Raw genomic sequence first — 116392 nt, 5'->3', positions numbered from 1 at the left:
GCTGCATGAATAACAGACGTGAAGGAGGAAGCTGGAGGCGCTCGCAGGCACCCGAGGGCAGGAGGGACGCAGAGGGAGCGCAGGACCAGGACCAGCCTGGAGCAGCCTTTGGTGGCACCGGCCGGGGCTCCGTGCTGGGACCAGGGTGTCCGACAGTTTAAATACGGAGACAAGCGCGTCTGCGTGTCCCCGCCACCAGCGCCCTGCGGGATGTCCCACGATGCCGGAAAGGCTTCTCTAGCACAGCGTTCATTTTCCTCTGTTACCACAGGTTGATGTCTCAGTATTTCTGGTTTGAATCACTTTCCAGTGATGCAAGGTGAGGTGAACGACCTCTTAGTAGATCACTTCTATGCTCGCCCTTGGTGTGCTGCCGGTCATTACGGTAACGTTGCCGCTGGGTTTCAGATCGCTGCTGTACCGCGGCAGCGTTCTCATGAAAGAAAAGACACGGAACCGAGTTACACAACCGTGTTTGTTTTCCTCTTCTTAGCAACATTTGCACGTTGTCCCAAGAGGTTCTCAGTCTCTGCAAGATTAGTTGCCCAAATATAAAAGCCCTGTTAACCTGAATATATTATTGAAAACCAGCATATATCAATCTGCCCTAGTTTTGAAAACAGAGATGCTGGGTCAGCTCCAGCATAAATCCACCGTGCTCCTTGAGAGCCGCCGGAGCTTCTCTGGTTTACAGCGGCAGGAACGTCGTCCTGGTTGGTGCCACTGGTGGGAGCTCACAGTAGAACCTCTCCTTTTTCAATATGAAAAATTCCCCTAGCAGTATTTGTAATGAATAAAACCCTGTCCTACACAATTCTCAGATATGTTGAAACAAGATTTTTGGACAATATCTAGGAATATCCAGCTTGTCCCTTGTTTTTGCCCGTGGGCGGAGGCGGCGCTGGGCAGGGGATGTGGGTCGCCCGCTGAGCCTGAGTTGCCAACCTCTCTCCACTAGAGGGAATTTTAAAGCACCTTTTTTAGGACTAAAGTCCGTTTTTCGGTGTGCTGAGCGCGCTGCCTGCAGCACCGTGCACGGGGGCGCTGGCCCTGCTGTGACGCACAGGACCTGTCTGGTTCCTGGCCGATTATAACTGATCACAGGAACAACTCCGTTGTGAGGTGAAGCAGAAAAGGCTCCTCGGTGGCTCAGGGCTCAGGCTTTGGCGCCTGTGCCCCCCGGTCTGCGTGTCCCGCGGGCTCTGTCCGTACCAGCTCCGAGCCGAGCGGTCGGGCTGGGCTCGAGGTGAATTGTGGCTGATGGAGCCCTCGCAGCGCTGCTCGTCCGTGGGCAGCAGAGCTGGAGTGCGGAGCCGCCGGGCGATAACCGCGGGGGAAGGCTCCGTCTTATCGGCACCCACAGCTGCGCCTCTGCAGCCAGAGAATAAACTTAACGGACAGAGTCCAACACCTGGAGCAGCTCAGGCTGGGGACAGCAAGATGATTGCGAGCAATTAAGTTATCCAGCTTAACGAATTATCGCTCTCTAGCTGAGCCTCTTTAATTAACCGCATGCACAGACCCAGCCCAGCACTAATGTGACATAAAAAATTTTGCCTTCAACTACGATGACCAGTATTACCGGCCTTACCACAGTGCTTGGTAGCACTAATTCTGACTCGCAGGCGGGGGTCACCCGTGTCCTGCAGAAATGGTACAAAGCCCCTGGCCGGGCGTTGCGCTGCGCTGCGTTAAGCGTTATCACAACCCAGCTGCTTAGCTCTGTCTTACTAAGTCATGATCGCAACCCTTGTATTAATGTCAGATCGGGGTATCAGGTTTAAAGGGAGCCAGAATAATAGTGTTCACCAAGGATTTTATAATGCCTTAATAGTGTCATTTAAAATGCGTTTCAAGGTCTTTCCCACATGCAGAGTTAATTGAGAAAAGCTGTTGCAGTTCCAAGTGCTGCTCTCACTTAAATCAAGTTCATTTTCGTGTGCTGATGTGCCCTAAATTGCCCTGGTGCGGAGTTCCAGCCGGAGAGGCTTTGGGTGAGGGCGCGATGTTCACCCCCGGGAAGAACCTGGGGAGAGGGTTTTCCTGCGGGGGTTTCGGGGACAGCCAGAGACCGGGAGGCAGCGTTTACCTCCCCAAGGGGTCAAAAAAGCCGCAGGTCGCCCCTGGACCCTCAGCTGTGTTCTCTGCAACTATCGCAAAATCTCTCAGATATTTGCAGGTGGTTCGGGTAGCGAACTGGGGATCAGAGCAGCACCAGGCAGCGGCTGCTGAGCTCCCGGGGACTGATGCCCCTTATTCCTGGAGCAGGATGGTGCTTGGTGCCCTGATGGTAGGATTGCTTCGGTTTTTAAGGACATGCAGCTGAGCCACAGTCGTTACCGCTGCTGTCATTGTTTAGCTACAGGTTTTTGCAAGATCTCGAGGGAAAAAGGGCCGTGGACGATCTGGTGCTGCTCGCGAGCTGCCGAGGCGCCGGCCGGGCCGCGCAGACCTCATCCATTTCAGCCTCCTGACCTTTGGGGCCGGTTCTGCAGAGTAAGTGTAGAACAACACCACCTAAATCACGGGTGTAAATCCCCCCAGACGAGCGCAATCAGCACTTGGAAAATGCCAGAGAACTCCCCTGGGCTATTCTGGTGAACAAGTTGATGGGCAGAGTTGTGGTTCAGGCAAATCAGAGGGCGTTTTTGGAGGGAGTGGGCTCTGAATTGGAAATGCAACTTGTACAAAGACAGTGGTGCGGTTTGGTCTCCTTCAATGACTGCTCTAAGTACAAAACTGAATTTATTGCTGGCTTTGTGCTGAATCGGGTGTTCTGCCTTTATTGAAGAGGTTCCTCCTTCACAGCGGAGACCCATCCCAGGGCACCGGATCACGGCAGCGTTCCCACGCCACCGGGTGAGGAGCGTACGTCTACACGGTGCGTTGAGTGCAGACTGGAAACTGCTCTGCCAGAGCTCCTGATGCCTGGACAGGCTCCAGCTTTGACCCGAAAGCTGTGTGACTGCCAGGAAAGCAGAGCGGAGCTCAATCAGCTCCATGCGTGTCGGAACGGCCGTGTCCGCTGGAACGAGCTCGTCCCACGGTGCAGACATCTCCAGGGTTGTCATATCTGGAATTTGGCCAGACCACAATTCAGGAAGATTGTTCAGGGAAAGGCAGGGAGATGTGGGAATGGGGAATCCATTGGAGGAGGCTCTGGAGGCTGCCGGTTCGCGGGGTGGAACAAACCCTGGCTCATAAGCGGTTTGCTGGGAGCTGTTTGGCCCATCGCAGAACCTCACGTGGAACCCCAGATAGAGTCTGTGTGGGAGATAAATGGCCGGGAACCAGCCCCTGGGGACAGTGTCCCTGTCACATCGAGGGCAGCGCGTGCGGGGCTCAGGGCTGGGGCTCAGGCACCCGCCGAGGGAGGGGAACCTGCCTGAGGGCGAAGGGCTTTGTTAAAGAAATTAAGATGATAAAAGCAAGTGTGATTTCCCAGCTCCTGCCCACTCGCATTTAATATCCAGGAAATGAACTGGAAAAGCCTCTATTCCCACAAAACTCTGGGTGGTTCTGAGTTTAACCCAGTTCTAGTTATAAGGTACTTGTCTCGAATACCAGATCTAGATTGCCACCAGGTCTTGGGTTCTGGTTTAGGGTCAATCTTATTTGAATGGCCAAAGGCAAACACTTCAATAATAGTGGCCTTAATTTTTTTTTAATAGTTTAATTAGGAGCTTGATCTGGTTTGGCGGCAGGACACAAAGTGGATTACGGGAGCAGCTGGCTCTTTAATTAGGGCCATTTCTCTTTGATTAAAGTTTAACCCATTCTCACACAGAGAGGCAGAGACAGCAAGGGATGGAGCTTCAGCAGCTCTGCTGGCGTGGGGTTGTGTTGGGTTTGTACTGGGTTTGGGTTGGGTTGTGTTGGGTTGTGTTGGGTTGTGTTGTGTTGGGTTGGGTTGTGTCAGGTTTATATCGGCTTGTGTTGGGTTGGGTTGTGTCGGGTTGTGTCAGGTTTATATTGGGTTGTGTTGTGTTGGGTTGTGTCGGGTTGTGTCAGGTTTATATTGGCTTGTGTTGTGTTGGGTTGTGTCGGGTTGTGTCAGGTTTATATCGGCTTGTGTTGGGTTGGGTTGTGTCGGGTTGTGTCAGCTTTATATTGGGTTGTGTTGGGTTGGGTTGTGTCGGGTTGTGTCAGGTTTATGTTGGGTTGTGTCGGGTTGTGTCGGGTTGTGTTTCTGTGGGTCTGTGTGCAGCGTGCCAGGTCAGCCAGGTACGTGCGAGATTCCGTGACTGGAAATACTCTGAACTTGCTCGAATCTCACTGCAGCGATCCCGAAGCACCAACTGGCAACTGTGTCACGCACCTATTTATAGAGACCAGGAACCAGAGGGTAAATATTTATTTAGATTCCGATGCTTAATCTGCTACTGGCTGATTGTGTGGAAAGCCTGAGCCCCCACTCTTTCTACAGCAATTTATAACCGGAGCCATCCTCTCCTCTGCCCTCCCAACACTCCCATGCGCATTCCACGGGATTAGTGCTGCAGAAAACAGGCATGGCCTGGGTTCAAACCCTCCGGCTCCCCCTGGTCCCCGGTCAGGTCCCCTCCCTCCCTTTAACTGACGGGCACCGCAGGCAGGAATTGCAAACCCAGCACCCGAGGCGCTGAAGGGGGTGGCCCGGAGCTGTCACTGTTCTGTTGGACACACAGACTTGTTTGCAATGACACGGAGCTGTGGAGTCACTTTCCATCACTGAGCTGGCGGAATGGTGACAGCTGTGCGGGGACACCACCTCCGCTCCAGCGCAGTCCTGCAGCCGCCATAGATCCCGCTGCTGCCCACCCGCTCCCTCCACAACAGACGCTATCGAGGGGAGGACAGGGAACTGGAAGGATGCTCCATGTTCATCAGCGAGGAGTGATGGGGACAACGTCTCCCCTGCCCTGCCATGGTCACCGGGTGCCTCCCAGCACAACCAGTGACCAGGACACTGCGGCTCCAGGGGGAGGCTCCCCCAGCCCCAAAAGCGGGGTCTGTAGTGCCTCGTGCTGGAGCTGGAAGGCATCAGAAGTGGCTGCAGACTGGGGTCATTAGCACAGGTGTGGTGTGTCTGTGCCTATTAACAAGACACATGCTCATTAGCGTGGCACACAGTCCCAGCTGTCCCACCCCAATCAGTGCTGTTAAACCATCCTGTCCCCCATACCCTGCTGCTGTTCTCTGTCACAGACCCTGCTGGAGCCCTGTGGTACCGGCAGGAACAGCTTGGGGACACCGGCACCCAGACTGGTCCTGCCGGGGTGGAGCAGCAGGTGAGCAGCGCGGGGTGTGCGAGCAAAGGTGCAGCAGGGAGGGCAGCTCGGGGCGAGCTCAGGGACCCGGCGGTGCTGGGGCTGGGCTGCTGTTCGGGGAATGCACGGGGCAGTGACAACAGGGGGAGCCCCAGCTCCCTTCTGTGTGCCGAGCCTGGTTGTGCCCGGCAACGCGAGCGCCCTGCGTGCTCGGCTGCGGTCGCTCGCCAACAGAGGTGTTGTCACCCCAGCACAGGGAAGCGGCAGCACCTCCTCGTCTGGTGCGTGTTGAGCTTTTGTGATAAGAACACGCAATTCCCTTTCACTTGCTGGGGTGTTTTATGGCAGTTGAGGATCCTGTCGTACTCTTCCGTAAGAGAGTTTTCCTTTGCAATTTCCTATCCTTATTGTTTCCTGTGGGGAGGTGTGGACACGTCACAGATCAGATCCCTGACTTCTGGGCGGGCTGGGCAGCTGCTCACGCAGCAGATTCCTATGGCAGCTTCTCCTTCATCCCTGCGGTATTTGCTGCAAAACAACTATTTTTCAGGCATGGCAAAGCAACCTTTAGCAGCAGATTTTTCTACCTATCTGGCTCTTTATGCTAGAAAAACCATAAGAAGGGTCCCTAAACTACTGGAGTAACGAGAGTAAAGAGCTCGTGCAGGAGAACCTATAATGTCCCCAGAGCAGCCCGCAATGGAGAACAGCTTCCGGAAGAAAACCCTCAACACAGCCAGGAAAAGAGTTTGCACTGCATGTTCCATTTTTATTTTCACAGATAGATAGATATATATATTATGTCATTTTAAAACAGAATATTTGTGAAAGAAAGGTTTGCTCATATAAAAGCAGCCCACGCGTTCCACGCAGCCCCTTTGCCTGCGGCTCAAGGATGAGCTGCCCTGCAGGCAGAGCTCGCTCCCATCCCCTGCTGCTGCTGGGACAGCCTGCGGTCTCCTCCTCCCCCCGGCACGAAACGGTGTTTCCCGGTCGCTCCCCCCAGAGTCAGTGCGTGTTTTATTGCTCCATCGCACGCCCCGTCCCTCCCTGCAGCGCTGGGGAGACCCGGGGGGCTGGGGAAGCAGCGGTGCCAAGCACCGTGCGCTTTGGTGCTGTGAAAAAGGCAAGGAAGGGCCGGGATTACTAGTGATAGTGTGGCTTCAAGTATACGTGTAAACCCCATCCCACAGAGCTGCCCAGGACGCTGCCACCAGCCCCGGCCATGGGGCGCTGGTCTCTCTGGGGCAGCGCTGGCCCCGCAGCACCCGGGGTTTGGCTCCGAACGGGGGTCAGAGCTCCCTTCCAACCCAAGCGGTTCAGTGAACAACCCTCTGCTTGTGAACAGCCGTGGCAGAGCCTTCTCCTCAGCTTCTGCCTTCGTTCTCCCATTGAGAGCTTCCCACCCATCTCCCTTAGAGGGGAAGAGGCCAAAGCCTTTGGCACAGTCACCCCCAGTAGCACCAGCGGCTGGGAAGGGGACAGCAGCTATTCAGTGCATCAATGGGCTTGTCTGGGACAGGATATTATACAATACGTGACTGGGCTGCTGGCTAAACAAAGTTTGCACTGCTTAAAAATATTGCAGTTGATCAGGTCTTTATCCCTGCAGAACAAACTGCCCTGCAAGGGAATGTCGGGCTTGTTCTAAGAACGTGCTTTTATCTGGAGCTCTTGCTTCTAGAGCAGAGATTCACTTGATTTTTCTCAAAAGTGGCACAGCCAGTCGGAGCAAACGCGAAGGTGGTCGGGGCGGCAGCGCGGCCAGAGCTGCCCGGGCCCTGGTGGGTTTGGAGGTAGATCCCGCCGAGCACCGCGATCCCGCCGAGCACCGCGATCCCGCCGAGCACCGCGATCCGCAGAGCAGCAGCCGCTGGGGCCAGCGCGCCCCGTCCCCTGCGCTGCCACCCGGTCCTGCGCCGCAGGGCTGGGACACCCGGTGGCGGGACACAGAACTGCGCACCGGCCACCACCCAGCCCCACTGCAGTCCCTTCGTTCACTCGGTGACCAGCGCGGGAAGGCGAGGGGAGGTGGGCGCGGGGGGAGACGACGCACGGACACCCTGAGCCAGCCCTCCCTGCAGATCCCCTGAGAAAACGGTAAAATGGAAACTTCGCTACAGCACCTGTTTTAAAAGTTCTGTGTCCTGGTACCACAGGCTTTGCTAAGGCTTTATCAGCTACCATAAAGCTGAAAAACGTTCTTTCTTTAAAGTCTGCTGGCCTTACAGCTGAATTTGGTTTGCAAGCGGAAACGCCCATGGCTTTTGGGACAAGCACAAGTTCTCTCCAAGCTTAGAGTTCTAGGAGTGTGAGTGCTGTAGTGAATGAAAGCTGCTGGACTGGTTTTTTCCCAAGGTCCTCTGAAAAAGTCCTGCTGGAGACACAACCACACCAGACACCGGCTGAGGACAGTGGTGTGTCAATGACGGGGGCGATTAAGAGAAAAGGAAAATGACAATTAATTCAATTCATCGTGGCAAAAAGGCTCCATCTGGTGGCGTTTCAGCCAGAAGAAGGTGAGGTGTGGGGATGGGAAACTGCAGATGACACTGGGCTGGTGAGACTGGTTCACACCGGAGAAGGGTCCTGAGATCGCGAGGGGATCTCCAGATCTGCTCAGGACGGGTGAAGAGGTGGCACGATGGTGAGGGAAGTTGTGCGAGGGTGAGTGCAAGGAAACACCCGTGCAAGGGGAGAAGGGAGCTTGTGGGCTCTGAGCTGCTCGGAGCCGGCACAGCCGCAAAGCCCGGGCACGGACAGCCCCTGCAGGCCTGTGCTGCTCAGCACGCGCCAAGCGAACAAAGCAACCAAACCAGAGAGGTAGAGAAGAGGAATATTAAAGCAGATATTTTAATGCCTTTCTATTAAGCGCAGTCCAGGGCACTCCACCAGAGAAATGGGGACGCAGAAACAGTTGGGATCAAAACGATGAGCACAGAAAGACCCTGATATGGAGACAGGATGAAAGGTTTGCCATTCTGATGTTAAAAGAGGCAGGAACGTGCTGGCATAAGTGTTGTAGAATTCTGGCAGGTCCTGCTAAGGTGCTGCAGGGAGGACTGAGCTGTCCTGTCCTGTGTTGGACAGGATGGGTGGTCACAAGCTTACACTGCAGCACAGGATAGAAACTGAGGGGGAAAAAGGTCTTATCTGAAGGTAGAGATCAATGTGGGAAGGCAACACTGGAGGGTTTTAAAGCCAGGTTAGCCAGCTGTGTCAGGAACGTGGTTGTCACGGTGGGGCAGGGGGCAGCTCCCTGGTCCCTGTCCCCGTGGGCTCTGGTGGTGGCCGCTGCAGCAGGTGACAGGAAAGCTCAGCCTGCTCAGGGCTCCCCTTGTCCCAGGTTCCAGCCCAGAGGGCCCCGTGCATCAGGAGAGGGGCACGGACATGGCGCCGCTGCTCCGCACCCTCCCGCAGTGTCCCTGTGCTCCCTCCCAACCCGCTCCGGGGGCGCTGATGCTGGAGCAGGTTTGGCTCAGACAGGGCCAATCACAGTTTCAAGCCTTACAGAGTCACTTGGAGTAAAAAGAACAGAGCCAAGCCACGTGTCATGCTGAGATGATCCCCCTGTTTCACAAAACTGAGATTTGGGAGAGTGGAGCCTGCTTCCCTCCCTCCCCTAAAAACCATGCTCAACCATTAGTAATGAACGGAACAAGATCAAGTCACTCCCAAAGACGCTGTGCCCAGAGGCGCCGGGCTCTGCTCTCTGGGAAGCCGTAAAATACTGCAGCCCTGGGCTCAACCAGGGCTCTCCTGCACCGTCCTGCGGCGGCGGGGGGGCTGCAGCCTCGGTGCCCAAAGGGACACCCGCTGGTCACGCTGGGGCTGCTGGTTTGCAGGCAGCCGAGGCTGCTCTGGCAGCGCCCGCAGGAGCGCAGGGGGGCGGGCGGGCTGCACCGCCCGGCTCCCGCAGCTCCGGTAGTGTTTGCGGAACCGGCCGGTGCTCCCCGGGCTGGCGGCACACGGCCGAGGGCTGCGGCAGGGAAATCCCGCCTGGCAGCGTCACCAGCGCCGCGCAGAGGACAGGGAGCCAGTGTTTCTGTAAAAAGGGGCAGGGATGCTTGTTAGAAGGAAAGAGGAGGCTCAAGAACGTGGGCTCAGGGGCAGAGGAAGGTGAAAGCAAAGCCCCGCACGGGCTAACGCTCACGTAGAGACACTGACTGCAGCAACCAAGGCTGCGATCCCTGGTCAAATGCAGGCAGGGGCTGGGCTAGAGCCATCAGCAATGGGGGGGACTCTGCACCTGCCCCACGGCGCGGACAAGACCCACACGCTCACACGCACACCCCGGCATCATCACAGCATGTTTGTGACTCCAGAGGAGCCCGTTCCGCCTCGCCGCTGCGTGCTAGGAGCGGCTCAGCGATGCGGCGTCCTCAGCGGCTCAGCGAGGCATAAAACAGACAACAAATTTGAACGTTCCCCCCGTCCCCCCCGCTCCTCCTCTCCATAGCTCCTGGTGGTGTCCGCATAGGTGCCAGAGGCCCTGGGCCCTGCGGCGGGAGGGTCGCTGGTCCAAGCTGCTCTCTCTCTCTCGGAGGTGCCTTGGATCCCCCCTGTCGTGGGAGACGTCAATGCAGAGATTTGAGAGCGAGCTTGGCCGGACCCCCCCAGGCTCTGCCCCCACCACAGTCAGGGCCTGAAGAAGCGCCGTACCACTATGTGCCCCACCACGACCAGGGCCAACACCACCAGCATGTACTTCACGTAAACATTGTCCAGATTGAGTGCAGCCACCTAACGAGAAACAGAGAATAACCAGAGCGTGTTAGAGCTGCCTGGGCCGCGCTGCTGCACCCGGGTGAGCCCAGCGCCTCGGCAGCGCCCCCGTCCCCAGGCTGCCCCCGACCCCCGCAGGCTCACCCATCCTCCCTGCTGGGCGATCCACTGCGCGATGCGGTTCTGCAGCATGAAGTCTGCGATGTAGCGGGCGATGCGGCAGAGGAAGCCCGGGATGCCCTGCTGGTAGACGTGGATGGCCATGCGGTAGCCGAAGCCCAGCAGTGCGACCACCCGGCCCCAGTTGATGCCACTCTCGAACAAGCTGGAACGAAGGCGATGGTCTGGTTAAATCAGAGCTCCCTGGTCCCTGCAGCTCAGGGCAGGGCTGGGGATGCTGCTCTGGTCCTTGAGCTGCATCCCAGCCACACAGAATTTTCTGGCTAAATGACATGTGGCCACCAACAACCACGTGTGTTCAGAACAGAACAAACACGGCTTGGGTCAGAGCCGCTGTTTGCCTCAGCCAGCTGGGTTAGGGATGTCCTGGGGAAAAGGAATTTCCAAATCCCGTTTGCGCAGCTACGGGCTCCGAACGGCTGGAGGTGAAGCTTTGGGGTGGCTGTCGCTGACCTGCCACCGCCTGCCTGTCCCCCAGCTCTCCACCCAAACGCAGGGCACATCAGCTGCCTGTAGGTCCTGTGCTTTCACGAGCAAGGGTGCCAGACGAGTTAAGCTGGACCTGGCGGTGGTTTAAGGCGTTGGGCTGGAGGCTGCAGCAAGCTCAGGAGCTGCTACAGTGCAGCCAGGAGCAGAAACTACTGCCCAAAGCATCCCTTGCCTGTGCCCGGAGGTAAGGAGCTTTAAATATTTCTAAGGACAAAGTGTGTCAGAACAGGATTTTCCCTTTTCCTGCATAGACAAACCCCTCCAAAACCAAACCCTGACCTGATCTTGCCTTAGACTGACACTGCCAAGGGCTGGGAGCCTCCAAAATGTGCCTGGTCGATGCCCACTGCTCCCAGCCAGGCTTTGGTTGCCGTGGGCACAAACTGCATTGCTGTGGGCACGTTTGGCACTGATTTACCCAGACTGGTTTTTGAAGGTGTTTTTCCCGGTTTCCAGCAAGGTAAGCAAGAAGGGAAAAAAGGAAAACAAAAAAAAACATTAAAAAGAGTGGACTCGGGCCCCATGTTTTAAACTTGTGTCCTGTTCCTGGGCACAAGTCTGAGCAGGCAAAGGGAACCGTCTTCTCTGCAGAGTCCTGGCTTGGAGCTCCCACCGTGCGGTCCCGGAGGGAGGTTAGAGCCCCGGAGGGACAACAGTGACACAGGAGCACAAAGAGAGGGACAGAGGTTAATTTACCTGCTTGCGGTGCGTTAACCGCCTCAGGCTGGCAAAGCGGTGAGAAGAGCAGCGTGGCTTCCCAAGGACAGGGGAGCAGGAAAAGGACAGAAGAGAGGCCGTTAGACACGAACACCGAGCAGGGTGCACGGGGACGGGGAGCACGGGGGCTCTGGCTTCTCGCCTGGCTCTGTCCGGGGGACACGGGCTTAACCCAGCGCCCCGGCCGCGTCCGACCGCTCGCTCCCCGGTGTCCGGCGGCAGCAGCCTCACCTGGACGCGATCCTGGTGAAGTACTCATAGGCGTTGTCCTTGGTGGGCTGCAGGGACTTGAGCATCTCGCGGAACTCCGCGTCGTACCGCTGGTTGATGTCGTCCCCGATGATGGCCAGGCGCATGCCCACCTGCCTCTCGGTGCTGCACAGGAGAAAGCGGCATTTCGGATGGGTCTGCCTTCCCAGTAAGACCGGTAAGCTGGGCCCAGCGGGTGTGTAATGGAGCCTGGCTTGGGATGGGGTTGAGGGACGTGGGTGTGGTTGGTGTCAGTTTTACCTGTCCGGATCCTGCTCGACCTCCGTGATCTCTGGGTCCACGGGCACTTCTGCCCCCCTCTCCTGTACCTCCTGCTGGTAGCGGTACAGGGCGTAGCTCCGGAACACGAGCTCCGTCTCCTCCGCCACCTGGTTTTCTGAGAGACGAGGGAGAAAAGTCAAGGGGAGAAGCTTGTCCTCCCCCTTCCCCAAGCTGAAAAGAGAACATTCCTTCGTTTTCAGCCTAAATTCGTGCTGGTTTGTATCAACACTGGCCTTTAGCAATAAAACAAAAAGAATCCAACATAAGTTAATTCCCAGAAAACTCATTTGGGAGGCAGTCTTTGCTCTTTGGGGCACAAGCCCACCTTTTGAACCCATGCTCGGCAGGAGGGACCAACCCAGCACAAACCAGGCGTGCAAGCGCCGGCGCCCGGCAGCTCTCCCACCTCCCCCGAGGGCTCGGCACAAACCAGGGCAGGGACCCCAGACCCAGCCCAAAGCTCCGTCTGGCACTGCCCCTCCACCCTCCGCAAACGCTCTTGTTTTCCAGCGTCACCAACGCTCGTGCCCTCGCACGGCAGCAGCAATGATGTGGTGAGCAAAAGCTAAACGGGTCATTTTAGCGTAATTCCGTGCCGATTCGACCGCACGCCACCGGCCTGGCACACGCCCACCAGCCCGGCAGCAGCGCCAGGGCAGGGTTTGCAACTTCTGCACGGGCTGCTGCAGGAACAGAAAGGAGAAGAGCTTTTGTGTAACTCGTAAACCGTAACCCAGACCGGTGACTCCCTGTCCCGCGCTTGCGAGCAGATAAACAGGCAGCTGATCGGTCTGAACTGAGTGCCTGCTCCAGCACAGCCCTGCCACGGTGCGGGAGCAGCTGCCCGCGTCCCTGCTGCGCTGACAAACACCCATGGAAGTGGCAACCCTGCGGCGAGGGGCGGCTGGAGGTGAGCTGGGGCCGGGTTGGTGTCCCAGCTCCGTCCCCTGCTCCGGTGACCAGCCGGGCTCGGCACGCCGGGTGTTCAGGGTTGAGCGGGGAACGCGCCTTGTAGAGCAACGTCACCCGGCCCTGGCAGTGCAGGAAAACCCACCCGGCTCTGCGTGAGCAGGAAATGAGTCAGAAACAACCAGCGCCAACAAGCGTGTGCCCATCTGCCAATGGCCGGAGACGCGCACGCGTGTCCCCTGTCCCCGCACGCGTGACCCCTGTCCCCGCACGCGTGTCCCCTGTCCCCGCACCGCGCAGGAAGGGTCTGGACGGAGCGGGGAGCCCTGGCGAGCGGCTCAGTCCCGTACGTGTCGTGGTGAGCGATACCTTATCACACGTGTTCCACTGCTCCTGGGGCTGCACCCGGGCTGTCACGGGACGGCCGTGATTAGAGCCGGGTTTGGGCTGGCTGGAGCAGCAATCTGGGCTGGAGCACCCGGTTCCAAAGAGCCGCCAGCCCGGCCACGTCACCCGCGGGGCTCAGGGAGCTGACCCGAAGGGCCCAGTAACACAGTTCTTCCCCATTTCTAAGATACAGAATTTGTAGGGGGCAGAAATGGCACGGACAGATCAGAGGCTCCTTTGGCAGGGTATCACCATTCAGGGTGGAAATTCATAGATGTTAACCAAGGCGCAAAGCCCGGGGAAATGAGCTGCTTGGGGTGAACGCCAGCAGCGTGGGACCCTGCAGACCCGTGGCTCTAGTGACAGCCCTGCAAGCCGTGCTGGTGACGCAGCAGATCAGATCAGCACGTCCGCACCAGCAACGCTGCACAGCGGCCCTGCAGCTCCCGCCGCCAGCCCAGCTCCAACCCAGCCCAGCGCCCAGTGCCCGCGCCCACCAGACTGGCCCCGCAGCTCTCCGGCCACTGGAAATCCCACCTGCAATGCCGGGATGCTCCTGCACAAGCAACGTCCCGGGCTGGGACGTGGGGACCTGGCCCGGCTGACAGAGCTGTCCTGGCACCGCTCCATCCAACCCTGTACCCAGCACAAGCCCCACCGCTCAGCACCGGGCTTTTCCGGCCGGTCACATCCACGTGGCCCACGCGCGGCTCCGGGGACACGGGCCCAGCCCTGGGGGGCTGCGGGGACAGGAGGGGACCTGTTGTGCGGAGACTGCGCCTACACAGAGTTCAGCTGGGGTGAGCAGAGGTGCAGGGAAATGCCAAGCCCTGCTCACCGTGTTTTCAGGGGATGGTTTTTGTTTTGCAGAGCAGGTTTATTTGGTGGCAAACAAATCCCACCGTCCCTGGAGCCAGCGAGCGACTGCCAGAAAACGAAACCGACTGACTCAGAGTTTCAGTGAGGCAGAACAGAAGAGGAAATAAGCGCACAAAAAAAATCCCTGGTTTTAATTACCCCAGCCGGTATTTTTGGAAACACAAGGACAGGCAATCACGCATCTTTTATCCCTCAGGAGGTAACACACAGCACCCACCGGCACCGGCTCTGGGTCTCTCCCACTCTAAAGATGATCTGGATCAAGATTTGCCTTTGGACTCCCAGCACCAGCAGCAAGAGGAGCAGAGCGGCTTGGAGCTCCTCTGGGGGACCATTGGGGCCACGTTAGGGGCTCAGGAGCCCCCAGACCCCAGAGACAGACCCACTTTGCTCTGCATCCAGAGCAGACCCCCCAACAGCCTCGTCCCTGGAGCCACGTCACAGACAACACTGGCCAGAGCCCGCCAGTCTCAAACGTGCACCGTCTGCATCTCGGTGCAAGGTCCTTTGCTTCTCACCATTCCCATTTCCCAGAGAGCAGCTGCGCTCTGCTCAGTAAAAACTGGCAGATGTCACCAAAGTTATCCATGCAACCTGGCAGCATCTCTTTTGAGCTCAGGACACGGGCAGTAACTGCACCGAGAGGCGCGCCTGTTTGCACAGAGGGAGATTTCCAGCCTGGGAACAGCAACTGGCTGCGAAGGGAGCAGACAGCCCTGGGGAACCAAGATCCACAGCCCTGGGGAACCAAGATCCACAGCCCTGGGGAACCAAGATCCATCTCTGGAGACTCCTGCCTCGAGGGGAGGCCCAGCTCCGCCCCACGGCAGCTGCAATTCAAGCGTGGGATGAGCAGCATTTGCCATAACAGACTTGGGTTGGCTTCCACCAGGTGGTCTTGCAGATGAAGCCGCGGAGACGTGCACAGGTGCGTGACTCATGTCCCCAAGCAACTATTTACCAGTTCATGACTTGCTTCACATGGAATGTCAAGTCCAAAGCGAAGACAAACAACCAAGGACCAAACCTCACACCTCTGTAGGTGTGTTACGTGAGTGTTAAACACACGCAGACCGATAAGCAAGAGAACCGCTGCCAATCTGACCCGGCAAACTGCACCAGGGCGGCTGGGCTTTCCGTGCCCAGCCCTGACACCGCGCAGCCCTGCGGGGCTTCCAGAGCCCCGGCCGCTGCCCCGCTGCCCTCAGGGGACGCAACAGCGCGGCTCAGCAACGCGCTCCGGGTCCCAGCTCCCGTGGTCCACGCAGCAGCTCGGGGCCCGATCCTCCCGCTGGTTTTCACATCAGCGTCTCATTGGCCTCAACAGGAAGTCTGCATACGTAAACAACTGCTCTTATTTATTTTCATATCTCGTAGACTTTGGTAAGGGAAGGACAGGGTGTTTTTTCAGTGTATCGTGCAGGACATAGCACGAATGGTTCTCTGAGATGGAGAGGAGTCCTGGCAATACCAGAGTATAAATAACACTATCAGGCCAATAAACCAGCTCTGAGCTGGATCTGTGCTTGAACACATAAACAGTTAGGTAGAGCCGCTAATCTCTGCTATTGACAGAGCTGCAGTGACTCAGCCTTATTTACAAGTCCACCTGCAAAACAGGTGAAGAAGTCGCCGTGTTTCACGCTTCCCGTGCAGCGGCATCGTGTCACTTTGGGATGAAGCGGGAGCTGAGCTTTTTCCTGGGCTCCTTTCGGCCCCGTTCCCCGTTTCACCCATCGGTGTGAAACGCAGTTACGCAGTCTGCTGGGCTCGGCACGCACGACAAACAGATGGAACCGCTTCTGCATGTTGGGGAGCCATAATTTTTGACTGCTGCTACGCCAAGGCACTCTGCAGAGCTGAATCCACCCAGCGGCCGACGCAGCAAGACCGAAACAACTGCTGGGGACCAGGCGCTGCTCAGCAAGGTGCATTCTTCTGTGTGATTTAAACCTCTCTGTCCTCAGCACCCCCTCCCCTGCCAGGCACCCAGCCCACAGCTGCCTGCACCCCGCTTTCCCTGTGCCCTCCCAGCCCCATTGCTGGCGCCGCGCTGCCCCAGCACCAAGCATCTCCCAACAGCATCCAACACGTGCTCTCCCCGTTCAGTCCAGCGTAGCTTTATGGATTTGTTACCCCAGCCTTGCTGGTATGACAGAAAACCTCCATCTTTTTGAAGAAATACAGCAGGGGAAAATAAAAAGTAAAGAAGGGATTGAAAATGCTTCCTTCTGCAGAGACCACAGCAAGCTCTTACCTGAGTTGAGCTCTTGCGACAGCCGGCGTCCATCGCTTCCCCGGCGTCCGGGGGCCCTCGCTGGGTCCCCGTTGTTCCCTGAGGCCATTGCAGAGCGATGCTCGGGACTATCAGCTTCACCTGGAGCGAGGAGACACAGTCAGCGCCCAGGTAAGGAGCAGCCAGCGGGGACCCGGAGCCCCTCTGTCCCTCCCAGCTCCCAGGCCAGCCTTGGGAACCCCTTGTGCTGAGCCAAGGGCTGGAAGGAGCGATGCTGTGGGCTTTTATCTGCCAGCCGCCTGGCTCCTCCCTTCCTGGTCTGCGCTCCCTGGTTCCTGACCTCAGGTCCCTTGGGTAGATTGCTCATCACTTCCTGACCCTTCTCAGGGAGATGCTTCCAAGGTGGAGAGATCACCAACTCTTGCTGGAAAGCGCCAGCGGGGGTGCATCAGCTCTTGCTCAGCCAGAAACCAGCAGCACCTGCAGTGGCTTCAAGCTGGGACTAAAGCAAAAATCACAGCACCAACCTCTGGGCTGCAGCTGGAGAACACGCCTGTGGGGCTGAGCTGAGCTGTGGGGCTGAGCTGTGGGGCTGGGCTGAGCCGTGGGGATGAGCAGTGGGGCTCCGCTGCTGCCCGACCCACAGCCCCCATGGCTCAAAGAGCAACCAGCCCACGCCACACGGAGCTGCAGCCACGGGGCTGATTTCCCCGGACAAGAACCTTTGGCTTGTTTCCCACAACAAGAGATGAGGTCTGTGCTTTCCCAAATCCAGAGGCTCTAATTCCCTCTGCTCTTTATGCCTTCTGAGCTCCTCTTATTCTAAGAAAATCTAATGAGAGCCAAATGCACAGCTCGTACTGCCCCTGAACTTCCCGGTTTGCTCCTGAACAAACCCAGCCCTGCGGTTTAGGGCTCGTTGCAGCTCCTTTCCCTCCCCGCCGCCCGCACTGACCTCACCCCTGGATTTTGCAGAGAGGGAAGCGAAGCCCCACAGCTCCTGAGGGTCAGAAATGCCTGCAGCTCCTGGGCCGCTGCTGGCATGCCAGGGCATGTTCCCCAGCCAGGGCTAAACTGGGCTTTCTGATTTGCACCAGGTCTCAATTAATGAAGACACATTAACAACCGAAAGCTTAAATTGGGTCCTGGGCAAAAATTTTAAAAAGCGCGGGTTATGGATAAACAAGCACCCAAGTCAAGAGTAGAAGTGCAACACATGTTCCAAGCTTATCACTTCATACTGAAGACTATTTGGAAGGAAAAATAAATGTAGACTGTAAAGGTAATATAAAGTACAGCCTGCAGTCAAGGTGGGGATGGGGGGTGGAAATCCAAAGCTTATCAAGCTTTGGGAAGCCACGGTGTATTTGCAGAGCTGCATTCAGGGATGCCGAGCTGTGCCGCCGCAGGTGGAGATGCCGTTTTCTCCTCTGCACCTCCGAGGACAGGATTTCCCTTTTCCTCCCCAACCCCAGACATCCCCATCCACGGAAGAGCCGAAAGTGCCATGAGGACCAGCGGCTGGGACAGAGGTGAGGGAGAGGAGCTGGCTCCTGCCATAACCCCACCAACTCGTGCGGTGATGGTAAAGGTTCAGGCTGGCAAAGATCAGGGTCACAGCAGCACCCGGATTCCTCCTCGCCCACCCACCTGTGTCAAGTATCCGTACAATACCACACCAATGGCCACAGAATGACGTTTGCAGATAGGTTTATCGGTGCAGCCGGCTGTGTTTCACCTCTCAGAGCTCAGCCACGAGTAGCAGGGAGTTCGCGGCGCGGACGGGAGCGCCTGGCAGGAGCAGTGGCTGGCGAGCGCGGGAGCCGCTGCCCAGCGGCCGCTGACTCACGGGATTTTTCGCGCTCGCCGTTTGCCAAGCCCTTCGGAAGCGGCTGCGCCTGTGGCCGGCATTTCAGAGCAACTTTCATTTTCGGTTTCCTTCTCAATATAGCTTCTTGCAGCGCTTTTTTCTCTTGCAACACGGGACACCGCGGCCCTTCTGCACACGCACACATCCCCGTCCCCATCACCGCGCTGCTGCTGCGCAGGCTCCCCAGGACCCCAAACTCCCACCCTGCAAACCAGGAATGCCCATGCAGCTCAGCGCCAGCCTCCCTGGGCTCAGGGTGCCTCGGGCCTTCCTCCCCACGGTCCAGAGCGCTGCTGCCCACACTTCTGCTTCCCAGCCCAATGCCCCTTTGATTTGTCCTGCTCCCCCTTTGTTACGAGAATATCACACGGAAGGGAGCGGGGAGGGATGTGGAGGATGCGACACCCATCTAGCCACACGAGCTGCAGGAAACAAAGGCTCTCCAGGACTTGAGAGCGGGCTGTGGAGAGGGTTTGGGGGAAGCTGCAGGTTACTGGGCACAGTGCCTAATTCTCAGCAGTTGCTAAAATATTCAGCTCCACCCTGACTTTTTGCTCTTGTTGGAGGCTGCAAAGGGTTAAAAAAAGCAGCAGGTGGCACCTAGAATGTCGATTTAGCAACATTTCCAAGATGGTAGAGGACTCTTATCTTTATTAATGAGCACGTGCCATGCAAAGAATCGGCCTTCCTGGAAACTGCCAGGTTTCCCTAATAAAAGAATCAGACCTTTGCCTCAACTGTTTCTAATTTCACCCTCATCTCCTTTGCTTAAAGGTCTCTCACACAGCCCCTGTGTGCTCTCATGATACGCTCACTGGTGCTCCCAGCTCCCCTCCAAAGGAACGCGGTGGGACGGGGCCAGACAGGGAGGCAGGTTTACAAACTGCAGGCAGGGTGAGGCCCTGCAGGAGTAGCCATAATCCCTATGAGCGAGCCTGGCCGTGGGGCTCTGAACCGGCCCCTTGACATGTCACAAAGATCCTGTTCCAGGAAATGTGCGGAGCATCCTCTGGGACCGGCATTTCACAGCTCTGGGAGTGATTCCATGCTGCCGTGTGCAGGGCAACTCCCCAGGACAGAGATCCCCAGGACTCCGCACCCCATGCCCATCCCTGCACGGACAGCGCAGGACCAGCCCCGCTGCTCCCGGCCTGGACCAGAAAGCAGGTGAGTGTGCCCAGTTTGGGCAGCAGGTCCCGCTGGCCCAGCAGATGTTGTGCCAGGGTCCCCCCCACCCCACGCACCCGTGTCCCCGAGGGCCCAGCGCTGCTGGGCAGGAAGCGGCAAAGCCGCGTGTGCTGTGTCTGAGGTCACAGCCCAGAGCGGGGTGAGACGGATGTCACCCAGTCCTCTGCGGGCATGACTCTTCCCAGCAGCCCTGTCCACCCTGAACCGCTCAGCCCCCTACGCCGAGCGCGGGGATGCTGGGGGGGCTGTCACCACCACAGCCTTGCAAGGGGAACTTCAGGAAACGTCATGAAAAGAGGCGATACCACCTCTTTGGGGCAACGGTCTGCCCGGGGCGAGACCTTTCAGCCCTGGCCCAGCTATCGCGCACCCCGAGTGCTGCTCGCCGAGGTACCATCGCGTACTTTACCCTTGTTCAGCAGGCGGTGCCGGAGGAGGCCCTGCGCCCCCCTTCCGCTTTGCTGGGTCCCCCCGGCGCCCGCCGGGACCCCCCGGGCTCCCGGTGCATCCCTACCCGCCCCGCTCACGGCAGCGCCGGCACCGCTCGGCCGGGCCCGCTGAATGAAGAAATCAAGATAACCCATCCCGGGGGAGGCTGGGGGGTGTCCCCCAGCTACTCACCGCGTCCCGGCGCGGAGCAGGCGGGCCAGGGGTGCCGGGAGTCACCGCATCCCGGCCGGGAGCCGCTCCATCCCCATCCTCCGCTGCTTCCTGGCGCCTCCCGCAGCGCCCAACACGGGGGAAGGAAGCGAGCGGGGCGGGAGGAGGAGGGAAAAGAAGACGAAAGAAAAAAAAAAGGACAGAAACCCAACCCCAGACCATAGATGCAGCCGCGGAGCCGGGCGGGCTCAGCTCCCTCTAGAGGCGCCTTCCCGGCCGGAGCGTGGGAACCGGCGGCGAGCGGCTCCGGCGGCGGCGAGCGCCGGGGGAGCGGGGCTGGGGGACGGCGGCGGGGGCGAGCGCCGGGGACTGGGGTTGAGGTTGGAGTTGGGGGACGACGGCGGCGGCACCGCCCGGGGACTGGGGTTGGAGTTGGGGGACGGCGGGGGCACCGCTCGGGGACTGGGGTTGAGGTTGGGGGGCAGCGGGGGCACCGCCCGGCTGCGGACACTCGGGTTGTGCGGGGTGCGGGGCCGGGGCTGCTCCGCTGAGCCCGGCGCTGCGGGGCTGGCACACCCCAGCCCGCACCCTGCTCGCCTCTGAGTCTTCGGCTTCTCTGTGGATTCTCCAGTGACTTTTCTGACTTTCGGCTGAGGCCGTGGTAGCTCAGTGCGGTCGGTTTGCACCCTGTCGGGTCCCCCGGCAGGTAGGGCCGGCAGCCCTGTTGAAGTCATTATTGGAGCATTTCTGGCTTCCAGTAGGAAAGCTCTGTGTTGATCCACCAGAAGAAGGGTGGCTGGTGGCAGAGGTGGCTCATGCCAAGTGACTGAGGAAACCTGAAATCCATCAAGATTAGGAGAAATGACAGTGGCTGCAGGAAAGGTGGGTTTTCTTCCAGCAGCCTCCCAGTTTTGGTGGTAAATGTGGCGGTGGTGGCTCTTTTGGTATTAATGTCTCTATCTCTGGGTTATCCCAGTGCCCCTGCTAATCCGTGCTGGTTGTGGCTGCTCTTGTGCAGAGCCAGTGTGTGTGTGGCCAGGTTTGGAGCTGAATTCTGACCCAGCGGGACGTGCTGACTGCCGCAGGATGAATCCTGTGCTGCTCTCCACCACGTTACATCAGCCTGCGCTGTTCTGGAGTCTCACCACCCTTTAGCATTGCTTAGTATTGCCTCATTAGGCAGCAGCATTGGTGAGAACTTTTGCAAAAGCAAATCTTATCTAAAATCCTCCTTCCTTTTTGCAAACCACTTCTCTTCCACCTCAATCACATTGTACAACACCTCTGTGGCACGGCTGTAGAAAATCAGCCAGGAAAGTGGTACTGGGTGAGCATCAGGTGTACAGTATTCGTAGCTGCTTCTGATCACATTGAGCAGCAAAAGGTGCAGAAAATAAGCTGTGCAGGAGGGTTGGGCAAGTCCTGTGTGTCCCCAGCAAGTGCAGCAAGGAGCCTGTGGGGGCTGAGCTGTGGGTGGGCAGCAGGACTCGCTGCCATGGGTCTGCAAACGGCTGCTGGAGAGCGTGAAAGAGCAGGCAGAGAAATGAGTCTGAAAGCACCAGCTCTGCTATGGGAATGGCCAGTGTGGGCATCAAGGAATGATGGTGGCAAGCAAGTCATTAGGAGACCATTTGATGAGTGGTTTGAATCCTGCGTGTGGCTCTGGTGTGGAGAGGCCGCTTTGCTGCTGCGGCGGCTTAGAGATGCTGAGGCGATAGGGAAGAAATTCCACTGGCTCCGTGTTGCTGATGTGAGCTGTTCCCGCTCCACCAGGAGCCCGTTTTGCTGGGAGGCTGCCTGAGGCCGTGGGCCTGGGAAAACACCCGTGGGAAACGTGCCTGAGTTTGGGAAAGGGGTCCTTGAGTTTGCTGCTGGTTTTGTCACAAGTGTATCGCGTTGCGACGGCGAACGCAGACACTACGTGTAAAAGCTGTTTGCTCCGCTACTGCTTGCAGAAGGAGTTATTTTTTGTCTTCATCTCTTTGGCCGTGGTACCGTGCTGGGGGGGAGTTCCTCCGCCTTCCTCCCACCCTGCCCTGCTGCTGTGAAGATTCAGGGCCAGGCCAGAGCTGCGGGTGCTGCAGGAACAAGTTCCTGTAGGTAGGAGGGGGGCTTTGCCTTTTTGGGCTCCTGTCCCCCCAGCCCTGGGCTGTGCCGGGTCTGTGTCCCCTCCCAGCCCTGGGCTGTGCATCCTTTGTCCCCCAGGTGCCACCTTGCCCCTGTCTGGCCTTGTTCCAGTGCCGCAGCTCTGGGTTCCGGGCGGTTTGGGCCTGTTTGGAGCCGTTGAGCCACCGGCACTGGCACTGATGGATGCCCCAACGGTCACCGGCGCTCCTGGCCGTGCCGCCCTGCTCCGGCCCCTCAGGAGCCTCTTTGGGCTCCTGCGGGGGATGCGGGAGCCCCGCATGGAGGGACAGGAGCTGGGTGCCGTTGGGGACAGCAGCGGCCCCGGGGAGCTGGCGGGCCAGCAGCGCCCACACTGGGAGCCCTGGGAGGGGGAGAGCACGGAGCCGCTGCTGGGGGAGCTCAGCCTCGCCGGCTCCCTGGGGAGCAGCTCCAGCAGAAGCTGTGTGACCATGAGCACCAGCGACATGGAGCTGGCGGTGGCCAGTGACGCAGGGGACAGTCCTGCCGGCAGCCCAGCCCGGCAGCGTGCAGCGCTGGCCGGTGAGGAGGGGGCGGCCATGCCAGAGACTTTCGGTGGCAAAGCTCTGGAGACGTAAGCATTGGGGTGGGGGTGGCACGGGGCCAAAATCCTGGCTTGCCTCAGTGTCCCCATCAAGGCAGCGTGTTCCCACAGACGCGGGTGCCCCGGGGGGACAGGGAGAAGCCCCCTTGGCCTCATCGGGCTTGTCAGATCCCCAGCAGCTGGGGCTCTGCAGAAGGCTGCTCCTTTGGGCTTTGTAAACAGCTGCTCATTTGGATTTTATAAACCCCCAATTTTCCCCTTACTTCCTTAAAACGCGGAAATGAGCCCAGTGTTTCCAGTGTGGCTGAAGGTGGCTCCCAGAACCCACAGAGCCCCGGGGTGCCCCGCACCCACCGCAGGTGCCTGCGTGTCCCTGGGCAGCGCCACCCGGCAGAGCCCCGGATTAATGCCCTTTGCAGTCACTGACAAGGGATGGAAGCAGGTCCAGCTGTGTCAGTGCTGCTGCTAGAGGGGCAGAAATTGCAGTTCTGGTGCTGCCAGCCTTGGTCTGAACACACCGCACTGTGCTTTGCCTCCAGTGATGGGCTCCCTCAGGGTCCGGGTGCTGATGGCGAAGATGTTACCGGCAGTGCGAGCCCTGAGCTGATGTTTTCTATGGATTTTGATACTGAATGGGAGAAAGAGCAGCTCCTGAAAGGTGAGAGGACAGCTCAGAGGGAAGAGAGAATCCCTGCGGACTCGGGGGCTGCCTGGGGCGGCTGGTTGGTGGGAGAAGTCCCAGGGAATGCCTGGTGGCATTCAGAGCAGAGAGCCCTGAGCATCGCCAGGGTGGGGGAATGGGGTGCTGCACCCAGCCGCTCGCTGGATTCAGTGCCCACTGCGCCCGGCATTTACTCCATTTGCTTTGCTGTGCCGGGGGATCCAGACCTGGCACTGTACCCTCTTTCAGACGCTCCAGTGGGGACACGTTTGATTGTTGTGGAAAGACAGCATGAAGGAAGGGAGGTGACGGTGCCAGGGAGTCACGGCTTTCTTTGGACTTGTTTTAAACAGCAGATGAGGCTGCAGGATCCCCGAAAGCAGAGCTGTCCTCATGGAACAGGCTCTTCAATGTGAACCGACTTCGGGGGAGTTCACACAAGGTTGGTGAGAGGATATGGATCTTGGGTCTTCATCTGAGATGGGGTCAGGTCAGGGATGCTGGTAATACCCAAAGTATCTGCAGGACACCATGAGCCAGCTGGTGGGAGCTGCGGATGGAGCAGGATGGAATCTCCAGTCCAGGCCACACGGACAGGGCAGGTTTGCAGCAGAGCAGAGGCTCCAGCTGCTCGGTCAGGGCTCCAAGAGGCGCTGGACAAGACGCAGGACCTGGCGGAGCTGCAGGAGTGGGCTGGGGTGGTGGACGGGCTGGTGGTTTAATAAAGCTGTTCTGCTGGAGCGCGGGTGTGAACGGTACCGCCTGTGGGTGCAAGACAAATTCAGCGTCTTCTCTGCAGGGTGCTGCAGGGCACTAAATCAGCTCCGTGAGAGATGGGCAGTGCTTGGTTCCAGACAGAGGAACTCCAGGGCAGCGTCTGAACGGTAGTCTTGGGGAGCTGCCTGAAGCTGTCAAAAAGTCAGCACTTTTAAAATGGATCTCCTTTCTATGATATGACATAGCCAAGCTACAAATCCTGCCGCTGCCTGGCAAAATATGGGAGACAAGGCAACGGAGTGCGGGATCCTGGGGACCAGATGGCTGCTGGGGCTCGGTGCTGCTCCCTCGGTGACCCTGGGCCAACCTTTTCCCCTCATTGCCTCGGTTTCTGTGCCCAGAGACACCCGCTTGATTGCGTGCAGTGCTCTGGCATCTCTGGATGAGGGGACAAAGAGGTAGAATTTGGGTTTATTTTAAAAATCAGCTACTGGAATTACCGTTACATCAGAACCAAACTGTTGTCAGAGTTGACAAAATGACTGTACTTTTTAAAAATTATTTTCTTCTGCTGCAGTACGGCGCCCCAGGGAGGCTGATGGAGCCGGAAAGCGAGGGGCAGCCTCTCTCGGATGCAGCAAACCCCAGCGCTATGGCCCTGGCCGAGAGGTGAGCTCCTCCTGCCCGGGGGGAGCCGCACCCCCAGCCCTGCTGCGGGAGCCTGCCGGGGACACCGTGTCCCGGCAGCAGCAGGTGGCACTGTGCGACTGCCAACGAGCGGGACAGCGGGCGGAGCGGCGGCAGGGCCACCCTGCTCCGGGCTGCGGGGACAGGACCGGGGTCTCTGCGCGGGTCACAGAGGTTTGGCATCAAAAATAGGGACATGGTTTAGAGGTGAACTTAGTGTTGGGTTCATGGTTGGACTTGATGCTCTTCAGTCTTTCCAACCCAAACGATTCTTGCCCGGGGCACAAGGCCAGAGCTGCGATGCCCCAGGTCCCCGCAGAGCAGCCGCCGTGCCCAGACCACGCGGAGGGTGTCACAGCCGGGCTGGTTGGGCTCTGCGTGAAGAGAAAACCACGTTCAGTGTTATTCCGGTTTTCTGTAGCGCTCGGTGTCTGTGTCTGACATATTTCTTCCTCTCACTGAGGTTTTCTGAAGACAGAGCAAGAGAAACCCACTGGCTGCCTTGGGAGAAGCTGGGAATGGCGGGGAGCAGGTGGAGCAGGAACCCGTGGAGAAGGCTGAGGTCAGTTGAAAGCGACGAACGCCATCGGTGCACCGACACGGGACATCTCAGTTTCCCAGCCCAGCTCTGCCAAGGCAGATCCACGGCTGGCTGTCCCCGTCGGTGGGCGATGCGGCAGCCGAGGGCCAGCACGCTCCTCCGGAAGGCAGGGACAGCCCCGCAGAGAGGAAAGAGCCGTCTCCTCCGCTCCGCACAGGAAGGGCTCGTCTGGGCGGTGGGAAGGGGCTGGGGGCTGCCCCCCTCGGCATCCCGTCCTCTCCCTCATGCAAAGCCCAGATGTCTTGTCTTGAGTAGCTGCAACAGTGGGGTCGGAAACTCCAAAATACCATTGGAAAACAGAGCGCGGGGGTGGTTTCTTTGTCTCCCGCTGCATGGGCTGGGAGTTTTATTGGGTTGTTTGCTCAGTTAATTTTTTTCTTCTGCGCTCAGCTCTCTGCAGCCGCCTCCCTGTGCAGCGTGTGGGCAGGCGCAGGGCGTTCAGGAAAGCGCCCGGGTTTAACGGGGGTGTTCTCTGTCTGAACCCACCTGCCAGCAGCCCCAGGCTGCGGGTCTGATCCGGCACGGTTGCTCATTTCAGTATCCGAGAGGGTGTCTGCAAACAGGCGCTGATGCACTAGCATGGTGTTCACGGGCAGATGAAGGCAGGGACGTGCCCAGCGAGGCTCCCGGAGCCGTGGTCGGGGGGGAATTGCTGGTGTCCGGCTGCTCTGTGGCAGCAGACGGGGCTGCAGGGGTGCAGGCAGTGGCTGCTGGAGCAGCCTGGATTGTGCTCGTGGTTGTGTGGGGCTGTCCTGGGGCCGGCTCGGCTGCTCCCAGCCCTGAGCTCCATCCTTCTCTCCCTGCCAGGTCCAGCTCCCCGGAGGGGTGGGGAGCAGCCCCTGAGGGCCCCCGCTGCAGCCCCCCCGGAGGGGAGATCAGCGCCTCCTCTCTGCTGCCCACGCTGGCCTCAGCCAGGCTTAGGCCTGGCCCAAAGAGCTCCTCAGCTCCATCTTCTTCCTCTTCGTCCTCCTACGTGCCCCTTTGAACACACCGTGTTTCCCCTTTTGCTTTCTCCTTTGCTGTTCCTCGGGGAGGACCCGTGGGTCTCACGCCCCTGCCTGGCACAGCCTGCCTTTGGTTTGGATTTTATTTTATTTTTTAGATTAAGAACTTAGTGTGAATAAATTGTTCTCACTTCTCCCTCTGATTGTTCATTTTTCCCTTATTAAACAGTTCTGTGTTGAATTACCTATTCTCCTTTCCCAGCCTGTTCACCCTCCAGCTTTTTCTTGTTCTCCCCATCAGTTATTCTCTGTGGCTTTTAAGGTTTTTATTTATTAGTTTCAGGGTAAGAGGAGACAGGTTCTGCCGCTGTTCCCACACTGCGAATGGTGCGGTGAGATCGGTTTGGCTGGTTTGATCTTTACCCCCTGGGTGCAGATGTGTGCCCCTGCCCCTTCACTCTCCGTGGCTGTGTGGGGGGAGATGCCCCATCCTGCATCCCCATCCCGCGCTGCTCAAAAGTTCTTGGGCACTCGAACCCCTGACCTCGGCCGTGGTTCCCAGCCCCCGCGGCTCATCCGCGGCCTGAGGAGCTGGCACCCGGCTCCTGCTAATTTGGGAATTGTATGCCAGGAAGCGCCCGCCCAGCGACCTGCCCGGCACAGAGCCCGCGGTGCACACGCCAGCTCCCCAGCGCTCCCCTGCGCCGCTCGCCGAGCTCCTGAGCTGTAAACCTCAAACTGTGGCTGTGGGAGAGCTGGGCTCCCCGATCATCTCTGGGGTGATTACTCTGGAGCCTAACAATGGCCAATTAACCACAGGCATCATTACTTTCTTGCTAGATTGGTCTAGCAGACCTGCCCTGGCAATAGACTCTTTCCTTGTTGCTTTCCTGGGTACCAAAACTCTCTGTCCTTGACACATCCTTAGGAGCCTTGAGCTCCAAATAGACTCGAGTTCTGTGTAAAACCGTCTGAGATTTCCCGAAGAAAGGTGCTATATAAAATACAGGTATTTATTATTAGCAATCTGCTTCTCCCAGGTCATATGTCAAACACCAGCGCAAGGCCGGGAGGTGTTGGGAGGAAGGGTTTGCCGTGGCTGACTCACTTTGCTGCAGCGTGGTTCAGGGTTACGTGCACCTCCTTGGGAAGCAGCTGGTGTCGGCTGCTAAATTGGGTCTGGCAGAAGCAGCAAGTCATTTCCACAGCATCCCTGGGCAGCGTGGCCCTTGTCCCTGCGCTGTTCCCACTGCGGAGGTGGGAAGTGGAGCTGCCTACGCTGAGCTGTCCTTGGCAATGCTGGAAATGAGCTCGGTGAGATTTTCTGTTCCACCCTCCGAGGGCAGAGTCGGGCCTGCTGCCTCGACAAGAAGCTGCTCGTTCACGTGGTGCTCCCACATCCTGCTCGCTGTATTATGAGAGTGTTGTTTACAAACAGTAATGTGGGGCCAGAGCAAGCCAGGCTGCTCGCAAACCCCGCGAGATGGAAAAGCCTCTGCAGGGCTGCGTGTCCTCCCCTGCGCTGACGGGAGCTGATGCTGCAGCTCTGGACTCACCAGGCTGCTGCAGGGATGGATGAGCTGGCGGGACCGCTCTGGCACGGGGAGGCCCGATCCACCCTCCTGCATCGCCCTGTGCTTCAGTGCAGCCTTGTCCTGAGCTGCAGGGTCTCGCTCTGCTCGTTCTGCAGCCCCAGCAGCACCGTGAGGCCCCAGCGTGGGCTCCTCTGCGCAGGATGCTGCACCAGCACCGAGTGAAATAGGCGGCCAGTGTCCGAAATCATCTCCAGTCTGAGGTTTCCTGGCCTCACAAAGCTGTTGTAAAGTTGCATTACAAATGTGAGCCGCTCAGATATTACAATGATACGAGCCAACATAATAGAATATTTAAAATGAAATATTAATCTGGATCCTCAGCCCGTGGAAGGGATAGAGCTCTGCTGGCTTCTGTGGACTCACACTAATTTATTTTTCATTACGACCCATTTGTATTACGATGGCGGTTGGGAGGTTGTAGGAGATCGCCTCCAGCCTAAGACCCCATTATTTCAGGTGCTCTAAAATCACAGAACAGCTCGACAATCTGTGCCCCAAATTCAAAACCACTAAGGATGTAGCCTGGTATTTTTTAAAAACAAACCTGTTCTCTAACACATGCAGCACTTCCCCTGCACAGGGCGCCTGCTCGGGCACGGAGCCTCCGCTGGCGATCCAGGCAGCCCCGAAACCCTGTCCCTCTGCTGATGGCATCGCACCAGCTGAGAAAGAGATCGTCGTTTAATCAACAAAGAGCACTTACAGCCCCGGACCAGGCGGCAGAAATATTTGCCAAACAAAGACTCTATTTTCAAGGAAATCCTCTGACTTCTGTATTGAATGAGAGAAGTGATTCAAGTGCTGGAGGCAAGCGGCCGAGCAGCCGTGGGTCAGAAGTTCCCATGTCACGGGCTGGGAGGTTGGTTCTCCCGCCCTGCCCGCAGCGGGAGCGAGGGCCACGCTCCCAAGCAGATATATTTATTAGTAAATCCTGCTTTGCATTCAGGAATGATGTGAATCGCTTTGTTCGTACAGGTTACAGGTACAGCTGGTTTCTGTTTGCACCCATCCACAGCCCTCCCAGGGGATGCCTGGGGCTGGTGCAACGGAGGGAGCAGCAGAGACCTGGGAAACCGGGCAGAGCTGCTCCCGGCTGGGATGGGGAACAACAGCCACAGCCCAGCCTCCCCGGGAAATCCCACCGGGACAAGCGTGTCCTGCACACACCTCCTCCCAGCAGCATGGGGCAGCGTGTTCCCCAGAGCCCTGATTTTGATCAAAGGAAACATTAGTCACTGGAAACTCGAGCCTTGAGTGTTAAAATTAAATGCTAGATGTTAAGCTGGCATCCATGATAAAGGAAACTCCGCTTTACCAGCACGAACACGCTTTGTGTCCCAGTTTAAGAGTCCAAGGAGGCGGTGGCACCCTGCTCTGTGTGAGCTGCCGTTAGCTGCCCCGGGACACCCTGCGTGGGCTCTCAAGCCATCAGCTGCCCGCTTGCAGCTGCGTTTCCACAGCCCCAGCAGAGATGCTGATGCCTCTAGAAATCATGGTCCTGCTGCTGCTCTGAACCGGGCAGGAAGGAGCTGCATCTGCCGCAGCATATAAAAGAACTTCTGGGTCTGTTGGTGGTATATAAAATGCAATATAATGTTATCTATAATTTTTAAAGCCAGCTCTGGTCCTGCAGATAAAATGCCTCTATGGTTCCTTTTTTCTTTAACAGCTATAAACTCTGCCCAACCACCTCAGCTTGTGACTGTCTGGCTTTATGGACTCGTCACAACCTCCTGACTGATTTACATGTAAAGTCAGTAAACAGTTGCTCCCACCCCGCAGTCCCTTGTCCCAGGGCTGGGTGGCTGCGGGTGACTCAGCAGCACAGCACTGCTGTGACTAACTCTTCCCTCTCCAACAAACTGGGATTTTGGGTCTTTGTTCAGTGCATTCCTCTGTGCTGGTGGAAGCTCCCTGCCGCACCGCCCTGCGCAGCAGCGTGACTCAGCCCCGGGAGCTGGGATGGTCTCCGAGGGCGTCCGGGCTGCCCAGCACCGCTCCTGCACGTGTCCTGCTGCGGATGCTCAGGCTGGACCGAAGATCGTGACTGTGCCAGGCAGAGCAGCAACCTGGTCCTGCTCCTGCTCCTGCTCCTGCCCCTGCTCCTGCCCTCGCCGAGCCTGGCGCTCTGCTCATCACACCCAGCCAGTGTTATTCTCAGAACTGGACGTGCCTGGTCCCTTGAAATCGGATCTCAGGCTGGTTATTACCGATCCTCCTGGTGCTCTTTGGGCTGTTTCCTCCCCAGCAGCTTTTGGACCCGCTGTAAAGCTGGTTCACATCCAGCATCTCTTCACCCCAGCATGATGAGATTGGGAACAAGGACGTCCCTCACCTGTGAGGGTGGAAATGTGTCTGATGAGGCACCGCTGCTGCCTGCCCCATCTTCCCTTCCTCTCTTTGCAGAGAAAATTTTAAGCAGGAAGAAGCTGAGGACCCAACTCTTTAGTCCAGTAGCACCCAAGTGAGAACCCCCGGCCCTTTAATGGCAGCACTGAGTGGAGGGACCCCGGCCCTTTAATGGCAGGGGTGGGTGGGGTGATCCCGGTCCTTTAGCGGCAGGGGCGGGTGGGTAGGTGGGGGCTTTTAAAGGGGACGGAGCCGTGGGGGGGCAGTTCCCCTGGGCCTGGGGGGCTTTCGTGGGCTGCTGTGGCTCCTGAGCACGGCGGGTCCCGCTCCGTGGCGCTCACGCTGCGGAGGGATGTTGGGTAAGAACTGGTGCACTTGGGGTTTGCTGCCCTGGGGCACATGCAAGGGGGTGTCTGGAAAGGGGCTCCCGCGCCCTGTGCGGGGCTCGTCTGAGGGCAGCGAGAGCACAGAGAGCACAGAGCTCCCTGGGGTGAAAGCAGAAGCGTGGTTCTGTCCTGGGCTGGTAACCTGTGTGCTGGGGTGTCCCTGTGCACCCGCCCCGGCAGCCTGTCCGGTCCCAGGGTTCCTGCTGCCCTGAGCTCGGTTCAGCCCTGGCCACACGCAGCCCCGTGGCTGGGGACGGAGCCTCCTCCCTGCACTTGCTGCTCCCCAAGCTGAGGCGCCCGCAGCGGGTCCGGCTGCCCGGGACGCTCCTCACCCGCAGTGCGGGGATGGGGTGCAGCACGGCGGGGGCACCCCGGGACACTCCTCACCCGCAGTGCGGGGATGGGGTGCAGCACGGCGGGGGATCCCCAGGCACCCCGGGACACTCCTCACCCGCAGTGTGGGGATGGGGTGCAGCACGGCGGGGGATCCCCGTCCCGGGGTGCCCGGCTGCCTGCGCTGCAGCATCGCCCCGAGCATCTCCTTTGACGTGGGAGCTGCAGCACCCGTGCAGCAGCCCGGCTGCGCTCGCAGCGGGTTTCCTCTCGATGTCACGGGAGGCCATAAAACCCATAAAAACAGCTGCAAGTGTGGGCTGCGGTGGCCGGGCTCTTGCAGACAGGGCTGTCTGCACCCTCCCGTTCTCAGCACGCTCTTGCCGGAGGGGAGCAGCATCCACTGGCCCCCATCCCTCGGGGACAAGAGCGCTGTGATGGAGGTGGCCTGGCCCAGACAGGAGGCAGCTGGTCCTGGCCCTGAGCCACGCAGTAGCCCAGCCTGTCATTCAGCAGGAAAGCATGTGGTTATCTCTGCAAAGACTGTAATTAGGCTGCTTGGCACTAACTTGTCTCAAAACGCTGAGGAGGAGGAGGAGGGAAGAAACTCAAATCAGCCATTTTATATGAAACTTTACAGGGAGAAATGGAGGCCAGGGCAGGATGGGTCTGTAGTGGGAAGTGCTCTGTCCCTTCTCCTCTCCCTGACATTCCCTCGTGTCCCTGCACCCTTCAGACCAGACCCACCCCAGGGGAGCTGGGTGCAGCAGTGCACCGTTTACAGCCAGCCCGGCAGAGCATCCGTGGAGCTGGAGCCCGTCGTGCCGTGGGCAGCGTGCCCGTCCGGGCTGGAGCTGGCGTGCATTTCCCATCCGCTCCCCGATAAGCTGTGTTGTTCATTCATCGCTGCGTGCTGACCGCAAGGCAGGCAAAAGGGCCTGCGTGGCCCACTTGGAAGCAGAGGAAATGCTGCTTGGCGTGGCAATCATCTCCAAAAGAGCTATTGAAAGAAGAGGCTGTGCCGCTAGCTCCTCCATGCTGGAGAGTGGTTTGCAGATCCCTCTGGATTTCTGCAGGGGCTGGGACACGCTGCTGTGATCCGATTCCAGCGATGCTCGAGGTGGTTCCGGAGTCGCTGGCTGCTCTCACAAACCTGCCCGTCGATGGGGACCCTACAAGGCAGCCTGGTCTGGGTTCCTGTCCTGATGTGTGGGAGTGAACAGGGCATGGGGGAATAACAGGAGGCTTTGCCCAGGATGTAAATGAGTGTTTGTCCTTGGAGATGAGCCAGCAAAGCCGTTAGTGATGCTCTCACATGGGCATGACTGCGGTGGGCAACAAACCAGCCGCTTTGGAGCAAACCAGTGGTGCTACTGCGGAGGAGTTTGCGTTGCGGCTGCTCGCAGGCGATGAGCGAGGTGCGGGCAGCACACAGCCGCTGAGCCAGGAGGTTGCGCAATGCAGAATCTCTTGGGCAACCACCGGAAAAGATGGGGAACGGGGCTCTTCCCTCAGCCACTCTGTCCCTGCCACCAGCTGCCACCCAGGCCCATGGCGACAGGATGGCTGGCAGCCCCAGTCCCTGCTCCACCCCACAATTAACCTGTGTTTGCTTATTAGGGAAGCTACAAGCCTGTGCAAACACTTCCATTTGCTTTTGATAAAGTGAAGGTAGAGAAAAATACAAATCCTGCCCATGCGGGGCAGCACGGGGTCCGGGTCCTGGTGGGTCCGGGCTCCCGAGGGCCGTTTGCCAAGGACCGAGAGTCCCTCCCTGCCCGAGCGCCCGGCCGGTTCCTGTGCCGCCGGTTCCCGTGCCGCCGGTGCCGGTGGCCGTGCCCAGCCCCGCTGCTCTCCAGCCAACCGCGGCGTTTGTCCCAAACTTGGCCCGGTGTCGCTAACGGCAACTGCTAATTGTTCTCTTGTTCTGTACTATATTTAATTCCCCACTATTATTTTTTCCCCTTTTAATCATAAAAAGCCTAAATTTCCCTCGGGGAAGGTTATTGGCTCAAGTGTGGAAATATACCTGCAACTTGCAGGAGCTGAGCCACCGGGGCATTGGCTGTATTTTTAAACCCAAGTACAAAGTGTCTTCGACGCGAGTGTCTCTTAACCCTTCCTGGGGCAGGCGGGTGAGAGTTGGGGTTTGTCCCCCTTTCTCGGCTCCCGCTGCTCACCCTGCCCATCCTCAGGATGTGGGGACGGGAGGGTGGGCGAGGAGCAAGCATGGGACTGGAGGAATTGTTCTGTTTTGCCCTGTTTTCCTACGGCATCCTCCTCTCTGTCTTGTCAGGGCGAACCGGCGTGTGGACACCCTCCTGTGCACAGCCAGGGTCAGTCCGCACAGGACCGTGTGTGCAGCAGCGTCTCCTCCTTCCCAGGCTGGTTCCCCGGGGCTGGCGGCTCAGGCTCTCCCAGGTAACCCGGAGCCTCAACACCTTTGAGGATGTGGGCCAAAGTCATCCCGTCTGAGAGCTATTTTGGGGGAGCGCGGCTGCTCCTGTGGGACCTCTGGCGCAGCCACTGTTGGAGATGGTCGGGCGCGAGCGGAGGCACAGATGGGACAGGCGGGAGGGAACTGGCCCTGTCTCTGCCGGTTAATGAAGTCACCCGAGGGGGTTCCAGCCCCGGCAGACCTTGGGTCACCTCTCAAACGGCTGCTGGGGGTGGTTTGGGGTTTGGGTGTGCAGCTCAAGCAAAGCAGACTGTGGGCTAACCCTGGTTACCGGGGTGCACACATAGCATCTTCTGCACCAAAGGAGCAATTTTGGTTTGGTGGTAGCTACTCTGGGCTCTGAAATCCCCACCCAGAGGAGAAGCAAGGTTGAAACCACCCTTTTTTCTGATAGCTGTGGCCTGGAGTCAATCCTGGCCCAGCTCCGCTGCTCTTGGCGGGGTTGCGGGGTGGGAGGATGGTGCGGAGCGTGAAAGGCACCACACAGAGCTCTGCATTGCACCCGTGGGCAGCAGCGGGGTCAGGGCACAGCCGGAGCCAGCGAGACAAGGGCCAAACTTGCCTCGCGGCTGAAGAATCCCCCTCTTATGTGCATCTGTTGGCAGAGCCTTCCTGCTCCCTGCTCTGCCTGCGCACAAGGGACTGAGTGTCTCCCTCCCTCCTTCCTCCTCGAACAAAGGAGGCTACAGTTATTTTTCACTTTCTTCTTCCAAGTGGCTTCACCCTTGAGTTTCCAGCCTGGATTTGGGATGCCTGAGGAGACCCGTGCAAAAGCGGGATGGGGACCCAGCAAGGTGCTGGGACGCTGCTCGGGTACCAGCCCACCCGCCTCCCCAGCCAGCGTCCCTGCTTGCTGTTCTCTCCATCAGTGACAAGTTTGTCCAGGTGCTTCGGGAGCAAATTTCAGCTCCAGTTGTGCTCCTGCCCAGCCCTGGGGGTTTACAACCCTGGCTGACCTGTTGGAGGTTGCGGAATGGTTGGGAAGCCGCCACCATCCGTGTTGAGGAGCACTCGCTGCCGAGGGCCATGGCGGGAAGGGCCTACGGGTACAGGGGAACTTGTGCCAAAAGAGCACCCTGTGGACAGGGCTGGGGCCCTGGGGAGGGAGGTGGCCCCGCAGTTTGAGGAGTTGCCTACAAAGGAGCAATTTTGGCACGTGAGAGGAATGTGGCTCGGTCCCTGCCAGAGCTGGAGGCCGTGCCTTCGGGATGGGGACGAGCGCTGCTCCACTGACTCGCCGCTGCCTCTCCACAGCTGCTTCTTCTCTGGGAGGCAGGAACTCCCAGTTTGTATTTATCACATGGCTTGAAATATGGGGTAAGGAAGGAAATACTCTTATTTTTAACTCTTCTATCTCCCTGGGGCCTGGGGGAGTGAGTTCTGGCACAACTGCATGTGCCCGTGAGCATCCCGTGCCAGGGCTGCTCGCTCACCCAAGGGCTGTGGACGGTTTGCAGCTACCTTGGGGGCAGCTGGGAGCGACTGAGCCACACCAGAAGTACACGTCTGCTCCTCTCCTGGAAGGCGCCTGTCTGTGCTGGCGAACCCTGGGGGGCACATACCGGGCTCCCTCTTTTTGCCCCCCAGGGACAGAGCTGTCACAGCTGTGCGCTGCCCTCCCAGGGCTGGAAGATGGGGAGGGTCTCACCCATCCCAGCTCCATCCCGGGGGATTCGTGTTCCCCCACGTGGGGACGGGGCTGCCCCTGCTGTGGGGTGGGAAGGAGATTTCAGGAGGCTTCGTGTGGCTGCTCCATGTTCTCCCGGGTCGGATAAACCAGCCCAGATGCCTGTTTGTTTAGTACGATTGGTTTTGTTACTGCTCGGTGCTGTGCAAACACGAGCCGGCCCTGGGGAGGGGGACAGGGAGCCCGGTGTGGCCAGGCTGGGAGAGGCGCTGGCCCGGCGGGGCTGGTGTGGCCGCCAGCACGGGCACGCTGTGCTGCCCCTGGGCCAGGTGCTGCCTGTGCCTTCGATCAAAGCAGCTGATTTGTGCACAACGTTTCGATCTTTGATTCCTTGGGGTCTTCCTTTGAGCTCCTGTTGTGAAACCTTCATTTGCTTTTAAGAGCAGCAAGTGTTCAAGTGTGGTTTTTTTTTCCTTGTGATCTTCTCTTTCCCCCTCTGTTGCCCTGAGATAAAGGCTTCTAAATTTGTCCTGTGCTGAAAATGCAGCTAATCCTGATGGACCTGAATTCGCATCTCCCCCGGAGGAATTGCACTAATTTTTTTCCCTTTGTTCTGCCAGGGGACCTGTCCGTTTCCTAGTGGAAAAAAATCACTATTTAGGGCAAGGTTTATATTCCTGAAACCTGTATGTTTGTTTGCAAGAAAGGAGGACAGGAGGGAAATAAATGAGAAAAGCATCATGCTTCCCCCCGCTGATATTGTTTTTACAGCAGGCAAGTTTTAATTAAAGTGAGGAACTAGGGCACTTGTGCTGTCCAGAAGATGCTCTGAGGATGTGGTCCTTTTGCACCTGCGATACTGGGAGCCCAGAGCTGCTTGTCCAGCCCTGTGGTGTTGGGGGTGACTACGGAAAGGCTCCTCCTGGGCTGCAGGGCCTGGGGGGCTGCAGGGGCTGGGGGCTCCTTCCTGCTCACAGCTCCTGTGGTGATGGGTGGGCTGCTTGCAGCTGTGTTGGGTGCTGGGTGAACCCTGCGGCACCGTCAGGTTGGATGGGGCTGGAGGTCGCCCTGGTTTTTGGGTGCAGGGGGAGAGTTTGTGCATTGAACAGGGGAGGGTTTGGTGATGGGACAGAGGTGTCGAGAGGTGACGCAGGCGTGAGCTGGCCCGGCTGGGAGCGGCGCGCTGGCAGGAGGCAGCTGGGCTTTGGGAAGACACAGGTGCTCACCTGGGGCAGAAAAATCCAGCAAGACCCACCTTGTCCCCACCCAGGGCTTTCTGCGCTCCGGCAGGTGCAGGATCCCCGTGACTGCCCCAAGCTGGGGGATGTGCTGGCCACTCTTGGGGTGCAGGAGCGGGGACAGAGAGCTGTGGCTCCTGGTGTCTGAGTGAGGAAGGCGATGAAGCAAATGGCAAGAGCAGGGCCTGGGCTGCGGAGTCCTGGAGGGGGCTCGGTGGGACAGGGGCTGCTTTGGGGAGCAGGGGGTCTCGGGTTCCCTCTGCCACCGCAGGAAGGTGCAGGGGGAGCAGACACTTTCCGGCTGCATTGGCCGCTTGCTTTTGCTGCTGGCCGGCAAGTGTGGCTGCGGGGAGCCCCCCCGCGCCCCCAGTGCCTTTCCGGCAAGTTGGAGAGACCCCGAGGGGGCGGCCAGGGGGCTCTGTCCGGCCTGGGGCGCAGGGACCCGGCACCCGGGGGCTGCCCGGGAGCGGTGGCGGCTCCGGGTGAGTCCGTGTCCCCAGCCGGGGCCGTCGGAGGGGACCGGGGTGCGCGGCCCCCACAGCGCCCCGAGGCGGGAGGCGGGGAGCGGAGGGTGGGGCCTCTTTTTGGGCACCCCCCTCACCCTGGCAGCTGCGGTTCCCCTCCCAGGCCAGCACTATTTGCATGCTTGTCGGAGCGGGACTTCCTGATCGCTCTCCATTGGCTGCAGGTAGAGAGCTGGGCAGGGACGGAGCCACGGACAGCCGGACAGATCTCATGCAAACCTCTAATTGATTTTCATCCCCCCACCTTCCCTCCTCCTCTTCCTCCTCCTCCCGGCTGCCCGGGCTCCCTCCCCGCTCGGCACATGTGAAGTTGTGCGGGGCCGCCGCTGCCGTCCCGCTCCCGCCGCTGCCCGCCGGGGTGACCCCCAGCGGGGTTTCCCGCAGCCCCGCTCCCCATGCGGGATTTCGGCACGGGAAGGTGACTTGGGCAGGAACGGCGCCGGGCCGGGGCGAGGGCAACCATGAATGAGATGTCCAGTTTCCTGCACATCGGGGACATCGTCTCCCTGTACGCCGAGGGCTCCGTCAATGGCTTCATCAGCACTTTGGGGTGAGTGAGACACCCCCGTGTCTGCCGGCCAGGGAGCCCGGGAACAGCGGGACGGGACGGGACGGGACGGGACGGGAAAGCGGTGCTGAGCCCGAGCCCGCTGGGAAAAGGGGCTGGAGGGCTCTGGGTGCTGCACCGGGGGTGGATGCCGGAGGGAGGGCAGGGTGGGTGCCTGCGGGCTCTGCTCCAGCTCCGAGCGCTGCTGGGGACGGGATGTGGCCCTGGAGGGACCCTGCCACCCACCCTCTCTGGCAGCCGTGGCCAGAAACTGTTTCCCCCCCATTAGGGCCTGGGGGAGATGAAAAGGGCTTAAGCAGCAAGAGGGGTCAGTGGCTTTAGGGAGTGTTTTGTGTGGCCGAGCGGGGTGGCTTGTGCAGCCGGGATCCCTGCCGGGACACAGGGGTGATTAAAAGCTTCCAGCCCTGTCCGGTGAGGCTGGAGGCTGCCGTTCCCTGGGACAGGCAGTGCTGGCTCCCACTGTCCCTCCTGGGGGTCCCACACACCCTGAGATCCCTGCAGGGTCACCAGCACCAGCCCATGGCCACCAAGTGCTGCTTAGGGCTGGGGGCACCAGGGCACAGCCAGGTCCAGGCTGAGCCAACTCCTCGAAGCCTCCTGCACTTGTTTGCATGGGATGGGAATCTCACAGCCTGACATGGGGAGATAAACTGAGAGCTTGGGAACCTGTCCCTTGTTCCTTCTGTTTCCGTGCAAGCCAGCAGTGCTGCTCATGTAGAGCCAGGCCAGGAGCTGCAGTGATCCCCTTCTCTGTGTGCTGGCTGCTTGCTCCCAGGAGCGTTTGCCCTGGGCCTGGGGAGCAGCCGTGTCCCGCCGTGCCGAGGGCTCTGGCTGGGCTAGGTGGGTTTTTTCCTTACCCCAAAGCAGGGACCCAAACCTTGTCCGCAGCCCCGCGCGGGTGGACGTGGGTCGGTGCCAGCGCGCCTGCCCCACGCTGCGTGTAGGAGAGGCTGAGCTCAGGCAGGAATGCTGACTTGGATGGGATTCCTGGGGCAGGAGCTGCCCGGCTCTATAATCTGCGATGAATGCACTTGCTCCCACATGCCTATGTATAACCGGAGATGTACATACCTTCGCCTACACGTGTTCGTGCACCCACCGCTGGGTACATGCAGCCGCTGGGTTAATGCCCACCGAAGCCTTCCTCCAGTCAGCTGTGGGATGCTGCCCAGAAATGGTACGACTGGGAGCAAAAGGGTGCAGACCTGGGCACAAAATCCCTGCTTGTGCAATTCTATGGTGTCGGGCAGTGGGTCCTGCACGTGCAGGATGCAGCCTGCCTGTGCCCAGCCCCTGGAAGGGTGGGGGGACATCCCCACCGTCCTCTTGGAGAGGTCTCCTTGGAGCTGGCCCAGTGTCCCAGTGTCGGAGCGCCCCCAGGCAGCACCAGCACTGGCTATTAGCCCATGCAGCACGTCCCAATGGCTCACCGGGAGCTGAATTAAGAGGTGTTGAGACTCTTTAGAGCTCCGATCCCTTTGTAGCTCTGACCCCAAGTCCCCCTTTTTGCCAGGTGCTTCTCTAGACTTACTTATAAGCGTCTGAAAAGCTGGGCTTGCTTGGAGAGCCTCTTCTCCCAGGCCCCAGCACGGCTTTTGCTGCACAGCCCCACTTTGCTGGGGTTCTGCTTTCTCCAGGTTGTTTCCCGCCCTCTGAAATTGTTCCCTTGTGCCCTGCGACCTGGCAGACCCAACCACACCTTAAATCACTCCTGCGATAAAGGACTGGGTGACTCACTTCTGCAGCCCTCCTGCCGCAGCTCCGGACCTCATTCAGCTCATTTGCAAGGCAAACAGCTCAGCCTGCCCCACGCTGGGTGCTGTGTGCCCAGCTGAGCACCCTGCCAGAAGCCCTTCACTCCATCCTTCCTTGCAGAGGGGCTGGTTTTGGTGTGGGATCACTGGAGGTCTACAGTGGGGTGCTGTGGGGTGTCTCCAGGTGCTGGTGACAAGTGTCACGTTAACGGGTGCACGCAATGGGCCGGTGCTGTGACCTCCCTGTGCCAGCGCCCCAGCGCGTGGGGGAGCTGGGCTGAGGGTGGCCGCGCTGTTTAAGGTGAAATAGCAGCTCAGGTGGCAGTTGTGGCTGCAGGTGGATTTGCAGGGCGGAGCCGTTCAGGGAGACGCAGCTGGTTAAAGGGTAACTCCAGCTCCCCTGGGGCAGGACGAACCCATCTCTGCACACAAGGCGAGCGCGGCTTCCTCCTCCCGGGCTGGGGCAGCGGGGAAAAGCTGCATTTTTGTGGCTGCTCCCTTGATTTGTCTTCCTCCCTGCGGCTCAGTGCCCATCCCGCACCCCGAGCCGGAGGGGCTGACCCAGCCCTGTGCCCGACAGCGAGCTCTCCTGCTCAGCCTCCTCCTCCTCACCGCCAGGGATGGCCGGGCTCTGTGCGGGTGTTCCTGCCTGGCTTGGGTTCCCCTCCTCCCCGAGCACTCCTTGCCTGCGTGCCCCCCGACCACGATGTGCCGCAGCTCCCCGGGCACCCAAGGAAGGTCCTCTCCTGTTCCCCAGCCCAGGGTGGCGTTGCTGAGCGGCGGCTCCACGTCAGCCCCAGCTGGCTGCCGTCCCCGGGGCGGCTCGGGGTGTCCGAGCGCCGCGGATCGCGCTGCTGGGCCAGCTGCCGTTCCCCTGACCTCCGGCGAAGGCTCTGCCTTGGCCCCGGGCCAGGGAATCACTTTGTGCTCGATATTTGGAAGCTCGCAGAAAGCCCCGCTGGAACTGCTGCCTGAGTGCGTGTTAAAGCAGAGCAGATGCTCGCCCGCGCTCCGCGGGGCTGCGGCGGCGGCTCAGGATGCGCAGGATCCGGCCCCTCCTGCTGCCGGGGGATAATTTGGAAAGGCAAAGCGTGAAGTTTTCATCAGCGCATCCAGCCTGCTGGTTTGCTCTGGAGCTTCCTCCAGGTGCTTGGACACCAACAGCCCGTGTTCTCATTAACACCTGAGCAATGAAACCCGCCCTCCGTGTGCCCAGTGTCCCCCCCACAGCTCGGCGTGCAGCGAGTGCCCGCAGGTCCCCGCTGCTCTAATAGCAGAGGGAGCTTCGACTTGCCCCGTCCCGCCGAGATAATGCGGGTTGTTACTGGAAGTGCATCCTGGCCCCAGCAGTCGCCCAGGTGACTCATGTCCACCCTGTCAGAATCCTCTTATTTTCAGCAATTTTTAACTGAAGAATGTTAGTCTGGAGTATCAGTTTAATAGAAATAACACTTTGCATTCCTGCAGAGCGTGTAATGCTAGGATTAAAGATGCTGGGACTGCCTTGCGATCATTAAGTGCTGAAGGCTCCAGGCTGGCAGGTCGCTGTCTCTTGTCCGCGGGGCAGAGCGGTGACGCTGGGCACGGGAAGCGGTGGGCGAGTGCTGGGCAGAGCTGCCAAGGTGGGAGGCTCCTGTGCCCTGTGCTTCTGTGCTGAAAATGGGCCACACAGCTCAGGCGCTTCCTCGGAGCCCCCTTGCCATGACGATGGAGGATTTTCAGTTTTTAAAGTGCGTAGCTGCATAGAGCCCCTTTGCTTTGGTGGGCGCTGGGCAGAGCTGGGTGTGTGGAGGGTCAGCACCCTGAGCCTGACCCCAGGCTTGGGAGGGCTCAGCCCTGGGGGTCTTTGCTCCCAGGCGCATCAAACCTGTTTCTTCCTCCCTGTCCCCATCCAAATAATAGCAATAGAAACCAAAACCACCTGCATGTGGCACTGGGGCTGGGCTGAGGCTTTGCGTATCTCCTGTGGGTCTTTGCTAATTGTTTTTAAGCTTCTGCTGCCACCAAAAGCATTAGAGAAATTGCTTTTCTCTCTTTATTTGCAATGTAAGGTTCATCTCCCCCAGTCCTGGGGAGCTTTGCAGGGAGCTGGGGGGCAGCAGCAGCGTTGGGTGTTCAGAGCACCCTGGGGTCCTGCTCCCTCAACGTGGAGGCCGAATTCCTCTCTACAGAGCTATGGAAAGGAATTTCCCCCTCCTCTGGGGACCGGCTGGGCTGGGGAAGGAGGCTGCATCTGCAAACGGGATTCGTGTCTCTTTTGCCAGCTCTCCGCAGCGCAGTGTGTCCATCTGCAGAGACGCTTTGGCTGTTTGGTTTGGTTTGGTGGGGGGGTCAAGAGTCCTTTGGGGAGCGGCGGGGACAGCATGGGCTCCGCGGGGCCCTTTGCCATGTGCACACACCTCGTTTCTCCAGGCTGCATCCCCCCTGCCGTGCCAGGGACAGAGCTGTCCCCGCGACGATGCTCCCTCCCGGGATGGCGCCCTGGGTGCATTCCTGCATCCGCCCGCACGCTCCCCGGCTGCTTGAATTCGGCCTCCGCAGGTGGGGACACGCTTCTCACTTCCTCGCCCGGGGCAGAGCGCAGTTTCTCTGGCTGCCTTGCTTCCCAGGGCCGGGAGAAAGCGGGCGAGCGGGTGCAGCCTGTCTCACCGGAGCTTCCTTGGAAGCCTCTGAGCCGTGCAGACGAGCTCTGGGTGGCCCCGATGCTGTGAGCCCCTCGGGTGATGCTCGTCCCGCTGCATTTGGGGGCTGAGCAGAACCTCATGCCAGGTCGTACTTCACTGTTCTCGGTAACTTTGAAAAGTAACATCCCATCCATCCTGAAATCGGTCCTCAGCACCCGAGGCCCAACCTGCAGGATTTTGCTCAATGCTGGGAAAACAAGGAGGTGGGTGGGGAGGAGACAAACAGCCCTTTGCATCTGATGGGCAGAGCCGCCACCTCCAATCAGATAATAATTAATAACTGGGTTTGGGGCTGCCCTGCCAGCTCCATCTGCAGCAGCTACACCCTCTGTGTCCTGGTGGGGAGAGCTCCCAGACGCAGAAGGGGAACCACTGAATCAGAGTTGAACTCATCGCGTTTTTGCCAGATGAGCAGGGAGATCCAGCGCAGCCGGTGTGCTGTGCCGGCCGGGGATTTGGCTCAGCTGGGAGCTGGGCAAGGCAGGACCCGGCGTCAGAGCCTCCCGCACGGGTCACCGAGCAAAGGCCCCAGGAGCGCGGCTGACACGAAGCTCCGTGTTTCTTGGCTGCCGATTTGTATCTGCCACTGTTTGCCCCAAGGGACTGGGATGAAAAATGCACGTGAAAGCAATGGCGAGTGGTGGCGCATGAGGGGTGATGAGTCTGGAGCGAGCCACGGCAACGGCCGCTCCTCCGGGAGCCGAGTGTTGTCATCCTAAATATTTATAGTGAACAAATGGATGGGAAACAGGAGACACAGCTTTGTTGTTGCTTTGGGCCAGGTGCTGGTGGCGCCTGCCCTGGCGGTGCTGTGGTTTGTGGCAAAGCCGCTCCGCTTGCTCGGCCCCGCTGTCGTCCTGTGTCACTGACGCCCTTTGCTCCGTGTCCCCGCAGGCTGGTGGATGATCGGTGCGTGGTGGAGCCGGCCGCCGGGGACCTGGACAACCCGCCCAAGAAGTTCCGAGGTGAGCCTGGGGCCGGGCGGCTCCATCACTGCCGTGAGCAGCCGTGGGGACAGTGCTGGTCCCCAGCACCCAGGACAGGGAGCGGGGTCTCAGGTGCCATTTGCAGAGCAGCCTGGAGGGATCTTGGGCTGCCTGAGGACACTTGTTGCTGTGGCTTGGCCAAACCCCCCACCCTCCTGTGTTTGCCTCTGGGGTATTTCTGCATTTATTGGAACCACCTCCCTGGTAGCACGGTCCTTGGGACCCCTTAGCCCAGGCCTAAGGGACAGGGGTGGCCAGAACCAGCCTCCGACCATCCCAGCTGCATCCCGAGGGATGCTGGCAGCCGGGTGTCCGCCCGCCGGAGCCAGGGACAGGAGGGGACAGACAGAGGGACAGTTGCAACAGGCAAGCTATTTCAAGGCAAGCACTAATTACATCTGCTGTGCTTGGCTGCGCCTCAGAGGGAGCCGGAGGATTAAGCCGCCCATTTACAAGACAGGCAGGATTTAGGGAGAGATGGTAAACCCTGATCTGTCCTTGGCCGTCACGTTTTGGGCTGCGTCGTCTCCTCCGGCGCTCAGGGCCACGCTCGTTATTTCCCGCTTGGGAGAGGAGCGGGCAGGAGCCGGCGGCCGGGCCAGGTCCGGGCGGAAAGGGGGATGAGTCAGTGGAAGCCGGGGCGGCTCCTGAGATGTGTAAATGGTGTGGAAAAGCCAGGACAGGCCACAGGGAATAGCAGATCCTGCCTCCCCGTTCTGCAGGCCCTGGGGCTGCTCGGGGAGGTGGCCTTGAGCTTGGCTCCCCGGGAGCAAACGGCTGCGCCGAGCCCCAGGGTCACGTCTCTGCGCTCCGGCACCCGCTCGGGAAAGGCGGGTTTTGTGCCGGCTGCGCGGCGCTGGGCACGCTGGGCACGCTGGGCACGCCGGGCACGCCGGGCACGCCGGGCACGCCGGGAAGGGCTGAGGCCCGAGGAGCGGCCGGGGGTCGGGGCACGGAGCACACGGCGGGGGGGCACACAGAGCTGTGCTGTGCGCACAGAAAACTCCCCAAACCCCGTGACTGCTGGATTTGGGGGCTGGCTTAGGGCAGCCGTTCCTTTCATCCCAGCTGCTGTCATTTCAGGGCCCATTCTATAAAAATCTTTTAAAGCATTGGTTCCCCGCCTTGCTTTGTGCCTCCACCTCTTTCTGGGGGTGGATCCAGCATCCCGCATGGGGGTCCCACCGAGCAGCGACCTGCCTGTCCATGGGTGCCGTTGCCATTAATTTGTACACGGGGCTGATTAATGAGCCATCCAGCAGCTTTCCGGGGTCCCTGCGCAGCCTGAGGAGCCATCCCGCTCCAGCCTGGGCCGGGTTTTCACCTGGGGCTGGATGGGCAGCCCCGGCCCAGCAGCCGCCATGGGCGGGTGTTGAATCTCTTTTCCAGGCGCAGGTTTGCTCTAGACTCAGCCCTGCTCCATGCAACCCCTATCAGGATATCCAGGCGCTTGTTTTAATGGCCGGAAAAGTAGCGGTCTGCCTTCTCGATAGCTATCGCCGCGAGGGAGGCACAAACAACGCGCTGCTGCTGTTTCCCTGCCGCAGCGGGAGGCTTGAGAGGATTTTCATGTGCTGTTGCCGTCTCCGTATCCTGTGGCCGGACCCTGCCCTCATCCTGCGCTGCGCTGAGGTGCGCGCGGGTCATGCTCAGCTTCCCGGTGGCCAAACTGGACCATTCTTCTAGGGCTCAGAGATCTCGGGGGTCTCTTCGACTGAAATGATTCTGCAGTTCCTGGAGTCAGGTCCAAATGGCTTTTTGCAAATGCCAGACCCATCCGTCTTGCAGAAAAATGGTCTGCGCTTAGGCCTGGGCTCCAAAATCTCCAGCTTCCAGTGCAGGCGTTGCTGGAGACCTTCTGTGTGCAAACAACTCCGTGCCTCAGTTTCCCTCCTTGCAAAACGGGGTGTCAGGCAGCCCCTCCGGGCAGGGCGCGCTTGGAGCCAGGGGTTTAATTTGCACCTATCTCTTAATAGCTATGTTGTGGGGTTTTTTAACTCCCCCCTAGTTTCTACTTTCTACCAGGTCCTTTTGCAGGCTAATTAGCAATTTAATGAAAACGACGGAAGGTGCTGCAGGTGGCCCAGCCGTTTGGGTAGCCGGGCTCCGGGCGCTGGGAGCGGGCAGCCAGGCGTTGCAGCAGCTCCATTTAGTCCCTGATTAAAATCCCGGCGTCACGGCCTCCTTGGCACGGGATGTGCCGTGAGCAAACAGACCTGCAAAACGAAATGTGAAACTTGGCCTCTGCCCAGCAGCCCGAGCCGGTGAGAACTGCGCTCTGCGCCTGTTTGTTCGTCACTCCCAGGTAAATAAATACGTGCTTGCCAGTGACGCGGGACCGGGGCCAGAGATGGAAGTGATGGTTTTTTCCTTTCTTTTTGTGTCTGAAGTTTCTGGGCTGCTATTTCAGGCATAGCTGGGGCGATCTGAGCCCTTCCTGCCCTCGCCCCGTGAGCTCCCAGCCCAGTGAGGTCTGGGGGTGCGGGCGCCTCCTTGTCCAGCACATCTGCTCTCGTGCTGCAGCTCCCAGAGCCCGGACCTGGGTGTCTGTGCTTTCCAACCCCATCCCAACCACAGCAGCCTGGGGAAAACCGGGCAGATGGGGCGATCTGCAGAACACAGATGCGCTGGGAGTGTTTGGGGAGGCTGGGATGCAGACTCGTGCCCTTCAGGTCCCCAGAATGTTTCTTTTAGGGCTTGCAGTGGGGCTGTGGACACACAGACTTTAGGAGCGGTTGCTCATCGCTTGCAGCGCTGGTGGTTGAGGGTCCCGGTGGCGGAGCCACCACGGAGCCACCACCCGCTGTGCTGCTGCCTCGGGGTGTCCCACGGGAGGTGACAGGGACACGGGGACGCCTGCTCCCGTCCCGGTCTCGCAGCACCGCCTCCCGTGGGATGCTCTGCTCTCCAGCTGGCCTTCCTCAGGACTTTTCTCCCCCTGAAGTTTCCCTTCCCGAATTGCGCGGCCGTTTCCGATGGGAGCGCTTCTGATCGCGAGTCCAAGAAGTGGAGTCACTCCTGGACTCATTATTCACTCTGATTTGAAACTAATCCAGCAGCAAATACAAGGGGACGTGACTCTCCCCCAGTCCCAGCTCCGTCTCCCCCGGCCCCCCAGCAGCAGATGGGGTTGCTGTTAGCTGGGAGGACCTTCTCCCGGTGACGGTGGCCCCACTGGGGACACACTGGTCCTGGTGACCCTATGGCTGCTCCAGCCTCGTCCTTGCCTCCCTCTCCTCCCAGATTGCCTCTTCAAAGTCTGCCCCATGAACCGCTACTCCGCGCAGAAGCAGTACTGGAAGGCCAAGCAAACCAAGCAGGACAAGGAGAAGATTGCGGACGTGGTGCTGCTGCAGAAGCTCCAGGTGAGCGGGCTCGAGGGACCGTCCCCACGCCCTGGTGGGTAATGATGCCCAAACCTCTCGCTGTGCAATTCCCGCTGTGTTTGCTCCTCAGCAAACAGCCTGCACGTGGCTGTCCTGGGTTTTGCTGTCCCCAGGGTGTCCCTCTGCTCAGCTCTGTTGCCTCCGGTCCCGCTGTCCTCCCCTCTCCATCATTTCTAGCGGAGTGGCTCCTGTAGCCATCAGCTCTTCGTTAACCGTGGCACACGGTGCCAGGCGCAGAGAGGGAGCTGCTGTGCCAGGACCTGCTCCGAAAGGCGGAGGAGGAAGGCTCCTGTTGACTTCCATGGGGTTTGGAAAAGGCCCATGTTAAACATTGCATAATCGCCTCAGACAGCTGGCGAGGCCCCGAGGATGATTCATAAAAACGAGGCTCAGAAAGAGATTCACTAAATCATCTCGTCGGGCTTGCAGCCCAGCCCTGGCCCCACAGGTTCCCCAGTTTTGCCTTTGGGGAGCGAAGTCTGATTCGGTGTCTGGACAGGGCAGCCCAGCTTGGGTCGGGGATGCCGGGACAGGGTCGGTGCCTCCCGCCGCGTCCGTGTACGCGGTCACTGGCACATGGCAACACCATTTTCCTCCTCCAGTTAGACTGTAACTTGTAACATGGACAGCTGTACTGGCCACGACTGGACAGAGAGGCTCATTTCTGAGCCTGATTGATTGCACCTCGGTTAAGATTTGTCTTAAAGAGATTCTGTCATTTCCTCGCTCCTTTCCGCTGCTCCCGGTGTTGCCCTTTTGGCAAAGGCTCCGTCGCATCCGGAGCCGGGCAGGACGCAGCTCTGCGAGGCGCAGCCGCGGCCCCGGGCAGCTGCGGGCTCCAGGCCGGCCTTTGTCAGCCTCTCCCGCAGCCTGAAAATACAGGAAAATAGAAAAGTTATAATAAAAGATTAAAAAAAGATAATTTTCTGAGGTAGAAGCAGCCAGGTCTCAAGGACAGAATCGCTGCCCGCCCGTCCGCGATGCCCACGGTCGCTGTTCCGGGCTTGTGCCCTTGTGCCGTTGTTTTTAAGCGGGTGTAAGTCTCGGTGTTGTCTCGACTGGCCAAAGTCGGCGCTGCCAGGGCTGTGCAGAAAGCCGTGGAGGTTTCCTCCCACCCTGCTCATGTCTCCCCATCCTCCCGGGACAGGCTGGGAACAGCAGCCCCCGTGGGCTCGTGCGCTGGGGGCAGGCGGCTCCACTCCTGGCCCCGTGGGCTGCCGGCGAGGGAGGAGCTCAGATCTGGCCGCAGATGTAGGACGCGCCGCGGTGCCGGAGCTCTCGCCGGAGCCGTGTTGCTCCGTGGGGTTGTTGTTGAGCTCCCAGCTCTGCATCAGCGTGGGATTTCTTGGCTGCAGGTTTGTTTTCCTGATGGCAGCAGCCACCGCCACAGGGCTCACGTCCCCGGGTGGCACCCAGAGCTGCATGGGGATGGAGCATTAACTGAGGTGGCGATAACCTTCAAAAAAGCAGAGGGTTTGTCGGGCCATAACTCATGGAGGTGCGTTCAGAGCCCCGGCATCGCCTGCTCGGGCACTCGTGGACCGGCCGCCCCTTCGACCCAGTGCGGAGCTGCGATTTCAGCGCGTTTCCCAGTTCCTCTGCCCTCCAGTGAAAGGGGTGAAAGCAGGACGGGAAAGGGGGTGAAAGCAGGACAGGGAAGCGCGGATGCTCTCCCAGCTCCATCCCTCGCCGCTGCCCCCGTCCCGGCCGCGGGGGAGCTCTGGGCTGGCGCTGCCCGGGCTGTGCTGGCGCCGGAGCCGCTGGCGCACCCTCGCCATTCCCAGAGAAATCTGCCAAACGAGCAAATTCCTGCCTTGCTCCACACACGTCATCATCACCCCTTCGACTGCCAGAGCCACTGCATGGAAAACGTCTGTGGTTTGGAGAGAGGGGCTGCAGGTGGTGCTGAGAATTCACTCTTGGGGCATCTTGGCTGCTGCACCCAGCGCGGCGGGTCCGGACGGGACCCGGGGGGATGCTGATCCATCCAGCCTGTCCCACCCTGCCCGTAGCCGAGGGTGCTCCTACACCCAGTTCTTCTCCTTTTGGTGTTCAGCATGCGGCCCAGATGGAGCAGAAGCAGAACGAGACAGAGAACAAGAAGGTGCACGGGGACGTGGTGAAGTACGGCAGCGTCATACAGGTACGGACGCTCGGCCGATGCGTTTTGGGGGGAGATGCACAGACCCAGCACTTGGGGTCAGGCAGCTGCTGGGAAGGGGCTCATGGGATCCCTCCTGGGGACCTCAGGAGACTGATGCGCCCCAGCTCACCCCAGTATTTGCCTTTCCAGCTCCTCCACATGAAGAGCAACAAGTACCTGACGGTGAACAAGCGGCTGCCAGCCCTGCTCGAGAAGAACGCCATGCGGGTGACGCTGGATGCCACCGGCAACGAGGGGTCCTGGCTCTTCATCCAGCCCTTCTGGAAGCTGAGGAGCAACGGAGATAACGTGAGCGCGGGGCGGAAAAGGCCCTAAATGAACGAGTGCAGAAAGCAGCGTGCGCGCCGCCTGCCCGGGCTCGCCCGCCCCGCTCCGCTCCGCTCTCACCCGCTGCTCCTGCCCGCTGTGCTCCCCAGGTAGTCGTGGGAGACAAAGTCATCCTGAACCCCGTCAACGCCGGGCAGCCGCTGCACGCCAGCAACTACGAGCTGGCTGACAACGCCGGCTGCAAGGAGGTACGGGCGCCTGGGCTGCTCTGGGGGCTTGCCTGTGGTTTTTTCCTTTTTCTTCCTCTTTTTCCTTGTCCCGGGGATCACGACCGCGTTCTCTTGCTCCTCAGGTGAACTCAGTCAATTGTAACACCAGCTGGAAAATCAACCTCTTCATGCAGTTCTGCGACCACATGGAGGAAGTGCTGAAAGGGGTGAGGAAGGCGGTTTGGCCGCTGCCGGCTGCCCAGGACACGGTGGGCTCTGGGGACCCGTCCCCATCCCCTGCAGGGACAGGACGTGTGAACAGCCCTTTGGCCTTGTGACAAGGGCAGAGGAGAGATCCTGCCCGGAGGGCCTTCATTTCTAGGAGAATTCATCACTTGGAGAACTTAACAGCAAGTTAAATGTGGGAATTTTAGTATTCCCTGGCAGCAGGGGCCTACGGGGGCATGAAATTGCCCTCTGCCTTCTATCAAACTGGCTCTGGAGGACAGTCAGAGGCACACGCAGTGCCAGCAGTGGCTCCTGGCTGCGGGGACGGGTTTCAGCTGTTGAAGCTGCGCGCAGGGCTGGCTGGTGCCTGGGAAAGGAACCCTCCCTGCGGAGCCATTGTTTGGGGCTGAGGTCCTCCAGGAAGCAGCTGGGTGGATATTGATTGTTCTGATCTCACAGCCCCTCGTCCCCAGGCGCCGCACTTATCCGCGGCTTCCCGCAGCCACCGCGTCCTCCTCCCGGGGCCTTAATGCCTTAAACACATTGGTGAGCGGAGCCTCTGCCCGCTCCAGGGGTGGAAAGTGCTGGGTTTGCACCCGTTTTGCAGCCCGGGGAGGGGGAGCAGAGAGAAGGGACGTGCATTAGTGAAGGCAGCGATGGCACTGGGGAGCGCAGGGGGCCCGTGCAGGGTGCCCGGGGTTCAGACGAGCGGTTGTGCTGCCAGGGGCAGGTTTTAGCACAGCTCGGGTGGGTGGGACTGGGAGAGGTGATGGTGCTGTGGTTGGGAGCTGAGCTCTGCTCTGGGACACATACAGAGGGAACCCCGTCCCCTCTGCGGGGGTCACAGCGGGAGCCACGTCCCCAGGTCTCGCTGTCCCTGGGTCTCACTGTCCCCGGGTCTCACTGTCCCTGGGTCTCACCGCCGTGTCTCGCCCCAGGGGGACGTGGTGCGGCTCTTCCACGCCGAGCAGGAGAAGTTCCTCACGTGTGACGAGTACAAAGGCAAGCTGCACGTCTTCCTGCGCACCACGCTGCGCCAGTCGGCCACCTCGGCCACCAGCTCCAACGCGCTGTGGGAGGTGGAGGTGAGCGGGGAGGGGACGGGGTGTGCGGGGTTCTGGGTACTCCGGTGCTCTCACCAGGGGTGGATGCTGGCAGCAGTGGGCATTATTTCCATACATTTCCACCTCTGGCAGCCTGACCATCCTGGTGAAAACCAGCACAAGGCTCGAGCTCTGTGGGAGCACTGGGAGCTGCGGCTGCTCATGGATGGGCACTGGATGGGCACTGGATGGGCACTGGATGGGCACTGGATGGGCACTGGCATCCAGGCTCCACACCTTGAGTGTATTTGCTCATGGCCGCCTCTGAGATAGGACAGGGAGGGCTCTTATCCGTGCCGTGTTTGCCCGGGGTCAGCAGAGATTTGTAGACAGGACCAGCGTCCTGGTTCCTCGCAGCCCCGTGTGCCGCCGGCCGATCGCTGCTCTGCTTCCCCCAGGTTGTCCACCACGACCCGTGCCGAGGGGGCGCCGGGCACTGGAACGGCCTGTACCGCTTCAAGCACCTTGCCACGGGCAACTACCTGGCCGCAGAGGTAAGGGGCGAGCAGAGGGCTGCGGGGAGAGCCGGCACCGTCCTGCCCTGAGCGCGGCGATGCCCGGGGTGCCGCTGCCCCGCTCCCTTTGCTCGCGGAGCCGTCCTGCCCGGGGCCCCCACAGCTCCTCACTCACGGGAGGCATCAGCACCGGGGCTGTGAGCACCGCCAGCGTTTGCATGTTTGCAGGGTTAGGCTTCCCCCCCAAGTTCCCCCACTTGCTGCATTTAACTCTTCTTGATCAGGTCTTGCCCATTCTCATCCTCCGGTCCACAGCAGCGTCCAGGGCTGTATTTGCCTGGGGAGAGTGTGAGCAAAACCTGGGGCTGGAAACACCAGCTGCCAATTTTTTTTGCTCCCATTTAAAGGCAGCTCAAGGCCTCCTGATAGAGGCACAAAGAGGTTTCCACCACTGCAGGATGGGAAAGAACAAATACTGGGGCTCTGCAATGGGTGCTTTAAACCAAAAGACACTCAGGTGACATCTCCCGCAGAGGAAGGAAGATCACGGAACGGTCCCCGTCCCGGGCTGGCGGTGCCTGACGTGCGTTGCTCAGAGACCTCGGCCCGGAGCCTCGGGGTTCACAGCCAGAGCTGCTCTTGTTGCGGTGCAGAGCCCGGCTCTGCCCCCTGGGCTCACCCGTCCCCTCCTCGGGGACAGAGCGCTGTGCCGGGTACGGTCACGTCCGCCAGCCCCACCTGGGCAGGTTTCCTCTCTGCAACGTGCTCGAGGAAGGCAGGAATAGAGATAACACTCCACGCTCAGGGATCTGGAGGGACCTCGGGGAGGACTGGTAGCTGTCTTTCATCTCCCTCTTTAACTTTTCAGGAAAACCCAAGTTATAAAGGAGACGTGGCTGAGCCCAAAGCAGCGCCCACGGTGAGCTGTGTGCAGCCTCGCTAGCAGAAACGCTGCTGCCGCTGCCTGAAATCACGCCGTCTCTTAGATTCTGCCTGAAAGCAGGGAAAACGCCCCGAAACAGAGCGCGCCGCGGGGACGGTGCCCACGGCGCGGTGCCCAGGCTGCGGCCAGGGCTGTCCCGCTGTCCCGCAGAGCGTCCCCGCATCCGCACTCTAGTGTAGCGTCCCTGTGTCCCGCTTCAACAGGACCCTGCCAAAATCTGTTGGAGGGGTCCCAGTGCATGTTGGATCCCCAGGCCACGGGGAAGCGCTGGTAGAAGAGAGATTTGGACGTTTTGCTGTTGGTGATTTTTGGCGGAGGGGTGGCCTCGTAGCTCAGGTGCACCACGCCGCGCTTGTGCTCTCGCAGCCCCTCGCGTGTCTCTGTGCTGCGAGGCTCATCCGAGCAAAAGCTTCTGCTCCGAGCGTGGCCGCTGCGCGTCCCCTCCGGTGCCGCCCGTGCCGGGCTCACCCCCCTTTCCCCGGTGCAGGGGGGCAGCGGCCGCGCCAGCCGCAGGAACACGGGGGAGAAGATCAAGTACCGGCTGGTGGCCGTGCCCCACGGCAACGACATCGCCTCCCTCTTCGAGCTGGACCCCACCACGCTGCAGAAAACCGACTCCTTCGTCCCGCGGTAAGTGAGCCCGCGCTGCCGCGGTGTCCGAGGCTTAGTTGCGTGGAGTTTCAGGCAAGCCTGTTCCTGCGGAGGCTTTGCTGTGGGATGTGGTGGGTGCTGGCGTGGCGGTGCGGGGGTCGCTCACCGGCACACGGTGCCGTTTGCAGGAACTCCTACGTGAGGCTGCGCCACCTCTGCACCAACACCTGGATCCAGAGCACCTACGTGCCCATCGACATCGACGAGGAGAGGCCCATCCGCCTCATGGTGCGGCCCCGCTCCCTCCTCCCCTGTGCCCCAGTAGCTCCTGGCGTGCTCCTTCCAGGCTGTACCCAGGGCTGAGATACCCCGACGAGCCCAGGGGTGGCTGCACACCAGCCCTGAGCCCATCCCAGTAACGCAGAGCCCACCCCAGTCCTTCTGATGGGACAAAAGGGTCACTGGCTTCACCTGGGGCGGGGGGCAGATGGTGGGACGTGGTCAGCGCTGCCCTGTCTGTGTGATGCTCCTTCCCCGTTGCTCCCCAGCTGGGCACGTGCCCCACTAAGGAAGACAAAGAAGCTTTCGCCATCGTCTCCGTGCCCGTGTCTGAGATCCGGGATCTGGACTTTGCGAACGACGCCAGCTCGATGCTGGCCAGCGTGGTGGAGAAGATGAACGAAGGTTTTCTCAGCCAGAATGACCGCAGGTAAGAAGGCATTTTCCCAGGGGCCGAGGCCGTGCCGGCTCCTCCGAGGGCTCCTGGCACCGCTGCAGGACGGGGCCCCTGCCCGGCCGCGGGTGCCAGTGCTGCCCCGCGTCCCTGCCCGCGACCCGAACCCGCGGCGGCGGCTCCCAGGGGTCTGGCGAGGAAGCCAGATAGTGCCACAGCCCCGCTCCGGCCCCTCCTGCGCCGCTGGGAAAATATCCGAGGGGCTGAGAGATGGCCCCACGATAGGGGCAGCCGGGTTAGTCACACTGTTATTTTTAGGTGGGTGGGTTCTTGGTGCTTCCTGAGCAAACACAGATACCCCGTGGGACGGAGCGAGCGGCTTCCGCCCTGCCAGCCCGCCCCGTGGGTCCGCAAGGGTGACCGAGGGGGCAGAGGCGTTAAACGCCGAATCCCCGGCATGAATCGCCAGCTCAGGCCCCGGCTCTGCCCTGGCTCGTGGCGATGGTTTCCCTCGGAACACAGGGGCTCTGAAACCTCTTGCTCTAGGGCAGCCAGCAGCTTCCAGCAGGGAGGGGAGGATCGCCTGGCGGTGTTTTGAGCCCTGAACATGGGCCTTTTGGTCCTGCAAAATGCGCCAGCGTCGGAGCAGGGACCTGCGGCTGGGGGCGAGCAGCTTCCCCAGCCAGAGGGTCCCACTGTGCCCCTTCACAGGTTCGTCATCCAGCTGCTGGAGGACTTGGTGTTTTTCGTCAGTGACGTCCCCAACAATGGCCAGAACGTGCTGGACATCGTGGTGACCAAGCCCAACCGGGAGCGCCAGAAGCTGATGCGAGAGCAGAACATCCTGAAGCAGGTGAGCAGCCCCCGGGCTCTGCTGGGGTCCCACGGGGGTGTCCTTGCTGGTGGCCAGGGCTCTGGACCAGCCCGTGGAGATGGAGCTGCTCCCCAGCTTGTGCTGCGGGGCTGCTCCAAGCCCTCTCGGCCACACGGCCGGTGATGGGGGAGGCAACACCATCCTTGCGTTTGGGCAGATCTTTGGGATCCTGAAAGCCCCCTTCAAGGACAAGGGTGGGGAAGGGCCCCTGGTGCGGCTGGAGGAGCTGTCAGACCAGAAGAACGCTCCCTACCAGTACATGTTCCGGCTGTGCTACCGCGTGCTGCGGCACTCCCAGGAGGACTATCGCAAGAACCAGGTGCGGGAGGCGACGGGGGAGCCCCAGGGGCATTGCCAGACCCCGGCACCAGCCCCTGGGCTCACCGGCTCTCTGCCTGCTCCAGGAGCACATCGCCAAGCAGTTCGGCATGATGCAGTCCCAGATTGGCTACGACATCCTGGCCGAGGACACCATCACCGCCCTGCTGCACAACAACCGCAAGCTGCTGGAGAAGCACATCACCAAGACGGAGGTGGAGACCTTCGTCAGCCTGGTGCGCAAGAACCGCGAGCCACGGTGCGTGTCCCCATCCCGAAGGGCTTTGTGCGGCGTGGTGGGTGGGGAGAGGCCCTGGGGACCCCCCTTCACAGCGAGGTGTCTCTGCTCTGCAGGTTTTTGGACTACCTCTCGGACCTGTGCGTGTCCAACCACATCGCCATCCCCGTCACGCAGGAACTGATCTGCAAGTGTGTGCTGGACCCGAAGAACAGCGACATCCTCATCAAAACCGAGTGAGCAGCCAAGGGGAGAGGTTTTCCACGGTCGGGGTTTGGTGCCTGGCCCTGCCTTAGTATCACAGAATCCCTTTGGTTGGAAGAGACCCTCAAGTTCATTGAGTCCAACCACTAACCCACCCCTGGCACTGCCCCATGTCCTGAGAACCTCATGTCCGTCTGTCCAACCCTCCGGGGATGGTGACTCCAGCACTGCCCCGGGCAGCCTGTTCCAATGCCCCACAGCCCTTTCCATAAAGACATTTTTCCCAATATCCAGTCTATCCCGTCACCCATCGTGGTGCAGCCGCTCCTTACCCACGGGAGCGTCTCCAGTTTTACCCCGTTTCTGCCCCAGGCTGCGGCCGGTGAAGGAGATGTCCCAGAGCCATGAGTACCTGAGCATCGAGTACTCGGAGGAGGAGGTCTGGCTCACCTGGACAGACAAGAACAACGACCACCACGAGAAAAGCATCCGGCAGCTGGCCCAGGAGGCCCGGGCTGGCAATGCCCATGACGAGAATGTCCTCAGCTACTACAGGTGATGATCCTGCTGCACCGTCTCCCCAGACGAGGACGTCAGGGTCGCACGCACTCACTCCCTCTTGTCCCCCACAGGTACCAGCTGAAGCTCTTTGCCCGCATGTGCCTGGATCGCCAGTACTTGGCCATCAAGGAGATCTCCCAGCAGCTGGGCGTGGACCTGATCTTCCTCTGCATGGCGGATGAGATGCTGCCCTTCGATCTCCGGGCGTCCTTCTGCCACCTCATGCTGCACGTGCACGTGGACAGGGACCCGCAGGAGCTGGTGATGCCCGTGAAGTTTGCCCGGCTCTGGACCGAGATCCCCACGGCCATCACCATCAAAGAGTGAGACGCGCTGGGGCTCGCGGCGGCTCTGCGGGACAGGGAGGAGGTGGGAGGGCAGGTGCCATCTCGTGTAGGGCTGGCTGGGCTTTAGCCAGGGACGGGAAGGGGGCATTTGTGGGGTGACTTTGGCAGGGCTCAGCCTGCAGAAGGAAGTGGGCTCCATCGCAGTCGTGGGCATCCCTTCTGGGCGTGCTGCCTCAGCAGCTGCCTGGACGGTGCTCCTGGGGCAAGGAGACGTGCTCAGCCGCTCTCCCCTCGCAGCTACGACTCCAACCTCAACGTCTCGCGCGACGACAAGAAGAACAAGTTTGCCAGCACCATGGAGTTCGTGGAGGACTACCTCAACAACGTGGTGAGCGAGGCGGTGCCCTTCGCCAACGAGGAGAAGAACAAGCTCACCTTCGAGGTGCGAGTCCTGCTGCTGCCCCGTCCCATTGCAGGACACAGCGCGGCTTGGCTGCAGCAATAAGGGCCCCCGCGCTGCTGTCCCTGTCCACATGTCCGTTTGTCCTGCTCTGCCCTGAGCACGGCGAGGGCTGGACTTGCCTTGTCTCTCCCCAGGTCGTCAGCCTTGCCCACAACCTCATCTACTTCGGGTTCTACAGCTTCAGTGAGCTGCTGCGGCTGACGCGGACGCTGCTGGGCATCATCGACTGCGTGCAGAACCCCCAGCTGATGATGCAGGCAGTCTACAATGACGAGGTGACAGGTGAGGCCCTGCTCCAGAACCATGGTCCCGCAGGAGGGTGTTTTCCATGTCCTGCCCAGCGCTTTCCAGTTTTGGCTGCAAGAAAACAAGGCAGCAGTTTGCTGGCATGGAAGGTTCGGTGGGTCTGCACTGGGAAACACGAGGTGTGGAGCCCTTGGCCATGCCAGAGAAATGGCCAGACCTTCCTACGTGTTCTCTGATTAATATCTGCAGCGTTGTCTGGTGTCGGTGGGACCTTCCGTTGGTCCTCTACCACCTCCCTTTCCATCCGCGTGAACTCTGCCCGCTCTGGCTGCCTCTGCAGGGAAGAACGTGCGGCGGTCGATCCAGGGCGTCGGGCAGATGATGTCCACCATGGTGCTGAGCAGGAAGCAGTCCATCTTCAGCTCCCCGAACCTCAGCGCTGGCTCTGCCCCGGAGCAAGTGGACAGAGGGAGGAGCATTGAGAACGAGAACATCGTGGTGATGGAGACCAAGCTGAAGATCCTGGAGATCCTGCAGGTTGGAGGTGGTGGAGAGGGAGAATTGTGGAGCTGCAGATGGGACCCGTGGGATGCGGTGTTGGGGGAAGGCGCGGGTTTCTGATGCAGAGAGAGCTGGCGTGAAGAGAGGGCTCACGTCTGCTTTCTTCACCACTGCCAGTTCATCCTGAACGTGCGGCTGGACTACAGGATCTCCTACCTGCTTTCCGTCTTCAAGAAGGAGTTTGTGGAAGTCTACCCCATGCAGGACAGCGCGGCCGACGGGACGGCTCCCGCCTTCGACTCCACAAGTAACTCTCCCGCTTTGCTCTTGGTTCAACTTCAGCTCAGCAAACCCCCCAGGCTGGGGACACGGGCACTGGAGGTGACAGCTCCAGCAGCTCTGCGTCCCCGTGCCCGCCGGGGTCGTGCTGGAGGGATGGGGGGGTCTGTGTCCACCAGGGATGCTGGAGCAGGGACTGGGAGCTGAGCTGGCTCCTGGGGGTGGATGTCAGTGCACAGCGCTGACACTGCTCACCCGTTCACGTCCTTCCCCTCTCCCCCAGCCGCAGCCATGAACCTGGAGCGGATCGGGGAGCACGCCGAGGCCATGTTTGGTGTGGGGTGAGTCCTGCCCCCGGTGCACGGTCAGCCTGGCCGTGGGGCTCTGTCCTCCTGTGTGTGCTGCCGAGGCTCAGAGCTGCAGCTGCTGAGGAAGATGAGGCTGTGAAGGCTGATGCGGCTGTCCCCATCGCCCCCGGGGGGTGACAGCGCACACCAGCTCCCACGCAGCTGCTAACGCCTCGCGCTTTCATCCTGGCTGCAGGAAGACGAGCAGCATGTTGGAGGTGGATGACGAGGGAGGGAGGATGTTCCTGCGGGTGCTGATCCACCTGACGATGCACGACTACCCGCCGCTCATCTCCGGCTCCCTGCAGCTCCTCTTCAAGCACTTCAGCCAGCGGCAGGAGGTCTTGCACACCTTCAAACAGGTAACGCTGCCCTGGGGCACCTCGGAGCCCACCGCTGGCCGTGGGTGCAGGACGTGGGACAGATCTTGGCCCCTTGCCTTGGGAGGAAGGTCTGGGAGAGAAGGGGAAGGGGGTTTGTGCCCCAAACTAGAACCCTGGGGATGTTGCTGCAGGTTCAGCTGCTGATCTCAGCCCAGGATGTCGAGAACTACAAGGTGATCAAGTCGGAGTTGGACAAACTCCGCACCATGGTGGAGAAATCGGAGCTCTGGGTGGACAAGAAGGGCAGCAGCAAAGGCGACAGCGCGGTGGAGGGGAACAAGAAGGAGAAGAAGGAGGTGAGAGCCCTGAGCAAGACCCTGGGAGGCAGAGCTGCAGCTTCAGTCCAGCTCCATGGGCTGTGGCCCCTCTCCGTGGTGGGGTTTGGGGGGTCCTGTGGGGTGGGGTTGTGGCCCAGGCTCTGCAGAGCTGCGGTGGGACCCTGGCATGTCTCTGTCCCCTTGCAGCTTGCAGCCGACGAAGAGGTCATTGCCCCGGGAGAGAAGAGCAGCGAGAACTACCAGATAGTCAAGGGGGTGAGTGAGACCAAATCCCGTCCCCAGGGCTGCGCAGCCGGGCGTGCAGGGAGCAGCTGGGCTCCTGGAAGGCACATCTGGATGGCAAGCAAGCCCCAGCACCGGTGGCCATCCCAGCGGGCTCCCAGGCTCGGTCCCCTCTGCCATGGTCCTTCTGTCCCCAGATCCTGGAGCGACTGAATAAGATGTGCGGGGTCGGGGAGCAAGTGCGCAAGAAGCAGCAGCGCCTGCTGAAGAACATGGACGCCCACAAAGTGATGCTGGATCTGCTGCAGATCCCCTACGAGAAGGTGGGCGGGTGGTCCCCAAGTGCCCAGGGGGCGGTGGGGACCCCGCTGCTGCAGTGGGGCAGGAGGGGCAGCACCGCCCCCCGCACTCCGTCCCTCACCAGCTCTGGGCTTTTCTCACCCTTCCTCAGGGGGATGCCAAGATGATGGAGATTCTGAAGTTCACCCACCAGTTCCTGCAGAAGTTTTGTGCTGGCAACCAGGAAAACCAGGCCCTGCTGCACAAACACCTCAACCTGTTCCTGACCCCGGGGGTGAGCGGGGGGGCTGAAGGGTGGTGGGAGGCAACAGCACAGGGAGAAACCTTGGTACCGCTCCCGGGGCTGGGAGCAGGAGGAGGAGACCCCGGGGAGGAAGGGTTTGGGCAGGAGGGGCGGCCGTTCCGCGCAGCCCCCAGCCTCACTCTGCCCCGGTCCCGCAGCTGCTGGAGGCCGAGACGATGCAGCACATCTTCCTCAACAACTACCAGCTCTGCTCAGAGATCAACGAGACGGTGCCGCAGCACTTCATCCACTGCGTGGCCACCCACGGCCGCCACGTCCAGTACCTCGACTTCCTGCACACCATCATCAAGGCCGAGGGCAAGTACGTCAAGAAGTGCCAGGACATGATCATGACCGAGGTGAGCAGCTCTCCCCAGCCCCCGGGGCTGGACTGCGGGTCTGGCTTGGCACAGCTCCCAGGAGCACACGGTTGGCTTCTCCCTTGAGGAAGAGCCTTTGCAGCCATGCTGGCTTCTCCCTGGAGCAGCAAACATCTCCAGGAGCTTAATGCAAGGTCCAAGAGCCATTTTGGAGTCCTACAAGCTGTGATTTTTGATTGCACTGCAAATAATTTGTTCTCCCCGTAAATGCACAGCCCCGTCACCCGTCACCGGGTGCTCCCTCTGGTTGCCCTGCTGCGGAGGACGCTGTTTGCTGCCTCGCGAGGTTTCTGACCCTCCTTCTCCGGAGCAGTGACCGCTGACGCTTCCCTGCAGCTCACCAACGCCGGGGACGACGTGGTGGTTTTCTACAACGACAAGGCTTCACTGGCCACCCTGCTGGAGATGATGACGGCAGCCCGGGACGGGGTGGAGGAGAACAGCCCGCTGATGTACCACATCTCGCTGGTGGACCTGCTGGCCGCCTGCGCCGAGGGCAAGAACGTCTACACGGAGATCAAGTGCACGTCCCTGCTGCCCCTGGAGGACGTGGTGCGGGTGGTGACACACGAGGACTGCATCACGGAGGTACGGGGGCCCAGGGAGCTGCTGGCCCTGCTCCGGCTGCCTTCTGAGGGCGCCTGAGCCTCCCTCCCGCCCGGCAGGTGAAGATGGCCTACGTGAACTTCGTCAACCACTGCTACGTGGACACGGAGGTGGAGATGAAGGAGATCTACACCAGCAACCACATCTGGACTCTCTTTGAGAACTTCACTCTGGACATGGCCCAGGTGCGTGCGGGGTTTGGGTGGGAGGGACCAACAGCTGCTGCATCAGATGGGGGCACACTGGTGTCACCGAGGCTCCCCCAAAGCCCAGGGAGCACTGTGGACGTGGGCACCCTGGGGACTGGTGTAGCTGCAGAGGAGCAGTCAGGGCTCTCTGGTGCAGAGCCAGGGGCTGTGTCACCAGCCACGTCCCTCGGCTCAGCGAGGTCCCAGCAGCACCTGGCCAGGACGTGCTCACCTCACCTGGTGCCACCAGCATCCCCCCTTCTCCCCACAGATGTGCAAGAAGCGAGAGAAACGCCTGCCAGACCCCACGCTGGAGAAGTACGTGCTGACGGTGGTGCTGGACACCATCAACGCCTTCTTCAGCTCCCCCTTCTCGGAGAACAGCACCTCGCTGCAGGTGAGGAGGCGCCGGGGAGGACAGCGGCTCATCGAGCCCCAAAACAAGGTCTGGACACAGCTGGCGCTGACACAAACCCACCCGCCCTCTCCCCTAGACCCACCAGACCATCGTGGTGCAGCTTCTCCAGTCCACCACGCGGCTGCTGGAGTGTCCGTGGCTGCAGCAGCAGCACCGCAGCGCGGCGGAGGCCTGCATCCGCACGCTGGCCATGGTCGGTAAGGACCTGCCGCGGGTCAGCTGTGCCCCAGCCGGGGGATCGAGCCACCTTCACCCAGCAAGAGGCTCCCCGGGGAACAGGGATGTTGGGCTCTGGGATGTGCCTGTTTTGAGCTGAATCTCCGGGTGTGAGCGGCGTGGTGTGGGAAGAGCCGAAGCCTGGGCTTGGCTGGGAGATCCCTGGTGTGTCCCTGCTGGTGCCAGACCCGGACACAAAGCCGGGATTGGTGGCGCTTTTCCCTGGGCCCGCCCGTGGCCGCCTGAGTCAGGCCGGGCGTTCAGCGCTGAGTCAGCGTGCGGAAGGGATGGAAGGGACTGCTGCTGCTGACGAGCCGCCTGGGGATTTCCCTTTGCACCCAGGCAGGGTGCTTACAACATCTCCCTGCTGGGCTTTCCCAGCCAAAACTGGTGGTGGTGGCTCTTTCCATGCTGCGTCGGGCTGGGTTGGGCAGTGGGGAGAGATGGATGGATGGAAATACTCCACCCGTCACTAGCCTGGAGGAGTCTACTCTTGTGTTCAACCCAGATCTCTGCTGCAAATGCAGGGCTGGGTAGGGCCCAGCTGATGACACAGTCTGGGTCAGACCTGTCCCCAACCCTGGCTCCTTGTCCCGCAGCCAAGAGCCGCTCCATCGCGCTGCCCATGGACCTGGACGCCCACGTCAGCTCCCTGCTCAACAGCAGCTCCACCAGCACCGTACAGAGGAACACGTCCAGCTACAAGACAGCTACACGGACCTTCCCGCGCGTCTCCGCCACCCCCAACCAGTGGGACTACAAGAACATCATCGAGAAGCTGCAGGTGTGGGCAGGGGGACGATGGTGGCGGCAGGCGCGGGCGCTGCAGGGTCCCTGTCCCCTGTGCGTCTCCTGTGCGTGCGCTGGCTCTGAGTGTGTGGGGGTTCTCAGGACATCATCACGGCGCTGGAGGATCGCCTGAAGCCGCTGGTGGAGGCGGAGCTGTCGGTCCTGGTGGATGTTCTCCACCGGCCGGAGCTGCTGTTCATGGAGGGGACCGAGGCGTTTCAGCGCTGCGAGAGCGGAGGGTTCCTGTCCAAGTGAGGATGTTTGCAATTGCTCAGGGGGTGCTGGGAGAGCTGGGAAGGGCTGGTGAGCATCGTCTTTGTGGGCTGTGCATCCCAGTGTGCGCCTGCAGCCCGGAGGGGTGGTGGGGACAGTTCCCTCGGGGACCCCCTTGTCCCTCTGGGCTGTGTAACGGTGGCTGTGCGGTGCCAGGCTGGTGCAGCACACCAAGGACCTGATGGAGACGGAGGAGAAGCTGTGCATCAAGGTGCTGAGGACGCTGCAGCAGATGCTGGTGAAGAGGAACAGATACGGCGAGAGGGTGAGCACCACGGTCCCCTGGCGCGTCCCCAGCCCTGCAGCCCCTGCACCCGCGCTGCAGCGCCCTGGCTGCTCGGCCTCGTCCCGCTCCAGCGCAGGGACTCACGATGTTTATTTGTCTTGGCAGGGCAACCTGCTGCGGAAAATGCTCCTGAACAATTACCTGCAGAACAAGAAGTCAAGTTCCAAAGGAGAAATCGTGGATGCTGCTGGGGCAGGTGAGTGCGCGGCTCCTGCACCTGTCCTGTGTCGCACACACCTCGAGTGCTCCCACGCCATGGTGGGACCAGGGCTGGAGCTGCTCTCCATGCCCCCACCTCCATGGGAGAAAAGGATCCAGGGGGGAAGGGATGGGACCGAGGTGCCCCAGCAGTGACGGAGCTGTGCTCGTTCTGCACCACCGCAGCATCACGTCCGTCCATGTCCTCTCACGCAGGCCAGGACCAGGACTGGTCCGCCATCGCTGCTGTGCAGTGCCGGCTGGACCGAGAAGGGGCCACCAAGCTGGTGGCTGACCTCATCATGAACACCAAGAACGAGAAGATCTTCCAGGAGAGCATCCTGCTTGCCATCCGGCTGCTGGACGGGGGCAACACCGAGATCCAGGTGCTGGGCGGTGGGCGCCAGCCCCGGGGTGCGGGCAGCGATGGTTTGATGGGTGCAATGTGACGGTCCCAGGGCTTGAGAGGCATTGCTGGGCAGCCCTGTGTTCTGGGTTGGCCCCTGAGCATCCCGCTTTGCCAAGGCCCCTTTGTCTGCGCAGCTTTGGGGGCTGTGCAGAAGAGGAATTGCAGAAATCAGCAGACCAGGTCTTGAGTGCCGCAGACTGCCCAAGCAGAGGGGCAGGCAGGGACAGTGGGAGCCCATGGTGGAGGTTTGAACGCTGTCCTCCCTCCTCCCAGAAATCCTTCTACAACCTCATGACGAGCGACAAGAAGTCTGAGAAGTTCTTCAAAGTTCTGCATGACCGGATGAAGAAGGCGCAGCAGGAGACCAAGTCTACGGTGTCTGTGAACATGAGTGACATCGGGAACAAGCCCCGTGAGGACAAAGATGAGCCTGATCCTGGCACCAAAGGTACGGGGCCCCGTCCCCTTGGGAGAGCCAGTGTCTGTCTAGCTGGACAGCTCGATGCTAACAAGGTTGGGTTCCCTCTAGGACGAGAAGACACCTTCCTGATGCCTGGCACCCCCTCCCGGTACCCGATGGCCTTAGGGTTTCGGAAGGGCCATGATGCCGGGGAGCAGGGCCAGAACAACGAGATGGGGGTGACAGTCCTGATCATGGAGCCCATTCTGCGGTTCCTGCAGCTTCTCTGCGAGAACCACAACCGGGACCTGCAGGTTGGTTACAGGGCTGACGGGGCCCGGGGTCAGGGCAGGGGTCAGTGGGGTGACCGAGACTTTCCTCGACAGAACTTCCTCCGGTGCCAGAACAACAAAACCAACTACAACCTGGTGTGCGAGACGCTGCAGTTCCTCGACATCATGTGCGGCAGCACCACGGGGGGGCTGGGGCTGCTGGGGCTCTACATCAACGAGTACAACGTGGCGCTCATCACCCAGACGCTGGAGACCCTCACCGAGTACTGCCAGGGGCCCTGCCACGAGAACCAGGTCTGCGGGCACCGCCGCGGGCTGTCCGGAGCACCTCACCCCTTCTCAGGGACACCCGAGTGGGGAATTGGGGTGGGTGGGAAAACAGTGGGGAGTGGGAGCAGAACATGGGATGGGGGGGATGCTGGGGTGCGCAGGAGTGCTCTGTGGGTTATGTGCTTGGGTAGGTGCAAACGGGTTAAATAACACAGCGATGGAAATGGGGCCCTGCCCGGGGTAACCAGGGTAAGCAGTCAGGTTGGTGCTGTGCGCAGGGCGCTGGTTTGGGCTGGGCTGTCTTGGAGGGCGAAGCTGGGAGGACTGGCAGCGTTGGTGGGGTAACACGTTGCGTCACCCCCCAGAGCTGCATCGTCACCCATGAGTCGAACGGCATCGACATCATCACCGCCCTCATCCTCAACGACATCAGCCCCCTCTGCAAGTACCGCATGGACCTGGTGCTGCAGCTGAAGGTGGGCACAGCCGGGGGGGCACACACGGCTGCGTGTGCCGTGGGGTGCGCTGGGGACTGTCCAGGTCCTTGTGTGTGGGAGCAGGTGGGTTTGGTGGGACGGGGCTGGCGCATCTCTACCGTGTGAGGCTCAGGTGCCTCTGGGTGGGGGTCTCTGCCCACCCTGGGCACAGCTCCCTTCAGTGAGCGTGTCTTCTCACCAGGACAACGCCTCCAAGCTCCTCCTGGCGCTCATGGAGAGCAGACACGACAGTGAAAACGCTGAGCGGATCCTCATCAGCCTCCGCCCGCAGGAGCTGGTAAGAGCTGGTGCTGAAACCCACGCAGTGAGCCCCAGCCTGCCCAGCTTCTGCCCATTGCTGCACCTCTTCTGCCTGTGGGTCCTGGCGCGGTTTTTGGTTTGAAATCTGATAAATATCTCCGTACTGCTGGTCACACACCGCCCTCTGCACGAGCATCCTTGCCGAATGGTTTTCCCAGGCGAGGAGAACGAGGCAAGGGGAAGGGGAGAAGCTCATTGTCCCTCCGCTGCCCTCCAGGTTGACGTGATCAAGAAGGCCTATCTGCAGGAGGAGGAGTGCGAGAACGCCGAGGTTTCCCCCCGGGAAGTCGGCCACAACATTTATATCCTGGCGCTGCAGGTACTGAGCTGGGCCAGGCTGGGCTCCCCGTGCCGCGCTGCGCTCCCACGCACCGGCTTGCACGTATTTCTCTGTATTTATTTGTTTCCTCCAGCCAGGCATGGCTGGGAATGTGCTTTTGGCTCCTGTGGGAAGCCAGCCCCCCCGCTCCCCCGAGCGCCCCGTGTCCCTGTCCCCTGTGCGCCCCACGTCCTGCTCCTGTGCGCCCCACGTCCCACTCCTGTGCGCAGTGGCCGCTCACCGGCTGCGCCATCTCTGTCCCTATTCCAGCTGTCCCGACACAACAAGTCCCTGCAGCAGCTCCTGAAGCCGGTGAAGCGCATCCAGGAGGAGGAGGAGGAGGGCATCTCGTCCATGGTACGGAGGCAGAGCCCCCCCAGCCCTGAGCAGCAGCTGCAAAGAGCTGCTCCTCTCACCTGGGGTTTTGTTAGTTAAGAGTTGATGGGTTTTGGAGCTGCCCAGGGGGACTAAAGACAGACAGACTGATCAGTGCCCTTGTAGCCAAGCCACGAGCCCAAAGGCACTTGCACCAGGCTCCGGAGAGCCGTGTTCGTGGGGCTCAGCCATGGGGTGACATCCTGCTCGCCACAGGGACAGGCTGGTGGTCCCGATGGGGTCCTGCTGGCACCCGCTTTGTCCCCTTCCTCTTAGCAAAGGAAGGGCTGAGTCCTTCGCTGTCATTTCTTGCCCATGTGCCTTAGATTCCGAAGGAGATTCAGCAGTAATATGATTTCCCTGGGGTTTCGTGGGCATTGATTTGTAATTTGTGGATTAGCAGCATTTGGATGTAATTATTGCAGGGAATCTAATGTCTGTCACCTCAGGGAGTGCTCATTCCCCTTTAGGAACCTTTAATTCATTTCCTTTTTCCCAAAACCTCATCAGCTCTGGTAGCAGTTGTGGGAGGCTGTTGTCAGTGCAGAGTTAGGCTCGACTCAGGCCGTGCTCACCCTCTCTCCCCTCCCGACCCCAGCTCAGCCTCAACAACAAGCAGCTGACGCAGATGCTGAAGTCGACGGCCCCGGTGCAGGAGGAGGAGGAGGATCCGCTGGCGTATTACGAGAAACACACGTCGCAGATCGAGGCAAGGCCGCCAGCGGTGGGGCGGTGTCTGGGGCACCGCCAGGCTCAGCTGCCCCAGCACAGGGGCCGCCCCAGCGGGCGGGATGCGCGGCGCTGGGCGAGGGGCTGGCGCTGCTCGGAGCCCAGCGGAGCAGGGGAGGCACTGGGGCTCGAGGAGAGGAGCCCACCCTGGCAAGGGCTGGAGCTCAGGGCACCTCCCCTCACCTGCAGATCGTGCGCCTGGACCGCAGCATGGAGCAGATCATCTTCCCGGTGCCGGGCATCTGCGAGTTCCTCACCAAGGAGACCAAGTACCGGCTCTTCACCACCACGGAGCAGGACGAGCAGGGCAGCAAAGTCAGCGACTTCTTCGACCAGTCGTCCTTCCTCCACAACGAGATGGAATGGCAGAAGAAGCTGCGCAGTAAGAGCAAACCAGACCTTCCTTGGGGCCCCCTCGGCCAGCATGGGCACTTCCAGCACCCCCGCGGTGGCCCTGGGAGGTGGCCCTGGGAGGTGGCCCTGGGAGGTCGCCCTGCTTGAGAAGGGCTGCAAAGCCAGGCTGCATTCTGGACATGGCAGCTCTGAGCTCCCTGTGCTCCACAACCCGCTGGGCAGTTTGTAGGGAGTGGAGGTTAATCAGGATGTGTTTCCTCCATGCCTGTTAGTGCAGTTCCTCGGTAGCCTGAACTGCATCTTAGAGCACATTCCCTGGGATCACACCTGCACGTGTCTTCCCCTGGAAAGTCCCCTCTTCATTTGATTGCCGTTGCCTTCTCCTAAGCCAGGATCTAGCAGCTACATATGGGAAATAGAGCTGTTTCTCTGCACCCCGCAGAGCTGCTTAGGTGCTTTCAGGGCTGCACCAGGACGGAAATCCTGGCTTAAAATAACAGGAGCTTAATGGAGTCACAGTGTAAATACTGTGGTGCAGCTAAGGAGCGGTGTGGCAGCTCTGAAAACACTTGCAGATCCAGTCAAAACTGCCCCAGGAACTGGGCAGGAAACACATTTCCAGCGTGGATGGGAAGTTGCTGGCTGGGGCTCCCCCGGGGCCAGGGCTGAAAACACAAAGATTCTGTTGTTGGGGACACGAGGCTGCGGGAGGTGGGCGATGGGCAGGAGATGGAGCCGATCTGATTCCAAGGTGCCAGAGCAGGTCAAAGGGCTGAGAAGCCAAGAAATGTGAGCAGTGACATTTTGAACTCGCCCTCCTGTTTGAGCAGATGAGGAGGGAGTGTTTGTTAAGGTGTGGGAGGCAGTGGGAGGCGAGGGTCCCTCTGCGCCGCTGGCTGTGCTGAGCCGGGCTCTGCGGGGTCTGGGAGGACAAAGCCTTCCCGGTTGGCACGCGGTTGCTGAGGTCCGTGTGTCTGCCTCCTCTCCCCGCAGGCATGCCGCTGATGTACTGGTTCTCCCGCAGAATGACGCTCTGGGGAAGCATTTCCTTCAACCTGGCCGTCTTCATCAACATCATCATTGCTTTCTTCTACCCCTATGTTGAAGCCACTTCCATGGGTAAGTGCCCCAGCACTCGGTGTTTGAGGCTCCAGCGCGAGTTTGAACTCAGTTCAGTGGGATTATGAACTCATGACCTCTGGTCTAACTAGACCAGGGCTCTACCCCTGAGCTATGGAGCCTCCTGGCCAGCACCTTGGCTTTCCCTGGACAGTAGCTCCGTGTCCTATTTGGCAGCATTTAGTCTCATGCCACTCACTTGCCCCGGGTGTTTGCTTCCCAGGAGTGCTGGACTCCCCCCTGATCTCGCTGCTCTTCTGGATCCTGATCTGCTTCTCCATCATGGCCCTGTTCACGAAGCGCTACGGCGTCAGGCCGCTGCTCGTGGCGCTGATCTTGCGGTCCATCTATTACCTGGGCATCGGACTCACTCTGAACATACTGGGAGCTCTCAATGTAAGTTCTCCAACACCGGAAAAACGGCGCAGCCGCCCACGACGCCGGAGGTTGTTCTGCATTCGCGGGGTGCAGCAAACCCCACTACCCCGTCTCTGGTTGTTCCCCAGCTGGCCAACAAGATCGTGTTTGTGGTGAGCTTCGTGGGCAACCGCGGCACCTTCATCCGAGGCTACAAGGCCATGATCATGGATGTGGAGTTTCTTTACCACGTTGGCTACATCCTGACGAGCGTCCTGGGACTCTTTGTGCACGAGCTCTTCTACAGCATCCTGGTACGATAGGTGCAGCTGTTTGGGGCAGGGGGTGGCCTGTCTGCCCCCTTAGATGCTGGAAGGTTCCTGCGACGCCTTCCAGGGGCTGACTGATAACAGCAGCGAGAACAATTCGCTGTGCTCTCATCCTTCTGCCTGCGCCAGGATCTGTTACCGTCTCTCTCGCGCTCTTTTGCTGTCTCTTTCTCATCTGAACTGTGCATGTCATCTGGGTCAGCTGGGAGGCAGCGTGAGCTGCTGAGGGCACAGGCGGGTGCGTGTGCCCTGTTCTTGGCTCTCCTGCTGTGCACAAGTCCCTTCATTCTTCTCTACTTCCCTGCAGTAAGCTGGGAAACTTCTTAAGTGCTTTGTGCAGAAGTTAGTCAAGGTCTGCCGGGTGATCCAGGCTCCCAGGATGAAAGGGGATGGAGGTAGGCCAGGCATATCAAGAAAAGCACCCTGTGGGATTTCTTTGCTCCTGTGTCCCTTCAGCTGTTTGACTTGATCTACCGCGAGGAGACCTTGTTTAACGTCATCAAGAGCGTGACGCGGAACGGGCGCTCGATCCTGCTGACAGCCCTCCTGGCGCTCATCCTCGTCTACCTCTTCTCCATCGTGGGCTTCCTGTTCCTCAAGGACGACTTCATCCTGGAGGTGGACCGGCTGCCGGCCGGCAAAGCCACAGGTTGTGAGCCCTGCTGCTCCCGCTGCCACAGCGCGCGTGCGTGTGCGTGCGTGTGCGTGCGTGTACGTGCATGTGCGTGCGTGTGTGCATGCGTGTACGTGCGTGCGTGTGCCTGTGCGTGCGTGTGCGTGTGCCTGTGCGTGCGTGTGCGTGTGAGCGTGCGTGCGTGTGCGCATGCGTGTACGTGCGTGCGTGTGCGTGTGCGCGTGCGTGTGCGTGTGCCTGTGTGTGTGCGCGTGTGCCTGTGCGTGTGCGTGCGCACGTGTGCACGTGCATGTGCCTGTGCGTGTGCGTGCATGTGCCTGTGCGTGCGCGTGTGCGTGCGCGCGTGTGCGTGCGTGTGCGTGTGCACGTGTGCGTGCACATGTCTGTGTGTGTCTGCGTGCGTCTGTGTGTGTGCATGCGTGTGCGTCTGTGTGTGCACGTGCGTGTGCATGCGCACGTGTGTGTGTGTGCATGTGTGTGCGTGTGCACGTCACGGGGTTTGTACCGCGGCACAACCCCCGTCACGCTGGGTTTGGGGGTGGTGGAGACGACAGCTGCCTGTGCTGCCTCAGGGACCTTGTGCTGCAGAGCGGGGTTTGGGGTGATGGTGAGAGGGGGTGGGCAGCTACAAATGGAGTTTTAGCACTGTCAGAGCAGAAGATCCAAAGCCTAAAAACGGCCAGGAGAAGCTTGAAAGCTCAGGAAGAGGCAGTTGCTGAGCACGCAGGGCAGCAGCAAAGAGCTTTGCTCAGGCACACGGGTGCCCTGACAAGGCTGATGGTTTCTTGCAGATGACCCCCTGGGGATGCACAGGAACATGGAGACCTTCATGGAGTCGTGCAGCGGGGACAAGATCAGCTGCTCCGCTGTGCCCACTGCCCTGGAAGGTAAGCGAGCGCATGAGCAAGGTCAGCTCTGCTTGCTGGCCGCCCGCTTTGGCAGCGAGCTCAGGAAATCCCAGCTTTTCAAAGGTGGAAACAAACATCCCACTCTCTGGCACACATTAGGCAGGAGACCTGCAGATTCTGCACTGACCCTGGCATTAAAATGAAGTAGATTCAGTTCAGTCATAAAGGAAGCGGGAGCTCTGGGAGCGCTCAGCCAAGCACCTCCACAGCACGAGCCGAGCTGGAGGAGCTGGAACTTCTGCCCTGGCTGTGCGCTGGGGTTTTACCTTTATTTCCCATTCTGGTGCCCCAGAAACAGCCGCCGAGCAGTGGGAACGCGCCTGTGACACGCTGCTCATGTGCATCGTCACTGTGCTGAACCACGGGCTGAGGAACGGCGGGGGCGTGGGCGACATTCTGCGGAAGCCGTCGAAGGACGTGAGTTTGGACCCTTCCTCCTGCCCCGTCCTGCTGCATCTACCCTTCCTTCTCCCCCATCCTGCTGCCTTTACCGTTCCTCCTGCCCCGTCCTGCTGCTTTTACTGCTGTGCAGCCGCCCTCCCTCCCTGGGAACGGTGTCACCAGCTCTGTCCCTGCACTGTCCCAGTGCTTCCCTCCCCATCACACCCTTTGTTCCTCCTCTCTGGCGGGGCTGGAGGTGCCAGGAACACGTTTACCCATTTCTTCTATCACAGGAGTCCTTGTTTCCTGCGCGGGTTGTCTACGACCTGCTCTTCTTCTTTATTGTCATTATCATCGTCCTTAACCTCATCTTTGGGGTCATTATTGACACTTTTGCTGATCTGAGGAGCGAGAAGCAGAAGAAGGAGGAGATCCTGAAGACGACCTGCTTCATCTGCGGTGAGCGCGGGGGCTCGTGCTGGGGCTGGGGGACGGGAAGGAGCTTCAACTGGGTTCTGGGTTTGATTTGGTTCACAGCAAAGTGTAAACGTGTTCAGCGGTGGGGCAGGGCAGCACGGGCAGGCTTGAGCAGGGACGTGAACTGAGGGGGAACCTGTGGTGTTCCTCACCTCTGCTAATGAGGTGGTAAAGTACAATGCCACCTTGGGGGTTCTCAGTGTGCACCTAGCGCTGCTGAGACACCCGGGCAGTGGGGAAAAAAGCACCGTATTACTAAGGAAAATGTTCTGGAATGCTCATAGTCATCCGAAAAAGGAAAAAAAAAAGACTAAGTCCAGCTGCTTTTTTCTTCAAAGATCCACTGGGTGCCTTTTATGCTTTTCGACACATAAGCAGAAGGCATAGCTGGTAGGACTTTGAAGGGAATCCTCCTGGATACACAACTGGCTTGTTTGCCCTGGTTGTGGATGCTGTTTGTGTGCTAAATGCCAAGTAATTCTTTAAAAGCACTTCTTGGAAGTCACACCTGGGAGAGGCGCCATGATCTGGACCTTCCCGTCTGTTTGCTCACTTCTTCCCGCTGCCTTTCCCAGGGCTGGAAAGGGACAAGTTTGACAACAAGACGGTGTCGTTTGAGGAGCACATTAAATACGAGCACAACATGTGGAACTACTTGTACTTCATCGTGCTGGTGCGGGTGAAGAACAAGACAGACTACACGGGGCCCGAGAGCTACGTGGCGCAGATGATCAAGGTACGTGGTGCAGATGATCGAGGTACGTGGTGCAGATGATCAAGGTGCGTGGTGCAGTTGATCCAGGTACGTGGCGCAGATGATCAAGGTACATGGTGCAGATGATCCAGGTACGTGGTGCAGATGATCGAGGTGCATGGTGCAGATGATCGAGGTGCGTGGTGCAGCTGGTCCAGGTGCGTGGTGCAGCTGGTCCAGGTGCATGGTGCAGATGATCCAGGTACGTGGTGCAGATGATCCAGGTACGTGGTGCAGATGATCGAGGTGCATGGTGCAGATGATCCAGGTGCGTGGTGCAGCTGGTCCAGGTGCATGGTGCAGATGATCCAGGTACGTGGTGCAGATGATCCAGGTACGTGGTGCAGATGATCGAGGTGCATGGTGCAGATGATCCAGGTGCGTGATGCAGATGATCGAGGTGCATGGTGCAGATGATCCAGGTACGTGGTGCAGATGATCGAGGTACGTGGTGCAGCTGGTCCAGGTACATGGTGCAGATGATGCAGGTATATGGCGCAGCTGATCCAGGTGCGGGTCCTCCCAGGGCAGCTCCATCGCTGTCACAACCTGCCTGCCCGGGGGGATGTTGGAGAACAAAGGGCTTGCCAAAGAAAAACACTTCTGAGAAGGAGCTTTTGGAAAATATTGAATAATAATGTTGTTGCCTTAGTTTGTTCTTCGCTGGTTATTTTCACTTTGCAACCTCAGCCAGCACCATGCTGTCTGTTTGATGTTCTGTACTGTGTTATTTAAGGATTGACCCAAGGGCAGAGGCACACGGTAGAGAGTGGGACTTCAAGGTGTTTTCAAGGCAAGAAGGAGGGGAAAGGAAATCTAGACAAGAAAAACTTTGAGCGCAGGAGGCTGTAGGGAAAAGCCAGTAATGGTCTGCTTGTGGGAAACTGCAAAGCTGCAGACAAGCCCAGCCCCAAGAACTCCTTTAATCCCCGCACATAGGCAGGGTCCCTGTTAAACCCCACCCGGTCTCTTCCCTCCTCCTCATGCCTCCAACCCCGCTCCATGGTCGCCTTTCCAGAACAAGAACCTCGACTGGTTCCCCCGCATGCGCGCCATGTCGCTGGTCAGCAACGAAGGGGAAGGGGAACAGAACGAGATCCGAAATCTTCAGGACAAACTCAACACCACGATGAAGCTGGTGTCCCACCTCACCTCCCAGCTGAACGAGCTGAAGGAACAGGTACTAGAGAAGTGTAAAAATAGGAGCACTTGAGCAACACCTGCCTGTAGAAACTCACTGTCCTCACCAGAATAGACACTGATCGCAGGGAACGGGAGGCAGAGCCAGCCCTGGCCAGCACAGCTTCAGATCCAAAGCAAAGGGCTCCTGCAGCTCCTTTTGGGGGGTTCAGGGACATTTGGGACATGTGCTTTTTTTATTTAACTTGCTCATCAGCTATTCTGGCAGATGCTTAAAGCAGCCTCGAGGAGCACGCTAATGACTCGAGTCCCGCTTTCCTGCCTCACTCGTGTCCCTGTTTGACCTCCAGATGACAGAGCAACGCAAGCGCAGACAACGGATGGGCTTCGTGGACGTCCAGAACACCATGAACCACTGAGGCGCCGAGCAGCACCGGCTTCGCCCACCGAGGGACAACACCAACACGTCGGCTCCTGCGGCCGCTCGCTCCTGTGGTCCCCGCGTGGCCATCACTGGCCCAGGACGGAGCACGGGGAAGGGCTGCGGCCAACGTTTCCCTTAGATGCTTGTGAGCAATTCCGGACCCAGGGACTGGCCAGGATTCCTCACGACACCTGGACCCACAAGTTACTCTGATGCCCTTGTAGGAAGATAAATTACACAGGACTTTGGTTCCTCATTGCAATAACTCTTTATTTTGCAAATGTGGAGGGTTGTATCTTTATCTCCATGGCTGCCACCTCAGGGTGGTGTAACTAGCTGTAGGGCTGCAATAGTTAACTTGCTCCCAGAGTGGCACTAGTACCCCTGGATCTTTGCAAACCAGCCACGGTATCTGCTGTCCCTGCTCCATGCTGATCCCTCTCCAGTTAAAGAGTTCTGTTCGTCACCGTGCTGCAGGAAAGAGGAGCTGAACTCCAGGAGATGGATTTAGTTTAACTCACCAGATGGGTCTCCAGGTCTGTACTAGTGCGAACGAGTCTTCTGCCTTCTGTGCACCGAGGATATCTGGGCAGGAGGAGGAGGCGCTGCGGGTTTACAGGAGTTCACTGTGAAGGGGTGTCCTGTGTTTTAGTTTCATCTCTGGTGTAATGTTTTACTTTTGTTTTGTTTTGTTATTGTCGTTACTTATGAACTAAAGTGTAAATTGCCTTAACTAAATTAAATACAAAATCATGTTATAATAAAAACTTAAACATGGTAAAGAAAGTGCCCTTCCTGTGCGCTCTGGTATGCGGTGGAGCTGATATAAATAGAAACACCAGAACAGCCCACAAACCTGAAGCCAAACCAGGGCTGTATTGCCCAAGCTCTCAGCTCCAGCTGTGCGATGTTAAGATGCAGCACGACTCCCCAGTCAGATGAAGAATGCGACCATGAAGATCTACCCTCACCACCAGCCCTGTTCGATGAAGTTCTGGATTAGTGCCTGCCCAAAGTTTCCAATTCTTCTGCTACTTGCCAGGAAAACACTGCTCAAAAACGGAGCAGCTGTTGGTGCTGCCGGGAGCCAAGCGCAGTCCTGGAGCAGTCCTGGAGCGCTCCAGGCCTGCGCCGCTGCTACAACAGACACGGGTGCAAACGTTAAAGCTTTAGCAATGAATAAACACAGGCCATAGCACTTGGCTAATCACACTTGCAATTTTTTATAGTGACCAGCAGCACATTGCTGCAGCGCTTGACTGAAACCTCAAACTCTTACACGCCTCCCCTGTCACCACGGTAAAGAGTCACCCTCGGTCCTCTCACAAGGAACATAAATGTGACGATTCCAGTTCCCCCTCCCTCAATTTCCCAAGCAGAGCTGTGTCTCCACATCACCTCTGCGACCCTCACCAGCACACTTAGAGCTAACACGGTCACACCTACTTGCCCTGCGCATCTCCTGGTTGCTCCATTTCTTGTAACACAGAGGATCAGGTCTAACACCCCCATGTTCTTTCCTCTGCCCTATGTTGCTCCAATGTGGTTGTGGTTAAGCTATGGCCAAGATTTTCAAGAAAAAAAAAAAAGGGGGCACTAAATATGCAGGGTGCAAGGTGCAGGTCTGAACAAAAATGCTGTTGCTAAGAGGAATAAATGGTTTTATTCATCATGGCAACATACATACAGTGCTTTAGGAGTATATACAGCTGGGGATCGGGGAGCTGGCCTGTCACTTCACGTCCTCGTCGGGTTTCTTGGCATAGAACCTTTCTCGCAGTTTTCTCCACGTCCCTTTTTTCATGTCTTCCATCTGTTTCAGAACATCTGCAAAAGGAGAGCGGGGAGAGATGGGGAATCAGAACAGAAGAGCAAAGGAATGCAAGCTCTCTTACAACAGCTTTGCCTCACATATATTTTCCTTCTTTTGACTTTTCATCTTAATGAATTTCTATTTCGAGGCCTGAGGCAAGTTTGTTTTCCCTTCCAATCAGTTGTGCAGGGAGTCCCTTATCACTCACAACGCACATTCAGTTTCCACGCGCTGCAAAGTTCGGAACTGGAGCAGAACAACCCGCACAAGCCTCCCACGCTGCACTTAATCAATGATCCGGCTGAGGGTATTTCTGCCTCGCGGCGCCCTGTTTTCCCTCAGTCTCACACAAAAGGAGAAATACTGCAGGGAATCTGAACACGGTGAAACAAGCTGTGAATTTTTAGAATGATGTAGCAAACGTGCGTTTCTTTCCACAGCTCCTGACACCTGATCTCACAGAGCCCTTGCAGACCCTTTGCTGTTCCTGCCCTGTGCAAAACACGCTCCAGCTTTCGCCCTGAGAGATTACTGAAGATCTCCCCAAATATTCCTGACCTTATTCCTCAATAAGCATCCCCACACACTTGCACGGCCGTCCCACTCTGTCCCGTAGTCAAAGCTGCTCAGCAGAAGCCACACGGTGAACACCACAAAGACAAAAAGAACTTTGAACTCCTGCTCAGACTCATTCTCCGACCACACACAGAATTAGTACCTGTTGCTAGGATCATCTTGCAATCTTCTACCGTCACTCCGGTGAAGCTCGTGTCTTTCAGGCGTGGATACTTCATCACCGAGCAAGAGAAGGAGAGAGAGAGACAAAGGTGTTACTTGTAGTGCACTGAAACAGGTCAAAATGTCACCACAGCAGAGCCTGAGCTCATTTTCAGTCAAGCTCTACAAATTCCGTTCATCTATACCACAAACTACCACCTGTGCTGTTCGTATGTGTCCCCAAGTGACCAAAGGCACCAGGCAGTGCTGCACACCCGGCCACACATCTGTCTGTCCGACATTCCCCCAAATCCTGCTGGGCCGAGGGCGGTGACAGCCCCGAGAGGGACGGCGGCTGACGCCAAAGCTCACCTTGTTTTTGTAGTAGTTGGTGTGGATCCTGACCAAGCTCTCGTACATCTGGTCACAGGCCTCAGGGTCAGCAATCTGGAAAGGCACAGAAGTATCACACAGTTGTGTTTTAAACCCCCACAGCAGAAAAAAAATCATTTCTAGGCTGGTGAGAGGACAGTGGAGGGCAGCTCGGGCGGCTCCTGAGCGCTGTGCGGTGCTGGGGGCCCCCGGACGCTGCTCCACAACACTGAACGTTTTCTTTCCCCTCCACTTCCCACCAGCTTGGCCTGCAGGGATAACGAGGCACATCATTTCCAGAATGGAGCCTGAATCCTGCTCAAAAATTCCTGACAGATCAACTGTGAACACAGGTAATGAGAGCATTGCCGGACAGTTTCCTTGCCCTGTTTATTGGCCACCGCTGTGAAATCCCGCTCAAAGGCCAGTTCTTCTGTCTGTTCTATTCTAAAGTATCAAACAGGATAATGTACTAGGATGGAAGTCACAAAACCCCAATGCAGGCTTAAAATAGTTTATAATTGATTAGAGAAAAGCAGCATGAAAGATGCTGGGCAGCTTGTGAAGGGTAAATGGATTTCTATTTTGGTCCAGTAAGTTGGAAAGACCTCGCTAATACCCAGCGCTGTGCCGGGGCCCCGGACAGGTGCCTGTTCAGCAGCCGGCATGGCACAGCCTCTCGGATTTCAGTCTTACAAGGGAGCCAGCTCGACCCGAACTCTGCATTGCTGCTCCATGACATCAAACAAGTGATTAAAACTGCTACAAGAACAGGAACAGCGTGGACAGTAACACCTCGGGACAAAGTGACGCGCTCGTCTGCCCTTGGGACGCGGGCGCAGGTTCAGCGCGGGGCCGGTGGCGCCTCCTTTAACAGGTAACGGCTGCTGCAGGAGGGAGGACAGACAGACAGACAGAAGCACCATCACACTGCAGGTGATCTGCAGCTCAACACACCTTGCAGTCACGTTTCAAACGACCCCGCTAATGTTTCAGTAATGACAGCAGAAGCAGCTATTAAATGCGTAGCAGAAATGGTATTCCTCCCCTGTAAAATCAGCAAATCTTATTCCGTGTGAATAAAACCGACATTAAACTGATAAAGTATCCTTGATGGCTCTCCTTCCTTTCTCAGACGTCCCTCCTGCTGTCTGCCAGGACATTTCCCCTTGCTATATTAAGCCTTTATACATACAAATTGACATCAGTGCTGTAGGCATCAATTCAGATGTTCAAGACAAGTGGCAGCTTTGGGATCTTGCAGCCAATTGATGCAGCATATTCAGCTGTGCTGAGCATATGAAAACGCAATAAGCACTTTCCGAAATGTCTGCCACAGACAATTCTGGTGACCAATATAGAATTAGGTTCCCATAATGGCCCCTTGAAGTAGAAAACGCATATCTGGAACAATGTTTTTATGCTAAGAAAGGGCACATTTACATCCCGCAGCAACGCCTCCCAGCCTGTGGAGGTCTGCAGCCCACGTCAAGCATCACCTGCTCTAATGGATTGCAGCAGCAAAGCTGAATCCCCAGCACGCTGACAACTGTAGCCAGAATCCCATTTTATAGCCCGCGCACCCCCGCGGTGCCCGCACCCCCGCACGCTGCTCTGTGCTCCACACCGGTCACGGAACCAGAGACCAGGCTGGGCTGGACCGGCCTTCAAAGCTCATCCAGCCCAGCCGAGCCAGAGCATCCACCGATCCGCGCGGCGCTGCCTAATTCCGCTTGCTATCCCACCCCCACAGCCTTGGGACAGGGTTCTTGGAAACGGAGTGAAACCGCAGGAACACCCGGCAGACACGGCAGCCTCCCCCACACGGGGAACCCGCTCCGCGGGGCCGGCGTTTCCGGAGCAGCCCCGGGAATCGCTCCGGCCCGTCCCCCAGCGCAGCCCCGGCCCAACCGCCTCCAGCTGGAACCGGGACAGCCCCGAGGCGGGGGCTGCGCGGGAAACACCCCCGTGTCAGCACCAAACTGAGGTTTGCGCCCCAAACCCGCCGCAGCCCCCTCTGCAAGAACGCCAATCCGGCCCGGCCCGCTCCCGCCGCCCCCGGAGCGGCCGAGGCGCCTGCGCGGCCCAGGCCCCGCCCCGCCCTCTCCTCCCCTCCCGCGCCGCCGCCCCGCCAGCCGCCCCACCTGCGTGTTGTCCCCCTCGCGGAACGCCTGCGCCACCCGCAGCCGCAGCGCCGCGCCCAGGTCCCGCTGCCGCTTGCTCTCCTCCACCGGCCACTCCTCGCACAGCCGCAGGAACCGCCGGTACCTGGAGGCCGCCATGGCTGCCGCCCACGTGACGCACGGCGGGGCGGGGCCGCGGGGAGGGGCGGGGCCGCGCACGCGCAGCGCGGGCGGGGCAATGGCGGCGGGGGCGGGCCGGGCGCGATTGGGGACGCAGCGCGGCGAGCAGCCCCGAGGGGCTGGGGACGGACACCGACACCGACAGCGACACCGACAGCGACACCGACAGCGACACCGACACCGACAGCGACACCGACAGCGACAGCGACACCGACAGCGGGCGGGAGCTGTTGAACGGGTTTATTTCGATCCCCACGCCCCGGTGCGGGGCTCTGTAGCGGTTCCTCCTCCTCTGGGTGTCCCGCCCCGCGCAGGAATTAGCTGTGCTTGTTCCACAGTCATCACCAGCCCCACGAAAGCTGTAAACATTACTCTGAGTCTTTCGTTATTGTCTCTTGCAAACACACACACAATCTCTGTATCAAAGAGTTTACAGGTGACCTTTCGTATTTAGTCCCTGACTCAATGTCACCTTTTTTTTCTTCGTTTTTCTTTTTTATTAAGCAAAAGTACCTCGATGTGAATGTCCTTCGTGGCTGATACCCGACAGCATCACCGCATCCCCATGCTTCCCGCCCCTACGGAGCCTCTGGCTTGGAAAGTTCCAGGAAGGTGCCCTGTGCTAGTCCCGCAGGGCCGTTCAACCTCCGCGAGGTGGGGGTTTGGTCTCAGCTTTGCACCCAGAGCCCTGCAGCGCCCTGTTCGTGTTTCCACACCCGCCCCCCAGTGTGTTTTTCCACCTCTCTCGTGTCTTTTTGTCCGGCTCGTGGCGTGGAGCACGCTCAGCCCTGCCAGCGCGCTCTCTTAGTCCCGCTCAAGCGCACAAATCTCGGCTCCAGCGGCGCAGGGGCGAGCGGGCCCTGCTTTATCATCAAGACTGTTTCCAGTAGCGCTTCCTCTGGCTCGCGAATAAATCAAGGGCAGCAGTAAAACAAGGAAGGAAAATAAATCTCGTGGCTGATCGCAGGTGCTTTCAGCTCTTTGCTCTTTACGCTCGAGTTCGGTGGCGGCGCGCGGCGGCTCTGCGCTGCCCAAGCAAGCTGTCCCTGCCGCCGCGGCGCCCGAGCCGAGGCGCCGTCCCTCAGGGCTATCGGTCACTGCCAAATCCGGGCCGCCTCACAGAGTTTGTCATTTGCCTTCTGAGATATTCTGCAGGATTTTGATGAGATTCTCCAGGCCGAAGATATAGCCGTGGTCTGGCCCGTCGTATGTGGTGTGGTTGCCATTGGAGCCTTTAAACGTGGTGTGGGCAAAGTCAATCATCCGGACGTCGACCCTGGAGGGGTTGGTGCGGTTTGGCTTTTGGAAGTGGAGGTGATTATCCGAGGGTGCCGCGTTCTTCGGCTCCTGCCCGTCGTAGATGATGAGGAGGGAGCTGGAGTAGAAGCGGTACGAGCTCTGCTTCCTGATGACGGCCAGCAGAGCCTTGAGCCGCTGCACGATGGGCTCCAGCAGCTCGGCGCGGAGCTGGTTCCCATTGCACAGGAACTGCTGCAGGGTTTGCCTGAACCCCTCCGGAGAGAGTTTCCTGCCGTAGTACTTGTCCCTGCACAGAAAGTGGCCCTTGTCCGCCTGGTAAACCTGGAGGAAGGACAGAAACAACCCCGTTCATTCATTCTGTTCTACCAAAGCTCTGCATTTTGCCCTAATGTAAAAGGTGAGCAATGGGACACAGGTCCTGTGCAGTCGAGCAATATCCAGCAGTCCTGACAACGTACTGCCGGCTTCTCCTGGCTTTTCTGGAGACTTAAACTATTCCATTAAAGCACTAGTGCGGATTCCTGCTGTGCTGCTGTAAACCGCCCGTGTGGACCCCAGCAGCTGTAAATCGCGGCTGTGTCACTGGTGATTTGCAGCGTTCTCCCCGGCCGTGGCAGCACAGAAAGCCCAGCCCTGCACCCCCCGCAATGCACAGGCGCGGGCAGCGATGATCCCGCTTCTCCAGCACCCAGAGACGAGGTGCAGGCAGGAATTTACAGGAATTTGTACGTGAGGCTCTGCTGACACCGACTAGGACACGAGGGAGGGGATTTAGAATGAGCTCACACACCGGCTGTAATTTAAAGGGTAATCTGCTCAACAGAAGGATGTCAGAGACCAGAAAGGGACATGGGGTTTGACACCAAGTGTTTACACTGCTATGCATGTGCTTTATAATCATCATTCTCATAATTATCGTTCAGGTGCAGCAGCAGAACATTTTGAAACCTGCTTGAGAAGTGTGAGCGAAACAAATATGTGGTTTCAGTTTCTAGGAGGAAGCGCAGCGATTTTGAGCAAATGGAACCATAATATTTAGCATAAAATAACCCCCTGGCTGTTGCAGTGACAGCTCAGGAAGGCACGAGCAGGGCTCCGGGATGCCTCTCTGTTTTCTCTCTTGTGCAGCAGGTTAGAGCTGAGCACAAGGGGTGGATCTGTCCCTGTGCAGATTCAGCTGGGGTGAGCTGGTTCCAGCACCTGCCCTGAGCACCCTCTCCCGTGTGAGGACAGGACAGTCCTTGCAGCCCGTGCTTGGTGGGAGACAAGGATAAAACTGCCTCAGCCTGCACCGGCCGGGGGTCCCTGTAGGTCCCCAGCGGGCTCCAAGCAGGGCCGAGGCCGCTCTCACCTGCATCCCGCAGACGCGCACGCCCAGCGACGCGGACGTGCTCTGCTCGCACTTCTTGATGTGCCGGGCCTTCTTCTCCTCCGAGGCGTCGTCGCCGTGCTGCCGGGTTCCCATCTTCAGGTCCAGGATGCAGGGGTAGTTGTATTTCGATACCACGTTTTCAAGCAATAGAAACTCTGAACGTGAGTTAAGGGAAACCCGATACTTTTAAAGTCTAATTGAAAGAGGTTTTAAATCACAGCGACTGCTGACGCTCTCCAGAATAGCTCACAACCGTAACGAGACGTTCTGAGCCGATTTTACCAACATGTCATTGCTATAGGCCCCCAGCTGCCCATTTCTGTTAATTTACTGTAGTACAGTCCTACCAGTTAAAGCACCACCAGCTCCATTCTCCAGTGGCACGATGGCCCTGGGCCGTGGATCCAACGCCCCAGCCCCGCGCTGCGCTTGCTCCGGTGGGCGTGGGGGCTCGTGGAACCCCGTGACTCACGTGGCTGGTGGGCAATGAAGTGTAATGGGAAAATAAAAGCGAGGCAGCTGCTAATTCCTATATAGTTGTGTTTTTAAATGTATGCCAAGGGGCTACTTGGCTTATGCTGAATACCCTTTATGGGAAGGTGGGGTTTTTTGTTATTTTTTATAGAACAGAATATTTCAGTTGGAAGGGACAGAGTTGGATCACCTCGTCCAGCTGATAACACAGCAGCTCTGTTCTGTATATTCCAAGGCACTGGGCAGGGGAGGGGTGCGATAAAACGTGCATTGGTTACGAGCGGTTATTTGCAGCCAGGTGCTGGAGGGGAGAGCGGCCGAGGATACGGTGCAGCTTGTTCTCGCTGTGCCTGGCGGCCAGGCGGCTGAGGTGCTGCCGGTGGCAGCGCAGCCCCCAGGGGTTGGAGCTGTTTCTCTCTGCCTGGTTCCCGTTGGCGTCCTCCGGCAGCGGGTCTGTGCGGTACTGCAGCTCCGGCCCCAGCAGCAGCTTCCCCGGGCAGCTGCACAGAGCACACAAAGGAACGCGCCTGGTTATTGAGCTCCAGGGGACAATGTTCCTCCCACCCCTCTGCGGAGCCCCAGACTTGGTAAGGTGAATTTTCAGGGGCGCTCAAAGGAAACATATCCATCGTGTCCAACCTGCGGAGACCCTTTGTGACTCCGCAAGTGTAATTCCCAGACAGGCAGCTCCTGCTGGGTGCCAGTATTCTCTTCCATTATAATTTAAAGTGTGCTCGGCTCCCGTGAAAAGCGCCATTCACGGTGTCAATGACCAGAAATCTCTATTTATGATCTACCTAACAGGCACAGCACGGGCGAGCTGTCCCGCAATAGGAACCATTCCCGCTTTGGGGGAGCTGATGTCGAGGAGGGAGGAAGCGAGGCGGGACGTGTTCCCCTTGGGGGGTCGCTCCTTGCGCTCGCGGGACCCCCGGACCCTCACCTGTCCTTGAAGCTCTTGCTGAGCTGCGAGTGGCTCCAGGTGACGAGCGCGCGGTCGCCGCCGGCCGCCCACGTGCACTTGTGCCATATGGCGAGCGAGGGGTCGATGGCGCCGTCCCGCCGGCCGCAGCCCTCGGGCTGCAGGCTGGGGCTGGCGAGCAGCTGGGGGTTGCCCAGGTTGTCCTTCTTGAGGTGCACGGAAACGATGCCTGGGACAAAACAGTGAAAAACAAACCAGAACGGGATTAACCCCGGGTTACCGTGCACGGGCTGCCCCGGCCCGCGCTGGCCCAGCCTTCCCAAGCGCTTGGGGCGAGCTGCCTCCTGCTTTAGTGGCCGCTCACACTGGTCCCACTCCGGTTTGAGGTCCAGCAACACTTGGCTGGAACGTGTTCCTTTGTCCTCGTCCCTGCAGCCTCTGCTGTGCCACGAATGACCCAGAAAAGACCCCACATGTTGGACCGGGAGCTCCTGGCTTATTTATAACAAGGGATTTAGGTCTCACTTGTCAAGGCTGGGAATGCTTTTCTTCGGTAGGAAGCAGAAGGAGGGTTGGGGACACGGAATTTTCCAAAGACACCAACCGCCTCCTTTAACTGGAGAGCCCCTGGAGCGAGGGCAGCGGCGTGGGCACCACCTGGATGCCACACGTTGTCACGGTCGTGTCCCCAAGCACAGGGACCAACACCCCAACAGCGGACAGGGGACACCCTCACGTGTCTGGGGTTCGCGCACGGGGGAACAAGCCCATGGCCACGGGCTGTGACTTTCCACCCTAAGCGCTTAAAACCCGCTGTGTATTTCAGCACCGCGATTTCCCTGACTGCAGCAGAATCCGGGGCTCAGATCCCGCCCAGGCTGCCACACGTTCGGCCCATCGCTGGCACGGGGACGGCCGTGTCTCAGGTGACAGCGCCGGAACGGCCGCGGCTCGCGTTCCAGACGCTCTGACCTTTACGGGAAGGGCTGAGTGTTCGGGGAGGCAGGCACGGCAGAGAGCCAGCGCACCTTTTGCCTAAATCTAAGCCTTTTTATCGTTAAAAAGTCACTGCAAGGTGAACAGTCCTCAATTCCCAACCTAGCGCTCCGCCTCGGCTACGGCGCCACAGCAGCCCGTAACCCTAAAAACTGCCCCAGTTACATATCTGCAAGTCAATGGAGATGTGCTCATTTGCATAGCGCTAACAAGCTGGCCCTAAAAAAGTTATATATAGCATGAAACTAAGAGTTCTTAAGTACCTTACATTAGAATGAAAATTAATGGGGAGATTTTCAAAGGCAGGAAGGAGCAGTTAAACTGCCGGGGAGCGTGATCCTCTCGCTCCTTCCAGCTGGAAACTCTGCCTTCAGAAACCTGCGTCTCAGCCTGAGAAGCACCTTTGTTCCCTACTGTGCTGTCTGGTGGGTTCTGCACTGGTGCTGCAGGGGTCCTGCCCGTGCTGAGCGGCGCTGTGAGCGGTGCTGTGAGCGGTGCTGTGAGCGGTGCTGCGAGCGGCGCTGTGAGCGGTGCTGCGAGCGGTGCTGTGAGCGGTGCTGTGAGCGACGTGACCCGCGCTGCGCACGCAGCCAGGAATCGGCTCTCGGGAGCAAAGGTGCGCCCAGGTGCTGCTCCTTGCCGGCCCTGTGGTGCCACCCAAAGCGCCGCGTCCCTCCTGCCCAGCGCCAGCGGGTATTCTGAGGAGCTGTCGCCATGCCCGTGGCATCCCGGTGATCCTCAGGAGCGTTTTGCTGTGCAGCTCTACCCCCGCGGATTTATTTTTAATTTTACAAGTGCATTTATTTAATGCCGCGTGCAATACGAATCTGAGCAGAACCGGGCTTGAGAGCAAGTCCAGCATCCCCTTGCAAGCCCAGCTCAGGGCAGGCAGAGCTTTGCAGGGGATGGGGGGAAAAGCCCGGCCCAAGGTCACCAACCCGCCTGGGACACCTACGTGAGCAGGAGACGTTTTTCAAGCAGCCGCCTCGGTGTTGGAGTTGAATGGCGACATTTGATCAACACTGCACAGAATGTCACCGTTACATAACGGTCCCCAGCCGTCCCTCCCTGCAGCCTAAGAACAGAGATGAGGAACGCGGACACGGGTGGTGGAGACCTCAGGATTGTTCCCCCTGGTGCTCGTCACCCCCATCCCCTCGTGGGAAAATGTTCCACCTCTTTAATTTGCCCGGCAGTCAGCGCTGGGACAGTTGGAATAAGAAACGTGTGTGCCCAATGCTAAATTAGAGAAGAATTGCTATTTAATTACCCCTCATCACAAAACTCACTGGGACTTGCAATAGAAGAGAAAAAGAAGACAAAAAAAGTATGAACAACCAGGCCACCCTGAAGTGCTGAGCTGGGACTGCTTAATGTCTTTATTATTGAGCCGGAGCTGGGCCCAGGTCCCCAGCACCCGGCCCTGGCCCGCGAAATGGCTCCTGGCTTTCTGGGGGAGGGGGAGATGGGCTGGAAGCGCATGGAAAGCGCATGGAAAGCGCATGGAAAGCGCATGGAAAGCGCATGGAAAGCGCATGGAAAGCGCATGGAAAGCGCATGGAAAGCGCAGCTGCCACTTGGAGCTCTGCTCTGTCACACCGAAGGACCAGGAGATGTTGAAAGTGTTCACGTGCCAGCTGAGCTCCCCACCTCTCAAAAAACCCGGGGCCGGGAGCTCTATGAGCAGCACAAGTCTGGCAGTAAAAGCAGAAACAGTGAGAATGGTGGAGGGACGACGGCTTTGAAAAGCGCTGGGACCCTCCGGACGCCAAGCGCTGATTTTTGCTACCTGAGAACAGCCCTGTTTGACACGAGTCCCCTGCTTTAGCAAGGCTGACCAGAGGGGACGATCTCCTGGTGCAATTAACCCTAATTAGACACCGCGGAGCCCCCCAGCCCCGCTCCTGTGCTCTGCAAACCCTGCCCGAGCGATGGGGCTCAGCCCAGAGCCAGCGGCGGCCCCCGCGCTGCCACCCGCCCCGTCCCAGCCTGCGGACCCATCCCGGCGACAGCCCCGTCCCCAGCCCGGTCCCCACCTTTGTACTGCGGCGTGAACTGCCTCATGGCCAGGGGCAGCGACTGGTAGAAGCTCAGCTCCTGCGAGACCAGGGGCTTGCAGACCGTGTGCTCGTCGTACTTCATCACGCTCACGTGGCCGCCCACCTGGTGGACGAAGGGCTCCAGCAGGACGGGGGTCCTGCCCGCGCGGGGCTCCAGGGGGCTCTGCCCCACCATGGCCGGGGGGGACGGGGGCTCGTTTCTCCTCAGCAGCAGCGGCGGGGGCTCGGGGGGCTCGGAGCAGTCGGCGCCCGCTCCGGGTTGTCACCGACGGTGTCTGCAAAACAGAGTACGGACGAGCGTGAGAAAGGGGGGCGAGACACGGCAAGCGCAGCGGCACCCCGGGCTGGCGGGATGGGACCTTTAGGTGCCGTGGGGCTGAAAGGTGGGGTCCAGAAAAGACCCGATTTAGACCTGTTTGGGGCAAAAGAAACAGAAGGGAATGATTGAGCAGAGCTACCAAGTGAAGGTTGTGGCCTCACCAGAGCTGCTGGATCGGGACGTCCCCGGGACCAGCAGCGCCGGGTTATTAATGCTCTGCATTAAGGACACCCCTTGCTGTGAAGCAGCCCCAGGTTGCCTTGCGAGACAGCGTTAACGATGCTCTCAGTCCTTCCCAGGCCGGGACGCTCCTTGCAAAGCAGGTTTATTAATAAAGCCCCTGTGAGCTCACCCCCCACGGGCTCAGCAGCATCTCCTGCTCCTTCCAGAGAACCCGCAGCCCGGCCGGGAGCTCCAGCCCCGACACGCAGCGTATTCCTCAGCCTGCGACGAGAGCCAACGCGCGCCTGCTCCCGTTTCCCCCTGCAGTTAAACCGGGGGCACACGAGCCCCCGGCGCAGGTGCCCCTTCTGTCGTCTGCCCCAGGAGGGGGATGGAGTGGGATGGAGGCACAGGAGGGGACGGGAGCCCCTCCCACCCGAAACACGGAGCGGCTCCCTCACCTTTTGTACCCCCCGGCCCGTTTCTCTATGACTTCATCCCCTCACACCTGGGGAGGAATTTCTGCCCTACAATTACCAGGCGGCACTGGCGCGAGGAACAAAGCCGTGGCGCTCAGATGAGAGCCTCTCAGCCGGGGAGGAAGGAGCTCTTCAGAGCTTCTCGAGAAGTTAATAAAAGCATTTACCATTTTGTTAAGTTGCAGCAACTGTCAGAGAGGATTTCTGCATTGAAAGCCGTAGCTTTGTGGTGTGGGTTTGGTTTTTTTCTCCCTCCTCCTCACCTTGAAAAAAAAGGAGAAAAGCCAAAAGCGAGCGGATTTGTCACAGCGGCTCTCCGGAGCACAGCGTGGCTCCGGTCGGAGTTCACTGCTGCGGAGACGGGCCAAGGCCGACACAACGCACCGAAAATCCCGGCGACCTTGGTAACGCAAGGGGAGTTGGGGGAAAAAAACCACAATTTGCTACGGCTCTTATTGTTTTCCCTTCAGCAACGCTCGGAGCAGGGTCTGCGCTGGAGAAAGGGGCTCTTTCCATTGAGGTTTTGCTCGGGAGCAGCTCGGCCGCTCGGAGCAGATGAATGTTGCCGGAGACGCTCACGGAGCGGCTCTGAAACACAACACTGGTGAAACAAATCACCGCGGCGCTCCGGCCGCCGCTGCCGGAGGAGATTTACGTCACTAAAAATACGTGGAGTTACAGATAAATCTGTGTCCTCAGATCCAGGAACCTTGGATATTTTTCCTCTAGAAAAAAAAGAAAAGGCAACCCAGGCACTGCGGCTGAAGCTGAGTCAGAAAATACCGGGGAAGGAAAGTGCTTCTCTGTATAGAGATCGCCCCTCTCCAGAAAACAGAACCCAGGGTGCTTTGAAACACCTGCATCTCCCAGCACCACCAGAACAGCCCTCCCCGATGCTTTATAACACCTGCATCTCCCAGCACCACCAGAACAGCCCTCCCCGATGCTTTAAAACACCTGCATCTCCCAGCACCACCAGAACAGCCCTCCCCGATGCTTTGAAACACCTGCATCTCCCAGCACACCCCTCCCCGCCCACACAGCCCCAGCCCCATCGCTCCATTTCCCCAGTACCAGGGCTTTCGGGGACACGGGTGCCGAGTCCCGTTACCTCCTCCCACCCTCCTTTAGGGCCAAATGTCAGAAGAGCCTGAGCTGAACCGGTTATTTATTCCCATGCTGAACACAGCCAGAAGAAACCAAGCAGATTAAATTCCCTAATCTTTAATTAGCGCCACTCGGTCCCGTCCCAGCAGAACCGCTGCGGCTCCGGGTCCGACGCGGGGCAAACGGCACCAGGCGCGGCTCGCGAGGGGCCGGGACCCTCCGAGCAGAAATGCTTTGGAGTATTAAGAACCAGAACCGCTTGAACAAGCAGCGCTCTGTCGGCGCCAGGCCGTGATCTTAGTGTCGAACCCCCGGGTCGGTGGGGCGACCCGCGGGGCTCCCCGTGCGTCCCCAGCCCCGCTGCGCGCTCGGCTCCGAGCACTGGAGGGCACTGCTAACTTTTTTCTTTTTTCCTTTGTTAAAATGCAAGAAAATAAATGAGCTGTTAATTGGAAGAGACCTGCACCGTAGCTCCTGGCACCGGAGCTGAGCCGGGTGATCCCATCCCAGAGCAGGGTGTGGGTCGCTCTGCAAGGCCCATCGCCCCCGTTGCCCGGTTCCCCTCGGCCCGGAGCTCCGTGCGCCTCGGCCGGATGGAAACTGCCCCTGGTCCCCCGGCCGCGGCGCTGGAGCAGCCGGGGCTGAGTGGATGGGCCAGGGGTGCAGCCCCAGCCAACCCCGGGTCTGCCCCTCCTGCTCTCCCCTCACCGCGTCCTGCCGGGAGAGCAAAGCTCAGCTCAGTGAGAACCCGGCTCTGCCCAGCCTGCCCAGTCCTACACGCAGAAACCCCCCGCTCTTTCATCTCCTATTTCCCTTCATGAGAGAAAACGACGTTTGGGGAGTTGATGGCTGGTCCCCACGCCCCTCACGAAGAGGATGCGAAGGTTCGGTTTGCGGCACGGAGGATCGGTTTGGCTGCTCTGTGGGGAGCAGCAGGATCAACGGGGAGGGATGTGGGTCGTGTTATGGGGGCTGGCACCCGCTCACAGCCCCTCGCCCATCCCCGGGGCTACGCGGGCACTGGGAGACAGTGCAGGTGTCAGTGGGGCTGGCGGACGCTGAGTGTCCCCGTGGGACATGGGAATGTCCCTTTGGACGGGGGGAGCTGCCAGCAGCGCTGGGGATGGGGGACACGGTGCCGCTGTCCGGCAGGAAAGGGCACGGCCCCTCTCACCCCCCCGCCCCACTTCTGCCTTTCGCACCACCAAACAGCACCTGCCCCTCTGCCGACCAGCCCTGCGCTTTACGGCGACGCCACAAGCACCAGAGAGTCAAAAGCCACCAGGCTCGTTTTCTGCAGACCCCGGGTCACTGTGGAAGTTGTCACCAGCCCCTGGGTGCCGGCTGTCCCCTCGTCCTGTCCCTTCCCACAAACCACGGCTCTGCTCAGCGCCTTCCTGACGACATCCCGCCCGCTCCCCCAAATCAAGCACAGGTTCCTCCTGACCATATCCCGCCCGCTCCCCAAACTCAAGCGCTGGCCCCTCCTGCCCAGATCCATGGCTCCCGGGCAGGCGGGTGCTGCAGGAGCCCAGGACCTCACCTGTGGGGCTCGGGGTCTCGGGCGCTGCCCGTGCCGCGGTTCCTGCTGCTGCTCGCTGTGCTCAGACGCTGAGAACTGAGGGAGCAGGGGAGCCCCGGGCACTTGTGCCATCAGCTGACCCTGCGCCTGGAATGTCCAGCTGGCGGCTGAGCTGACGGGAGAGGCGCCCTTGGGTGCTGGGGGAGGCAAAGCCGCATGTGCGAGGGGTGGAGGAGAAGGGGTCGGCGCGAGGCTTCCCAGAAAGCACGGCCGTGCTCTGCTCCCTGCGCCATCGGCTCTCGGGGAAACAACAGTTATCAGCTCCCGGGAAAAAAGAATCAGAGCGAACGGCTGAGCTAACGGGGAGCGTGGGGACAGCCTGGCCCCGGTCCCCAGCTTTATTATGGGGGAGCAGCTCCGCTGCACCCACAGCCCGGCCCCGCACCCAGCTCTCACCCCTTGGTGACGCTGCTCGGGTCCCGGGAGCTGTTTTGGAGCTGCGATGTCAACACTGAACCCTGCGGGAGGTCCCTGTGAAGTGACACGGGGCAGGTGGTCTCCTCCGTCACAGGGGACATCAGCCGAGGCTCCGGTGTCCTCCTGCCACCCGAAAACACGTCCCCAGGGAGCCGCTGCGCTGCCAGGAGCCGGGGAAGGGGACACGGGGAAGGGGACATGGGAAGGGGGACACGGGGAAGGGGGACATGGGGCCTCCCGCAGGGCACGGCCCGCGCTCTGCCCCTGGCCAAGGAGAGCTCAAGGCCAAGCAAAGTTTCCACAACACATGGGGCTTCTCCCTGTCCTGGAGCCAATCCAGAGACACCGTGGGCTCTGCATCAGACGTCACCAGCCTCGCACAAGTGTCCCTGCAAACAGAACTCGCTCCTTTGAGGTCAGCGCTGGTGTCCGGTCCCCGTGTTAGAGCCCGCGGGACTCGGCCCTCGCTCTTCTGTCCGCAGGGTCCGTTCATCACGGCCGCACAAGCGTTTCGCAACACCTACCTGGAGGTGCTCTGGGAGGTGGAGCGGAGCGGGTGGGAGCGCCGGGGCGGCCCTGGCAGCGATTGCTCCAGCGCCAGGACTCACTGGCCGTGCTGCGCTCCGGTTCACGCTGATCCTTCCAGGAGAACTGGCACAGCGCCCCGGCCCTGCGCCCGTAAATAAGGCGCAGCATGGGCTGTCATCTCAGCGGGAGACAAAACGCTGAGCGGGAAAGCCTTTAAATGGAAGCAGGAAATGAAATGAAGGGCAAATTTTATTTTAGATTCCTTGTTGGTACGTGTTCTCCGTTCTGACAGCAAGGGGCTGCGCTGGCTTTGTCAGCCCCATCGGAGAATTTGTTTATAGACACTTAAAGAAAGTGGGAGCGGGATTTAGCAGCTCTGGTTGTACGGGGAGCAGGGCAGGGTGAGGAACCCGCTATTCCCTCCTCTCCGAACAGACCTGGGCTGCTGGGGAACTGCTGGGAAACTGCTGGGGAACTGCTGGGGAACTGTTGGGAAACTGCTGGGAAACTGCTGGGAAACTGCTGGGGAACTGCTGGGAAACTGCTGGGAAACTGCTGGGAAACTGCTGGGGAACTGCTGGGAAACTGCTGGGAAACTGCTGGGGAACTGCTGGGGAACTGCGGGGAAACTGCGGGGAAACTGCGGGGAAACTGCTGGGGAACTGCTGGGAAACTGCTGGGAAACTGCTGGGAAACTGCTGGGAAACTGCTGGGGAACTGCGGGGAAACTGCTGGGGAACTGCTGGGGAACTGCTGGGGAACTGCTGGGAAACTGCTGGGAAACTGCTGGGGAACTGCGGGGAACTGCTGGGAAACTGCTGGGAAACTGCTGGGGAACTGCTGGGAAACTGCTGGGGAACTGCTGGGAAACTGCTGGGGAACTGCGGGGAAACTGCGGGGGAACTGCTGGGAAACTGCTGGGAAACTGCTGGGGAACTGCTGGGAAACTGCTGGGAAACTGCTGGGAAACTGCTGGGAAACTGCTGGGGAACTGCGGGGAACTGCTGGGAAACTGCTGGGAAACTGCTGGGGAACTGCGGGGAACTGCTGGGGAAACTGCTGGGGAACTGCTGGGGAACTGCTGGGGAACTGCTGGGGAACTGCTGGGGAACTGCTGGGAAACTGCTGGGAAACTGCTGGGGAACTGCGGGGCCGCAGGAGCCTCCGTGCGGCTCATGCAGAGCGAGCAGGAGCGCGGGGGGAGAACAGCGCTGCTCCCCAGACAGCAAATGAAGGAAGGGGCGCGGGGGGAGCCTGGGACAGAAAACATCGGGGCAGCTTGGTTCAGAGCAAACATCCTCTGGCACTTGCAATTACACCAAACTGAAGACTATTTCCTAACCTTGACTGTGTTTGAGCTGTAACTTAGCAACCCAACCGGGGAAAAGCGGCTGAAGAGGAACGCGGGTTCAGAGGATGGAGCCTCACGTTCCCTTTGTTCCCTTCGCAACGGCCCAGCCCCGAGGAGGTGACCGGGACCCCCGACGTCCCGGGCAGGTCAGAGCCACCCCCTGCGCCCCTGGAAACCTCCCCTTTGTCACCCAGACCTGCGTGATGAGATTCATTAAATGCTTCTCTAACCAAACACGAGTGAGTCAACTGCGGCCGTGGAAGTTACACAACGATGATTCACGAACGTGCCGCTGCAGAGCGGACTTGGAAGCCGCCGAGGCTCGTGGGGGCTCACGTTCTGAGTCACTGACGCCCGGGCGAGGGATGAATTGGAAACACGCAGGCAAAGGGGCCCTCGCACCGGCGGGGACTCGGCGGCAAGACGTGCTTGTGCGGCACCTCCCGCTGGGTCACCGGACTCACCCCAGGCCCTGCCCCACGCAGCCGCGTTATTACAGGACACAGCAGCACCGATCCCCCTGCTCAGCTAACGCTGACCCTTTCACAGCGCTCCAGGCTGTCAGTCTCTATGAAACGCAGCTGAACAAGCCAACTGCTTTCCACAACCACCTCTGCGTAACGCCGGCTGCTCCCCAAACACACATTCCATTTGCAACCGAACACCCGAGGCCGCCGGCGGTTGCGCCGGCTCACCGCGTGCCGCGCGGCCCCACGCCGTCTCATTAGGCTGTCACGCAATCCTCGTGCCGTCTTCCGTCTTATTCTTAGAAACCGCGAGCTCCCTGGAGCGGGATCTATTTGATCTGCATGAGCGAAAGCAGCTGGAACAATCTGTGACTCCTCCATAAAAATAAAGCTAACAAATTGTTTGTAATAAATTTATTTTATATATTGTTTTACAGAGCTAAATTGAACATATAATAAACAGCACCAAGCCAGTGAAATTTATTCTACAAAACCAAGTTTAATACAAAAAGATGACTGCAATGCCTGACTCTTCACTCCTGGGTTTGGATGGCCAGAAGAGCTAACCCAAGCCCCACAAACGCTTTAAGAAGGCTTAAGAATGTAGGCACCGGTGTTTGCAAAAATTGCTATGGCAGCAGTGAAGATCTCGTCACAACATTTTAGAAGAATCAAGGTTGTCTTCACTTCACCCCTTACTCCATGAACAGCGGCAGCAGCTGCTCATGGTCCCGCAGACAGCTGGCGAGTCCCCAGCACCCTGCCTCGGCAACCACAACAAATGGGGGCAGAGTCAACTCCACGCGGGATATTTCCCCTTGAATGGGAAAAACTCCCTGTGTTTTATCCCTGGAGAAATCTGCTCTCTCCCCTGGTTCGGTTGATGCCCACGAGCGCAGGGCTGGAACCGCTGAGCAGAGTTCCCAGCGGGAGCCGGGCAGGGCCTGGCACAAGGAACCCACTTTGCAATGGCAGCAGCAGCCTGCGGAACGGGGAACAGGGACTGGGGCCCTGGCGGCACGGGCAACGGGGAGCGGGGCCCTGGCGGCGCAGGGAAGGGGGCTCCGCGCCATCTGAGCCACCCCAGGCCCGCAGAGGCCGCTCCCGCGCAGCCAGCGCAGGGACGGACACAAACCCGGGACGGACACAAACCCGCGCCCCGTGCCCGGGGTGCTGAGCAGAACAGCAGCCACGGCTTCCTCGGGCTCGCGGCAGCGCTGCCTCCTCTCCACAGGCTCTACCGGCTCGTGCCAGAAATGCGTCTGGTCCCTGCTGTCTCTGTGATGAGCTGGACAGATGTTGTACAGTGTTGGGAAGAGCAGACAGCGGTATCTCTGCCGAGCCTGAACTGCCACACACTGCTGCGATTTTCTTTGAAACAAACACTCGTTTGCTGGACATAAAAGAAATTTAAGTAACCAAATGATTATAGACACAAAATACGAGGCCGGCAGCAGAACAGAGTGATCGCTGCTCCTCGCGCCTGTCGAGAGGCTGCAGGAACACTGCCCTGGCAACCCCGCTGAACTCGGCGCAGGGCACGTCTGCGCTGACACGAGCGCACACACCGCAGCTGCCCACGATAAACACGGACGTTCAGCCCCAGTTCCCTTTCCAAAGCTGCTCCTCAATAGCCCGTGGAGCAGTCCCCGCTGCAGCCACAAGAAAGCGCTTGCTGAAGCTTCCTATACCTTCTATTTTCCACCCAAACTCCCCCCACCCCCCAGAAATCAAAAAGCACACAGACTGCAGACTGAAAAAGTGTAACAGGGTCACAAGCACCCTCCAAGGCAGCCCAGAGCACCCGGGTACGCCGGGCTGCCCTCCCTCTAGCACCAGCTTCACCTGACTCTTCCCCCTCTTCCCATGTGCAAAGGCTGAAGCTGACACAGACGTCCTCCTCGTTAGGAAGCACCAAGTGCCTTCATCACTGTCTTTGTACAGATAAAAACAAACTCTAACAAAATGCACCTTAACTGCCACCCTAATGTTTCCATGGGAAATGGTAATCTTCTTCGAACACATTCCCTGATGGATGCTGCCACCAGTTGGCCTTTGCAGAATTGAGGTCAAATTTTAAACACCTACGCTTTGTCAAAGAGATCCTCAGTCCCTCAACATTAGGTATGCTTTTTTGTTTCCTTTTGAACGGTTGCTGTAGGTCTGCTTGCCTACGGAAGCCGGGTACCTGCTGGAAGGCTCGCTGCGGTGCAATTCCAGCTCAAGCCCGTCTTCCTTCCAGCTCAACATTATTGCCCTGAATGTTTGTGTGTGAAGGTTCGCAGAAGGAAGAGCAAACAGATCGCGCAGTCCCCAGCCCCAGGAGGTGGGACCGTGACCTGCTCCTGCCCACCCCCAGAGGAGGGACCGTCCCTCGCAGGGTCCGTGTCCACAGCTGCTCCACCTCTGCTCCTCTTCAGTGCTCTGAATCCGAGACGTAAGAAGGCTGAGTCCATCTCCACACCAGCATATCTTCTCCTGCTACTCTGTGCGACTCTGTCTGGATCCGTGACTCGTTGGACGCCAGGAAATCCACAGCTCTCTCCCAGACTCGCTTCATTTTTTTTCTGCAAGAAACAGCAAGAAAATAAATGAGAATCATGCCCTCACTGTGCTCCTCCGCTCACAACAACCCTGGCTGCTCATCGCGGCGCCGCGAGCTGCCTCCTGTTCCCTCTGCAGACGGTAGAGGAGATTAAACCAGAATTCTGGTTTAGAGGCGATTTCAGGCCAGAACATGAACAGAGCGATCCTGCCTGGGGCGGGAGGACCAGACCCTCTGTCAGCACCAGGCACTGATGAGCGCCCTGAATTCCAAGCTCAACTTGTATTGCCAGGGGACTCAACGAGCAGACCGTCCTCACCCCTCCCGCGTGCAGAGGTCTCTCAGACCAGGGAGGACAAACTGAAGTTCACCTCAGTTTTAAATCAGGGTCTGGATGTTCTGGCCACCACACACACAGACCGACTCAAACCAGCTGAAATTACCACCAGCAGGGAAAGGAGTCCTGTGGCTGACAAGGACTGAGGATGGTTAAGGCTTTGCAGCACGTGCCCCCAACACCCCATTGGACTCGTGGCAAAGGTTTGCTCTGAAAAGCACAGCACCCGCCTGGAGAATAAGGTACGGCAGCTGAGAAAGACGATGGCGTCCTACACACATCAGACGGAGAGAAAATCCATGCCCGAGCAAAACAAAATCCAATTACTGTTTGATAGGAGAATGACAACACACCTGTGTGACTACACGAAATATCAGCCTCGGGTCTGTCACGTTAATCCACAGCAGGTTAAGACACATCCTGAGTTATGTCAAAATCCCTTCTAGACTGAAAGGGCAGACGGACTGTTCCTGCAGCCCAGCTTCCCATCACTCATCTGCTCACGGTCCCTTGCTCCCTGACTCTTTTCCAGCCGAGCTGGTGAAGCCGCCGCCGCCAGCGCTCCCCACAGCGCCGAGCGCAGCTCACCTGCTCTGAGGAGGGATGAGGCTGTCCCGAACGTGGAAAATGCCCACATAGGGGTAACGCTCCAGATTCCGTTCCCATTCCTTATAGTGGTCGTGGACAACAGCTGGAGGGCAAGAGGACAAAACAGTGAGAGACCCCAACACTGCAGAGGGGAGAACAGGGCTATTTGCATTTACAGAGCTATGGGATTCTACCTATGATCTTCTTCACCATTTCATACATGGCTTGTTCCTCTTCCTCCATCTTCCGCCAGCGATACCTAAGGAAGAGCAGGATCCCCCAAAGAGTTATCAGACCTAGAAGAATAAAAACAAACGGAATTCAATAACTGGCAGTTTTATTTCTGCTGCTGCCTCTCCCCAGGGGCAGTTTGCACCCCCTGCTCCCCAGGCCTGCTTGGAACCGAGTCCACCCGATTCATTTTGCTCCTGAGCCCCCCCGCAGCACACGGGGACGTGGGGAGCGGTGGGCGCGAGGCCTCAGCACAGAGATTTCCTCCCCCTAGAAACCTCAGCACAGGCACAGGGCCTCAATTCCCCAAGTCCCAGAGCTATCTCTTGCTAGAGGCCTCCCCCGCAGTAATCTCTTCGGAAGCCTGTCAAGCTCCGCTGCTCCGACGATAGCTGCTTGATAAGGAAATAAAGCCTGGGGTGCCAGCACCAGCCAAAATTCAGATCTATATTGGAGGTTTAGCATTGACAAATGCCCCCGTTACGACATGAGCTAACTTTAGTATCCCAGTCTCTACAATAAACATAACTATCCCCTTTCACCCCCACCTTGTCTGGCTGGATTATAAACTCTTCCAGGCAACACTCGTTATCACCTTGCTCAGTGAGACCTCTGTCTCAGCCGGGGCATGACAGACTACTCCAATAAAACCTCTAACACCAAAGTGCTACAAGTCATTATTAAAGAGGCTGGAAGACTCTGCAGCTTAGCGCAAGAACGGAAAGAAAAAAAGAGTCTTTTCGGCAGGTTAACACACTCATTTTGCAGCCCATAGTAATGGGTTCTTGAGGAATACCCAGAGAGCTAATCAGCTTGCTGATCTAACCTAAGTGTTAAGCACTCAGCACAAGAGCAGGTCTACAGGTCTCCCTCTGCGGCCAGAATACAGGTTAATTAGAAATTAACTCATCAGCATGTTTATTTCACCTCTGCTTGTAATTTCATATGGCTGGGAGAGGCTCTGTGCACACAGGGGCTGGACTCTACAGCTAACGGGAGAGGCCGATGCTGCACCGAGCACTTACTCCAGAAGAACAGGAAGAGGTTCATGATGGCGGTGACCACGGCCCGGCGGAAGCGGCAGCCCAGCCCCATCTGCGGGTGGGCCGACTCCAGACAGAACACGTCGCCCACGCTGTGCACCATGCCCGACAGGTCTCTGCCTTTCAACCTGCGGGAAGAGGCAGAACAGCTTCACCGAGCAGCGCAGACACCGCGGCTGCAGTCTTTAATCAAGCCGGGGAAGACAGACTGCGGCAGCAGTAACTGGTTCTGTACGCCGCGCACAAAATACACCGGCGTTTGCAGCTCCTCTTTCCAGAACATTTTGGGACTGGCTGCTTAGCGAGGAATGGATATGGCTTTAGAAAAGGCAGCAGGGCTGGAACTCCCACTGGTAAAGTGAAGTCTCCCTCTGCAGACTCTTTGACAGCACCTCTCAGTGTGCAGAAGATTAAACTTTAAATTGGATTCCCACCTCCCAGCACAGAGAAATGGAAATGTTTACTGAGTCACTGCTCAGCAATGGCAGGGAGAGCTGAGTGCGGAACGGGCGGGAGGCCGCGCTGCTCTCCTCGGGACACACGGTCCAGCTGAAAACGTGACAACGCATCAGCTGCATCTGCAGCGACACACGCACCTCGGAAAGCACTCAGGGCAGAATCCCTAACACCTGAAAATCATTTCTACACACCTGCCATGCTACCCGCCGTGCCCTTAACTCCTCCCTTTACACCCAGACCCACACCGATGCCGTTTCCTCATCAGACACTGAGCCAGCAGGCAGCAAGAAATCCACGTGAGAGCCATCACACTCACAGCAATTGGACTAACGGGGATTTTATTTTTTAAGCTACTAATTCATTCTGGGTTTGCAATGAATAACCCATTAGACAAAGACGCGCTCTCAATTTCCCGGCGCAGAGCTCCCAGACAGCTGCCAGCCTGTATTCGGTTACTGGATTCCACAGTAGCTGGTGACGTGCAGTTGTTGCCCACCCCCTTGTCTTATTTACAACCCAAATTCCATGAAAACATTTAAAATATGCAGCAGAATCACCCAGTGCAGAGCTCATTTTCAGCTCTGCCTCTCAGACTAGCACCTAGAAAAATAACCTCACGTAGCATTTGCTAGAAGTGCCACCCGCAGGTTTTTAAGCGCACCGAAGCTCATTGTGCACGCCACGCAGCTCGTGCCAAAGTGGATCCAGGCGGCAGAGCTGCTAATTGTGAAAATAGAATCCGGGAGTATATTGTATGACAAGGCTCAGGACATAAGCAGCGTTGCTGTATAAAAGTACGAATTTGAAAGTGCTGGATCCCGGCCCCCCTCCGAAGGCAAACCTGCGCCCAAACTCCGTCCTGTGCCGGGAACGTGCCACGCAGCAGCAATCACACAGCAGCCGCTGTCTGATCCTCGCATCGCAGCAGGAGCCGCAGATATTATTTTAGAGAAAAGCCAAGCAGTGGGAATTCACACGAGCGATGCCATGCCCACCAACGGCAGCGGCACCGCTGTTACAACTCACTTCATCAGAGATGTATTTAGCAACGTTAAAATGCAAACAAATGTTGGACTTCAGAGTTAACACAGACCAGAGGCAGCCCACGCTTCCCAGAGGAAGAGAATGATGTCTGCGGACTCTGGATAACAGCCTTTCATTAGGTTATGGCCTGAATGATTTATTTTTTACCTGAAAAATAGCATTTCTGCCATTTCTCATGCACCGAAGAGGCTGCCAGCTGAGAAACCCAAGAGAAAGAAGCCCGACTGAGGACTGACCAACACCCCCCACAGAACGTTTAACATGCACCGTGTGTCCTGAGGGAAAGACAACGGCCACCGCAGAGCAGACACCGCTCAACAGCCCGTCCTCCTCTCCTGCTCATGGGGACTCGCTGCAAAGGATCCCAGAGCGTGGCACGACAGCGTTTTGTGAACACAATGTCCCCAGAACAAGCCCAGGCGCCGGGTTGTGCTGCAGCTGCGTTTGGGACACAGCAGCACAGCCGACCCCAGCTGCTCTTCCCCAGGGTAACGGGGTTTGGGAGCTTCCAGGGCGCAGCACAGAGGACGTCAAATGACGTACCAGCCAACCCCCACAAACACAACTTCCACACCGTGAGCTTCCACTTACTGTATTCCCAAATCCTTGTTACTGTTCAGTATCCAGTGCAGGGCAGCGTCAAACTTCTGCGGGGAACTACCAGTTACATTCTGTTCAGAAGAAATCACAAGGTTACTTCTCCATTCATTTAAAATACTGAATAACATTATGTCATTACAGTAGCGAGAGCGTTAATTCTATACGCTCTGTCCCTAGGTTAATTCCAATCATAATTCTGCAAACTGGAGGAAGGAAAACGAAATCTGAAGGTCCGGCTCTACTGAACTCTTCTGCCTGTGGCAGATGATGCATGAAACACTCTGTAAAATAACACTATCCCGACCTGTTAGGACTCACCACTAAATACACAACATAATCTTACTGACAGTTTACCATGAAAGAAATGGAATGCTACATCAAAGCAGTCTGTTTTCTGACACTTTGGGGTATAGAAAAATCCTTCTTCTGCCCAGCCCTCAGTGAGGGAAATTTCTGGTTTCAGAAGACTGATGACTGTGGTGAAACAGCAGACCATTAAGTTAGATTTACCGGGGCTGAATCACAGAGGTAGGAGAAGATTATTTTCCAAAGAACTGCTGAGAACAGGACTGGCCAAAGGGGAAGACAGAGAGATGGGAAAGGATCAAAACAGGATGAGGAAGTAAAACAGATGGCGAATTGCTTTAGTATCTATTATTTATCGCTTTATAAGAGACTAAGCACTGTGTTATAACAATAGCTGTTCGCAGCTTACTCACCACCACGTGATCCTTCGCTTCACTAACCCAAATGCATTTGCTTTTTAGATTCTCAGGGTTTCCACATTCAAAATTACCTGGTGAAAAAGTCAAAGAGAAATAACGTTCGGGAAAAATGCCATCCTTTCAAATCAGCTATAGCTCCGGGCAAAATGATTACAAGGTAAGATTTATACTGCAGGCAGATAAGATTATGACTATTAATAAAATGCTCAGCCAGAGCGTATAGGCTGGATAAGGGCCATCGAACATCACGGTTCAGCGTGTGAGCTACAGCACGGAGCGAGAGGACAAACTCCCGTCAGTCCCGCTGCAGAGCACACAACCGGAGCTCTGCACGAGCGCCCTGCACAGGGCCTGCTCCTGCGGGCGCCACGGCCCGCGCTGCCGGGGTCAACCTTCAGCACTGGAAACGCTCTAAGGAGCCTCGGTCCCAGCTCTGTCCAGCGCTCCCATCACACACACACGGGTCCGGGTTTGTGCGGCACCGCCGCGCTGGCTCAGCCATGAGTGCTGGCTCAGCCATGAGTGCTGGCTCAGCCATGAGTGCTGGCTCAGCCATGAGTGCTGGCTGCCCCTGCACCGCGTCGCCAGCTGCCACGTTTCAGCAGAGCTGGCAATTCCTTAAGTCGCTTTGTTTGTAAGAACACAGCAGCTTACACCTGCTGGCTCTGGGAGTGCCTTGAAGACAACCTGAAGATGCTGGTAGAGAAGAACTAAAAAGCTGAATATTTCTACCTCAAATTCCCAATGTATCAAGTGCAAATAAGGACCACTCCAGAGCAGCACAGTGATAGGAGTGCGTCAGCTAAGCACTACTCTGAATAAAAATAAACACATCTTTTTCTGTTTTTCTATTATGTGATTTTTTTCAAAGCTCCTCAAGTGGAACTGCCTGTTCCATACACCCCTCTCTTCCAGCTGCGGTTAAAAATGCCCAGACAGCTGGGAGAGCCGTTTGCTGAATGCTCCTGAGTGCTTCATAACGACAACTGGAACTCACCAGCTTGTACGGACAAGTAGTTGTAGAGCTCGTGCAGCACGTTCATCAGCACGTCCTTCTGTTTGGCTTGACAGAACTGAAAATCAGAAACAGGTAACACACATGAACAGCAGCAACAGGACGGCGGTCAGACCAGCTAAAAATACCGAGCCAAAACACCAGCGTGGGGTTTGGCTCAGCCGTGCGCCACCAGCTCACACTGAGCACACCTGCAGCCAAAACCTACAGCCGAGCCGGGACACCCCGGAACGTGCCACCAACCCCCCAGCCATCCCCAGAGCACAGACGGGTTCTCTGCCCCCAGAGCACCACGGGACATCAACCGTGACTCCGAACCCAAAATGAAATTTCCTCTCTCCTAATAATACATTAGAATGAAAGAAACGGGGCTGTACAAACACTTTCTGATGGAGCACAGGTAATTAGCTGGATTAAATCTTGCATTGTTAAAGCTGAACACAGCTTTATTGCAAACCAATCTCACTTCCGTTACAACTATTAAAGAAATTGACTCACATAATTGGGAATTTAAATTTTTATCTTTCAGAGTCTCAGATACAGCCCTAATTTAATCTGGCCCATTAATTCCAACCCATCAAATCACTTTTTTCTGTAAAACAATAGAACTAATAATTTTGCAGTGATACTGATATTGGTGAAGTTACCTCGAATAATTAATTACTCTTCTGTGAGAATCCCCTATCCACAATACTTGAAGATAAATAAATATATGCTTACATCATCTGTTCTTTTGTCACAATCCACAGGCAAGAGATTAACTGTGAGAGAGAAAGGGGAGGCGAATTAGCTGGCTGCAAAACAAGAGCTTTGATCAAGAAAGTAATTATCTTTTTAAAAGAAGGCTCTACCTCAAAGCCTGGCTGCTATTCTTAATCTCACTCTACCCAGCACCTTGCTATGTAAATAGCACTTTGAAAGCACTGCTTTGGTAGGCAGCGCTGAAAGCAAAACAAATCAAACGGGTACAAATTATGAATCCTGTTCAGCTGGAAAGTAAAAACAGGGTCTGAATGTTTTAACAGCTCCTTTTAAGTAGATGTTTCGTGTTCCTCTACGACCTGCTGATCTTTCACAATCTAGTAATGCCACTCGCTGCACGCCATGGTCACCTGAAATATCACGGTGATAACAGGGATTTAAATCAAGGCTCCTCAAGGCAAAAGCAGAGGATTTATTTCAGTTGGAGCCATTAGCTCTGCAGATTATGGTCTCTGGTTTCCAGCTCCGTCCCGCCCTGACACCCGATAGGCGCCGGCTGCGGGCGCACCAGCCTTCACCACCTGAGAGTTTAAAGCACCCGCAGCTGCGCTGCAAGATTTCTTGCCTCAAAACACTATTGGTTTCAAAACATCTAACAGATATCCACGGGCATTGGGCAGTTTTATTCCGACTACGGAAGGCAGGGAGCAGCTTTGCCAGTGCGCACAGAGCGCCGGAACACCCGCCAGCACAGCCCGTGCGTTGCAGCACTCGCACCTGCCCAACCACACCCCAGCCTCAGCCTCCCGAAGCGGGGCATTTCCAGCTGCTCCAGCTGGGGAACGCTCCCGGACACACGGGGTGGTGGGGACGCCCCTCTCCACCGCTCAGGGAAGCTCTGCCACGGCTGGAGTGCCCATCCAACCACCGCGCTCCTCATGCGGCCAGGAGAGGCCACAAAGGGCTGCGCTTGGCAGAGGCGCTAAGCACTAAAAACACACAACGGGCAATTACACAGACATTACGCTACACAATGAACAATTGTAAAATGCATCCTTGGCCTAGCAGGAACGTCACTCTCCATAAAACCCACAGCTTCAAAGAACTGAAGGCCAAACTCATTTGAAAAAAGCAGACACTTCACTCACTTTCCATGACTAACAAGGTTTCCCATGGGCAAGGGGAGACTGAAATGAGGACAGAAGCAGAGATGCTAGCTTACAGCAATGAGAATGATACATGTGATGGCGATGGAAGTAATAAAGAAGTGAAGAGTAAAGTTTAAAAAGAGGATTAAACCAGTGCACGTACAGTTCTCCTCTCTCCTGTCAAGCCAGCCCGACCCAATCATCTTCACCATGAGGATGCCCAGAAAAATCATGAACAGCACAAAGCTGGCGAGGCAAAGGAACTGGGAGAGGTAGTACTCGAGGCCTCTGCTCTTTCCGTCCGCCTGCTGCTTCGGGGCTGACCGCAACAAGTGAGGGCGGGAGGTCACTGCTCCCTGTCCTGCTCCCGATGTCTCCCACCACCTGGCGGGGGCCGGCCCGGCGTGGCTCGCAGCCCTCGCCTGCCTCGCAGCCCTCCAGGGGAGCCGCCGCATCAGCCCCCCGCCCCAGCCCCCCGAGTCCAGCTCCCTGGCCGCCTCCTTCGCAATGCTGGGACCCAAGTCCTCTTGCCCTCTCCCAAAGCGGTAACTCGACCCCCCAGATCCCGCCGAGGTTCCCCAGTGGGTCACCTCGCTGTCCCGCCTCCACGGCGGGTTCGAGAGCCCCTTCCTTTCTCCTGCCGTGTCCCACTGAGCTCGGGAGCTCTGCCCCCCAGTTCCTCCTCCTGACGCGCCCCAATGGCTCCTGGACTTCAGACCCACACTCTCATCGCTGAAAAGGGTTTTGGAGCTGAGCCCCCCACTCCTGCCCGTGGAGGAACCCCAGAGGGGTGTGGAGCTCAGCCCCCCAATCCCATCCAGGGATGTCCCCAAGCCAGCCCTGACGCTGAGCCCCTCGCTTCTCTCTGCAGACGGGCTCCACTGGGATGTGGAGTTCGACCCCCCAAACCTGTCCAGGGACGGCCTCAGCCCAGTGTTGAGCCCCCCGCTTCTCTCTGTCGACACGTCCCACTGCAGCCTGGAGCCTGAGCCCCGAAACCCGTCCAGGGACGGCTCTGACCCCGCGCTGAGCTCCTCGCTTCTCTCCGTGTACCACTGGGACGTGGAGCTGGGCTCCCGAAGCCCGTCCAGGGACACCCCCAGGCCCCCACTGCTCCTCTCTGCAGATGCGCCCCACGGGGACAGGGAGCTCAGCCCCCCGAGCCCCGAACCCAGCCCGGCGCCCCCACTCCTCTCTGCGGACACCCCCCAGTGCGCCGAGGGGCTCAGCCCGCCCCGGCTGTCCCGGGACAGCGCGCCCTCCGCGCTAGAGCCGAATCCCCGGCCCGGGGGGGACCCCCGCGAGTCCCCCCCGGACAGCCGGCCGCTCTCCCCAGCCGTCCCCCAGCGGGACGCGGGCGGCTGCCCCCCTTCCTCCTCCTCATCCTCCTCCTCCTCATCCTCCTCCTCACTGTCGCGGGCGGCCCCGGCGGGGGGGATGAAGCTGGAACGCTGGCGCGAGGGCGAGGCCTGCTGCGGCCTGGCGGAGCCGCGGCCCGGGCTGGGCGGCGCGGCCTGGCCCCTGCGCCTGGGCTCGGCCGCCTCGGCCTGCAGACACGCCAGCTTCTTGGCGTAGACCTTGCGGGTGGTGGCGGTGATGGGCCCCGGCCGGTAGCCCAGCGCGATCAGCTCCTTCCGGAGCTCCGCGTCTGTCAGCTCCGCCATGGCCGCGCCGCGGACACCAGGCCCCACCGGAAGCGCTCGGCACCGCCTGGGAGGGGCGCGCCGCACCCCCCTTCGGGCGGCCATCTTGGGAAGGGCCGATGAGGGCGGTGCCATGTTGTTAAGGGAGGCGGGGCGGGCGCCATGTTGGGAAGGTCGAGGGCCCGCGCGCCGGCCATCTTGTGCGGGCGGGGAATGGCGCCGGGGGCAGGGGAGCGGAGGAAGCCGAGCGCCAGAGCTCCCTCAGCGTTTGGGCGCGGCCGGCGTTACCGACCCATCGCTCCCTGCTCAGGGTCAGGCAGGGGGTTGAGCCCCTCTCGCCTCGTCCCCACCAAGCCGCACTCACGTCTGACACCTTTAGGGACGTTTACCAGCAGAAGCGTCTTTCCCGGCCACCTGCCACCCCCTACACGCGTTTCCCCCCGGTTCCGGCGGTTTAACTGGCACTGTGCGCAGCGGCAGCTTCTGCGCCGGGCCGGCTGTGCGGGGCCGCAGGAGGTTCCGCCGGACCCCGCAGCCTCCCCTGGCAAACCAGGCGCTCACTTGGAAATTTGTGTTGGCAAGGCAGTGATGTACAGTAATTGCTTTTTCCTGCTGCCGCCCGTAAAGAAAAGTAATGAAGACGGCCGAAATACCATGGCGTAATATCAGAATTTAATTAAAGATAATGAAAATGTGGTGATGGATGCGTGCGGGCCGTCTGCGCGTCGCCACTCGTGCGATGGAACGTGTGATATCGGAGTGATGGGAACACGGGGATCCCGCCAGAGCCGTGGGTTCCGGGGGTCCCGCTGCCGCGAGGTGCTAAGCTGCATCTTCACAACCTAAAACCTCCGCAGGACCCCCCCTCCTGCCACACCGCGCTGCGTGTCGGTCAGGGCACCCGGCAGAGCTCGTCTGGCTCCTCCCGATTTGGGCGATAAAGCAGCAACGAGATGCTGGGATCTGTTAATCTGGTTTGCACCAACAAATACAGACCTAGCAGAGGCCGGGGAGCCCATGAAAAGAGCAAGCTCGATTCTGATGGAAGTGTGAACGTGCTAAGCTGAGCCTCCCCTGCTCACTAACAGGAAAGCACAACTGACTGCTAATAATCTGGAGCCCTGTCTAATGTAAATACAGAACTAGAATGTGCTCTTAGTACACAGCTTCTGTCAGTTCGCGGCTTCCCGTTTGGAGCAGCTCTGCCTAGACGTGAGATGCGCGCTGGCATTGCAGCCTGGGCTGAGACAACTCCTGAGTTAAGTGAACTCCTTTCGCTTTGGAACAGAAGAGCAACAACAGCACCCCCCCGACCTTCCAGCTCCTTGTGTGTCTGGGTGCCAGGACGTTACACCAGGATGGACTTCGGCCCAGCGGCCTCCTCGTGGAGAACATGGCAGCGCTGTTCGGGAGCGGGAGGGCTGGGGAAAAGCTGTGATTTTGTCACAGTAAGGAGGCTGCGGCACCAACGCTCAGCGGGATGGGCTGTTCTTTGTGCACAGAATCCACAGCCCTGTCCCTTCCTCCCCAGGCAGACACCGGAGCAGCCCTGCTGTCCCTGGAAGGGCCTGGGCACCACCAGAAGGCAGCAGAAGACAGCCCGCAGTCTTACAGCCCACAGACAGCACCCCTCTGTGCCCATCACCCTGCCCGCCACGAGGACGGTGGTGGAATTCCTGCTTTTTGCAGCCCCTTCATCATCCCCGCGGCTCTGGGCAGCAGCAAAGGCTGCCGGGCGAGCACAGACCTGCTGATGCTGCAGATGGGCTGCGATGCTCAGGGACGCTCGGCTGCAAAAAGCCAATTTCCCAGCCCACGGTGCAGCTCTCGAGCGTCTTGGCTGTAAATATCCCGAGCTGGATGTGGGCAGGTGGGACGGCGAGGAGACAGCCCCCACCTTCCCCGCCAGCCCAGGAGCCGCCTGGGCCCCGCTGGCAGTGACTCATGTGCGATGAAGAGCAGGCGTGCCGAGCCGTCTGCTGCGCCTCTTGAAGCATCCAGGCAGGCCTGGTGCGAGCAGAGGGGGGAAATAGCTCTGCAGCATCCTCGCGAGGTTCCTGTGTGCTGCGCCCCGAAAAGCCAGAGCAGCAGGTGGACCTTCCACCCCTGACCGAGGGGCTGCTGCGAAAACCCGCCAGCCCACCCCTCGGCTTATCCCGTGGCATTTGGGCGACAGTCCTGCGTATGGCACCAGGGGAAGCGGCAGATCCTGCTCGGAGCCGGCTGTGCCGATTTAACACCCTGTCACTCACAGCCGCGGCACAGGCGTGACCCGAGGACGCGGGTTCTCATCCTCCCGACCGAGTGCCGTGTCCTCAGCCTGCCGAGCTTCTCCTTAGGTTAGGAAGTCAGTGCTGCTTCCATCCTTTTCTCTCCTTCTCCTCCTTTCCCTGCCTCTTTTCTCCAACTGTTCAGCTGCTCGCAAAACTCTAGTTCGGTTTCTGGAGCAGCAAAATCTTCCTCCCTGCTCACAGGCACCGACTGGGTGCTGCTGGCTGCCAAAGCGCCTTCCAGGCGCCGTGGGTGCAGCTCTGCCCTCCAGCTTGGAGATTGCTTTGCTTTTTAACAAGAGATAGAGCCCTGACAGCGGAGCTGTGGCTGGGAGGATGATTGCGGTCCATCCGTCTCCTTCCAGCAGAAAAACATCTGCTGCTTTCCCACCACTCCAGCCCCTGCAGCTGGATGGGATTTCCTTCAAAAGCTGGAGGCCTCTTGCACTTTGGTGCCTGTTTGGACAGGACAGCGGTTGCTGCAGGACAAGGGGGGGTTCGTGTGGTTACTGTCACAACCAGCCCTACATCCCTGAGCTCTTGAGGGCTGGGCTAAAAGCAGAGCTTTGCTGCTGCATTTGTCAGGTCCAAATGTAGGAGCAGGGGGAGATATTCCAGCGCAGTCACCTTGGTGCGTCTCCTCGTGGAAGTCTCCAGAGCATCAGCCCCACCATCACGGTGGTGGGAAACGGGCCAAGAGGTGAATCCGAGAGGCTCATGTTCACCTCCCTTCTTGCTGCCGAGGGGCAACGTTCCTGGATGGCACAGGGAGCTCGGGTGACAGGGGAAGAGGGGACGATACAGCGACCGCTCAGACCTGCCCCAGAGCGTGTGGAGGGTTGTCGGAGCAGTTTGCCCTTGAAGGGCAAAATTAAGCCTGGGGCACCGTCTGGGTCTCTCAGGGGTAAGGCATCGCCAGGGCCCCGCTGAAGCAGACGGTCTCCGATGGTGCTGGGTGCTGGTGTGAACGCGGAGCGGCTCCTCCGCTGCTTTCCGTGCCGGATCTCCGCAGATATCGCTCCCCTCAGACCGACTTGCGCTGGCTGAGCTCCTGTAGCCCAGCAATACACACAATTCCTTCCACTTCCAGCCTAATGGAATGTATTATTTTCTCTCTTCCAGCCACTCAGACTCGTTTATAGCGATTTCAGAGCTCCCACCTGCCTCAGCAGTAATCCGTGCACATTCGGAGCGGCACTGGGCTGATCGGTGCACAGCCTCGGAGCGCACCGTTGAATCAAACGCTAAAAAAGCTGGAATCCACTGGGTGTTGCATTATACATGGGGAGGTTTCTCTCCTCCTCGGGGATGGCTTGCAGCAGAGAGCACACCGAGGAGTGTTGTTCCAGCACAAACACATTTAAATGAGCCACAGTGAGAGCAGAATTTGTGTTAGGTTGGGAGGCTAAAATTGGATTGAAATTGGACATATTCACACACGTACCATTGATCTCATCCGTCCTTACTTTACATATGTTGGATTTCCTGCTGCCAGTATAGAGGAGCAGCTCTAAAATAAGCCCAGGGTATGTGGAGGGAGAGCAATATGTTCCAGCGGAATTACGATTTCACCTCTGGGTTTGTGGGAGAGGCAGCAATAGGGCCGGAGCTGGGTCTCGATCCACATCCCGGCTACGGGTGGGGTGTTCATCGCAACGTTACTTACACTGATACCGCCCGGCTGGGCCGGGGGTCAGCAGCGCAGGCAGGAACTGCAGATGGGGTCCTGCGTTGTCCCCCGGTGTGGGACGGGGTGTCCTCCCCTCCACAGCAGGGCCCGGGGGACACCTGGGTCCCCCCAACACTCCTCACCCTGCGCTCGTGTCACCGGTTTGCCTGGGGAACCCTGTAAATATTTGCCTTGGTTTCCTGCAGTGCCAAAAAGGAGGGCTAGAGCTCGTCAGGCCCACAAAGATTAATTACTTGGGCTTTGCAAGATGCTTCGCCCTGCTCGGAAGGACCGCGATGTTCTCTGGAGCTGGAAGCCTGCCCTCTCCTCTTTCCACACTCGCCGCTTGCCATCTGCTGAGAGGCACGCGAAAGAGACGACACAAATCCTCCATTACACTGCGCATTTTATTATCTCACCTCAGATTTTGTGGCTAATCTCTTTTACAGATTTCGTTCACATAAGTGGAGTATTCTAGCTTTAGCGAGCTACACGGCTTTCTCTTCTGATTCTGCAGCGATCAGTCAGCTAAAAAGAAAAGAGAGGAAAGAACAAGTGTCCTTAAATTTGTCATTCAGCCTTTCCAAGGCTTTATATATTGTTCCTCCTCCACAGCTCCCCAGCTCAAAAGCTTGAAGGCAAAGTGAATTCAGCACAGCCAGAACAGAACAACAACGCCCACGGGGACGGAGGGGACCCTCTTGTTTGGGGCCATTCAGCCCAGACAAGGCAAAGGTCCATAGATAACATGGGTGAGACCCATCCAGCGCCCCCGAGCCTGCGGGCAGCGGCTGGATCATGCGATATTTCCTTCTGCAGTTCCCATACACCAAGAGCAAAGCCCAGGGCTGGGTTTGTCAGCGCTCAGTACCTCAAACTGCAGCTAATTGTGGCTGTAATTAAGCATCAGTGTTAAGCGCCCGTGCAGGGAGCAAGGTGTTCAGGGCTGCTCGGGTCGGATGCAGGGGCAGCTGGTGTTACAAGCTCTGTTGGAAACGGTGCCCTGAAGGACACGGAGTTTGGGGAGAGGAGCAGGGAGCTGCTGGGCAGCGTTGCGATGCTGCCAACAGCCCGGAGCGGCTCCGGGGCGCAGACAGCACCCCAGAGAGGGAACAACAACCCGCCCACGAACACCAGAGCTGCCGGGGTATCTGAGCACTCTGCAAAGTGAGCAGACGTGACACAAAAGCCCTTTGAGGAATATAAATATCTCGGCGATGACGAGCTGGTGAGAGGAGGGAAAGGCAGAGCTCCCGCGGCAGGGCTGAGCCTCCTGGCAGTACCGTCTGGGGTGTCCTGTGACAGCTCCGCCAGCAGTCTCTCCAGGACGTCTCGGTGGTTTTCCAGCTGCCGAGGGGTCAGCCACATCCCCAGGACCGGGACCGCGAGCTGGGGAGGGAGAGAGAAGGGAGAAGGAAGAGCTGCGGAGGGCAGAGGGAGGCGGGTTGGGCGCTGCGCCCCCGCCCCGCGCAGCTCGGCGGAGCCCGGGGCCGGTGTGAAGGGAAGAGGATGATCCTTGTGTGGGGAAAAGCAACATTTTGAAGTCACTGCAATCTTGTGCTGTTTCGAGCGCCAGAGTTTTCACGCATTGGATCATCTCTGGGCTGACTCAGAAACACAGATAAAAGTACCTCCTGGCAACAGAGACTGCGAAGAAGAAAATCATTTCTGAACCGTATAATCCCCCACTATCTCACACCTTGACCCCGGGAGCTATCGGCTCCACGGCCGCCCGTGACGCCCCTGCCTGGGGAAAGGCTGCGATGGGAAACCGCGCTGCCTGCGGACGGGGCCCAGCGCGGCCCACATCCACCCCGGGGACATCACAGTGGTTCCAGTCATGGCTGGAGGCCCAGGAGGGCTGGTGGTTGTGGCGGGGGGGCGTCAGACACTGCAATGTGCCGCTTATTTAACGCTTTGAACTGCGAATCCGTGCTGTTTAAATCCTGTTATCGATTGGTGGTGCACCGCACCTGCCAGAGTGCTTGCACATTAACGTGCGTCTTGGCCAAATTCCAGCCTAGCTAGGCAGGCTGCCTGTCCCGCTCAGCCTCCCCGGTTTGGGGTGGACCTGCACCCCCCTTTTGCTGGCTGGGACCGGCCGTGCTCGCCACCGGAGTGGCTGCATGGGCAGGGCAAAGAGCTCCCTCTGTTCAGCTGGGAAAGCGAACCTGTCAGACCTGGCCAGCCCGCTGAGCGTGCCCTCGAGGGCTGGGACTGGCACTCAGCTCCCTCTAACCGGCAATTTTCTGCTCCATACCCAGACTTTGCGGGGTGTGGTGCATGGGCCCAGGTTTGTAAGAAAGGTCTTGCCGGTGCACAGGACTGTGAGGTCGGAGGTGACACCGGGCAGCTAATCTGGAGCTGGCGAAAAGCGACAATTTAAACCCAGAGCTGAAGCGGAGCTGCAAGTTCCTGCCTTGCGGGTGGTTCCTGTCCCCTGGGCTCCTCGAGTCGCGTGGCTCAGCGTACCTGGATGCTCTGGACCTCGCCGACGTCTGCAGCGGCTCGCCCGGAGAAGCCTTCCTCCTCCCGCCGCTGCAGCGCCGGCAGGGACTTCTTCTGCCCCGCTTTGTTCCTCTCCTTCTCCTGCAGCTTCAGAGCAGAGAGCACAGGGGCAGTGATGCTGGGATGCGGCAGCGATGCTGGGATGCAGCACCACGCGGGTACCAAACCCCCAGCCCCGACAGCAGATACAGAGCTACAAGGGCTGCGATGTGTCAACGATCGATCTGGGGACCGTGCGTGGGTCCCCATCATCTTCCTCCAGGAGGCTGAAGGATGACCGTACTCACCACAGAAAGCAATCACTGTCCAAACGTGGACAGCTGTTGGAAAGGAGATTTTTCTCCCCGTATCAATGGTTGTGTTGTGTGAGAAGACGCAGGCTCAGCGCTGCCTGCCTGACACCTTTCAACACTGTTCGTTTCACATCAAAAGCAAAAAATGTTCTCTGCACATCCCAGAGGTGACAGCCATCTAGAGGATGGTTAATTATTTGTTACAACAAAAAGACCCATCAGAGTGGTGATGGGAGGCTGCAGCTCCTCTAGAAAAATTACATCCGCTAGCATGGAGGAAAGAAAAACGAGGCCCAGTGTCTGCAGACGATGATCCCCGTGGGTCTCTGAGTCCCCTCGTAAAGGAGCGCAGGCTCTTCCTTCCTAGTCTCACTTCTTAAGAATTTGTCTCTGCCATCCCCATAGCCCTCGACTTTGGGATGAGGGAGGGGCTGTCACGATCACAACGGCCCCGGTGGGAGCCGGAGCGAGGGCAGGACAGCGGGACGGCGCGAGAGCCGGGGGCGGAGGAGAAGCCCCTTTCCCGCTCCCTCCAGGGCTCCCTGGCGTTACCTGCATTTTCCTGAAGTCGCTCTGGGTGAAAAAGGGCACAAAGCCATCGGTCTGCTCAGCCAGCATGGACACCACGTACACCACGAGCAACCCGGCCACCGCCTTCCTCGAAACCATCGCGAGAGTCTGAATGGCACAGGGAAGAAGATACCGGGGTGATGGCGGAGGGATCCCTTTGACAAGAAACCCCTTTGGCGCTTGATCAGCCGCAATCTCATTATCCACCAGCTACCTAGAGGGATATTTACTCTTCCAGTTGCTCCTGAGCTGAGAACAGAAATGTCTTGACTGACAACTCTCCTCTCGAACCTTTGTCTGTGAGCAGATCGGTTCTGGAGCAGGGTCTGCTGAGGCTCTGGGCCCAGCGCTGCCATTCTGAGCCCCGCGGGTCCAGCCCTCCAGCCCCGCGGGTCCAGCCCTCCAGCTGTGCGGGTCCAGCCCTCCAGCTGTGCGGGTCCAGCCCTCCAGCTGTGCGGGTCCGGACCCTCGCGCACCCCGAGCAGAACGCTCCCCCGGTCCCGCTGGGACACAGAGCGGTGCCCTAGGAGCAAAACCTAAACACAGCTGTTCTGTTAAATTTCGGGCTCACATTCCTCACCCCTGAAAACCTGCCCTGGTGGACTGAAGCTCTTAATGAGGCTCACCGGGTCTGAGAGAGCAGGAAGGGCATTTGCCAGCCTGGCTCCGCAAAACCCTGATATAAAGGGCTTTAAAAACTGCCTTCTGAAGCGATTTAACAGTGACTCCACGTCAGCGGAGGACTTACGTAAACATTGAATGTTCTCTTTAAATATTAAAATATTCTCTCTGGACAAATTTAATGAAGTCTGGTCCCACGGCTTAACAACTCTACCTGATTGGAGCCTGATCCTTAATTAGTTTCAGAAACCTCTTAGTTTGGACGTTATTGAAAAGACATTGTTAGGTCAAGTTTGACCCCTAAATTAGATTTCCCATAAATATCAGCCGGTATTGAACGGAGGGCCGGTGGAGTTAATAAATATTCCCTTTCCGCAGCCCTTGTCATTCCGGTCCCTCCGCTGCCCCTTCCGCCCTGCCCACCCCGTCTGCTGCAGTCCCGGCCGGGACCGCTCCGGCACGTTGATGTGCACGTGTGCTGATAACACCGTGTTCTTCATCCCAGCAGCATCAAACTTCTGTGCCTTTTCATTTATTCCTTCTATGGCCACAATAAAGCACTGCTGTATACAAAGGAGGAAACCCAGCCACCTCCTTCATCTCTTATTGACTCTCCCTTTGTGAATTGATTCTCTCCCTCTTCCCCCGGAGGAACACTCCCACACGTTACTCCAGTCAAGAAATGTCAGTTCTGAATGTCCCGTCCTCATTTGGTAAGCAGGACATGTCTTGCAGACCTGAGATCTCCAGCTCGGTGCCTCTCCAGGCAGACAGTACTTTGTTGTTAGTGAATTTGCTTCCCGGCTACAAAGAGAGCGCGGAAAGCAGGAGGATCCCGAGCTCAGCATCAGCACAAGGTGCTGGGCGCAGCATCACCCAACGCCGCCCACGTCTGTACAAATGGGGCGAAACGGCAATTTGGGGGCAGCAGGGGTGAACATCCACCTGGCACCGGTGTGAGCACAGTGACAGGAGAGTGAGCCCAACCACCCAGCTGTCCTCCAAAACAACATCAGCCCGTTACTGCCCACAGGAACTGCCCGCCACTCAGGTTTGGTCTGTCGGGAGCAGATCCCGTGGGCAGCCGGGGGTCCCTGCGCCCGTGTCAGCGTCTGCATGGGACAAGCGGGGAGGCAGCAGCTGCAATCAGAGCTCGACGACGGGATCTGAGCAGAAAGCCCCTTTCTCCTTGTTTCAGCACCGGTTTTGTCTCATCTCTGGTCAGAGCTCTCTGTGCTGAAGCCAACAGGCGCTGGTAGCACCAGCACCCACCGGAGCGCCCGGCGCCCCCCGCCCAGCCCGCGGACGGCAGCGAGACCCCGCGCGTACCTGGTGAGCGCAGCCCGGGACGCGGCAGCTCAGACCCGCTCTTGCTCCCGTCCAGCCCGGGTGCTCCTGCTGGATCTCGCACCTTTATATCCGCGCCGGGGCACGGGCGCACGCCTGCGCTGGTGTGCGCACCGCGGCATCGCCGGCCCACGGCTGCCTGGCGCGCGTGGAAACGGGGAACATCTTATCTGCAACGGGTCTTTAGGAGGCTCTCATCTCCAGGAAGATCCCTGCTCGCCCTGGTTTCTCCTCCGCGGTCCCACCGCTGGGCAGGCTCCCTAAGGCACATCTCTCGCTGCCTCCGTTTCCCCATCTGTAAGACAGAGAAATTCCTCTCTCTCGACTTGTCTTTGTAGATCATGAGCCCTCGGGATAAAGCTTTTATGAGGTGAGCGTACCGGCAGTAAGGTGGGGCCTGTGGCTTAATTCTATTTCTACAGTAACATGGAGAATTCACAATACCAATAGTGGTGCCACAAAATAAGCATAATGCAGGATGAAGTTTGACCCACCAGCATTGCAAAAAGCACAGATTTAAGCTAATAAATCCCCTGGCAGGATCTAGAGTGAAATATTAAAATAATAAAGAAGACTATACATGCTAAATCTATCACCAAAAAGCTTTATAAACCCAGCAGACAAGTGGGGTGATATCAAAGCACTGCAGGGGAGCCATGTGGCCCCTTTTACCATCCTGAGCATCTCGTGGTCCTGGAGACACACAAACCTCTGCACGGACACAAACACGGTGCAGAGCAAGTGACTTGTGCAGAATCTCACCTTGGGCCTCCCGAGACCCTCAGACGCGGGGGCCGGAGGGTTTGGGATCAGAAACGCCCTGGTGCCTCTCACAGCCGGGTGTCAGCGCACCAGGAAACCCGAGAGCAACCCGGCGAGACGACAGAGGGAAAAATGAGCTGGGGAAGCAATGAAACGCTCCTGCATCAAGTGTCTGACGGGCGGCAGAGGGGGTGCGTGCGGCGTGCCTGCCCGGCCGGTCGCAAACCCAGCACTGGTGGCATTTGCGGCAGACGAGGGGACAAGAGCCGTCGCCCAGCCCGGAAAATGCCTTTTGCACCCCCGCTGCGGCTGCCCCGTCGATACGCTGGGTACACAGGCACCGCGCCGCTCCGGGCTTATTTCCCCCTCCCTTTACTAAAGATTTGCGCAAAGCCCATTTGACACTGGTTCTCATTTTAATTGACTTTTCCAGTATTTTTTCCATGGCTATGATGGATGCAGCTGACGAGTCAGCAGATGGCGTTGGGAAGTGACAAATTAATTACCAAGAAAGGTCACTTTTTCAAAGCACTAAACTTTCCCGTGCCTTGTCCTCTTCTGCCTCAAAGATGTGGCTGGCTGACAGGTTTCCCATCCATCTGCCATGAAACTTTCTGCATTGGAAAGGACAACCTTTAAAATAAAAAGGGAAGATGAAAATTAATCATATCTGTATTAGCTGCATGCTGCCTGCCAGGTTCACCTCTGAATTATGCAAGAGTATTCAAAACGGAGAGGAAACAAGAGTTGGAAATAAGGGACCCGACCCCACAACTTCTCCAGCGGCTCCAGGCGGGAGCAACAGGCGGCTCTTGGCTGCGGGTTTGCGGCTCTTGGCGCGTCCCATCGCCAGCGCAAAACGAGAGTACATGAAAATAAAACTCGGCTGGTAACCTCAGCCCCAGCTTTACAACGCAAAACCCCGTCCTGCTGCAATCCTTGCAGCCATTTGCAATCTGCAGTGCCCCAAAACTCTCCTTGTTTTATGAAGCAAAATCGCAGTAGAGGTCAGGAGCTTAACAAAAATATGAGGTACAGAATGGAGCTGCTTGCAGTTCTGCCGGTACCTAAAGTTAAACGCTTGCCATAATTGGGAGCAATTTGAAGAGGAACCTGGCAGCAGCAAAGTCCATTAAGCCGCGTATCAGTTGCAGCGTCAAGGAACTGGGAACACGAGCTCCCCGTGCCAGCGGCGCTGAGCGTTTGTCTCCCTGCGCCGTCCTTTTCCCTCCAAGCCGCGCTGTGCTCGGGCTGCTTTGGCAAGTGGGTTGCATAGAAAACTGGAGATGGACGCCAACGCGAGTCTGAAGCTGAAATTCAGCCCCAGGGCAACGCAGAGGGAGGGCAGGGAGGACGAGGCTCCACGCGCGTCCCGTTTGCTCCCACAGCAGCCAGGGGTGCGGAAAAACCGCATCCCCAGGTCCCACTGCTCATGGGAACGTCCGTCTCACCCCGCTCATGGTAAATCACTCTTGCTCAGGTCAAACCGCAGCACTCGCGCTGCTCAGCGTCTGAGCTGCACGGCGGGGCTGGTGTGGGTAAGAGGGTCATTCTCCCTCCCACTTGGGGGGCAGGAGCAGACACCCCGTTCTCGCAGCCCCACGCCGCCCCCCGGCTGCGCTGCCGCCTGCCCAGCGCTCCTCCTGAATAAAGCACCAGCGGCAAATTCTAAAGCCGCTTTCGAAATGTTAACGCTAGATAAATATTTGAAGAATCGCAGGCTTAAAACACATGTTAATTTGCGGCATAAATATTTCAAGGGCGCAGATTTCCCCCGCCCGTCCCCGCACTTGCCTGGCGCCCACTTGGATCCCTCCCCGCTGCTGGGTGCTGTAATTCACAGTAATTCGCAGTAATTCACGGCTGCGCAGCCGGGCCGGGTGAGAATCGATAGCGAGGATTTAACTCCTGCTGACTCCCCAAAACAGTTCGCCCTCCTGGTTCCAGCAGCAAATCACGAACCCTCAGATTAACGGGGAAGTTGTCTGGTGGGAACCCAGCGCCGTGGGTGGCAGCCGGGGATGTGCTGCAGGGCAGGGCTGTCCCACCGACCCCGGGTTTACCTGCAAACGCCGTTCTCTGCAGCTCTTCAGCCCCAGCGGCTCCAGGAGCGCACAGGGAAGCGGCGTCTTCATGGCCCCGTCTGCGGGGAACGGCACCCATTCACCCCTCGCACCTCGCCGGGCTCCTCTGCGCCCCCAGCGCACCTGCAAGACCTCCCCACGGGCAATTAAATCCTGATGAGCGATTGCTAAAACGCCAAAACCTCGCTGGAAACGGGACCTGGGCACCCCTAAACTGGGGACACCTGGAAACCCTGCGTGCTGCCTCAGTTTCTCCCTGGAAGGACGAAAGGAAGAGGAAAGCGCGTGTGTTTCTGGCCGTGGCCGGACAGACTCGGCTGTGCTGCCGGCGGCGCGGGAGACGGGCACGGCCAAGGCGTCCTACCCCGAACAACCGCCTGCCACCAGAATTAACAACCGAACCAACCCACCCACAAACCAACCAAACCCCACCTGTTCAAACAAAGCAGATTTCTGCGCTTACAAGAACTTTCTAGTCTCTCAAACAAGGAAAAAATAAGTAAGATAATAATGCTGCTTTGCTTTTCTTCATTTTTGGTCACTCCTTTGCCGTTCTCTCCCAGATCTGGAACACGCGAAGGGAGAAAGGAGAGGAGGTGAGAAAAGATTGGATGCATCTCATTTTGGTTTTCAAATCCACGGCAGCGGGTTTCCCCTCGCAGGCTCAGGGTCACTTTTAGGCTCGGCAGAGCCGCGGTCTCACGAGCAGGTGGGGGTGACGGTCAGAGCCGAGCCGCCGAGCCCCGGCCTGCGCAGGGAAAGCGCCCGGCGGCTCCGCAAAGGGGCTCCGGCCCCACTCACAGGGAAGATTTATTGGATTTGATGAAAGAGCAATTCAGCCTTTACACACACCAGTCACCCACTGACCTTCTATTTTCTTATTACCTCCTTTTCCCCTCCCTACCGTTCCCGTATCAAACAACAATATATCAGGTTAAGCACAGCAAGACGAAAGGCTAAAGCACCGAGAAGTGCATTAAATGGCTGCGTTGCAGGGCTGCTCGCCCTGCCAGGGCGGCGGGAGGATGATGTACGGTATTCCCGCTCGCACACGGGGCGCAGATGCGGTTTGCGGGGCGCAGATGCGGTTTGTGGGGCGC

At 58.6% G+C, this 116392-nt stretch overlaps 7 protein-coding genes across 16 annotated transcripts; 2 read left to right on the top strand and 5 right to left on the bottom strand.

Annotated features, from left to right (window-relative positions):
* Positions 1-9749: 9749 nt before the first annotated feature.
* Positions 9750-20134, bottom strand: BAK1 (BCL2 antagonist/killer 1). Its single transcript, XM_065854480.2, has 6 exons — positions 19982-20134; positions 16324-16443; positions 11871-12006; positions 11592-11735; positions 10119-10299; positions 9750-9992 (listed from the first exon to the last, which is right to left on the bottom strand). The coding sequence occupies exons 2-6, from the start codon at positions 16409-16411 to the stop codon at positions 9888-9890; spliced, it is 654 nt and encodes a 217-aa protein (XP_065710552.1). The 5' UTR covers positions 16412-16443; positions 19982-20134; the 3' UTR covers positions 9750-9887.
* LOC136110820 (uncharacterized) lies at positions 17667-26503 on the top strand. Of its 4 annotated transcripts, none has more exons than XM_065854478.2 (6): positions 17668-19339; positions 23189-23307; positions 23664-23752; positions 24605-24696; positions 25178-25276; positions 26123-26503. In XM_065854478.2, exons 1-6 carry the CDS (start codon positions 19098-19100, stop codon positions 26298-26300), a joined length of 819 nt encoding a protein of 272 aa, XP_065710550.1. In that variant the 5' UTR covers positions 17668-19097; the 3' UTR covers positions 26301-26503. The 4 variants fall into 4 exon arrangements, with proteins under 4 accessions (XP_071673677.1, XP_071673675.1, XP_065710550.1 ...); XM_071817577.1 differs by having other exon boundaries at positions 17669-19339; positions 25189-25276; positions 26123-26287; XM_071817576.1 differs by lacking the exon at positions 26123-26503 and having other exon boundaries at positions 17667-19339; positions 23667-23752; positions 25178-26115.
* A 10426-nt stretch (positions 26504-36929) lies between these two features.
* On the top strand, positions 36930-73173 carry ITPR3 (inositol 1,4,5-trisphosphate receptor type 3). 4 transcript variants are annotated; one of them, XM_065854800.2, is made up of 58 exons: positions 36933-37319; positions 42670-42740; positions 46005-46126; positions 48204-48290; positions 48441-48599; positions 48728-48826; positions 48931-49014; positions 49954-50100; positions 50517-50612; positions 51442-51492; positions 52004-52146; positions 52296-52395; positions 52656-52816; positions 53492-53633; positions 53812-53973; positions 54059-54231; positions 54327-54446; positions 54787-54969; positions 55047-55298; positions 55560-55704; positions 55860-56007; positions 56312-56508; positions 56650-56779; positions 57035-57092; positions 57295-57460; positions 57613-57777; positions 57946-58014; positions 58179-58304; positions 58433-58555; positions 58723-58923; positions 59281-59532; positions 59610-59735; positions 60010-60135; positions 60233-60353; positions 60972-61156; positions 61264-61412; positions 61591-61699; positions 61826-61916; positions 62135-62304; positions 62601-62775; positions 62857-63041; positions 63114-63314; positions 63656-63766; positions 63969-64064; positions 64305-64406; positions 64677-64763; positions 65380-65490; positions 65700-65892; positions 66858-66983; positions 67207-67379; positions 67490-67654; positions 68126-68318; positions 69095-69190; positions 69504-69628; positions 69886-70051; positions 70645-70805; positions 71842-72003; positions 72314-73173. In XM_065854800.2, exons 1-58 carry the CDS (start codon positions 37231-37233, stop codon positions 72380-72382), a joined length of 7995 nt encoding a protein of 2664 aa, XP_065710872.1. In that variant the 5' UTR covers positions 36933-37230; the 3' UTR covers positions 72383-73173. The 4 variants fall into 4 exon arrangements, with proteins under 4 accessions (XP_065710873.1, XP_065710872.1, XP_065710870.1 ...); XM_065854798.2 differs by having other exon boundaries at positions 62601-63041; XM_065854799.2 differs by lacking the exon at positions 51442-51492 and having other exon boundaries at positions 62601-63041.
* On the bottom strand, positions 72891-77599 carry UQCC2 (ubiquinol-cytochrome c reductase complex assembly factor 2). Of its 2 annotated transcripts, XM_071817911.1 has the most exons (5): positions 77434-77599; positions 75290-75364; positions 74919-74988; positions 74075-74214; positions 72891-73013 (listed from the first exon to the last, which is right to left on the bottom strand). In XM_071817911.1, exons 1-4 carry the CDS (start codon positions 77569-77571, stop codon positions 74120-74122), a joined length of 378 nt encoding a protein of 125 aa, XP_071674012.1. In that variant the 5' UTR covers positions 77572-77599; the 3' UTR covers positions 72891-73013; positions 74075-74119. The 2 variants fall into 2 exon arrangements, with proteins under 2 accessions (XP_071674012.1, XP_065710877.1); XM_065854805.2 differs by lacking the exon at positions 72891-73013 and having other exon boundaries at positions 74032-74214.
* Positions 77600-77822: 223 nt separating this feature from the next.
* IP6K3 (inositol hexakisphosphate kinase 3) lies at positions 77823-89382 on the bottom strand. Of its 2 annotated transcripts, none has more exons than XM_071817819.1 (6): positions 89267-89382; positions 84653-84951; positions 81642-81849; positions 81026-81198; positions 80204-80379; positions 77823-79173 (listed from the first exon to the last, which is right to left on the bottom strand). In XM_071817819.1, exons 2-6 carry the CDS (start codon positions 84849-84851, stop codon positions 78721-78723), a joined length of 1209 nt encoding a protein of 402 aa, XP_071673920.1. In that variant the 5' UTR covers positions 84852-84951; positions 89267-89382; the 3' UTR covers positions 77823-78720. The 2 variants fall into 2 exon arrangements, with proteins under 2 accessions (XP_071673920.1, XP_065710874.1); XM_065854802.2 differs by lacking the exon at positions 89267-89382 and adding an exon at positions 85804-85853.
* A 2105-nt stretch (positions 89383-91487) lies between these two features.
* LEMD2 (LEM domain nuclear envelope protein 2) lies at positions 91488-103237 on the bottom strand. Of its 2 annotated transcripts, none has more exons than XM_065854340.2 (10): positions 102623-103237; positions 101689-102559; positions 100396-100436; positions 99658-99733; positions 98655-98731; positions 97927-98006; positions 95815-95960; positions 94753-94854; positions 94559-94661; positions 91488-93655 (listed from the first exon to the last, which is right to left on the bottom strand). In XM_065854340.2, exons 1-10 carry the CDS (start codon positions 103187-103189, stop codon positions 93505-93507), a joined length of 2214 nt encoding a protein of 737 aa, XP_065710412.1. In that variant the 5' UTR covers positions 103190-103237; the 3' UTR covers positions 91488-93504. The 2 variants fall into 2 exon arrangements, with proteins under 2 accessions (XP_065710412.1, XP_065710413.1); XM_065854341.2 differs by having other exon boundaries at positions 101689-101844; positions 102937-103235.
* Positions 103238-108019: 4782 nt separating this feature from the next.
* On the bottom strand, positions 108020-110766 carry MLN (motilin). The gene is made up of 3 exons (XM_071817929.1): positions 110461-110766; positions 109580-109702; positions 108020-108496 (listed from the first exon to the last, which is right to left on the bottom strand). The coding sequence occupies exons 1-3, from the start codon at positions 110575-110577 to the stop codon at positions 108020-108022; spliced, it is 717 nt and encodes a 238-aa protein (XP_071674030.1). The 5' UTR covers positions 110578-110766.
* Between the last annotated feature and the right edge of the window lie 5626 nt (positions 110767-116392).

Source organism: Patagioenas fasciata, chromosome 21, assembly GCF_037038585.1.
Source record: "Patagioenas fasciata isolate bPatFas1 chromosome 21, bPatFas1.hap1, whole genome shotgun sequence".
Classification (NCBI taxonomy): Eukaryota; Metazoa; Chordata; class Aves; order Columbiformes; family Columbidae; genus Patagioenas; species Patagioenas fasciata.
Note: the sequence above shows the minus strand (reverse complement) of the source record. Positions and strands in the feature narration are given on the sequence as shown.

Excerpts from the sequence above, each read along its gene's own strand:
- IP6K3 (XM_071817819.1), bottom strand. The coding sequence starts at position 84,851 with ATGGTGGGGCAGAGCCCCCTGGAGCCCCGCGCGGGCAGGACCCCCGTC. Across the intron at positions 80,380-81,025 it reads CAGCGAGAACAAGCTGCACC|AGTTTCTATTGCTTGAAAAC; the intron begins GTATCCTCGGCC and ends ACTCACGTTCAG. Across the intron at positions 79,174-80,203 it reads TGCGCGTCTGCGGGATGCAG|GTTTACCAGGCGGACAAGGG; the intron begins GTGAGAGCGGCC and ends TCCTTCCTCCAG.
- LEMD2 (XM_065854340.2), bottom strand. The coding sequence starts at position 103,189 with ATGGCGGAGCTGACAGACGCGGAGCTCCGGAAGGAGCTGATCGCGCTG. Across the intron at positions 99,734-100,395 it reads GTGACAAAAGAACAGATGAT|TTCTGTCAAGCCAAACAGAA; the intron begins GTAAGCATATAT and ends TCTGATTTTCAG. Across the intron at positions 94,662-94,752 it reads AATGGTGAAGAAGATCATAG|CTGTTGTCCACGACCACTAT; the intron begins GTAGAATCCCAT and ends CTTGCCCTCCAG.
- ITPR3 (XM_065854798.2), top strand. The coding sequence starts at position 37,231 with ATGAATGAGATGTCCAGTTTCCTGCACATCGGGGACATCGTCTCCCTG. Across the intron at positions 61,700-61,825 it reads GGAACAGATACGGCGAGAGG|GGCAACCTGCTGCGGAAAAT; the intron begins GTGAGCACCACG and ends TTGTCTTGGCAG. Across the intron at positions 64,065-64,304 it reads GCCTCCGCCCGCAGGAGCTG|GTTGACGTGATCAAGAAGGC; the intron begins GTAAGAGCTGGT and ends GCTGCCCTCCAG.
- UQCC2 (XM_071817911.1), bottom strand. The coding sequence starts at position 77,571 with ATGGCGGCCTCCAGGTACCGGCGGTTCCTGCGGCTGTGCGAGGAGTGG. Across the intron at positions 75,365-77,433 it reads GCGAGGGGGACAACACGCAG|ATTGCTGACCCTGAGGCCTG; the intron begins GTGGGGCGGCTG and ends GTGCCTTTCCAG. Across the intron at positions 74,989-75,289 it reads CCAACTACTACAAAAACAAG|TATCCACGCCTGAAAGACAC; the intron begins GTGAGCTTTGGC and ends TCGGTGATGAAG.
- BAK1 (XM_065854480.2), bottom strand. The coding sequence starts at position 16,411 with ATGGCCTCAGGGAACAACGGGGACCCAGCGAGGGCCCCCGGACGCCGG. Across the intron at positions 12,007-16,323 it reads GTCGCAAGAGCTCAACTCAG|AAAACCAGGTGGCGGAGGAG; the intron begins GTAAGAGCTTGC and ends CTCGTCTCTCAG. Across the intron at positions 11,736-11,870 it reads GTCGAGCAGGATCCGGACAG|CACCGAGAGGCAGGTGGGCA; the intron begins GTAAAACTGACA and ends TCTCCTGTGCAG.
- LOC136110820 (XM_071817574.1), top strand. The coding sequence starts at position 19,098 with ATGAGCGAGCCTGGCCGTGGGGCTCTGAACCGGCCCCTTGACATGTCA. Across the intron at positions 23,308-23,663 it reads GAAAGAGCAGCTCCTGAAAG|CAGATGAGGCTGCAGGATCC; the intron begins GTGAGAGGACAG and ends TGTTTTAAACAG. Across the intron at positions 23,753-24,604 it reads TTCGGGGGAGTTCACACAAG|TACGGCGCCCCAGGGAGGCT; the intron begins GTTGGTGAGAGG and ends CTTCTGCTGCAG.
- MLN (XM_071817929.1), bottom strand. The coding sequence starts at position 110,577 with ATGGTTTCGAGGAAGGCGGTGGCCGGGTTGCTCGTGGTGTACGTGGTG. Across the intron at positions 109,703-110,460 it reads GCGACTTCAGGAAAATGCAG|CTGCAGGAGAAGGAGAGGAA; the intron begins GTAACGCCAGGG and ends TCTGCTCTGAAG. Across the intron at positions 108,497-109,579 it reads GCGAGGTCCAGAGCATCCAG|CTCGCGGTCCCGGTCCTGGG; the intron begins GTACGCTGAGCC and ends CTCCCTCCCCAG.